Raw genomic sequence first — 144179 nt, forward strand, 5'->3', positions numbered from 1 at the left:
TATCCCATAGGCTCCTGTACAAAATTTTCTATTGAATATGAGAGCTTATTCAAAAGTTCAGGGCACGTGCGCGAATGCATGAAATATACAACGCGTACAACAATGAAAGCAATGCGATGCGCAACATAGAGCACAACTATACTGATGACGTCATAATGAACTGTACATGCAAGTCAACGACCAAAATTTATCCTATGAAGTGATAATGGCATAATGTGATATGACTTGTTAAATCAAATTGCTCCCTCTTTTTTGGGGGGGATGGGATAGATGATAATAATTATATTGGATGGCTTTATTTCATGAAATACCAGAAATATTTTCCCGAACTCTTGAAATATTTCTGGTATTCCATTCTGAGCCATCCAATATAATATATTTTATGGGAACGATGAATCCCAAACACAGGGAGAAATAATGATAAATCGGCAGTGTTTTCTCACCAAGCTCAGCCTCGGTAAACTCTAGAATAGTGTTCTCATCGTTGACATTCTTGTTGTAGTCGATGCTGATGTCACTGGCCCGCTTCTTCAACGCCTTGACCTTGTCTTGGACATCCTTGGGTAAGTGCAGACCTGTAGATTGATTTTTGATTTAAATACTAGTTATAAGCTACTGAAATCCTTGCATCTGATTGGCTCAGTGATTTTCACAGACAAGATGCTCCATGAAACACTGCAATGTAGATGAATTCATAAATGGAACATTTGGAATACAATTTTGGTAATGAAATAATTGTGTTCAAGGAAAAAATATGAGAATAAGATGGTGAAATTCTGATTGAATTCGGATTATAAGTAAAAAGAAAATTATCAATGTTTGGAAAGAATGACCCTGAAGACTGTAAATTTCAAATTGGGAATTTGATGGGTAGATTGTAACGAGTGGCAAGGGACAACTCTTCCATTTCTTGTTATGAAGTTATATCAGGAATTGAGATATCTCATGAGGCACAAGGAGAGGGAAGTGTTTCACGAAAGGACTTGTCAGATGTTTTATCTGACAAGTCCTGGATCCCAACTTACAAAGAGTAGCGATTGATCTGATCAGTCGCAACTATGGACGGCCAGCAACGTTAACATCTATTATGCATGTTTGTTCAGAGTATTTTCTAGCTATGATGTATATTCATGCATTCATCGTTTTCTTGAAAATTCAGTGTTTCTCTTTGGTTGTGCAAATTTCCTGTAGAAAAAATTATGACCCTGGTGGATTTCCATCGAGTAACGATTGATCGTAACTCTTTGTAAGATGGGGCCCTGTTCTACATGTACATGACAGTTACCATAGGAACTGGTTTCTCAGCCAATCAAAATCAAGGAAAGTTGTCAGATCCGACAGAAAAACCCTAGTGTGACTAAATACAAAGAGCTTCATGACCTCCCCCCTCCCCTACCACCCCTGCCAGGGTTGACCTATTTCTGCAACTTTTTATTTTTACCTCTTGTTCAATTATATGGGCAATTTTTTATTTTTTTGGGTAAAATTTCGGGGGCTACTTTTCAAAATATACTGCTTAAATCTGCTACTTTGGATACACTTATAAGTGGCAATGCATGGGGACTTTCCAGGGTTCTTTTGAGCATTTCGGGGTATAATCGCCCGAGCCCCTTGTAACTTTCCCCTGATGTCTTGTCAGCCATAGCTTTCGCTCACCTACATGTAGCCCTATACTCTCCTCAGATACCTTCACACTTCTCAAGGGGTAAGGAAGCCGGCATTGTCCACATTGTGCTGCACTCAACCCGGGTGAGGTGAAAGGGTACCGGCAGGACTAATTCCTTGAAATGCACCGAGCGCTGGCAGCGGCAGCTTGAGCTAAAGCCGGGATAATAATGATAGTAGTGTGCCTCGGAATAGATTATTTGTAGATTGATGGCGCTATATAGATGCTCTTTTTCTATGAATATAATCCATCTTGATCTTCCTCTTTAGTGGCTCTTATTACACTTCACTTGAAACTCCTATTTTCAAAAGACATTGACTTTATCGCATTTGAATGTTTCCTTTAAAAACTGATGTTTTATGGTGCCACGCAAATACTATGAAAGTCAAATTATCATGATCACTGTCATCATCACCATCATCATTATCGTCATCACTGTCATCATTATCATCATCATCATCATTATCATCATCACTATCATCATCATCACCATCACCACCACCATCACCACCACCACTGTCATCATCATCATCATCTTCATCAATCACTATCACCATCACCATCACCATCACCAACCCCACCACCACCACTGTCATCATCATCATCACCATCACCATCACCAACCCCACCACCACCATCATCATCATCACCACCACCACAGTCATCACCATCATCATCATCGCCACCACCACCAAAACCATCATCATCATGATCAAGGACATCACCATCATCCTCTTCACTACAGATCTCTCACCTGCAGTCTAAGCTACAATGGATATGCAATAACTGGCTTCACCTACATACATTATTCTTTGTTTCCCTTCAACCCTCAAACTTACCATTTCTGCGACCCAGCTTGATCTTTTTCTCCAGATACCTCTTGGCTTCTGGCTCCAGACTGCTTACATCCGTCTTTCCCTGGAATGCCACAAGGTTGTCAAACACGTCTTGGCGCATACTGGATACATGAACAGAAAACATACACAGCCACATGAGCCAATTTCATCCATCATCATCATCATCATCATCATCATCATCTTCATCATCATCATCACCATCATCATCATCATCATCATCATCATCATCATCATCATCACCATCATCATCATCATCATCTTCATCATCATCATCATCATCATCTTCATCATCATCATCATCATCATCATCATCATCATCACCATCATCATCATCATCATCATCATCATCATCATCTTCATCATCATCATAATCAATACTTTTATTAAACATTAGGAGGAATTTTCTAGTTCTCTCTGTTAATTATTCTCCCTGCCACAGATTTGGTTCCCCTTAATGTCATCTGCCCTATTGTTTTACGGAACAAGCCCATTGTACTCCTTCGTGATTAACAAGTACTACTACATTTTACGAAGTTTAACGTACAAAGTAATGGCAATATATAATGCACCAATACCACAACATCTGATAAATTCACAAAAGAAATTTAAGATATCCTCCTCAGTCATCCGATGTTCATACTCATACTTAAAATTTACCATCATGCGTAAGTGTTTTAAAGATTAGGAAATCCAGTTCTTAAACTGGTATTTTAGCTCTCAGTCTCTGGTGATACAGAATTTCTTATATATTTTTATTTCACCCATCCAACAGTCTCCACAGTACTGGTAAAATTTCACTTTATAATCTTAGTTAAAATATATATGTCTATTTAATTTTTTTTCCAGTTGAGAGAGGGATAGAGAAAGACAGCGATAGAGAGGATGAAACAAAGAAATAAACAAAGAAAGAGAAAGTAATTAGAAAGGGTGAGAGAAGACAGAAAAGGCAAAGTGCAAACACAACTGTACAAGTATGTAAATTAGCCCCCAAAATACCATAAACAATAAATGTTGGTCCACTCACCTCATCTCCACATCAAATTCCGAGAGCACTTTATCTGCGTCTGTGCTTGCTTCCCGAAGCTCCTTATTGGGGGAGACATGTTGGGGGAAGTCCAGCATGTTACGCATCACACCGTACTCACAATCATTGTCAGCCAGCGCCTGTATGTATAAGAAAAGGTGGGAGATATATTAATTTGACGTGACCGGGTGGTCTAAAGCACCTTAGTACAAACATGAAAGTCCCGGCCACGGCAACTATACCCTTGGTCTTCAGCAAGAATTTTATCCAAAAACAGTCCTCCTTGATCCTAAATGAAAATAAATGCAATGGTATCATAGCATCATGTTTTCATGTCTAAGAAAATGAATATGAATATCAATTTTAAGCTCTAAGCTTAAGATGAAAGTCTCCCACATTTCAAAATGTATTATGTCGATATATGTATATATATAATTTTTTCTGCTATATGTTTTAATAATAAAAAAAGACATTTATCAGGTATAAATGTATTTCAATTAGATTGTTAGAATGTATATATGCATATATTATTCATTATGTCATTTGCTAATTGTTATGTTATGAAAAAATATTAAACTTGTATATACTTTTGTTATTGGAATGTGGAAAATCAATCAATCAAAATGAATAAAAAAAAAATTTTAATCATTGAAGAAGCAAGTAAAGAAGACTACTGAGAAGAAAAAGAAGAAAAAGGATACCAAAGAATTAAATTCCTTATATTATTTTCAGTTATATTAATTACCTTTTTTGTAATATATTGGAAGAAAAGTGTAAAAACAATTATTTTACTATATTGCCAGAAAAGTGTTAAAACAATTATTGTAATATTTTGGCAGAAAAGTGAAAAAAAAAATCTTGTAGCAGTACTGGTATTGAAAAGATTCAATATTCTGTAGGACTATAATATGAGAAATTTACTTAGGGTATGGCAGACTTCTGATGGTTGCCACTAAAAAATAAAAAAAAAAATGTTAAAGCACCCTGCAAGAAACTGCATCACAAACAAGGATCTAAGAATGTGACAAGCATTTTCACTCCATTCCTTTGCATTCTCTTCACACACACTTCATAATCCAAAGCGGAGGAAAAGATCAATAGAGGTACACAAACATAAAATGCCTTGGCCACTAGTCAAACAAATGCTACTGAATAGGGAGGGAAAGAGAGCCATTCAGAAATAAAAGGGGAAGTGCAACAGAGCATGGCAAAATAATGCAGCATTTAAATTAAACCCCATCTCTCGGCATTCCATTGATTGTTACACACAGTGTAGTGCCAGTCGTGCACGTGTGCTGGAATCAAAGGACGCCCGTAACACACAACAGACTGCCCAGTGCCAAGAGTATGGCTATCAAGTTTACATTGTTGCTATGGTTACTCATTACTGTCCTCAGCTCATGGCCAAATGCATCTATTATCTTGGCAGATACACATTCATTGCATAGTCAGTCGATTGCAATTTGCAAAGCTACATGTAGGATAGGATAGCGTCTTTATGATTATTGGGGGAAAAATATGAAATGTCATTTTATTCACTTGTACAGGACTGATTGACCAACCAATGGTTTCCTGTCAGTACACAGTGTGAAAGATGTGATACTGGTATTGCTAGTTTTTGCATCCCGGTACACTTTTTCCATTTTTATATTTTTTTTTGTATTTGTATTAAATTTGATTTTTTTTTTCTCTCAGTATGCAGCCCCAAACGCAAGAGTTATTTAAGAAATGTTTCAAAGAAAATTGTGGGGGAAGAGGAGTTGAGCGATTGGGGTAAAGAATAATGAGGAATAAACTGATGAAATGAATGATCTAAAACAAATCACAACCCAACCCCCCCCCCCCAAAAAAAAAAAATACTGCAAAAATGGAGTTTATTTAAGGGGTACATGTACTCCAGGCTGAAAATAATATAATTTGAAAAGATTAAGTATTATCATACAAACAAAAATACACTCAACAACTAGACAAGAAATAGGCCTAACAAAGTTAAAGCTTTTCATTATTTTGTTGTAGAACAGTTCTTGGCATGTCTTCATTTACATGCAATGTGCAAACTGATAATGTCGTATTCCCACTTCTTTTGTATTTTATCATGATATCAAATAATTCAAATTTTGTCCAATATGAACCCCCCCCCAAAAAAAAAAAAAAATGGATTGACAACTGATTGAATGAACAAGATGTTTATTGGTATAACTTATTATGTTAAGGGAGACATAAATGTTATATGATTTCATGTAATGTAAGAAAAGAGAAAAGTGGGGACATTGTCATAACATCAGCCCAACTAATGAATATTCAGAATGCAGTGCATACAATTCCTGGGGATCAAATTGTTTGTGATTTGTAATTAAAAATTTTTCAAGAAATTTTTGCCTGGAGGATACTATTTCAGATTTGATTTTATAAGTATTCTGTTATTCCATTCCATGCACAAGTGGTTAAATCAAAACCACTCAAGGGTTCATTACATGCCGCCGCGCACAGAAAAATCAAGCCATAGAAGTCGTGTGTTATGGACAACAGAAGTGGAATCGCAGCTAGACAGCTGGCAGCCGTCTGTTTCGAGGATTTTTTTCAACATTTTTATATTTTTTAAATTTCTCCTCGTACACAGACGGCTCGCTATCGTGCAGCCACCATTAGGGGGTGAACAATGCAAAATCCCCCCGACGGGGCACATCGATTTTTATCTTTATTTCATAAAAATATTGAAAAAGAATTGAACCAAAATAGAGATTATTATTCCGTTTTGGCCTGAAATGCACCAAAATTGGGAAAAATAAACTTAAAAGGGGATAAACAGTGACTTACTTCGGCTGTCGCGCAACTTCACTTCCCCGTTTTATCTGAGCTTACATGAAAGTACATAAACATATGGCCATTGAGTCCCCTGTACAGATCGCGCTAGAACTTTGGTCTCTGTATTTGGTGAGTGGAGCCAACGTAGTTCAGCGGAACAACCAACATAACAGAGACCGAAGCTTTTGGTCTAGATCGCAGCATGCGCATGCGTGACCCACTAGTTAGAAATCCCCTGCCAAATGCGGTTCATGGTGCGAGGTTAGTATACTAATACTAACCTCGCAATACGTGTGCATCAAAACAGGATCCAACACATACTGATTGTAGACTCCTTTAACATTTTTAGAATACACGTATACACCTTTGTCTTGTCTTGTCTTTCCGTTACTGCCCACAATCATTATATTGATTATTATGGCATGTGAACGTCAAGATTGACTTGACCTGAATTTTGCCGGGACCTGCAGGTGCAATACACCGGGTGAACACCCTACTCTTTGACGAATAGTGTATTGCCTTTGGTTTTAACGTGCATAGGTTGTGACTCTCCTATACACGGGACCAACATTTGCGTCCTTTCCGATGGACGGAGTGTTTTCCAACTGTATCCACACCTGCACTGAATACAGTGGTGAGGCACGCTAGTAACACACAACGCTATAGCATCAGATTTTTTGTTAGGCGCGTTTCGGCATGAGCGGGACTCGAACCCCTCACGTTGAGATCTACGATCTTATCCGAAACATGCGCTCTAACCGACTGAGCTACGCTGCCTCCCAATAATCATCCCTTTCATAATCATCTTGCATTTTATCTCACATTCACTGACTTCAAACTTTGAAGATGAGTAGTCACAATTCACTCACATTAATTTTAAATTTTGTAACACATTATCATGATTTTATCTTCATTAAAAAATGAAAGTTTTTTTTTAATTTATCAGAGAGCTCTTTATCACCTGAAACTTTTTTAACTTAAGTGCAACACAGTTGAAACACATCTAGATTGAGTAGATTCTACACTTTTCTTGTTTCAATTTCAAGTCAACATCATTTTTTATCAAACAATATAAACTTGACAAATAACTGAGGAGAAAAGCCGTGGGAATTGGTTTTCATTTCAACATTAGTCTTAGTTAAACAATCGCTCGGCGCGGCCTCGGCGGGCGACGCGTGCCGTGGGGATCCACGGCCACCAGCGTACCCACGCGCATGCAAGACTCAATTATCCACACCCCACCACTGTTTACGACAGAATACTAACTTGAATAATGTTGTTGTAAGTCACATTTTCCTTCGAAACGCCTCCAACAGCATCATAAACAGCTCTTGTTGTTTCCTTAAGCTTTTCAGCACGAGCTTTGAGGTCACTTGGGCTCAAATCCCAACGAAGACGGTTGGATGAAAGATGTTCCGCCATCTTGCTCCAGTGGTAGAATGAAGAAAGAATTTGTGCTGCGCTTTGACACTTGTCGATTCTTTGGTGGGTAGTAGAGTGGTGGAGGCACCCCCCACCGCCCCCCCCCCCCCCCCATCATAGGTGGATCTGAGCCTGTTGTGAAGCAGCCACGATGATTTAAAAAAAAAAAAGAATAATAAAAAAGAGGAAAGATTAAAAAAAAATTAATGTCCAAAAAATTATAGCCCGCTCTTTGCACTCGTTTTATTATTATTTTTTTTTAGATTGTACTATATGAAGAGCTCACTTGCAAAAGGGGTTAGGTCCATTTTCATCATTTTTTTTTGGGGGGGGGGCGGGGGGGGGGGTCTCAATGAATAGATTTTAAATTTAGTAGCTCTATAGGATGATACCAAAGAAAAGTTGAAATTCCCATTAAAAAGTGAACTAAAATGGCAAAGAAAAATCACCTTTTTTCAAAAGGGGTTAGGTCCATTTCAGTTTGGTTGCAAAAGGGGTTAGGTCCCCACAGATTTTTTTTGGAAAAGAATATTAAAAAAAAAAAGAAGACAGGTAGACTTCTTTTTATAATTTTATGTTCCATGAAAAAGGGTTTAGGTCCATTTTTCATATTTTTTTTTTTGTTTTCTGTCTCAAAACCTTATAAATTTTAGTCGCTCTGATGATACCAATGAAAATTTCAAATTCACATGAAAACGTGTAAAAAAGTGGCAAAGAAAAAAAAATCATCAAAAGAGATCAGATTAATTTTTGCTTGCAAAAGGGGTTAGGTCCACAATGATAATAATTTTTTTTAACACATAGGGAAAAAAAATGGAGACATGTACTTCTTTTATGCCCAATTTTATGTTCACATGATGGGGTATTACATCCTGACAATTTAGTTCCTCGATATCAGAATATTGCAATAAGTGAAAATAAAAAACATGGTTTTTCTCGGAATGGTCCAAAGTGTACCTAACCCCTTTTACAACCAAACTCTTCATTTATAGTAGGCCTATATCCCCTTCACAGCTTTGCTGCATGTCAAATAGTGCCTCCGATTTTCTCTTTACACTTTAGTAAATGAAAAATTCAGCTCGAAACTTTTTTTTTTTTTTTTTGGGGGGGGGGGATCTCACGAAATTGAATTACAGGGGATACCGGTAATATAGAGCTATAGGGCCGACATTACCAATATCTCTCTCCTCTCCCCCTCATTTAATTTTCTTCCTTTGCTCCTATGTAAAAAAAAAAGGATTTTGGCGCCACCCCTGAATTATACCAATATGATTATTATGCAAATATCTCTTTGAATATAATAATTAGCAGGGGTGGTAATTAGCCATCTTCGGGAGTCAACATTGGATTCTAGCCTCTTCAAATATACAATGTAATTAGCAATTAATCAATATTAAGGACCTTACGTCGAGTAGTTGACTCTTCAGTATCCAGAACAGAATGAGACGAACATCAGTATCCCCTCGATGTTATTTATATCTGACCAATAGGCCCTTAACCTTTCAAGACATTATATTTATTTTTATATAACTTTGTGTCATATTTGTTTTTGTGTTTGGAATACCAGTTTCAATATTCAGCTGACAAATTAATTCAGATTTATAGATATGAAATACATTTTGGAGCAAAGTGTATTATTATTATCATTATTATTATTATCATTATTATTGTTATCATTATACTTATTATTATTATTAATATTGTTATTATCATAATTATAATGATGATGATGATTATTATTATCATTATTATTATTATTATTATTTATTATTATCATTATCATTATCATTATCATCATCATCATCATCCTCTTCATCATTATCACCATCCTCATCATCATCAATGTTGTTTTTTATTATTCATTTATTTTTAAGTTATTTCTATTGTTTGTTTGTTTGTTCGGTTTTTTTTTTTTTTGGGGGGGGGGAGTACAAAGCCTATATGGATGAACAATGAATACGCTGAAGTCTTAATATGATGAGAATGAATATTGCCCCTTCTGCGTGATTTAAGGACCAGCTGTCAGTCATGACCAAAGTAATTTCTCTTCACATTGTTTTTGGCTCGTTTTGAGATCGAGGAGGAGGAGGATGAAAACCTGGTAAGTGCACTTCCAACTACCACCTTCATTTTTCTGAAGTGTTGGATTGTCGTTCAAAGACAGTTTATTCCAATCAGTGAAGCCTGTTTTCTGTGATATCAGCTCAAATTCAATAAGAATATAAGTACCGGTAAGTGTATTTCTTTGTCTTGCAGGCATTTTCAAATAGTCCATCTTTCCCAACTTGACACGTAACATGCGCAATCCACTCGATGTTTAAGGGACACGAGGAAAGAAAAATAATTGGTTTTGAGAGTATTTTTTTAAGACTCAAAGGGGACGACTCAACACAGTAGAAATGTTGTTTATTTTGTATACAACGCCTTTTAGCATATGAACTTTATGCAGGAGTTGTTAAGTAGTTCAACAAAGTGTTTTAAATCTATTCAATCTTCATCAAAATTTAAACTGTTCAAACAAATAGTATAGAGTTCATATCCATTGTATACGAATTTAAACAGCGATTTTACTGTGAACTGAAATTCATGTTATATGTGTATACCCCCAAAATGGGGCATGCATGAGCAGTGGCAAAATGGAAAAAAAAACATCCAAAAATTATGGGGCACAACCACAACATGGCGTATTGAGGAAAACTTTTTTAGACTTTTGCGAGGGAGTGACAATTTTTTTACCTTTTTTAAAAACGAAAATCGAATTTGTGATATATTTTCGGAAAATGGTATCAATGAATTAATAATAATAATAATAGCTGGATTTATAAAGCGCTCTTTGCCCGAGGATACAGAGCGCTGCTATTATTACCCCGGCTTTAGCTCGAGCTGCCATCACCGGCGCTCAGTGCATTCAAGGAAATCCTGCCGAGTACCCATTCACCTCACCTGGGTCGAATGCAGCACAGTGTGGATAAATTTCTTGCCGAAGGAAAACACGTCATGGCTAGGATTCGAACCCTTAATTAAATTTAATTAAATTGAATCATCAAACTTTTCCATTTCTCCATTTGTTTTCTTTATTTTTCCTCTTTTCTCCTTTATTTATTTTTTCTTGGTGTTACAAGAGCCACCTTTTTTTCGGGGAGGGGTGGTCCAGTCCGTCAAGATAATAGGAAAATATATAATAGTTACCCCTTATGTAATCACTACAGCTATGGGGACTTCAAATTTGCCGCATATGGACTATCTGGGCTGATAAAACAAAAAATGAATATATTAATGACAGCTCTGAATAAGCAAAATTATTACATGGGTAACAGTGGCGGATTCAGAGGGCACATCCGGCCCGTGCCCCCCTCTGAGAGCCTTATTCAATATTTTTAATGTAAATATGCAGTTCTTACACAATAGTGTGCCCCTCCCCTTGAAAGTCACAGCATGTATTTTTAATCGGAATATGTCGTCCATTCACAAGTGAGGAATTTTTTTTTGCTTGTCAAATTTTCCTCGGAAAAATGTGCCCCCCCTGATAGGTACCAACCTTCTTTTGCCCAGAAAGAGTTCTTCACAGTTACGGGGCGTTGCAAGAAACTTGCGATCAATTGCAAGTCTATTTTTGGTCCCTAAAATAATCATATGTCTTGCAGTTAATTGCAAATTAGTGATTGATTGCTAATCTGCTCCTTGACAAAAAGTTTAATCTGATTTGCTATAACTAACGTTGATCTATCAGTTGTAAAACTGCAACAGAATATTTGCAATTGATCGCAAATATTTTCTTGCAGCACCCCCTATATGAGACTGCCACCATTGCTATAAATTATATTTAAAATACAGGTTTCGAAGCTACACCCCAAATTTTTAGATACGACGGGGGTAGGCCCTATTATCAGCCAAGCCACCATATACTCCTCCATTTTGCTTCAATTTTTCAATTATTGCATATGAGAAGAGTCGTTACCCCCTTATCCCAATCATGGCCGTACGCAGCGGGGGGGGGGTAGGGAAGCAGTAAGTTGCCCCCAGAAATTTTGAAAACTTAGACATTTTCTTTACTAAAAACTTTCACCAAATTCACCAAATTGAAAAAGAATATGAGAAGAAAAGGAATAAGAGGAAAGAGAAGAAAAAGAAAGACAGAAAGAAAAACAGAAAGGAAAAAGAAAGAAAGCAAAGAAAGAAAAAAAGAAAGAAAGAAAGGACTGAAGGAAAGAAAGAAAGAAAGAAAGAAAGGAAGAAAGAAAGAAAAAAAGAAAAACGAACGTCCTTGCGGCCCATGTCCATGAGAAACTACATCGTTGAAGCATCGACGCCTTTTAGTCCGTAATGAGGTAAGACACGTATAATGAACATTTATTTTTGTTTACATAAAAATATTAAATGAAATAGATACTATTACAACAATAAAGAATCACAAACAAATAGTCAATGTTAGGCATCAATTTATTTAAAGCTCACGTGAACACACACAAGTGTTATTTGCATAGTGAGAAATTCTAATCATCAGAAATCAAAATCATGAATGTTCAGCTGCATATTTAGGTAGCGTTTCATGGAAGAACTTGTCGGATATTTCATCCGACGAAGTCTATCTGTTTTATCCGGCGGTAACTTATAGTACGTCCATTATGGTCGGACATTATGTCGGATATTTCATCCGACGAAGTCTATCTGTTTTATCCGGCGGTAACTAAAGTACTGTCCATTATGGTCGGACATTATGTCGGATATTTCATCCGACGAAGTCTATCTGTTTTATCCGGCGGTAACTATAGTACTGTCCATTATGGTCCGACATAAGCAAGGTAAGATGTCAGATTCAGCTGACCAATTATACCCCAGTCACATTTCTCCTACGGCAGCCGTTCGGCGAGTCTATAACAGCCGATTTATTTCTTTTTTTATTCAAACCACCTTCACTATATATCTGGTACACAAATATGTTAAAACGGCTGTTTTCGACTCGCCGTACGGGAAATGTGATTGAGGTATTATTTGTCAGTCGACAAACGTTGATGAAACGCTCCCCAAATCAAGACAGTGAAGGTGATAATGCTAATTTAATCAAAAAGTTGAATACATGCATACAAACAGTTCCACACGACTGACATTATATTTATCGATGGTTCATCGTGTTTAGTTCAATTCAATGACAAAGAAACATATTTTCTTTCCTTTAACATGATATAATCTGTGAAATCATTAGACATATAAAAAATAAATATAAATATTGCACAAAATTGTTACACTGTAAAAAGATGTAAATACATTACAGTCTGTTTTCGTTATATACGAAACATAAACAAAAAAAATACAAACCCCCCTTTTCCGTGAGCACATCGTTTTCCCGTCCACAAACTTTTCACCCTCTTCACTTTCAATTTACTATATGCGTATGATGGTACGTTCAACTTTATTCAGACATTATTACCAACCAATATTATTATGAATAATGATTGTTATTTTATCATTCAGTTGCTCTGATATATTCCTGACCATGCAATCAATCGCCCTTAATTGAAATAGTTGTCTGGGGCAGGCGGTGGGTGCCTTTGATATATTGATATATTTGATACTGTTTTTTAATTCTCCAGTATGCCCATGCAAGGGCACGCACCCTCGTTTTGTTGTATTAAAAAAACATATTAATCTATACGATTTTATTTGGGGTTCACTTTGTTAATATAGAATCGAAAAAGAAAAAAAATCAGATATCAAATATTACAACGTGTAGAAATAAATGACAATGATATCAATAATGATTAATATAATGCAGTTTACATAAATAGTAAGGCATTTTTTGTTGAAAAGGTGAAGTTCCCCGTGTCGACAAATTGATTTTGACAATAACAAAAATCCAATTATGAAAATACTGGTGAAAAACAAAAAGCTATCGAAGAATAAGAGAATCACGTTTTTTTTTTTAATTTTTACGCTGTGGCGTGAATCGCCAGCAGCTATCCCATATATTTTTTGTTCAGTGTATATAAAATGGCGTTTCTGGTGATAAGGATGCATGCGGGCGAAACTATATCGATTTCCCGAGAAAATTACTCTTTAGAAGGTGATGAACCGTGGGGGGGGGGGGGTGCTTGAATGTGACGTCACAAAACACAAACTATTCGGATATTTTTGAGTGATTTTCGCCAAATCTCCACTTTTATCTTTCTTTTTTTGTGAATGCCTTTATCATCATGTTCCCAGCTCATTTAGGGTGAAAGAGGATGGCGGAAGTACGAAATAAAGGTAAGTCGGGGTCTAATTTGGGGGGAAAAAGTCGACATTTTGGGTCAATGGTTCCTTAACCCGCTATTTAATTTATGAATTCTAATGACAATTAACTTTTTAAACATCGTAACATGCAAAGTCGCAACATTTATCCAATTAAAGATAGTTATTTCATATACCCTTCACATCATAACTGTTAAGGACATGCACATTCGTATAATAATAATAGTAATGAATTCGAATGGTGACATGCACTTTAGGGGATTTACCAGAACTAAAGATAAACTTCAATCAGGGTATGTGTGTGTGGGGGGATGTCTGGGTGGATGTGAGTATGTGCGTGCTGAGATATCCCCTTCTAAAAATCTCATTGCAACTGTCAAATGACCAGAGGGCCCCGTTGCAGAAAGAGAGTTGCTTAAACGAAACCCCACAAAATCAAGTGCAGATCCCGAATGCGCGCCTCTGATTGGTTGAAAACCGAGTTGCGAATGATTTTTAAAGTTGCGTTTGATTGCAAATTTTTCTGCAACGGACCTCAGATTCGCTTGTTCTTGTTTCTGTGATGCAATCATTTTTGGAGTCGTTCGATGAGTGTGTAGAGAAAAGGATTGAGAGAAGAATTGATGGGCAGCACGAAGACAACCAGCCAGGCATAGACATCGGAGCTGAGGATGATGACGTCGGATTGGACCAGGATACCGAGGACGATGATGGGCATCCAACAGAAGAAATCCGTACCGACGATGAGGGACATCTTGAGCGCCATCCTAACGTCATCAGAGGAACCAGCGGCCTTGCGTCCGACCTCCTTGCGGGTGAGACGAACCTTGATGAAGATGGCGATGTAGCAGAGGAGAATGACCACGAAGCTGATGAGATTCAGTCCCAGGAATACAGCGATAGAGAACTGCCAGGTCGAGATGGACGACGAGGCAATGATGTTGTACCGGGTGTGGCCGAACTGGGAAAACGTGTAGGTGTCGAACTCGGAGTTGAAATCGGTGAGCTTCCGGATGAGCGGAAGACCAACGCAGACATCGCTGAGGCTGTAGGCGTCAGGGTTGGAACGGTTGACGAGGATAGAACCGATGGCGAGGAGGATGGATCCGATCCAGATCATGGACACAGCCACACGGGCAGAACCTACGGTGAGTCGCCGAAGACTGAACGGGAAGATGATGGAGATGAAGCGATCGACGCTGATCAGGGTTAGCATGAAGACGGAAGCCTCGCTGCTGAGGAAGGATACGAAGCCAGCTATCTGGCAAGTCAGGCTAGACCGCCACTCCTCGGCCCTGCCTCCCCAGAAATACGTGTCCCCGATCACCAGATCCATGACAGCCAGGATCACCATGTAGACGCCCATGAGGAAGTCCGCAACGGCAAGGTTGGTGATCAGCGTGGACTGAATGGACGCTATGGGCGTCGAGTTGGGCGAACTGGTGGTGAGGCGCATGAAGACGACGATCGCATTACCGACGAGGGCACTGATTCCTAAGATCCAGATAAAGACTGTGACCGCATCGTTTTGGAGGAATGTTTTACGACAGGTGAAGAGAGGGTGCGGGGGCTCGATGATGGTGCAGGTCAAACTATCAGGCATGATACAACATATCCGAGGGTCAAACACAAATCTAAACAAAAGAGAACAACATTTACATTAATCTCATTAGGCCTTGGAATTTCATTCACCCTCTGAAGAAATAAGTTTAAAATGGCAAGATGACTAAGATGACTATTAATCTCATTTTGTTTCAAGATGGCAGGACTGCTGTCACGGTTTTCAAGAATAATATGCTATTGGTATGATATACACTGCGACTTTTAATAACAAAATATTATTTTTGTGGTTAGAACAATGGGGGTAGTTTGATTTTATTTTATTGCTTTCTTCTGTATTCATATCACTCATATAATACATTCTTTCCATAACATAACAAACATATATATAAAAAACAAACTGTGTTTTGCATGATTCATAGAGGGAAAATATATATAATCATAATTATGATCTACTGCCAAATTATCAAACACAATGTCAGGAGAAGGACTGTCATCATAAGCCGATTGCTTAAAAGAAAAATGACAATTCTGGCATAAACTTTGAAAAATCACAATTCTGGCGTAAACATGTAAAATGACAATTCTGTTATAAACATGGAAATATGACAATTCTGGCATAAAAATGGCCGTACGCAGCGAAATTTCGAAAGCTTACAATTTTTTTTTACTGAACATTTTCAAACATTCACCACAAGTGTGCTTGAAATCCTCCAATTTCACTTTATAAAATGCAAATTCGCCCGCATGACAAGCTCGGTCGCTTCGCTTCCTTGCTTTTGATTCAGCCTTTGAAAAAAATTATGCATCTGTCCCCTGGAAAATATATCTGCGTCTGCGATGGTGAAGAGCATGCAAGTACACAGTTTACAAGTGGCAGAGTTAAACTATAAAGATATCAGATACTTGGTTACAAAATGCTGGATCAGCCGATTTTAGCTGTACATTTCGCGATTACGATGATGATGATAATGATGATGATGTCATGATGATGACAGAAACAGAAGTGATCTGAAAATAATTGACTTCTTGCAATGTACTCTCAATTCCTTGCTTCATAATATAATTGGGGATTATTCCCCAAGGGGAGAGAGTGCTTCTTAATAATTGTATTCTTGATTTTTTGTACAATCACATTCCCGTCACAAAAAACCCTTCTGATTAACATATACTTACAGTGTTTGAAAACTCGGGCCAAACTTGAGGATTTCGGGATAGAGGTTGATCTTTTTCGCCGACAAAAGGTGTCTGAAATAAAATACAGTAAGACTATTCATAGACAACATATACGAATGAAACTTGATTAGTATAAATTTAATAAAATATCTTGAAATGAAATTTATTTTTTAAATTCATTTATTGGTATATGCACATATAAATATTGACCAGCATCAGGGCTGAAAAGGGTCAATTTACAATATCACTACAAAGTGAAAGAAAATGAAAACAAAAACATGACTACAAGTACAGTAAATATATAATTTTTGATTATTGATTGAATGGCATCAATAATTGTGGAAATCAAAATAAAGTGAAGTTATTCATATCACATGTAATGAAATACACATAAAATATTAAAACATGACATAATTTTATCCCTATTGCATACCACTCGTGTTGTGCATCACTATGGGTGAACCTGAACAAAATTCTGAAACGTCTTGAAGGAGAATAACACCTTTGCACAGGTAAGCTTGCATGAAAGCAGCGAATCAAAGACTAAGATCAGTGAAAGTCTGAGGACAATTTGACCAATAATAAGAAAGCTATGAGCATGTCAATGATGAGATCAGTAATGATACGGGATCCTCCCATTGGCAATGCAACCATGATTAGTGACATCAAAGAAGTACAACTCTCAACTTTGTACTCTGGAAAATAAACCCCCAAATATTTATTTTTGCTGTTTTGATTAGGGCGTCGGCAATTAGGGTGCCATGGGGAGGTTGCCCCTGTGATTTTCAAGTGATGAAGGAAAAAGGTAGAAATTTTTTTTTTTAAATAAGACAAAAACGCGGGAGTAATGAAAATAGATTGCTATGTAAGGGGTTTGTCTAATTAAAAGTGGCAGTATCAGCAAAAGCAACAACAACAAAACTTACAGGTCTTCGAGGGCTCTCATTTGCGTAAAGCTTTCCGGGGCGATTTCCTCAATTGGATTTCCCTGCAAATTCCTGATAAAAATAAACGTAAACGTACGTGAACAATCATTACAAAAGGATCGTCGAGCCCAGAGAAACAATTTTTTTTTAATGTATTTTTATTACCTGACTTAGATTAAATGTCTAAAACATGGCAGAACTTGAACACTTGAAATATGTTCCTTTTCTGGCGGGGTTCACTAACTTTTTAGTATGAATGTATAGGTAGTTTTCCCCGTGCGGATTCCTAAAATAGACACGAGTGAATTGATAATAAAATAATAATAGCATATTATTCCTCATTAATGACGCTTAAGACGACATCTCTACACTGTAAAAAAATATTGGGTAACATTTTAACCAGCACGAGGGTAATTATGTGTCTAACCAATTTGGGGCAGTATTTTACCCAATGCCGTAAGTATATTGTCCAGTAAGGTTAAAAAAATAAGCAGCAATTACTTTTAAAATGGGCAAGACTTTCATCACACTGGATAAATAAAAATGCCCGAAAGAAATGCCCAATGTTGGTTGGACACATAATTACCCTCATGGAGCATTTTACCCAATATTTTTTAGAGTGTAAGCGTTAAACAGACTTAATATTATATAAAAGTTGTTTGTGAAAATTAATAGGTTGGAATGTTCATATTCAATGCTATATAACATTTTTTCTCCTTAAAGATCACGTCCATGCACCCAAGAAAAATGTTTATTTGAATCGATAGGGAAAATCAAACTAGCATATCGCTGAGAATTTCAACAAAATCAGATGTAAAAAAAAATAATAATAACTAATGGAAAAAACAAATGATAAATTATGTAAGATTTGTGATTGGTTCGATGCAAACGAACTCGGTGCTAATTATATGACAAAACTAAATTCTTGTATTTTCGAAAACCTCAATAGCCTCACAATGTACCCTTTGACTTCAATATTAGAATTAGAAATGTAACTTTAAAATTAGTAAACTCCGTATAATGTGTATAAAAATGCTATGGGTAGAAATAATAGTCGTGTAACCACTGTAGATAAGTATTTTGTGTTAATCGTCTTTTTGTGAGTTTGTTTTATCTTCTGTTCATGTTGTAGTGGTGTTTTTTTATGTAATACTTTCGGTCATGTTAATACATGAAAATGTCATATTTTGGGGGGTTGCGCTATACCCCGGCGATGCCGCCAGGACGACAGTGGACCGACGGGTATTACCGTACCCCTTTTCTTCTTCGGTTAATGGATCGTCCTGTCGGCAGGACTAGGGTACAAGTTACTAGTAAATTATTCTGAGTACACAATTTATTTAGGATATGTTGTATGTACTTATACAATGTTCTGTTTGATTGAAGTGCAACGATATGTTTTGTATACTTTGATTGTTTTTGTGACGAATAAAAACTGCAAAGATAAAAAAAAAATAATAGTCGTGTCACCAGCAAATTAAACATAATTAAAGAATGAAGATGCGGAACATAAATAATTCACATAAATAAGGAAAAGAAGCGGGTCCAGTATGGAGCCTTGGGGGACTCCATACTGGGTGATCGAATATTGAGAGTCATAATTGTTTGTCGATCAAGCAAGTAGCTCTTAAACCATTCCCACACTGTGCCCCTAATACCGTAATGAGATAATTTATATAAGAGACTTAAGAGTATTATTGTCTATGAGGTCAAAGGCTATTGATAGGTCTAGGAATATTCCTAATGGGTGGTAATTATTATTCATATTAATTAAGAAATTATCGTTTATTTCAATTAATGCATGCTCACATGAGTGCCCTACCCTAAATCCATATTGACAGTTGTGCGAAATTAGTCTTTTGTAAACAATTTTTTAGGATTTTAGAAAAGCATGGTAACAATGTAATAGGCCGGTAATAAGAAAATATATGTTTATCACCTTTTTTGAAAACTCGGATGATTTTTCAGATTTTTAAGCTATTAGGTACTTCGCACCAAGACAATAAAGATATTATATGATTATTTTTTTATAACAAAGGAGCTTAAATCGTAAAAACTAGTACAATAAGTCAATTTTAATTCCTTTCAATAATTTTGATTATTATTTCTAATTTAATAATTTCAATTAATTATAGTTCGTTGGTCGGATAAATATACATAGAGGATTGGCACGGATTACTTAGGTATTGACTAAAATGAGTATTGAAATTATGAAGAGATTGCTTTATGGTTTTTGAGGCAATATTAGAAAAGAAGTTGTTAATTATCTTCATAACTATAAACTGAACATTCTTTTTCATAAAATATAAAGGAAAAAAATCTTACACAATTAGGTGGTTTTAGTTTGCCAAACCTTTCTAATACTATTTTCATTCTTGGATAATAAACCACAATAATATTTTTACGAGCTGATTTAAAATGTTACAATATTTCTTATATTTCATTTCAACTGATTTTGTACGTTTCTGACAAAAAAGTTTGTGAAGTCGATTTTCTTATTAAAGCATTTTGACAATCCATGACTAATCCAGGAATTTTTGGCTGACATTTTTTTTTTCAAGTTTACAATTTACATTAAATACTGATTTAAAAACTTCAAGGAACTTATTATACGCATCATCTGCATCACCTAATGATAATATATGATTCCAGTCAAAAGAGAGTAACATTTTGTTGAGGCTATCAATATTTTCTTTGTCAGTGCATTGACGTCTGATTTAGGGGATCAGGACAACTACCCCCCGGACAATTACCCCCCGGACAACTACCCCCGGACAATTACCCCCGAGGACAATTACCCCCCGGACAACTACCCCCCGGAAAATTACCCCCTGAGGACAATTACCCCCAGAGGACAATTACCCCCCGGACAATTACCCCCCGGACAACTACCCCCGGACAATTACCCCCCGAGGACAATTACCCCCCGAGGACAATTACCCCCCGGACAATTACCCCCGGACAATTACCCCCCGGACAACTACCCCGGACAATTACCCCCAGACAACTACCCCCGGACAATTACCCCCAGAAAATCCCCCCTTCTCTCCAGCATCAATGTTAGAATTAAGCGGGACCCATTGTAAGTTTTGGTCGGTGGCACAGGTTTTCGAAATATTTTCTACTTTATCTTACGTTACTAACTTTTTCTTTCTCTTTTATATTGCTCTTTCTCCTGTTCTCTCACTTCGTTCTTTTTTCCTTTTTTTGTTTAGCGGCGCCTTCTGCATCATGAAAAATGAGGGGGGGGGGGCTTGCACCCGAAACCTCTCGTTTGGCTATGCATATATACATCAGAAAATGTGTAAACTGGCCCTCATACTAAGTTTTCATAGAACAATTGAACACGATTAGTCATAATAATCACAAATGCTGAATATCTCTGATTCCAACTGATCTGATTTTTTTAAATATTTTTTTTGGGTTTGATTTCAGGAAAGAAATCAGGCAAATAGATAAAACGTAAAAAATACACCTTCATATGTAGAAATATTGAAAAGTCGATAATGCAACTATCAACACTATCACTGTCAAGTATAGGACCTATAAACCTGTTATTAAAAAAAAAATCAACTAACAAGAAGCTAAGAATTATGAAACAATTGGTGCACATTCCAGATTAAGATGTGGCTTTATAACTTAATACAGTAAGCTAAAAAACTTTATGCAAAGATAATACACACAAGAACACCTTGTAATTTTACCATTTAGGCCCTAAATGGTAAAATTACAAGGTGTTTTGAGTGTATTATTCTTGGGTGAAAGCAATTAAACATTAAAGAAGGAAATCAAGTACTAAAATTACTAAATTGTAAACAATATGACATTATCAAATACAGTGTTTTTTCTATACAAATTGGCAATCGTGATAGTATACAATTCGTTTAAGGTGCATTTTAAGGACGGTTTGTAAGAATTTATAAAGAAGTAGGCCTATGCAAATCAAATAATGCGACCGAGCAGCGTGAGCTGAAAATATTAATATTTAGACCATGCACGGTTTGTAAGAATTTATAAAGAAGTAGGCCTATGCAAATCAAATAATGCGACCGAGCAGCGTGAGCTGAAAATATTAATATTTAGACCATAAAACGGACATTTTACAGAGCACTTAAAAAAATCAATTTGTAAATTAAAAAATAATGAAAGCTCGATATCCGAGATGAAATAAGTTTTGTATATTAACTTCAAAACTTGATATTTTAAGCTCCATATCAGCCTATATTGAGCAAGATATGAATCTCATCGAAAAGGCAATGCGAGCGGGAAGCGCGAGCGAAAAATTTAATATAGTGACATGAAATATATTTTTTTAATCATTTTCATTGTTTCATTTTAATCATTTGTGATTATTATGACTAATCGTGTTCAATTGTTCTATGAAAACTTAGTAAGAGGGCCAGTTTACACATTTTCTGATGTATATATGCATAGCCAAACGGGAGGTTTTGGGTGCAAGCCCCCCCCCCCCAATTTTTCATGATGCAGAAGACGACGCTAAACAAAAAAAAGGAAAAAGAAGAAAGTGAGAGAACAGGAGAAAGAGCAATATAAAAGAGAAAGAAAAAGTTATTAACGTAAGATAAAGTAGAAAATATTTCGAAAACCTGTGCCACCGACCAAAACTTACAATGGGTCCCGCTTAATTCTAACATTGATGCTGGAGAGAAGGGGGGATTTTCTGGGGTTAATTGTCCGGGGGTAGTTGTCCGGGGGGTAATTGTCCGGGGGGTAGTTGTCCGGGGGGGTAATTGTCCGGGGGGTAATTGTCCTGGGGGGTAATTGTCCGGGGGTAATTGTCCGGGGGTAATTGTCCGGGGGGTAATTGTCCTAGAACCAACGATTAAGGATAAGACCTTATATTATGGGTAATTGAAAAAAAATAGCAAACGGTCAGTTGTGTCGTCATAAAATATTCAAGAAGTTATATTTCTTTCACATACATTCGTAAAAATGTTGTCGATTAAAGTCGAGCAATGACTTATTCTTGTCGGACGGTTAATAAAGGGTCGGAGGGAATTATTATACATTATATTTAAAAAAATCATTTGACATTTTGACACTTTTGACACTTTCTTATTTTACATCAGATTTTGATGAAATTTTCAGTGTTATTGCTTTTTGGATTTTTCTCTTTTTATTCGAATCAACTTTTTGTTAGGGTGGACTTGTCCTTTAAATAGTCGGATCGCAACATGCGCTGAGCTTTACTAAAAAAAAATCAATACTTACAGAACAACCAGTGAATCTTCAAGTCCAGCAAGGAGCGAGGAATTGATGGATCTGATGAAATTGTTTTCAAAAATTCTGAAAAATATAACAGTAAGAAATGGACAGAAACTTAACCCAGCCCGCCATAATTTTACAATAGATAATTCACCAAACAGTGAAATATATTCTGAGCGTTCCAACTAATTGGTCTATGTTATTTCTGTACTTGAAGACTTTACACTGCTTTAGATTTTACTATAGTTACATCAAGTTATTTCATAAATGGCCATCAGAATAATGGTCTTTTCAATAAAAATGGGAAAGAATTTTCGATTTACCACTCTATCATCATCACGCACTGGAGGACGATGTCGTACAGTCCCACTGCACGGGCGGATCCAGCTTTCGCCAATAGTTGGGGGGGGGGGGCAAAAAAATTTCACCCATATTTTCCCCGATCGGCCGCTCATATTTGATTTTTGTTTGTTTCTTTGAAGGGAGTAGTCCTAACAGTCACTTTTTAGCTTTAGTCTTATCAAATATAAATATGTAATTATCTCATAAGCCCTATTCAAATAGTACGAGGGCGAAGCGCAAGCTATTTTTTTTTTTGGGGGGGGGGAATTTCATGTATTTTGTCCTGAAAATTGAATATTCTGAGCAATGTTTGTGATCCTGAACAAGATGCGTGTGCAACTAGATAATTACTAGAAATTTTAAATATAAGTTCTGGGGCCCGTTGCAGAAAGAGTTGCAATCAATCGCAACTCTAAAACATCATGCGCAACTTGATATTCAACCAATCAACAGCGCGCATTTGGGACTTGCGATTGATTTTTTGACTTGCGTTTAAACGCAACTATTTCTGCAACGGGCCCCTGGCCTGATCTTAAAGGGACCTGTGAAGGACTGTTTGCAGCAAAGAATTACGATCGATCCAATCAATCTCAACTGTATGGAAATCCATCCACACCATATTTTTTTCTACAGGAAATTCGCACATCCAGAGAGAATCACACTGAATTTTCAAGAGAATGATGAGTGTATATCATATTTAGAAAATAATTTGAACCAACGTACATGTTAGATGGTGACGTTGCTGGCCGTCCATAGTTGTGGTTGATTGGATCAATCGCAATTCTTTGTAAGACGGGGCCCAGACCTACCAAAGCTATTACGTTATTACAAATGACAAATCATTGGTCGATATGTACCGAGTTTCGTCGGTGTGGCTGTAACAATGTACATAAAGTCAATCACAGATAAATTACAAATTCGCTCATATATCAGAAACCATGCAGCGATTCTAATTATATAATTGGATAAACAGAGTGGATTCGAATGGTACTATATGCAAGTATTAATTCCCGTTTCGATATGCTTCGATCTTCGGAATTAGTAACCTCTTTTATTCAGACAACCACCATCTCTCTCTTTCTCTATTTAAAAGGGAATTAAGACATTTTTTCCAGTCCGGAGTTTTAGGACTGTAAATTTCATTTCATACTTTGATGTATTCCTTTTTTTTTCTTGTTGTAAGCGCTTTGGGCCATTTTGGGAAAAGCGCAGTACATAAATAGTAATAATAATACTAATTACAATAATAATATTGATAGTAATAATAATGATAATAATAATAATAGTTCATGGATCTTGATGGTAACGAAGATGCATATATACTTACAAACGTTGTAAAGAGCCTCCCATATCAGCAAGAGATCCATGTCTTAAATCACTCAGGCTGTTGCTCTCCAAGTCCCTTTTTTTTAAAGGAAAATAAATGAATTCGATTATTATTGCTACAAAAATTATTTAGTATATGGATTCCATTAAAAATTCCATTATGAATTCTAGTATTATTGCTATAATTATCATAATTACACATGTTAGATATTTTGTTGTATTTATTATATACAATACCTATTACATAGCAAAACCGCTGTTTACAATTTTATACTGTACAACGTACATGATCGGCGATGATTATTATGGTTAAGTATGACAAAATTTTCAATGCTCTCCAAAATCACGACCTCTATCACTTCTGTATTAATTGACAGGCATGTCTTTGCTTATGGGTTCACCCTTAAAAGCTCTTTGCACCTTTAAAGCTACACTGTAAACAATATTGGGTAAAAGTTTAACCAGCACGAGGGTAATTAGTATGTGGCCAACCAATTTGGGGCAGTATTTTAGCCAATGCGGGAAGCATATTGTCCAGTAAGGTTAAGAAATAAGCATCAATTACTTTAGAATGGGCAAACTCTTCATCACAATGGATGAATAAAAATGCCCCAAAGAAATGCCCAATGTTGGTTGGACACATGATTACTCTTATGAAGCATTTTTACCGAATATTTTTTTAAAGTGTATGCACTGGTTTTGCTGCATGTTAGGGTGCAGAGTAAAAAAAAATCAATAATTTATTGTTTTTAATAGACATCTGACCCGGAAATACTCCCAAAAATTCGTTTCGCCCGATTGATCGAAGGCCCGGCAGCCACTGTGCAGCACCAAATTGACGTAGCTCTAACCCTTGAGCGCCAAACAGGGTAGCAGCAACTCCCTCTGTTAACGTCTTTTTGGTCTCCCGTGGCAGGGTTTGAACTCCAGAACACCTGGTTGTGAGGCGGACGCTCTACCAATGATCGAGCCAACACACCGGTATTAATTTAAGTAGTACCCTTTGGCAAAAGAAACATATTTTTTTGTATCCTTTGAAGACAAGAAAAAAAAGATGCAAAAATGTGGTGCAAAGTTGCACCTTTAATCTTTTAGGAAGCAATCGGGAATTTTCGGATGCAAACATGAACGTCAAGGTGCAATTTTCCACTTTTTCCCACTAAGGGCGCAAAATTGCACCCATTATTGTGTGGCAGATGTTGCGATTAGGACCCAAAACTGATGCGTTTAACAGAGGAAAGTCAGATTAACATAATATTCCCTGATGGCTACGACTCGACTAAAACTGACTTTACCTCATGTATACATTCAAATGAAACCAATTTTAGGAAAATCCGTATGTGAGTCCTATTTTTTTCTCGTTGTGTAATTAAAAGAGATACTGAGACATATATAAGAGGGGCAATCAATCAAGAATGTAAAATATTTATCAAAGTTGATGAAAATATTTCAGGACGAGAAAAGGAAAAAGTTACTTACATAATAAGGATATTGTTCAGTCCCCGGAAACAGCCCTCATCCAGCCTCGCAATTAGGTTGTGTTCCATGTACCTACAAGAATTGAAGAAAATATAATAATGATAACAATAATAATAATAATGATAATAGTATTAATAATATTAAAAAAAAAAAAAATAATAATAATAATAATAACAGGCATTTGTATAGTGCAATCCATCGAGAAACAATCTATTCCGAGGCGCATTGTTATTATTATCATTACCCCGGCTTTAGTTCGAGCTGCCTTTCAGAGTTCGTGTATTCAAGGACCTAATACATCACCTGGGTCGAGTGCAGCACATTGTGGATAAATTTCTTGCTGAAGGAAAACACGACATGGATAGGATTCGAACCCACGACCCTCTGTTTGAAAGGCGACAATCAGAACCAAGGGATGGTCCGGGCTGAAAATATTTATATCTTAATACATAGAGTAGAATTCACTGAACAAAATGCCGAAAATTTCATCAAAATCGGATATTAAATAATAAAGTTATTGAAGTTTAAAGTTTAGCAATATTTTGTGAAAACAGTCGTCATGAATATTCATTAGCTGGGCTGATGATGTCACATCTCCACTTTCCGTTTTCTTATGTTATTACATAAAATCATATTTTTGTCATTATTTCATACTTGTGTGAATAATACGTCTCCCTTATAATGAAATAAGTTGGAGCAATAAATATCTAATGCGCTAAATCAGTTGTCAATCCAATTTTTCTTGTTCTTGGAGGAAATTTTTTGAATAAACCTAATTTCATATAATAAAATACAAAAGAACAAGCGGGGATGTGACATCATCAGCCCACCTAATGAATATTCATGACGACTGTTTTCACAAAATATTGCTTAACTTTAAAATTCAATAACTTTGTTATTTGTTATCCGATTTTGATGAAATTTTCGGCATTTTGCTCAGTGAATTCTACTCTATTTATTAAGCTATAATTACTTTCAGCCCGGACCATCCCTTTAACAAGAACGTTTACCTTCCTGCTTTCAGTTCCATGGATATTGCACTCGTCTACGACTCTTGCAATACATGCAATATATTTGATATAATACTCAAGGGTCCTCGATGACATAGATCAATATTGACCAATTTGTACCTTTATATATATGTTACACTGCAATAACTCCGACGTTGATTAACACCAGCCAGGAATCTATACATGTCCACACCAGAGAATTAATTGAATCAACACCAGTTTGGAATCACACCGATGCTGTTTTAATACTGCTTGGTGTTGTATAAACACCTATCTGGTGTTAGACCAAAACCAAACTGGTGTTGTTTAACACTTCTCTTGTGTGGACATAGATTCCGGGCTGGTGTTAATGCAACACCGGAGTTTTTGCAGTGTAATCATGTTGCTGTACATCCTCATTGACTTTAGATGGAAAACATAATTATGTAACCTGAGAATGTACCTGGTGCTTGATAAGTCACCGGGTTTGTAATGGTTTCATCTAATTCAAAATCGTCACCGTCACGAGATACCATACTGGTACGAGAAAATGTGTCTTCTTCCATACGCCAAAAAATACAGATACCCCTTATACTAGCCCAAGGAAACTTTTAAGAACTTTATGTTCGTGAAACAAAATTTATTATATCAGAAATCTCTACACTGTTAAAATGCTGTTTACATTTTAAGCATATTTTCTAAGCACGTCACTCTAACAACAATTAAAAAAAAACCACTTTTAAACAACTGATTAAACTTTTTTGAAATTGTTTTAAACTTTAAACAATATTAGTTAGAGTGACGGCCTTGAAATTGTAAACAACATTTTTACATTAGAAACTTTATATATATTAAGATATTCCCTTTGCTGAAAGCTCTTAGAATTTTTAAAAATTCAAAGAAGTTATGTCTTTATTCTACAATTCTGAAAACATATATTTCCAATCCTTACCCACTAATACTAGTATATTGAAATTATATCAAACATTATAGAGTAATTATTTGGCAATTTACTTCCAATCATCTTCCATTTTAGACAGACTCTGATATTAAAACAACAACAACAGCAACAATTAAACAGCTAATTCTTACAAGGCACGGAGATTTGTGAGTCCTTCGAACGTCCCGTTTTCAAGGAAAGTCAGACTATTATTAAGCAGTGCCCTGGATGGGGATAAAGGAAGGAAATTCGGTTAGGAAAGAGAAAAATAAGCCAATGATAATCAATTAAAAAAACCCACAATATACAAAAAACGACTCAAACCTACTAGCATTCAAATACCTTTAGTATCCCGGTACACAACACGAATTCCCACATTCAAATGCAATCGAAAACGTATTTTCATTCTCTATCTTGTTCAATATCTGATTTAAATCGTTAAAAAATCATTTAACTTGATTATTCCGTCAACATCGTTACCATCACTCAAAAGACCAATAAGCATATATGTCTAGTGATAAAGAATTTTTAGCCATAATATTGCAATTTTTCTCAGCATTGAATTTACTTAAAGGTCAAGTCCACCCCAGAAAAATGTTGATTTGAATAAATAGAGAAAAATCAAACAAGCATTATGCTGAAAATTTCATCAAAATCGGACGTAAAATAAGAAAGTTATGACATTTTAAAGTTTCACTTATTTTTCACAAAACAGTGATATGCGCAACTCAGTGACATGCAAATGAGACAGTCGATGATGTCCCTCACTCACTATTTATTTTGTTTTTTATTGTTTTAATTATACAATATTTCATTTTTTATAGATTTGACAATAAGGACCAACTTGATTGAACCATATAGTATTAAAGGAGAATGAAACTCTTGGAGCAAGTTAGCTTTTGTGAAAGCAGAAAAATCAAAGAATAAGATCAACAAAAGTTTGAGTAAAATAGGACTAGAAATAGAAGAGTTATGAGCATTTGAATGTCGAGATCACTAATGCTATGGAGATCCTCCCATTGGCAATGCGACCAAGATCTATGATGTCACAGATGAACAACTCTCCCCTTTTGGACACTGAAAATATACCCCAAAACATCTCTTTTTGCTCATTCTAATCATATGACCATGGATAGCTCTATGATATGACAAACGATTCATCAATGATATAATGTTGTGAAACCTCTGTACTTGTCCTCTCATAAAAAGAACACCTCACCTTGTGATAGACTCTATAAAAGTGAGAATATAATTGAAATAAGTACTAAAGTAATGAGGGAGTTGTACGTGTGTGACATCACAGATCTTGGTCGCATTGCCAATGGGAGGATCTACATGGCATTAGTGATCTCAATATTCAAATGCTCATAACTTTCTTATTATTCATTCAATCTTCCTCAAACTTTCAACAATATGTTTCTTTGATTTTTCTCTTTGATATGGATTAAGCTGGTTTCAAGGGTTTTATTCTCCTTTAATCAATGCTAATTGCACATCTTCAGGGAGGAATTAATCGTTGTTTCACACGACAACAGTGAGAAAATTGGAATATTTCATATTTCACATAATAAAATACAAAAGAAATAGTGAGTGGGTGATGTCATCAGTCTCCTCATTTGCATACTGACAAGGATGTGAATATAACTGTTTTGTGAAATTAAGCGAAACTTTGAAATGTCATAACTTTCTTATTTTACATCCGATTTTGATGAAATTTTCAGTGTCATGCTTGTTGGATTTTTCTCTTTTGATTTGAATCAACTTTTTGTTGGGGTAGACTTGTCCTTTAAGCATGTTAAGAATATCACTGTCGCTGTTCTATGAAAATTCATTCTTAAAAAATGATGGATAGATATAAAGCTATTAACAAACGAGAAAAATTCACAACTTAATGATATTCACAATAAAAATTAGGTAAGCAACAAGAACGATGTCGATGGCAAAAAAAAGATTACTGAAAGATCTTTAACGAGAAAATGAAATTTAGAGAAAAAGAACAAGACTTACATCCGCCAAACTCGAGTATTATCTCTGAAAATACCGGGAGGTAAATATTCCAGTTGACACGAATCCAAGTAGCTGAAATAAATCGATGATAACAGAAGAAAGGTAAAAATTACCATAATGAATTCTATATTTTAGAGATGTATATTTATTGCTGTTATTTTTTGTTATCACTTAAAGTTGGAATTCATGTTGAGATTAAAAATTCATCTGTTAAAGCCTGTCTTTAGTTTTATTAAATTCCTCCAATGGCGTCTGTCACTATTCGAATTATTGAGTAGATTATATTAAGTTTATATATATATATATACACTATGACTACTATTACTACTACTAATATAATGATGATGGTGATGATGATGATGATGCTGATGATGATGATGATAATAATAATAATAGTTATTACACTAAAAATTACTAATCACTAATTACTAATACTTCCACTAGAATTATGATAATAAAGTAATGAATATTATATCTTACATGGCATGAAGTTGATGGAGACCGTAAAATGAAGATACTTCAAGGTTGCCAAATAAAGGAGTCCCACTCAAGTTTCTAAAATGATCAAAATAAATGAATATATAAGGATAATGATGGTGATGATACCACTATTACTAATAATAAACATAATAATGATGATAATACTACTACTAATAATGATAATAATAATAATAATATTAATAATGATGATAATCATAATGATATTAATGATAATAATAATAATAATAACAATAATAATGATTATAATAGTGATGATGATAACACTAATAATAATGATAATAATAATGATAGTAATAATAACAATAATAACAATAATAATCATCATAATAATAGTAATAATAACTATAGTAAAAGAGGAAAATGATGATGACATTAATAGATAGAATAGAAAGTAAATTGAACTGATTAAAAATAATTATTAGGACTCACATGACAGTGGATTTGACCGCAGAGCTCTTAGCGTAGTCTCCATTCCAGGTTGTAGTGCAATTTACCCAGAATGGTAGCCATTCGGGTTTGCTACAGGGTTGTGACCGGGGTCCCCATCCGGCATAGAAGAAGGACTCACCACAAGAACAATCAGAGGGACATTTTATCATTTCTTCAAATGGAATGGTAAGAAAATGTGAAAATAATACATTTCAGGATAATTTCATTTTAATTTCAAAAGTTGATAGATAGACACATATATATTGTAATATATATATATAACGGTAGCGGATGCCGAGTAGCCGGTCGAGTCGGATTCAACACAATTTCAGGGGCCGAACTGCTTGTGCACAGTAAATAGTATGCCCCTCGACTCTTGTCTAACCCGACTGGATCCGCTATTTAAGTGACAACCCGGATAACAGGATATTGCATCTACTCGAATTCGAGTCTTTGAAACCACCCTTGAAAGACAGAGAGCTAGATAGACCTCAATAAAAGACAATAGCCCCCCCCCCCGAAGAAAAAAGCCAAAATAAAATGCAAACCCATCAAAAATGAATTTAAAAGTCTTTTATAGAAACAGTGTTGAAAAAATGAACCTCTGTACTATGTGTAATATCCTTATTATTCATTTAACTATTTTATGTCGATATTGTGGTGTCAAACAAATTTCATTTATTTAGAATACAAACTAGACACAGAATACAAGGAAATGGGGGAAAATATTGACGTTGGAGCCCAATAAAGAATACAGTTATTAATATGAGGTAACAAAATAATGCACTTACTGGTATTCGTATTAAAATGAGCAAAATGATAAGCATAATTGGCAATAATGAGGACGGATCTTTAAGCATGATTAAGATATAAACCATTATAAGGAAAATAGTTTGTACGGTAAGGAGGGGGTTGTTCAAAGGGTTCCATCTCACATTTGCTCCGGTTGAAAATCTGCACGTTAAGCCAAACATAAAAGCTAACCTCCAAAAACTAAATAAACCATATATTTACATTGTTCTGAACAAAAAAACTCTATTACAATCCTAACTTTAACCCCTATGCCCTCGGAGAAATAAAGACCGGAGAAAATGTCGCCAGAGCAAATGTCGTGTCTCCCAGCATTCAATGAGCTCGGTGGGTAATGTATGGGACGGCATCATCATTAAATTTGTCTATATGGAACAGATGATGTTTATACTTGTAATTATGATTATATTAAATAGTAAAAATAATGGGCATTTTATCGACAATACACAGGTGAGTCTTTATAATGCTCCAGTTATGGAGCGTTGTGGCCCAGTGGATTAGTCTTCTGACTTTGAAACAGAGGGTCGTGGGTTCGAATCCCAGCCATGGTGTAATTTCCTTCAGCAAGGAATCTATCCACATTGTGCTGCACTCAACCCAGGTGAGGTGAATGGGTACCCGGTAGGAAGAAATTCCTTGAATGCTTGAGCGCCTACAGGCAGCCCAGCTAAAGCCGGGGTAATGATAATAGCAGGGCCCGCTGGGAGAACAGTTTTCAGAACTGAAGCGACTTCCCTGGGTAAATAAACCCATATTATTATTATTATAATGTACATGAATATGATACAAAACAGCTCTAGGAAATAGTTTGGGATGGTAGGAACGAGGTTATCCACGTGGTGACACGACATTTACTCCTGCGACAATTGCTCCTGGCGGGTGTTTCATAAAGCTGTTCGTAAGTTAAGAGCGACTTTAAGAACGACTGGTGATCCTTTCTTGTGGTAAATGGTACACACCATTGCATTATTGGCGATGATTTAGCGCGCAAGAAAGGATCACCAGTCGTTCTTAAAGTCACACGAACAGCTTTATGAAACGGCCTCCAGGCTTAAGTTCGTCTGAAATGTGGGGTTAGGGTTGCAATAGGGTTTTATGTTAGGTTTAGGATAGGGTGTAGTTTTTAACCCAGGGTTGAAGTTGGTAATTCGATGAGTGTTTGGGATTTAGAGCGGAGTAATTGTCGCCGGAGCAAATGTCATGGAACCATTCGAGTTCAAGAAAGGAAAAGTTCACACTGCTCGAAAACTTTGTTGTAAAAATAGCAGAAAAATAATAAAAAGTATTGGTTTGAGGTTTGAGGAAAATCCATTAAAGATTATTGTTAAAAGTTATTAGAATGTCAAGGTTTTTTTTTATTTGTGACGTCATAAACGAGCAGCTGCCCAATAATTTATTTATTGATATATTCATATTCCACAATCATCAAAGTACATTTATAATAAATCATTTTAACACTGAAAAAAATGCATAACACACAGGATTGAAACGCAGCAATGAAATAAAAAAAGTGGAGGGGCCTACTAAAAAGCAAAGCTTGTAAAATGTAGACCCCCTATCAAAATAATCATGTTATGTAAAGGCGATCGCACACCTTACGATTGGTCTGCGACTCAATTTTGGAATAAAACGTAGTAGAATTTGATGCTAATATTGAGACTTTGAATATCTTACTGCGTAATGTTCGAAATCATCATACGAATACCTCTGTTCAAATCCGTGACTATGCTATCGTCCTTCTTAGAATAAAAGTAGATTTGATATCTAGTCGAATGACGTCATAGCAGTCGTACGATTGGCTACGATTTGAAAATAATTTGGCCTTTACTCCAAAATAAAGGCTTGCAATCTTTCAAAATGGTTATATTAGTATACTTTCAATTAATTTTAACCTCAAATAAAATGATATGTTCCATTCACATTTTCAGAAAATGAGCAAATGATATATACGATTTGTTCCAAAATCGAATCGCGAACAGTCGTAAAGTGTGCGGTGGCCTTAATATAAAATGCATAAATTTCATTTTTTAATGGTTCGTGATGAATTATTATTATTTCCTTTTTTGGGTCGTGTTATAATTTGCATATTTGTTATACTGAAGGTACAATATAAACTATTTTCAATTTTCTGAGAAAATGACAGTTCATTGATTTTATACCGAACGATATGTAGGAAAGTTGCTCTCATATGACGTCACAAATCAAATAATCACAATTATAATAACTTTTTTTATTCTTTGATAGATTTTCCTCAAACCTTCGCCCATATTTTGTTATATTATATATATTATGTTTTCTGTTATTTTTACACTAAACTTGTTGTCAGGGTGAACTTCCCCGTTAAAGAGAGACATGGGTAATGTGTGGGCTGGTAACCATGGTGATATCATTATCATTTATTGTGTGATCATCCCTTTAACGACGAACATATTGAGAAGCTAAAAAAATAACAATGGGACATAATCTAGGATTTCCAGACGAGTGTTAATAAACAAGACATAACAAAGAACCCTATTATACCGAGGTTGTTATACCGAGGTTGTTTTACCTGACTGCTAAGAAAGCACGAATGCCTGTGAGCAAGCAACCAGGGGACCAACGGCTTAAGGTCCTCTCCGAGGGACCTGGTAATGAGGATAAATGCCTTACCAAAGGGCACTAGCGCACCACTTGGGAATCGAACCCGGGTCACCGGAATCCGAAACCCCCGCTCTACCGACTGAGCTATCCCCCGCTCTACCGACTAAAATAGTTTTATGACGACAATAAAATTGTTATTCAAGTTGAACTTCATGAGAGCAGACAACATTGGTTATATACAGCGTTATGTTTGTTTTTACTATGTCGAACCAAAGGGAACTATTCTTGCTAGATTAAAAAAGGAAATAACGTGGGGGAAGAGAGAGACAGAGACGGAGGGGGGTATATAGAGAAAGGGGCGTGTGGGGAGAGGGGGTTGGGGAAAAGAGATGGGATGTGGAGGGAGAGAGAGAGGGGGAGGGGTAGAGGGAAAGAGGGGTAACTTGTAAAAGTGAGGGGTGAAGAAATTTGGTGATATGCTTTTGTTTCTGTTTTGTTTCTGTTTATGGGAACTCCCATATAACTCGGCAGGACAGCATTTTGCTGGTAAACGCCAAGCTGATATACAGTGCGTCCCAGAAAAAACGAAACCGAGATTAAGCGACGATTTATCATAACTTAATCACAAATACAATAGACAAATGACCTACCAATGTAAAGCTTAGAATCACTTAGATTATTCCTTATTCACGCATGAGTGAGCAAAAACAATTTGAAGAAAGGATACCAAAAAATCATTTGTATCTGAATTTCAAAAAGAAAATCACATGCCTAAAAAGTTCAATATCTGCTCTTTTATTTGATACCTTAATCACAAAAAATGGTCAAAAAGTAAAAAAGTTATGTTCCCTCGAAACAATGCTTGTATTTCCATAATTTCATTAAATAAACGTGTTTTCACCGGTTTCCCACAGAAGCTATCGCATGGCTAACAAAATGCTTAATGCATGGCTGATCGTCAACAAAACGGAGTGTCGAGTGAGTTTGAACGCTAGCCTGTAAAACCTCTTCATTTTATGAAATTATTTAAATTCAAGCCTTATTTCAAATAACCAGAGCTTTGTTATTTCTTGACCATTTTCTGTAATTGAGGTATCAAATAAAAGAGCAGATATTAAACTTTTTAAGCATGTGATTTTCTTTTTGAAATTCAGATACCCCCCGCCAAATGATTTTTTGGTATCCCCTCTTCAAATTGTTTTTGCTCACTCATGCGTGAATGAGAAATAATCTAAGTAATATCAGATGAAAAAAGAGATTCTAAGCTTTACAATGGTAGGTCATTAGTCTATTTTATTTGTGTTTAAGCTATGATAAATCATCGATAAATCTCGGTTTCGTTTTTTGTGGGACGCACTGTATATCCAATTACCTAGGAAACATTTTACGTCTAGGTTAATCAGTCATAGTGGCTGACCTTAGAGATATTACTCTCGGGCCTTTTTTTATCAAAGTGGATACAATGTTGGGATTCGAACTCACAATCTTGCGATTATGAGTCCAATGCTCTAACCACTGGACCACACGACCCGTTGGTAGGGTTCGTATTCCCGGCCATGTATCCGTGTTCCTACTAAAAAAAAAAATAAGAGCCCCCACCCCCACAAAGGTCTTCAATCTTTTCCTTTTATGTTTGTGCGCATCATGATCTGCGCATATTTTACACACTGCGCGCTGACGTCACAATGGATGAACTGGTGATTAATCAGCTGTAGGTAATGTGAGCTGAAAACTGCAGATCCGATGTGTTATTTTATGAAGCTAATAAACTGGAATTATTCCATGGACCATTTCTTTTTATTCCTATACAATTTCAAAATAGTTTCTCTGTAGTGCTGCAAACGGGGCTGCAAAGTATGACCCGGAGTTTGAATAAATGGAAAAGTGGTTCGGAATTTTTCCTCACATGCGAGCTTTTGGTGCGTTTTCGGGTGTTTTAAGAAGCAAATTTGCTCTAATAAGAGTGTTGATAGTTTGAAAACAAGCACATGAACCCATATTTTTTAATGTTTGCACCTCTTATGCATACCGTCCTCTACAACTATGCAAAGTTTGGTGAAAATGACATGGGTTTTGAATTAAGTGCAGCATTTCTATTACCTCTCAAATTTGTTATTGAAATTTGAAGTGTTGTTAGACTTCAATGAGCAAACAATTGACAGCAATATAAATAGATTATCCATCTAACGGACATAATTAATAGTCATATTGCAAGATTTGATGAAATTTTCATGGATTTTGACTGAGTAAAAGAGCTTTAAAACCATTGTTGTGATCTCGTGAGGTCTAAAAATGCAAAATTCTTTTGGATGCGCAATTCTTAAGAACATCATCCATTTTGGGTTAATTTTGAAGCTATATACAAAAAAATCAAGCACATGGACCCATGTTAATTTTTGCATATTTTGAATATTCAGGTACTAAAGTAACTATGTGCAAAGTATGATGAAAATTACATGGATTTTCAATGTTTGGGAGCAAGACTACGGAACCATTCGCATTTTAGACGGTTTTAACAGACTTGCTTGTTTTCGGCGCATTTTGGGCTGTTTCAAGCCAACTCGCTTTGGGCACTGATAATTTAAATAACGAGCACATGGACCCCATAGTTTAAACATCTTAACTTCTTTCGAATATATTCCTCCACAAATCTAGAGAGTATGATGAAAATGACATGGACTTTTAATTTTTGGGAGCAGGACTAAGGAACCATTCGTATTTTAGACATTTTGGACTGTATTAGACTTTTGCCCGTTTTAGGCGCATTATAGACTGTTTCAAACCAACTCGCAACAGTTTAGACACTGATAGTTTGATAACGAGCACATGGACCCCATATTTTTAATATTTTAACGTCTTTAGAATATATTCCTCTATAAATCTAGAGAGTATGATAAAAATGACATGGATTTTGAATGTTTGGGAGCAGAACTATGGAACCATTCGTATTTTAGACATTTTGGACGGTATCATCAGACTTTTACTTGTTTTTGGCGCATTTTGGGCTGTTTCAAGCCAACTCGCAACAGTTTAGACACTGATAGTTTGATAACGAGCACATGGACCCCATATCTTTAATACTTTAACGTCTTTAGAATATATTCCCCTGCAAATCTAGAGAGTATGATGAAAATGACATGGATTTTGAATGTTTGGGAGCAGGACTAAGGAACCATTCGCATTTTAGACATTTTGGACGGTATTAGACTTTTGCCCGTTTTAGGCGCATTATAGACTGTTTCAAGCCAACTCGCAACAGTTAAGATACTGATAGTTTAAAAAAGAGCACATGGACCCCATACTTTTAAATTTTTAATGCCTTTAGAATTTATTCCTCTACAAATCTAGAGAGTATGATGAAAATGACATGGATTTTGAATGTTTGGGAGCGAAATATGGAACCATTTTCATGTTAGAGGGTATTAAGAGACTTTTGCATGTTTTCGGCACTTTTTAGGCGATTTTCAAGCCAACTTGCAACACTTGGGACACCAATAGTTTAAAAACTAGGACATGGACCCATATTTTTAATATTTTAATGTTTTCAAGATATATTCTTCTACTTCTACAAATCTGGAGAGTATGATGAAAATGACATGGATTTTGAATGTTTGGGGGCAAAACTACGGAGCCATTCGCATTTTAGACTGTATATTATTAGACTTTTGCACGTTTTGGGCGCATTTTCGGCGATTTTCATGCCAACTCGCCTCACTTTGGACACTCATAGTTAAAAAACGAGCACATGGACCCCATATTTTTAACTTCCATACACCTTTGATATGCATTCCTCTACAATTTAGCCGAATTTGATGAAAATGACATGGATTTTGAAAAAAGTGCAGCTTACATAATGCTTTTTTTATTTTTTTAGTAGATTCACGTCTTTCAAGATTTGTTTTTTCCGAGTTTTTGTACCATTCTTGCCAAATGAGGGCGCTTCTGACTCAAAATAGATAAAGTTTTACCAATTAAAAGACTACACTTTGTTATATATCTTTAAAATTTGATGAAGTTTGATGCGGTATCCACTGAGTAAAGATGATTTAAACTCATTTGGTGAATTCGTGAGGTCTAAGGGAGGCATAATTTCTTTTGATTGCGCAAGATTGCATATCATTCAAATACGGCGAGTTTGAAGACCCGTAGAAAAAAAAACAAGCACATGAACCTATATCATTTTTTTCATTTTCATAATACATAGATACTAAAGTAGCTCTCTGCAAAATTTGGTGAAAATGTCATGGACTTCATTTTAACCGTGGAACGTCCATAAATAGCCTAGCCAATTAGGCACCGGCGAAGACTTGTACGATGGCTACGTTGCCAATGACGGTAATAGTGATGTCTGATTTGATTTTAATTTGCTTGAAGATATTTTTTTCCACGTTTATTTCCATAATTGATGCACGTCTGTTAAAACTCAAACACACACGCCCTTACACAACCACCCATCGTGACCACGCCCTAGCCCTAGCAACATCATGTACGTCACAGCATGGTCGTTATAGTCGACTTACCACACATCTCCTCGTCATCCCCATGAGGGCAGTCTGGCCATCCATCGCATTGAAGTCTGGGTAAGATACACACATTACTCTCACGACAATGAAAGGCTTCATCAGGGCAAACTGCAGTATATAATACATACACAAATAGCCAATAAATAATGTAGTAACACAGCAATAATACAAATACACATATACATTACTCAGTTGTTTTCAAGCGAAGAAAAACAAATATGGGACAAACGGCTTGCAGACGGTACCATACTATTCTCAGAATAATACTATAATGAAAAAAGGGGGGATGGAGTGCTGGAGCGCTCGCATGTGCATGCGCGATATTCTGTTTTATATAGTTATTAGTCAAAGTTACTTTAGTTCGCATTAGTTCTCATTGTTTATTCCTTCTAATTCTTATGCATTATTTCGATTGATATTGTACTTTAAATTTGACTATGTATTGTTACTTTGATTTTGTTGTGCTTTGTGAACGGAAAATGTATAAATCTAAATCTAAATCTAAAAATCTATTAAAGTTGATGTGTAACGTTCTTCGAGCTATCTTCCTCCACGATATCGTCATCAAACGCTAGCTCCCTGTCACACAGCCACACTTACAAGAAATATGATGTTAAAAACATCAGCCGTTTTTTGTGAAGGCCATCATGCGTTAAAAAAACACCATAGAATTTTCATCCAATAGTGTCAAACTAACAACCATGATGTATTGACCACCAATGGGTGTTGAACTAACAAAAATGGATCTAACACTGATGTTAAATGCTTGTTCTGTAAACACCAGTGGTTTGGTTTTAAACACTACTGTGCACAACTGGAGTGGATGATCATATACAATAAGAATGAAAAGTATTATTACTTATAATATAACTTGATCCTTATGCGCTTTGCTTTGAAATACATTAGATCGAAGATATCTACTGTAACCTAATAGTTTACAGGATCTAAAAGACAATACTTGGTTTCTTATATCTAAAAATACATAACATACATAATTTTATATTTAAAAATATATAGAATGAATAATCATACATAATCTAGATTAGAATAAAATACAATATATAAGAAATTAGCATACACATTACAATAAATCAGTTGACGTCAAAAAGACCTACCTCCACAGTTATCTTCGTCTGAGAAATCATGACAGTCAACAATCATGTCACAATGGGAGTTTTGGGAAATGCTCTGGGTTCCAGATGCACAGATGAAGTCATCAGTTGTGTTCGTGACAATGACTGAAAAAAGGAAAGATATGATCATTTTGTTTTATTATTGAATCTATCAACTAGTGAAATATTGAAAGTCGATTAAGTCTAAAATTCTAAAAATCTATGCATAATCGATTAAAAGAGGAAGTACCTTCCCAATTTCTTACCAATTCTAGCAGATCTTCCCGTCGAGTATAAAAACTTTAATATTATATATATATATATATATATATATATATATATATATATATATATATATATATATATATATATATGATATTCAAATCCAAATTAGAAAATCAAAAATTGATATCTTTGAGAAGAAAGAAATTCTTTCTCAATTACTGAACTGATACCTTGGAATTCTGTAGCATTTTTAAACAAAATATATCTATTAAATCTCCATAGTAAGCTTGCCATTACTTATTTTCACATTCTTATTATGAGGTAAGTTGAAACATCGCATAATCGTGTCATTGTACTGTATTGGTTCAGGAGCTGCCTAGCTGGCAGGAAATAATATGTTTCGATGAAAGGTGTTGTTGATTCTGGGTATCAAAATTTGACATATGGTGTTCTTCAGGGATTTCCTCTCGGCCCGCTATTGTGTGTATTGATGATGATGTTTTATCGTCATATCACATATGATTTATCACACATGATCCATTTTTTTAATACAATATTCATCAGACCTTCTTGTTAACATTTAATTGTAGCAAATATCAGCGTTCCCCGTGTCACTTCGTTATCTTGTAATAAATTTAGTTGACAAACTTTGCCATACTTCGTATAAGAGTATAAGAGTAGGGGGAAACCCCGGTGTAGTGGTCCACCTGCATTCCCCCCAATCAGTTATATCGGGAGGAGAGACCTAAGGGTCATAGTGATTCAGTTCGCTTTTCGCCTCCCAGGCACAGGTGACGCCAAAACAAATAATAATAATACTATAGCAAAGTCTCAATTTTCGATTTATCAATTGGTGATAATGGGTATATAGTGCACGATATAAATAACAATATTGTTTGGTGTTTATTATCAATTTAATACCTTATTATTACTATAGGCCTAGACGTTTCAGTTTCCGACAGAAGATTTAATGTTACAGAATACTGAATTCTATGGAGAGACTAACCTTTTGATATGGAGAAACGAAATTTAACAGTTTACGAACAAATCAGTATATGCACTCTTAGATATGAGACACAACGGGTGGGTGTTTCATAAAGCTGTTCGTAAGTTAAGAGCGACTTAAAGAACGACTGGTGACCCTTTCTTCGGTAAATAATATTCCCGATTATTCACCATTGATTTTCATTGGTGATTATTTAGCACGTAAGAAATGTTCACCAGTCGTTCTTAGAGTCGCTGTTAATTTATGAACAGCTTTATGAAACGGCCCCCGGGATGGAAATAAATGAAATCTGGTTTACAAATTTATAAGTGATAAAAGATTACAAATATCCAGTTCTCTCTTACGGTTATCCGCTGTGAATATGTTCAAAGCGAAGCCTTTCAGATCCATAGCCCGGTCGCTGCAAAACCGAACTGCGAGATGGCCACTCACAAGGGACAGTGATGTCACTTCATTCGTGCCAAGTCGATATGACGTCACAGTGTTGTCTTGGTGCGAAGTGTGTGTGAAACTCAGCAGGTCCCAAAATCGTTCGATCTCGAGCGAATAGAACAGGACGCTTATCATCTAATGCACGTATATCAAAATGTAAGCATATTTTGGTTATTTCATGACCAATTCTTTGGTTAATTCATGACCAATTTCATGATCAATTATTATATCTATTGCAAGGGTGTTTCATCGATTTTTCAAAGGTGGAATCACAAAATGTGAATAAAAAAAAAGCAAGGGTTAGGGTGGGGCGATCGTCTCTAAGTTTTCTCAGGTATAAAAAAAAATGGGGAAAGAAAAAGAGGAAGAAAAAAATAACAGAGAGTATACGAAATATCAGTACGTATCAAAAAGCACGATCGGGAACGATCTACATGCAAAGAATCCTTATTTTTCAAATGAGAAAAAAAATGGTCTTTTGTTCAGGTCGTCTTGCCAAACGCCTGTACGTACTATGTACTTCTCCGCACACAAAATTATATCAGACCTTTATCTTGAAATGATAATGGTTCTTCAGTAATTTGTCACTCAATCTTTTACAGGCCTTAAAGATTTGGGATTTGATCAACAAGCCCGTCTGTGACAAAAAAAATACTCTCATTTAGCATGTTTAGGCATACCTTGTCTTCCGGTGAAGTTTCAACGATGTATTCTTGGCTGCTATCGTAAGGGTATGGGTCTGGAAAGTTAGGTGATACCAGAGTGGTCACATACTTCAGCTCCTCTACATCCCGGTTCCCCATGACACCTGTAAAGAAAAGGATAACTGGCTTATACCCCCGTTAAACCAATGCCACGCCCCCTACGCCTATGCAACTCTCGCTGCGTCAACGAAAAAGTAGGTAGTTTTCGCATCTACTACGGGGAAACTCTCTACAACGCATCGACTCCTTTGAAAATGCAATTAAAATCACAATGGAGAGCCGAGAGGCTTTGTCAAAAGTTGGTGGACTGGGACAGCAGATCATCCAAAGATTTGCACCAGACGAACAATTGCAAATATGTTGTTGTCCAGACTCAAGAGATTCCGGTGTTGTCCCCGATACTGTCCCGGTTCAACAACTTTCGACTTTCTCAGCTCTCCATTGTCAGATTGTGGGTTGACTTGCATTTTTAAAGGAATTGCTGCGTTGTAGAGAGTTTACCCGAAGTAAATGCGGAAAGTCCGAAGTGTCATGATGCAGATAGAACTGCTAGTAGTACTTCAGAGCCCAAGGAGACTTGTCATTGCTGTGACAGAGTCTCAGTCGATGATATCTGGAGACACACTTTCCACCACGTGCACTGCAAAATCTCCGGTGTTGATTTAACACCAGCCCGGAATCTATATATGTCCACACCAGAGAAGTTTTGAAATAACACCAGTTTGGAATCAAAGCGATGCTGTTTTAATACTAATTGATGTTGTATAAACACCTATCTGGTGTTAGACCAAAACGAAACTGGTGTTGTTTAACACTTCTCTGGTTTGGACATATATAGATTCCGGGCTGGTGTTAAATCAACACCTGAGTTTTTGCAGTGTGGACTTTAAACAAATCCACAGTCCACGTATGAGCGTCGTCTGAAAAGTGCGAGTGATGACGCAGTGAGAACCTTCTTAGCACCTACTAAGAGGTCCATCGACGTTTATCAAAGACATAGTGGACTAGCTAAGAACGTATATAGCAGCATCTCCGCCCATGTCAGCTGCGTGGCCACTGCGTGACCACTACGCCTATTTTAGTTGTCGTTACGCCCAAACTCTATATCGGAAAACACCAGAGAGGTGTTGAAACACCAGTTTAGAATCAAACCGATGTTGTTTTAACACTAATTGGTGTTGCTTAAATGCCTATCTGGTGTTAGCCTAACGCCACACCGGTGTTGTTTCATCACCTGTGGTTTTCCGATATAGATACCACGCTGGTGTTAGATTAACACCGGCGTTTTTGCAGTACACTGCAAAAACTCCGGTGTTGATTTAACACCAGCCCGGAGTTTTTGCAGTGTAGGTTCTTGAATAATGTCATCGACGGACAGATAATAATAATAATAATACCAACATGCTTATATAGCGCATATCACTGCCAAATGCGTCCCTATGCGCTTAATTGGATATTATTACCCTGGCTTTAGCCTCGCAGCCTTTTACAGCGCGTTGGCATTTCAAGGTTTCAAGGACAGATTTCAGTTTAATCCAAGCAAATGTCAACGCAAACCATATGAATTCTACTGATTTGCATTTAAGTGTGTATTAATATTAAAAAAAAGATATGTAAGTATTGAATTTTGGAATATCTGGTTATGGAAAGGATTTTCTTCAGAAATGTTACATGCACCATATATAAGCCCCTGATGTTAAAGAAAGCTATTTACTTGTGTTTCATATATATATATTTATATATTATCTGTGTATTCTTTTACATTGTACATTGTGAACATGCATGAATAAATAAATAAATAGATAAATAAATAATGCCCGGGTAATGAGTAGCAGGATATAGATGATCAGCTTAGGTATTTCCATGCAGTTGTGATGGAAATATTTTATTTTGTATCCAACATTGAAATGACATTGCTACGAGAGGGAAATCTTTGCTTGTAAATCCACGAGAGATAATTCTGTAATCCCCCCAAAATGATTAGGCCTACATTTCTTTGATTTATTCACAATTTTCTACGTGACGGAGAAGCTCTTCAATTTCGTAGAAGCGAGTAGTATCGATATCTCTAAATCTTTAAAGCTACATTTATACTGGAATAACCGTTTCTAGACCGAACAAAGCTGTTACGGTTTTTTTTCCAAACCCTACTTTAATTTGGACAGCAGCGTTACGAGCAAAAAAAAGCGAGGGGCAAATTTGTGACTGTTTCAAAATGAAAATCTAATTTTGTGATAGATTTTAACACAATATTTAGAAAATAGCGACATATCTTATCATTTTCCTTTCCTTTTTTTTTTTACAAACCCTACTTCAGTTTGAACAGCAGCGTTATGAGCAATAAAAAGTTGAGGGGCACAATATAATGTGACAACATTTCTTAATATTCCCGAGCGAGGAGCAAAATTTTTGACTATATTAAAATGAAAATCTAATTTTGTGATAGATTTTGACATATTATTAAGAAAATAACAACATCTCTTATTTTCCAGTACACTGCAAAAACTCCGGTGTTGATTTAACACCAGCCCGGAGTTGGATCCGCACCTGATTCAGGGTAAGCTGATATTGGATATTGTATTATCATTCTTTTTTTTTTAGACTCTTAGAATTAATATAGTTCTTAAATAAGTTCTATTTCACCACTTATAAAATAGCAAATTTGTCAAAACGACACAAGGTATTCAAATCGTCACCATATTAATTCAGTTAGACATTTATTTTTCTTCCGAATGACATATTATCCAAATAAATGATATATTACAAAACATAGGTATGCAGAATTTAATTCATGCAAAAGAATACGTTAAACTCGGAAAAGCCATAAATCATTCTTTGTATTAGTAATGCTAGAAATCTTCTTTTACTACTACTACTACTTCTTCTTATTCTTCTTCTTTTTCTTATCCTTCTTCTCCTTCTTCTACTTCTTCTTCTTCTCCTCCTTCTCCTTCTCCTTCTTCTTCTTCTTTTTCTTCTTCTTCTTCTTCTGCTACTACTACTACTTATTCTTGTTCTTCTACTACTACTACTTCTACTACTACTACTACTACTACTACTACTACTTTTTTTTTCTTTTTTTTCTTCTTTTTTTTTCTGTTGCATCCTTCCTCCGCTGTAAATTATACTGCATCATTAGCGTTAAATATTTTGACGCAAGTTTCACATGAATTTCACCTAAGTATAACTTTTGAAATCCCATGAATTTCTGCAAAAGTTTAATGCTCGGAATCAAAAGAGTTTTTTTCTCGTTAATTTAACTCTCAAAATCTAGATTATTAATATCAGAAAAAAATCAATGATTAAGATAAATATCTATTACTTTCTGCCTTAGTTCAACTCTCGAAATCGAATTCTTGATAATAAAGAATGATTTTCTACATTACTTTCATGCTCATAATTCAATTCTTGATAATAAAATGGATTTCTAGATTAGTTTAACGATCGAAATTGAATTCTTGAAATCACAGTGATATTCTGCATTAATTCAACAGGCTCAAAATCAGACTTAATTCCTGCTGTACTTTGATTATTTTCGGAATCAGAATGAATTTCGGCGCTAGTTTAATGCTCAATATAAGTTTAATTTCTTCAATAATTCAACAATTAAAATTAAAAAAAGTTTCAATTTCAATCTATTTACCATCTTTAAAAATAGGTATACATAAAAATCTGACATGAAATACAAATACATATTGTTTAAAAATGGAGGGATACCCTTAATAAGCACAGTGCTTGTAAGCAAGGTCCCATTATTATTTTATTGCTTGAAATAAGAATTCTTGAAGTCTGAATGATATTCTCCAATAGGTTGACACTCAAAATGAAAAGGAAATTCTAGCACCCCTTTTGTGCTTGAAATTCAATTCTTGATATCTCGAACGTATTTCATGAATTCAACAATGAAGTAAGAAATTAGTCGTACTTTTTCTGCAAAAGTTAGATTTAATGCTCGACATCAAACGAATGTCTGCATTATTTTCCGGAAAACAGTATTTTAGCATCAAATATTCGATTATTGTTATCACAAATTTAAGCCTTTTTTATGTCAAGAAATGAATGGGTACAGTTAACAAATTATTTTTGTTCAATCAGAAATTGATACCATAAAATGTGTACATTGGTTTCATTCTCTTAATCAATTAATTTTCGGCATTTATTCGACTCTCGAAATAAAAAAAATCAGGCAACACGTTGGTGCTTGAATCGTGCAATAAAGAATGATAATCTATCTTGGTATATATTTCTTAATATTCTGAAATGGGAATAAGTTTTAAAATTGTAAAATGGCTAGCCAGACATTTTATATAACAAGAGCACTGGAATTTTAACCCACGCGCTGCATGGTATTATTATTATTTTTTATTCACATAGACAATGTAAAATTATTAGAAGACAAAAGCAAACCGTACTTATTAATATATCAAGCAATCCTTTTTTATTTTCCGGTGTGTAATGATGAACCTAAAACCTATTATCACAGACGTCATATTTTTTAATCCAGATTATAGGCAAAGTTATGTATTAATAAAGCCTATATGTAGACTGGAAAATGACTGGCAACCAGCAAAACTCCAATTACAATATAATCTTCTATATCCTCTAGCTTAGACTTTTTCACATATTCATTCGGAGTTATTAATACACTGATTACTTTCTGTTCTCTCCTAAAATGCATTTGATGTATTGCTTTTGTCTCTTTTTTCTGATTATTTCTTAAAGCAAAATATAAACCCTGTAATCCCGGTCTGGATTTTGGTGAGTGTAATATCTTCTTGTGTAGCTAGGATCCCCCCATCCTCTTTTCTTCAGCAGATGTTTTGATCGTATATATGGAGTATTTTGCTTTTCTTCCATATAATTTCCAATGAACGCTTAAAGTCCAAAAATGTCAAAAATGATAAAAAAAATTCTTACGCAGCGAATGTTTATTCCATCTTTCCAGCGTGCATATTTAGGAATTCATCGTATTGATTTAATGTTCAAGTATCCACACTGCCATGCCATGATTAAGTTAATTAGTTTTTATAATTCAATGTTTGCATTAATGCAGATATCGAATATAATTCATTTCAGCTTTAAATGAAAAAAAAATAGACAAAATGATTTTTGACAAACCGTATAAAGGAGCCATACCAGAATGGGAATTCTCTAAGAAGATATTAATGCAAAATATTTTGTATCTCTGTAGAAAGAAATTATTGGAATAATGCAGTCATTTTCTTCACCTTTTCTTTTTTATTTTCTTTTTGTTCCTCTTTCTTCTTCTTGGTATCCCTGTTCTGATAAAATAGCATTATCATTATTACTTTGTTATCATAGATGTTGTTATTATAAACAAAAGTGTACATGGCCGTACGCAGCAGGGGGAGGCCCCCCAAGAAATTTAGAAAACTTACAATTTTCACGAAAAATTCACCAAAAGTATGCACGTAATCCTTCAATTTCACTTCAAAAAATGCAAAAGCGCCCCAATGACAAGCCCGGTCGCTTTGCCCCCTCAATTTCGAGAATTTTCAAAAAAAGTCTAGAGTTGTTTCGGGCAATACCAAGTGGGTTTAAGAAAGCCTTCATCTTAGAAATTGATCAACTTATCACAAAAATTATTAATTAAAATCATATTGCATATTTGCACGATTGATGTCATCCCGAAGAATTTAGTATTTTGGCGAGACATTTTTTTTCACACTTGACGCATAAACTAGGCCTTGTAACATAAAGTACAGCAACTTAAATTAAAATAAAAATTTCGGTAAGTTTACAAATAGAATTTTCCATGAAATAATATACCAAAATTGATTGAGCTTCATATATATATATATATATATATATATATATATATATATATATATATGTATATATATATATATATATATATATGTATGTATATAATGAATGATACCAAATTCTCGAAATCAATTTAAACCTTTATTTTCTAATTTGAAAAAAAAATAATAATCAAAAGTAAATACCTGTTGACAGAGTAACTAAGATCAGAATCTGCAGTGACATATGCATCTTGGTCAGATCTACAGAGCAGCTTTAGCCCAGCATTCCAAGAAAGACTTTATCTTTCTTCAACATCGGGGCGACGGCATGAGAATTTAGATTTACGGCAAGGAGAAGCACTCCCGACTGCTCCTATTTGTCTGAAAAGGGAATGCTTTTAAGTACGCGAGGTGGGAATGAGTCTAATTTCATGGCGCTTTTGTGATTGGTTAAGAGATGCATACGCCTCGCCGTTATTGGCTATTACACGTCACGTGACTGATGCCGGAGGGAGTGCGTCACATCGATCTCTCTTATTACACTAAAGCGAGAAATCATCACGCCCATTAAACTAAATGATCTCTGTGAATGATGCTGCGAACAACAAATCGAGTTCCAAAGGGAGTTTCGACATTAGTGTACAAAGTTTGCTGTTTCTGTTTGTGCGTGAGGGAGGGTGAGTTGTGTGTGTGGTTTAGTGTGCACGTGTGAGGTGTGTGGAAGGGTGTAAGGGTGGATGTGCGAGTTCTATGTAACTCTCATACACACCCTCACCTACAAATCCTCGCATGCACACATCCACTCTCGCACACCCACCCCCACACACATTTGTTTTTCATTTTCATCTTATTTATTGTTTTTGCAACTTTTCATATACAAAATAACAAAGAAAATACATAGTACAAAACAAAATATTTAACATGATTAACAAATATGAATAAGGTTGTATTTTCTACAATATAATGATTGAAAAAGGTTGCATGACCTTGTTGCAACCCCGGAAAACAATTAAAAATCACATTTATCAATAACATATCAATGTAAGAGTGCAAGTGCAGAGTGGAGGAGGGGGTGGGCTGAGGAAGGAAAGAACGCATAGTCCTTACGATGTATTTTTATATTTTGATTCGTGTTTTTTTTTTCTTCAAAAAGTATGTGTTTCAGTTGACAAAGATAAAGAATATTTTTTTCATTTAATTCAGTGGGTAATTTTTAATACCTTATTTTTAAACGGAGGAATGACTCTCGTCTGTTTGAGTGAGTCTGTCAACGTATTCCAAATATCAGGCCCGTGATGTCTGAGTGATTTACGAGCTAATAATGTCCTGGGATTATTTAAGTGAATGTTGTGACAAGTTCGTGTTGGATATGAATGCAAGTTATCATTATATGAAGTTTGTTTCAACAATTGAGGGGAAAACACAAAACGCATTCTCACTTTTAACTTTTTCCTCTAATAATTCATTGCTGAAAGCTATTTAAGTGTGAATAATCAAATAAACGATACCATTTATCAGTTATTGTCATCAGGTATACATTAATCCTGATAGAAATATATTTGTTTACTTATAGTACTGTCTATTGTGAAATGCCTTAGTCAAAGTGATAAAAAATCATTGCTAACTTAATAGGGCACTTTTATACTTTTATCAATGAATAACACCTATGAAACGGTATTCATAAAAATGATAATGGCCTAATATTGAGAGCATATACTACTCAATTTAGGCAATAGTGCGAAGACATATAGCCATTTAACGAAGGGTGGGTAATTATATAAACGAAATATTTTTTCGTTTGATGATTAATTGCTGAGGCAAATGACTCCTGAAAATTATCCTGACTTACATGTATTATTTGTCCCTGCTATCAACAAAATAGTAAAAGTGACTATGATGATGATGATGATGATGATATAAATCGTAGTAGTAGTAATAGTATTAATGATAATAATTGTAATAATAATAATGATATACAGCAGAACACGATAAATATTGTTAATATACATGTACAATATAACGATGAATATTCTTAATTGCTCAAATTACTACACACACACCCACACACCCACACACACCCACCCTCAAATATACTTGTACATATTCATGTACATAAATATATATAGTTTTTTGGGGACGCACTGTATATATATACAGTGCGTCCCAAAAAAAATTCCACTTTTGAAATGGCTGCCAAGTAAAAGATATATCACTTTGGGGGAAAACACTTACATATATGGAAGCCAATAAAGTCAACTTTCAAATGACACCAAAAAGTTGGAAAACTATTCATGCTTGAGCGAGCACTACCCACTGAAACAAAGGGTATGAAAATTAGGGTGGGCAGGAATTAGCCTTCCAATTTCTTTCAGTTTTTGAAATGCGAGTCCCTGGGAACTTGCAAACTTGAGGGTGTTTTAATAAATCAATGATCAAGCATTATCAATTTAGGTTTTTAGAGCAAATTTCAAGAATTATTAATTTGAAATTTAATGCATGAGTGAACATGAAATACAATTTTTCACTTTTTCAAGTGGATCTCAGCAATGTGTTCATGGAAGTCAGAATAGGAATAGGACTTAGGTGGGGGAAGTAGGTTGACGGGATATGGGTCAACAGAACACTTAACCCCCCCCTCTCTCTCTCTCTCTCTCTACCCCTTTCTACCCTCCTGAGAGACTAGCCTTTGCTAGGGTGAGCAGGAATTACCCTTTTAGGTTTTTTTTTAGAGGTGAGTCCTTTGGAACTTGCAAAGTTAAGGGTGTTATGCTAAATTACTGATGAATTGAGATCAGTTTTGGTTTCTTAAGCAAATTTTATGTGTTAATAAATTGAAATGTAATGCATGAGTAAACAGGAATTGTAATTATCAGTGTAGCATTTTAGTTTATTATGTGGATCTTAGCCAGTGTGCTTGTGAGAGTCAGAGTAATGTGATGGTACCTGATACATGCAAGGGGGTGAGATATGGTTAGACTGGGTTAAAGGGGCATTCTTCTTTGTGTTCTCTTACATGTCATGTACTCACCCCCGCCCTCCACCCCTTTTTTTCTTCTCCTGGATGGTATTTAAAACTTAAATGCCAAGTGACTTATGGGTCTTTCTTTTCCATTGAATGATTATTAAGAACTTGACTAATTATGATGATTTATGAAATGATTTATTGAAAAAGCTGAATGTTTGATTGATAATTTATTGAAAAAGGTGAATATTTGATTGATCACATTGATTGAGTTGATTTACTAACAGATTGTTGATTGAATAATTGATAGGTAAAAGTTGATTACATATATATATCTACAAAGCTTACATCAAAGACCATCTTGGGGTCAAAATGTCATTTTTATTGATTGCGAAATCAGTTGAGACGCATGCTTTGTGAACCAACTTGTTTCTTCTTAAGCCCTTTGTTGTTTTTTTGTCCTTTTTGTATTTCTCCATTATACCCGAGTTTACCTTTCTTTTTTTCTATCCTTCTCATCAACTCTATTCTTTTTATTTTTCTATGTTTGTTGATTTTGTGTTCTACTGAGTCAAATCAAGTACTTAAACACATGGGCGGAAATCCCAGGGGGGACAGGGGGGACGTGTCCCCCCTACTCAGAATAGTAGGGGGACACAATATCAGATGTCCCCCCTACTTTATTGTGATCTTTTATGATGGTAAGAAATACATCATTCAAATCGAAATAAAACATGTATTTTAGGACGAGATATGACCTTACTTTTGGGATGATAACCTTTTTTTTTGCTTGTCAAATTTATTTTCGTCGAAACCTTAAATTTGGGTGATAACCTTTTTTTTTATTGGCTTGTCAAATTTTCCAGCCCCTTGTCCCCCACTGCCTTTTGGGAGAGATTTCTGCCCTTGCTTAAACAATAGGTTAGAATGAATTTGTATATATTTACTTGGTTCATATAATGTAAGAAAGACAAAACTAAAGAAAACATAATGGAAATTCAAACTGTTCTTCACAAACACGCACCCATGTTATTTTTACAAAAGTGCTCTTATACCGAGAATAATTTTTTATGTCCCCAGATCGCACTATGTGATACAAAGCAATGATGAAAGTAGCATGTATTGATTTAGTCATCAGAAGTTTAATAAACAAACTAATTATGAAATATGTCACAGTGAGTATCTTTTATCATTTTTTTTAAGTTTGCTGAGAGGCCTCCAGCCTGAAACAATCATGCTTAACGGCTGAAGTACGATCGAGTCTTGATTGACTTCATACAGAGATAAACGCTAAATGGAACGATTGACAGTCGTAATGACTTCCCTCTCATTAATGGCGTCGATTAGAAAGATGTACTTATTGGATTTCCAGGCCTTTTCCTGGCCTTGTCAAAAAGATTGATATTATGCTTTTACAGTCAAATTCTTCTGTATATTGTATTTACGTAGGCCTCTGATTCTGATTCCGTTTTAGTTTTGAGATATACGTACTTTCATAATGATCTTCTTGTAAGCGATGTTACGTTCATTTATTTTTCAAATTTGGAGCAAAGTTTTTGCTGACATGCTAGAGGTAACATTTCATAATTCTACGTCAGTTCTTATATAAAAACGCTGAAATTTTTAAGGTGAATAGAGCTCTAAATGGCTATTTAAAATTTTCGTTCATATATGTTTGTCACCTTGGACATGATTTTTTTTTCAGGACTAGTGAAGACATTTTTTTGTCCTAATCTTGCTCCTTTGTTGCATATAATGTTTAACCAGCTGCTTACATTCCTCAGGTGCTATAGTGTAGGGAGCTTGCACGCAAAAAGGGCTGCTGCATTGTTAGGATCTTGCACACTATTCTTTTAGCTTAATTCTTCTCCTTTCTGCTACACTGCAAGGAGCTGACACAAAATGAGGTCGCTGCATTGTTAGGTAATTTTATGCCCCCCCCCCAAAAAAAAAAGGAATTAAATTGTTTTCTGTTGCTTGGCGATAGGAACAGGCAGTGAGATTATTGATTAGAAATTGAGGTGTGTGTTAGAGTGAGCATTTTGAGCAAGATACCCTGAGCAGAACATATTTTAACCTTGGTTTGGGAAGGTTATAGGTTTTCACCTCTTCCTGGTTGAGAGATTGCTGAGGTGACTTGAGTGTTGAGACCGGCGTGAAGAGGGTTTAGAGATTCAACACTAGCATTTACAGGCTGGCTAATCCTAGAAATCCTTCACACGACTGCCACACACACCATGATCAGCAACAAGGACCGGAATTACCAAGATATCCTCGCAGTTTTGGTCTACCACTTAGCTGGGCTAAGAGAGTAATATCCTTGTCAACAAGAGATACAACACGGGCTCTGGGCCCAATGACACTACATAATTCCGATGTAATTGGGTCTTCGACGGACTCGCCGTCAACATTCAACACTTCGGAGTGAATGGATTGAGGAACTACGCTGTGTTCCTGATGATTTTCTTCATACACCCCAACTGTCGACTCGAGAGAACTTTCGTTCGCCGACATAGACAGTGGTATTTTTCACCCGCTTTCATCGAAGAAAGTATGACTTAACTATATTATTTGGAGTCATAAAGCTTATACCGGAACTCAATTTCCTTTAAAAGAAACAGAACTTTAACTATCAAATTGCTGACCGTGTTATGATTATATGCTAAAGCTACATGTTGTCGTATTACTTCCTATAATTCAGTATATCTATGTTCCTGCCCAAAATTATACAAAAGAAACTCCATATGCCTTTTCAAATTTTGATGTATTTATTCATCTGGTCAATGTATGCTGACTTAAATCAGAAAAGTTAATTAAACAGTTGAACTACAAACGTAAAAACAAGTATTTATAGTTTCTTGTGTTATTGGTAACCGTGTTATTCAAGATAATTACAAGTAAATTGATTAAAAATTTTAAAACAGGCTACAAACAAGTGACAATGTTACATTGCATTTTGTTTCATTACGTATATATACACACATTTTTTAAAACTTCTCTTATCTCATAAACATTTACCTTGTCATTGAGCAAATGATACTCAATATCTGTTTTCAGGTTCATCTGTTAAAGTATTTCGCTTACATGACTTATGCATGATTTACGTTGAAATTAATTCATCTGTGATTATTTGCACCAAATTTGAAAGTGATCCGTTTTGTGTGGATTTGAATCAATTTACTTTAAACCTGGATTTTCCAGGTCCCACACTGCAAAAACTCTGGTGTTGATTTAACACCAGCCCGGAATCTATATATGTCCACACGGACCACACCAGAGAAGTGTTAAACAACACCAGTTTCGTTTTGATCTAACACCAGATAGATGTTTATACAACACCAATTAGTATTAAAACAGCATCGGTTTGATTCCGAACTGGTGTTGTTTCAATACTTCTCTGGTGTGGACATAAATAGATTCCGAGCTGGTGTTAAATCACAGTTTTTGCAGTGCACATCGTAGCTAGGAGACACCCCACCCTCCCCATGGTAAATGGGAGTTAATTTTTACATGATTGCTATAAGAAAGCATGAATGCTTGTCAGCAAGCAACCAAAGGGCCGACGGCTTAAGGTCCTCTCCAGGGACATGGTAATGAGGATTAATGCCTTACCAGAGGGCACTATATAGCGTGCACCAAGTTAGAATCGAACCCAGGTCACCGGAATCAGAAACCCCCGCTCTAGCGACTGAGCTATCACCTATTATAGCTCGAATGATAGATTACTAGCGGTTATGATGAAGGTTTATGAAGTTCACCAACCCAGCCTTTGCCCTCCTCATAAGCTGGTATATACGGCATCCCATGAGCTCCATAACTATCATAGTCTTCAATCTTTTCGAGTTCCAGAAGTAAAGAACTTGGCTCGGGCAGATAATAAATCCAGCATTCCATTATTCTTCCCGGTTGACTGGCCAGTCGGATGTCTTCCGCCAAGTCGGTTTTCGAGTCGGTAGTCGGATCGGTAGTCGGACCTGTGTTCGAATCCGTCTCTTCTTTGGTCATGATGATGTCCACCTTTCGACGACCATAAACGTCTGGATAGCATTCGACTTGGTCGATGTGTCCCAAGAGGACGTCATCTACATCATAGACTTCGCCTTTGATATTCTGGAGAGATGAAAAAAATCGGATTAAACGTTAAAGATTAAAACGAATTAAGTGTTTGAATAATAGAGGTCACTAATTCAGTGGCTCAATGTAGTACCTTTCTAACGGATTACTTTTATTCATTTTAATTTGATGTTGGCCAGTTGTTACGTTCGCACAATAGTTGCTAAAATTTCGTAACTTGGAATGAAGTTCATCCATATGTCACCAAAAATCTCAGTGAATGGCGAAATTCCACCATAGAAAATGAGTGCTTTCATAAAAAAAATGATAAGCCCATGCAGTAAGGGGCTCTAGGGATGGGGGCCCTAAGCTCTTTACCCCCGGACATAATTCTTGGGATGGGGCGAGTGGTGCAATGTTCTGTCAAGGGCCCGTCCCCCAAAATGGAATTTAAAAAAAAATGAAATCAAATAACAACAATTCGAGAAGAGCAATTGGTAAACAAAATACATAGTTAAAAGTGTGGAAAGAGTCGGGAGCAAGGCTTTAACCCCCTGGATCCGCCTCCGAGGCAACAAGATATAATCCATTCAACTTATTCTAAAACCGTCAAATTAAAAAAACGGCAACATCAGACAGCATAAAAAATTATGAAGACAGAACATCGATGTCACCCTTCCGCAAAATATAGATGTGCCCCAGATCATGAAGTTGCATTTCTTCAGCTTTCCCGCCCTGCAAGGGCAACACACATTGAAATGAACACATTGATATGCTTCGAAACTTCACTTACGTATCCATTGCCTTCCTTGTCCAATAAATATGGGATATTATGCTCCGAAGCAATTACAAGAGGCCACTTCGTGCTTGTGAAACCATTTCCTATATATGTGTATCTCTCATTTCCGACCTCCGACAGCGCAAAGTGGTTTGGTTGCCCGCGTTTTAGAGTGCCATACACGAAGACCCGATTCATGTTGAAATAAAACACACCCACTGTAATAAAAGGCTTATTGGAGGTATTGGTTGAATTTGCTGGTCACAGTGTATGCCAAACAGAATTCGGGAATAACTTTAGAGCTTGTACTCGAGCTTGTACTCGAGATTGTACTCGACCTTGCTCGACAGTTGAATATTTGGAGTTTAGAAAAGGAAGTGTTTATTTATTCTTGTAACAAAAGCAAATGGAAAAGAGTAACAAGTACAAACCCTAGAGGTCAATGATGACATCAGCCCTCTATTATAGCAAATTCAATAAAACATACAATCAAGATATACATGTATCTATGTCAGGTGGGGTGGGTGTGTGGGGATGTGTGAGGGGGTGAGGGTGCGTGTGTGAGGGTGTATGGGGTGCCCGGGGGGCACTCGACCAAAAAAGTAGTGGGTATGTGCCGCGGGCGAGACAAAAAACGGGGGCCTTGGAGCGGGCTTATTGTAAAAAGGAGGGTCCTCAGAACGGGCTTCGGAACTACAAATATTTGTGAAAACGGGGGTCCTTGGAACGGGTCGCCTGTGAATGAGTGCGTTTTCATCTCTATGGAACGGGCATACGTGCATGCAGCTAGCCCGGCGGCACGGGCGCCGGGTGCGCTAACGCAGATGCGATGGACGGACAGCGCTCTGCGGCCGCTTTTCACCAAAATTGCGGCTCATTGAAGCTGATCAATACGGCTGGAACGGCGTAACGGAAAATTTGCGAAGCTTTGGAGCGGATTTATCTCTTCTTTTTTCTCGATAAGAAGAAAATGCTATGCTTTGGAGCGGCTTTCTTTGTTCTTTTTCTCAATAAGACAAAAATGCTATGCCTTGGAACGGAAATTTGAGTGTAAAAACGGGGGTCCCCTCCGCGGCACATACCCACTATGCATTATGTACTGAGTGCCCCCCCCCCCCCCGGGATGGGGTGGGTGTGGGGTGATCTTCTTTCTTCTCTTTCCTCCTTTTCTCATCTTTGTCCTTTCTACTGTTCGAAAAATCATATAGGTTCAGGGGTGGTCGCCCCCAGCTTTTGCCGCCCCGACCCTTAATGAATTCATGGTAAAATTATGATAGATATATCAATATTACTTTCCACTATTATGAACAGGCCCCTGTCACAATTATCATTATGTTGAATTCAAGTGAGCGCCCAACATGGCCAAAGTTCGTCAAGATTGGACCTTGGCGCACGGAAGTTCTCTTTCCCAAAGCTAACATATAGAGGGCACATGACTGCCAATCTCTTCTCCAGCGCCAATCCCCTCATCTACCCTCCAATCTGGACTAGGCCAAAGTTTGAAGACGACTTCCTGGTATACAATGTATGCACTGCCTACAGCGCGGGAAGCCTGCATTATATTGACAGACGGCTTGGTACCTTTGTTAAAATAAAGCAAAATAAAACAAAACCAACTTTTCGCGTTGACAGTCCAAAGGTCAGTATTGTCATGATGTTTCCATGATAGGTATAGAGCCTTTTTATATATCAGAAGTCGAGGTGGACATTACTGTTTAAATACCTGCTGATTCAACACTTCGCACTAAAATAGTCTCCGAAGAGTTGGGATATTCAGGGGTCAGTTGACCGAACTCGTTCCCTCCCCCCTTCCCTCTGTAACCATTCACTCTTAAATACGATTAATAAGAAAACGGTTGTAACATTCCTTGATCGTGTAAGCTTTTTACCAAAATGTCTCAATGTATTTCTGTTTTGCATAAATTCAACTGGCATGTTCCCTATGCTTACCATTCCCCAGGCACAAGTCAACATGACAGGGGTACATCTATGATCTAATCATGTGCCGAGTACCCTTTTGCTGTTAGCGTACCCCTTTCATCTCGAAGTGATAGTCTTTTTTTTTGTCTTCTGTATCTTGTACTTTTTGGAAGTTAATAACGTCTTTTGTGGAGAGGAACCTCTCTTTATTTTTTTCTTTCTTCCTTTGCCCTCTAGATGTTTGAAGAGGCATAATATTGTGTCCTCTTGGGGACAAAGAATGCACCCCCCTCTTTGTCTTTCTTCTGACAACGAACCTCCTCATCTGCCCCTCCCCCTAATCATAAAATCCTTGATCCTCCCTTCGCATGTTTATTTCACTCGGGTCATACTGGAGAGGCTTAAACTTGCCCGGGTAAACTTGTATCGAGATTTACAATGGTGTCAAAGAAATTGAACTCCGGTCAGGAGCACCTTGATAGTGACAAAACCCCACCAGATCCCCGGCGTCATGTGGTATTGCTAGCAGTATTTTTCTTCTTCGTCATCGAAGCCGGTGTGCTCAAATCTTTTGGGGTTCTCCTGTCACCTTTGGTCTTCCAGCTAGACAGCAATTATGCAACTGTTGGAGCGTTATTTTCTTTACCGTGGAGCGTGGAATACATATGTGGTTAAGTATGGACATTATTCAAACAAAACTAAAGTTGGGTGCCATGTTCTTCAGGCTCATTACCCACAGTAGTATAATCTAATGATCTACCAAAAAAAGCCAGTATGTATATTTGTTTTAACATATAATTGTTTATCACAATAAATTACATTGGCTCAGATTTTGCAGTCTATTTCACTACTTGTACCAGGGCTGGGTCATATAGAACTATTCACACACACCCACACCCATTAGAAGGGTTACCAAAGCTTTCGTGTTTTTCCCCCATATACATACATACACCCTCACACACACACACACACACACACACACCCTCACACACACACACACACACACACACACACACACACACACACACACACACACACACACACACACATATATATATATATATATATATATTCTTTACAACGAATTCTTTTCTTTTTTTGCAAAGATGCCAGAAAGTAGTTATTTCTTTCTAAAGTAGTTTTTTTTTTAAGAGCACCCTTATCATCATGCACCATAAACTGCAGGACGCATGACATCATTTTAGTTTTGGTTTTGTATGGCGATTAAGTGACATTGATCTAAACAGTTAACTAAAAGGTGATTTAGATAGATAGTTCACTCAGCGCCACCAGTGATGATCGAAACCCTTTTCATGCACTTTACTTTCCTCAACAAACGTCCTCAAGCGTCTCTCACACCTGAAAATATATGCCGACATATACTGGCAGCCCGTTTTCTGAATCCAATTTCATGATATCACGAAACTACTTTCCTAAACAGCACAGTAGATTCTTCTATGAAGAATTTTAAGTCTTAGATATCTCGTGTTTTAACAAAATGCGATTTTTGATAGCAATCATCAATAAAGAAATGCGTGATATAAAGGAGAAACCGTCTGGCTATACGTGCATGAAGAGCGCTGACATTCTCGTTGTAGCCCAGTGGATTTTAGTCTCCGGACTTTTGAAACAGATGGTCGTGAGTTCAAATAAGTCTGCTGTGCAAACCTTAACTCTAGTTAAGGGTCTGAATATGCAGCCTATTACTGCCTTGTGTATGGAAGGCCCTCACGAAACGGCAATTAAGTTTTGTATGTTCTTGTCGTTGCGTGGAGACCCACTTGTTGATCAAAGATTTAATCAGGGTCTGTGCCTGTACACTAGGTAGGAAACCCAGCCATGTCCAGGTTGGAAATAAAAAGCCCCTTGAACTTAATCATCGACTTTTCTTTCTTTCTTTATAGCGGTGGTGATCAGGTCACTGGTAAATCATACTGATCTAAACATGATATCGATAGCCGGAGGATTGATAGCCGGAGTTGCCATGACAACGTCATCATTCACCCGTACAACATTGGCTCTAGCAATTCCCTTAATTTTCTTTGGTAAGAATCTAGAGTTATTACCACGGTTGTGATCAATGCCACATTCAAATATCAGATTAGAAAGTCAGACGCTTGTGCCCGCTTGTGCCCGCTTGTGCCATTCAGCCATCAAAATCCTGGAAAGATGTCAGATCTGACAACTTGTCTTCTGACAAACGATGACGAAACACTCCCTAGAACAAAACATTAAGTACCGTATAATGCCCTTGCACAATTCCGTTATTTCGATGGTTCTTTTCTGTTTCAAGTCTCAGATGAACTGCATCATTCGTACATGTATATTGTCATGATTTCATCCATTGTCTTATCTGTTCGAATACATATTGGTCTATTCTATTTCAGTAATCGATGTTTGTCTTCCATTTTCTCTCAGGAATTGGTCAAAGCATGTTACTGATCCCAGCAATTATCTGTCTACATCGTCATTACAAAGAAAATTTCGCTTTCGCCTGCTCATTTGTCTTAGTCGGTTCTCTTGTCGGAGTTCTCATAGTTCCTATCGCAACTGAACTACTAATTGAAGCCTACGGACCACACAGCGCCCTCTTTCTCCTCGGTGGTATTTGCCTCAACATGTTCCCAATTGGTCTTGTCTTAAAACTACCAAAGGAAAAGCAAAAGAGATCTCCTGCAGATGTTTGTGAACACCTCTTGGAGGATATCGATACTTGCTCGGCACCCTCTACCACTGCAAAGGTACATTATTCAAATGATAATGTTAATCACGCCAACAATGTGGAGTGTGGTATTCTGCAAAACGGAAGCAATGTCCTACAAAGATCAAACGAAAAAGGGTCACCTAATCCTGATAAGATGGCTGGTGTTTATTATAAAATGGGGAGAGAAAGCAACGTTGGAGGCGAAAGTGACAGAGGAATGGTGAGTGAAAATTTTAAATCTTCAAATTCTGGCTCTACAAAGAGACAGAGTGATTCAGAAGTTGATACCATCAAGGATGTCCCTCTAACTGCTCTAAGGAAAATTTCAAAGAAAGTGTCAAGCCTGAAGACATTCGCGGAGGAGGCGAAGTTCTTCCTGGCATTCATTTTACCCTGTGATGTTCTTGGTTTGTTTACGTTCATGAGTTGGACTTTATTCATTGTACCTTTTGCAATCTCTGAGGGAATCCCTGAAACCCAAGCAGTCTTCGTAGGGACCATGGGAGGTGTTGGAGGTCTGGTTTCCAGGGTATTGGGCACTGTTATCCTGCACTTACATCCGACCTGGGTGTCTGGTCAGTACGTCGTGTTCTGCTCATTGACATCGCTGATGCTGTTTCTCCAACCCCTGAAGACGTCGTACACCTACATCCTTGCCTGTTCGTTCTTCTTGGGCTTCGGTCTGTATGGTAGCAGATGCTTGTTTGAAGCTTTGGTGTCCAATGTGGTCAAACCCGATATCTTCCCCACAGCTATTTCCATCACTTTTCTTTTCAGTGGCGTGAGTGGAATTCTGACTGCTTACAATTCTGGTGAGTCTATTTTTTTTCTTAAGTATAGTTATTAGTATAGGCAGGGAGTTTGGTGCTAAAATCGGGCACCATGTGGGACACGTCAAACCAAACATGATTACTAGAAATAATAATGTGTAAACATACTTGAACATATTGAAAATTCAAATTCTGGCTTTCCCTAGCAAACCTAACATTTCATACTTGAAGGTATGTATGCCTATAGACGAATCGTCATGCATCCATGTGAGGTCCACTTTTGTAGTAGTATATGTAGGAGCAGTGTAGTAGTAGTAGTAGTAGTAGTAGTAGTAGCAGCAGTAGTAGAAGTTTAGTATTAGTGTTGGTGGTGGTGGTAGTAGTAGTAGTAGTAGTAGTAGTAGTAGTACTATTAATAATAGTAGTAGTAGAAGTAGCAGCAGCAGCAGCAGCAGTAGTAGTAGTAGTAGTACTATTAGTAATAGTAGTAGTAGAAGTAGCAGCAGCAGCAGCAGCAGCAGCAGCAGCAGTAGTAGTAGTAGTAGTAGTAGTAGTAGTAGTAGTAGTAGTAGTAGTAGTAGTAGTAGTAGTAGTAGCAGCAGCAGCAGTAGAAGTTTAGTATTAGTGTTGGTGGTGGTGGTTGTAGTAGTAGTAGTAGTAGTAGTAGTAGTAGTAGTAGTAGTAGTAGTAGTAGTAGTAGTAGTAGTAGTAGTAGAAGTAGTAGCAGCAGCAGCAGCAGCAGCAGCAGCAGCAGCAGCAGTAGACGACATTTTGATTTTATCATTTTGATATTGTTAGCCAATATTCGATTCTATATTGTTCACTGCTATCTGACGTGTTTGTTTTTCCAGGTTCACTGTATGACATGACTGAATCCTATGTGGTAGTCTTTTATATTCTGGGTGTCCTAGAAGCGGTCAATGTGGGTATCTTCCTCCTACTCCTAGTCATCAAGAAGCGGCTGAGGGTCAGACAAAACCCAGACATGGAATAATTCAAGAAGAGTCCACTCTAGGACGAAAATTCGGCAAATTAGTCAATGTGAATTTAAAAAGGGTCTCTCCATTTTCACAAAATATAAATCTGTTTTTAGTGTTACTACTTTTATTTTGTTATTGATTGTATATTCATATAATTTATTCATTTCAAATGTAATGATGGTCCAGTCTTGTTTATTGCATTGACTAAATTCATTTGACAAACTGTGTTTTCCTGATTTGTATTTTAATTGTTGAGAATGAAATAAATGGAAATGATATGAACTTGAAAATTAAACAAGAATTTTTTTTTAATCTAAATAGTAAAAATGTCCATCTCAGAACACTAACTTGGTGGCATGAATGGGAGACTACGTGCATTATTCAATATACATAATTATTATTTTCCTTTATGGTCAATTTTCTTGGGCTCCCAATGCCAATGCATTGAAAGTTAAGAAAACATAATAGGATAGTGAAATATTATGGATGAAGGCTTTGGGGCCGGCGGTGTTAGATATATAGGCCTATATACTAACCACTTAATTCAAAAGAATTTGATTGGGATATATTGGGAATATTTTTGGTGGACCTTTAGGCGACATAGGGAAGACGATTGAATCATGTAACTTTGTTACTAAAATATTCAATATTTCGACTTAAAACGAAAGTAGGGTCTTTTATACGTCGTCACAGCCAAGAGGTGAAAGAAATTTTGGTAAATAAGTTGAGGGGAAAAAGAATAACATTGCCTAGCTATCATTGCCCCCCCCCCACCCCCAAAAAAGGAAAAAAATGGGAGGCTTTTGATTTCGAATGCAGGGCAGATCGAGTCTATTATTTCCACTTCTCTCTCCCCCTCCAATGTTATTAAAGAAATAAAACTAGAGGAGGCATTTGTAGTTATTTTCTGCAGATTTTAAGTTATGAGTGCGGGCGAGTTGAGTAGGGAGGGGAGGCGGTTGTTGTGGGAGGAGGTAAAGGCGGTAATAGGGGGCGCTTTGGTGACTCAAGTCCCCCCCCCCCCCAAAAAAAAAAAAAAAAAAATAATAATAATAATGATAATAATAATAATAATAATAATTTTTTTTTAATTGCTCAAGACCCTTCAAAAAATGTGTCGACTACAAATAAAAAAGGAAGAGATATAGACCCTATATGCGTATATGTATTGATAAATGCAGTATTCCATTCATGTCGTCAAGTGCTCTAAAATCAAAGTTTTAACTATTCAAATGTTAACATTTTCTCGCCAAACACGGTCTAAATGCAGAATACATTAATGCTCTCTTAAAGTGCGAGTATAGGAAGTTAATGATCACCTGCTGCACTGCCTTGCAGCTTTTTTCCCAATTTATCCTCCCTATATACTTGACCCTCCACAAATATATAACAATATTAATGGCACTGATAAAATTAAAGTTTTAACTCTAAACCTGTCGTGTTTTGTCAAAAGCGCTCCGAAATTTTGTAATTCTTTCGGATATTTTTCTTTAGAGAATGGATCTGTCGACGCCGCTATATACACCCTAACTGAGGCTAAACTGAAAACATATAGTTAGGTTCAGGAGTGCCGATCCATGTTTCGAATGGCGAGAGGGGGTAAAGACAATGTCCAAAATTTTCGGCGTGCTCTACGCGCCAAATTATAATGCAGAATTTTGCACGTGAAGCACACCGAAAAATTACACTTTTATATATGTTTAATTTATAGTATTTTCATGTCAAGACTGATGGATTAGCGCTTTCGGATGTTTTGTCAAACACATTTTTGCAATAGATTCTTAAATTTTTCATTTTGTCAAAATTATGGGGCATGAGGGCAAATCGATTTGTTTGCCGCATCCCCAAAATTTTCATGGCGATCTCGCCCTGCCCCATGATAGAAACAACATGTAGCATGTTTTCTACAGTAGGCCTATGTGTATACTTTTGTAGGGCAGTGATCATTGGGTCGTCTTCTGCAGCCTTATTTGTGCATGTTGAGTATCTTATTCAGTAATTTCAAGATGTTACAGATGTACATTTATAAAGTTCATAAAGTGCTCCCAAATGCTAGGTTTCAGTTAAAAAAAATTCTCCCTGGTCACCACATTCCCTCGTAATATTTTTAAAGGGGTGTCATGCCACGTACTTCTCCTGTCATGTTCTATTATATTCCCTTTTACGTTCAAAGTAAAAAAAACGACAGGAGATTAACAATAATACAAACCCATTCCTGATAACCAGTCCTACCTCCCCCCTATCGTTATAATGCCCCCCATCTACATCTATAACACCAATCAGGCCCTGATGCATAATTATAGATGAAAAAATTCTCAAGCATTTCGAAAATGTGATTTTTTTTTTTGCTCGGTACGTCGTGACGCTCCCTCGCATATATTAGAAATATTGTTTTTCATAGGAGGGGGAGGGGGGCTAGCTGCTTGGTCTGTAAAAGGCTATGCACAATAGGCCATTTCCATTTTCATTGTATTTGGCAACGTCGAACATTTTTCAAGCCCCCCCCCCCCCCCTAATAAAAAAAAATAGTTTAGAACTGCGCCTGGGAGGGGGGAGGCTGAAGAAAAGGATTTAAGAAGGTTTTGTGTCCGGGATGTGCGGATGTGTCCCGGGGGTGTGTCTGTCGGTCATTTTTCCCGATTTCTTTTTTTTTTATTGTTTTTATTGCCTTTAATTTAATTCTTTTCATTTTCTTTCCTTTTTTTTCTTTTTATTTTCTTTCAGTAAAGGGAATAGGACTGCAAGCGATTTATAAGTCTTACCTTTTTAAGTAGATATTAGTGGAATTCTTTATTCTTTGATTTTACCATGATGATTACGAAAATATTTGTCAGTTTATGATTGTTTGAGACAGGAGAATGTTGATGTAACTGGGAGAATCTAATAAAATATCTTTTTAAACAAAACTCACTATTGGTCAATGTACGCACCGGCATCAAATTATTCACCAATCGCCTTTCGTCTATAATACATGCGCATGTTCAGTACCGGTACGGTACTACGTGACCGAAAAACTCTCATCATGGCTATTGACGACGAACAAATTCTGGCCGGAAATCCTCCTGAAGTGAGTTTTTCGTTTCGAAATAATTTATGATTGGTTCATAATTTTGAGGCATGAATACTGAATATTAATTTGGTTAAATATACAGTCATTATTTTTTGTAGAAATAAGTTTTGAAAAGCTTGTGATTTGAGGAACGTAAGAAAAGGCCTGCGCTTCATTTACTTTGGTCCCACACCTTCGAATACGCGTATGGTAAACTTATCTTAATTACTTTTGTCACTAGTTTCATGATTGTAAATTTCTCGCCTGTGAGCTGTGCTTGTGGTGGTTTACATGACACATGAGGCAAAATGGCAAGGTGTAGAGCCCCCTCTTCTGAAAAAAAGGGAAGGGGAATAGAAAAATTATTCTGGGATGAACAAGAAGGGATAAATTTTAGACTTAGCCTTGCCCTTAGGCTTAGCCTTAGCGGTTTTTAGCCTAAAAGTAAAACTCTACTAGTACTAGTCTCTAGTCTAGACTTAATAATGTTAGGGAAAAAAGGAGAGAAGGAAAATGGAGATAAAAAAAATTCAAAGGGAAAAGCATAAAGAAAATGGAGGAAGGAGAGAGCAGAAAGACTAAGAGATTAGACTTTTTAGAGTAAAGCCCCCAGGCCCAAATATCAGAAAGTCTTCTGCATAATCAGACCAAAACAAAAATACAATCATATTTAATTCAAATAAAAATCATGTAGGCCTACCGGTATTTCTGTGGTACAAATGTTGACTATTAAGTATTAATGTCATAAAAAAATAGAATTGAAAAAAATATGGTAAATGGAAATTATTGACTTACTACCAGAAGCTTGTTTTTTGCCAAATATTGGACATCCGACATGTAAAGTTGTGCGCCATGATCAATTTTGGCAATTTAAATCATGCTCTAAACCCAGAAATAATTGGTTTATTTTTTAGAAAACATCTTATTTCAGCAGTGCAAATGCAACTGATTATTATGATGGGGTGTCCAAACTTCGCGGACTTTTCAAAAATATTCATCAGGCTTAAATTTGTTCACAAAATATACATAATTTATACAAAACCAATTCAAGAAATAGTTACCACATTGACGGCAAGATCCTAAACTATAATGGACGAAAATGTAAAGTAGGTCAAGGGATTTCGCCGGTATCGCGATCTCAAAATTCTATTCCGATCGGCGAATGCGCGCTGTGCTGGAAAACCGTTTTGAAAAAGTGTGACCTATCTTCGCGGACCAAAGTTTTTGTGGAGATTTAAACAAAAAGTCAAGCTCAAAGAGTGACATATTTATATCAGATTGACGGCAAAATGCTATAGAATCGGTTAGTACCACATTTAATTCACATTTTTGATGATTTCTGCTTGCAAAATGGTGATATCGTAATGCTTGTTTAGAATATCAGATTTCTTCAAAACGGGCGCTAATGGTGACAAATTTGCCGATCTTTTGTCAATATTTTCATGAATACTGAACTCATTCTAAAGAAACTTACACCAAAGGGTAATTTTAGGTTGCTTTTCATGTTGATGATGTCAGATTTTAAGGATATTGGCTAGTTTTTGAGATAATGACCGTCCGCGAAGTATGGACACGCGTGAAGTTTGGACTCACTGCCATACTATCATTAATTGTGATATAGAAATCGGTAAATAATTTACTTACCAAATGGACCTCTTTCGGCAAAAAAAATTGGACGTAGTCTGTGGGTTTTGCGCGTCTCTGTTCTGAAAAGCGGGCACACGCGCGTTTACAGCACGCATTTGCAATTCAATTGGCCGAGATGTCCGATATTTGGGAGAGTGCCATATTTGGAAGGGTGTCGAATATCCCGTTGTGGGGAAACCCTGTGGGGGCTATTACAGATTTTATTGCGATAGATTGAACCTGTGTCATCTCGGCGGTGATATTTCCGGCAAAAATCACTTCCCTCTTAAAAAAGATTTTTTGGGGGTCATTGTTCGTTTGTAGTCTAAAATAAGCGAGGATCAGAAGAATCTTTGGAAGTCAAAATCATGGATTTAACCCCTGGAATATTTTTTTTTGAGCAGCAACCTGTGTGTGCAGTTCAATAGAAGGTACATGTAAGTTCATGTATCAAATGCATGCAAGTCCGTCACCAGTGTTGGTACCTATAGTTGTGGGGAAGGAGTTGAAGTCATTTTCGTCCGATATTTCGAACGGTTCGATATTTTGGCATCTAGTGAACATTTGATTCGTGTAAACGTAGCATTTGGTTGCCATTTGTTGGTAAACTGATCAAATGTATTGATTGTTAGGTCCGTATTTTGAAGTCAGGTTTAACTTAGACCATGGTCTCACTCTGTGCTAAAATTTTGGGAAGCCAAAATTTTTATTAAGTTGTATGTTTCTTATATTACTGTGCTCTTTCCCGATTCTTCAATGGCGAAGACAATCATCTATTTATACTTCCTAGACAATTATGAATGATTTGAGAGCCAAATGAGGTGAAATATGATATCTCTACTGTCAGTTATCCATTCTTAAACCACAACTTTAAACCTGAGTTTAAGTTAAACCCGACTTCAGAATACAGGCCTTAGAGTTTAACTCCAAGTCATATTATAACAGCTGCAGAATGGCCCTTGATAGAATCAGTGTTGCTGTATGTTATTCATCACTTATATATCACTTATACATCACTATATCACCTTTTCTGTCCCTGGCGTTCCACTGGTTGATATTTCTTATTTTGTATTGTTTACATTGAAATGTATTTTTGAATATTATTTGCCGAATAAATAATAATTAAAAAAAAAATAATAATAATAATAATCATTTCCATCTGTGACAAATCATATGTGCCGCTGAGTGGTTGTGTAATGTTAATGAACATGGATAATGTATAACATTGGCTTTGCTTGGTTCAGTTGGATTTTGTATACTGGAGTGGAACAAATCCATTTTAACCTCTTCTTTTTAATTTTTATTTCAGGATGAAGAGGAGGAAGAGGAGGAGGATGATGAGGAAGAAGAGGAAGACCTTGAGGTAAGTGTGATTATATTTCATTCACTAAAACCAGGGCGCGACAAACCCGCTTGCCCGGGGCAAGTGAAAATGACATGCGGGCAAGCATTTCTCAAAGTCAATTGCCCGATTGGGCAAGTGGTTGTTTTGGAAATAAAATAATAAAATATCAGTAAACCCTCTAAATTTCAATATCTTTTGGATAATCACAACTATCTCTCATATTATGTCAAACCAGTAAAAAAAAACAGTGGAAACTGATTTAAAATCAGCGCCAATTACCAATAATTTATCGCCAGGTACCTCGTTCGAAAAACCGTGCTATCGCATCTTACGTTCTATGTGTGCCATGACTGCGCATGCGCTACTATCTTGCGCATTTTGCCGATGAAAAAAAAAAAAAAACCAAAAGAGGCTAAAATTTCACATTTTGCAAAAATCCATGAAATGGCCATCTATTTTCCATATTATCTTGAAATTGTTTTGATTCTAATAGTTGGAAACTACAAAAAAATGAAGAATATTCAGCTCTTTCTTGACTCTGATTTATGATGATGTTACACTCGGTAAATGTTTTTTATTATTGTGGTCCCACATGTAGACTTTCATGGTGGTGTTGACCAAGTGTAAAACGATCAAACGATCGTTTTTTGTTAATGTTGCAACACCATGAAAAAAAAACCCATAAAAGTCTACATGCGGGACTACAATAAAAAAAATATTGACCAAGTGTAACATCATAAAATGATGAAGAAAAGACAAGAGAAAGGTGAATATTCTAAATTTTCTTGATAGTTTCCAACTAATTAAAATAAAAAATTCAAGGAAATATGGAAAATAAATGACCATTTCATGGATTTAAAGATGCAAAATGTGAAATTTTAGCCACTCCACTTATGATATATATTTTTTTTTTTTACATCATGAAACGATCTTTTTCTGAGTCAATAAAGAGCTGAATATTTTTCACTGCTTTCTTTATAGTTTACAACTAAATCAAAACAATTCTAAGGAAATATAGCAAACAGATAACCGTTTCGTGGATTTAAAGATGCAACTTTTGGTGAAGGTTTTTTTTAACCCTTAAACGCCCATTTATAAATAGCGAAAAAAAAATTTAAAATAAACGTAACGACTCAGGACTACGTTGCTGAAAATAAACTTTTAAATGTGTTTTTTTTTATACTGTACATGATTCTCAATTGTTGTTATTTTATATGACCTTTTAAAATAAGAGTAGTGCCGTCATAGTAAAAGAAATTATAAAACAAATTGGGCAAGCAGTTTTTTCTATCGGGCAAGCAAATTTTTTCATCACTTGCCCAACAGGGCAAGTGACAAAAAAAAATTTGTAGAGGCCTGTAGTAAAACATCTGTTAAGGTTTCTTGTTTACATGTACATTTACAAGTAAATGATGGGATGATTTGATCCATGAATAAAATGTTCAAGACACTTTGCTCATTTTTCTTCGAAAATCTTCATTTTGTCAAAATTATGGAGGAGTAGGTTCAATAGATCATTACCCACAATAAAAATCTGTATGGTCAATGGAAATTGTTGCATTAGAACTTATTCTAACAAATACTATTCCTAATAGAATGCGCTGTTATTGTTATAGGTTGACACAGATGGGCCACTGCTGTTATTAAGATATCATGCGATTCTCAACATCAGTAATATTAGTAGTATGGTAGTGGATCGTATTACCGAACACTTATCATGAATTCAATCATATCAAACACATTATTCTCATAAAATTCACCAAACTTTGAACATAAATACACAATTACCTACAAAATATAGATATGTAAAAATTTTGCCGAAATCATTTTTCCTTATTACGATATTAGCTTCTTATCGGACCCCTCTTCGCACGTGAAATATTTTGGTCACTTGAAAAAGGTATCGTATTACCGAACGTGTGTTTTCTATGGGAGAAGTTGAGAAAACAACAAAAACACTTATAAATGAGCTATTTTGACCATATTTTATTATTGTTAGAATATAAAGACTTTGAAAATGTATTTTTGACAATTTTTCATCAATTTCTATTCAAGTTCTCTTTGGAAGGATGTTGCAAAGTTTTGAGCGTATGAATTTATTTTCTGATGCGTATGATGCGTGCATTCGGTAATACAAGGCCGGTCGGTAATACAATCACTCACTATACTTCTGTGCTGATTGGCAATGATTGCCTACCACCAACATTGATGACAAGCTTCCAGGAGTGGGCGGGAAACCATTTGCTGATAAATCGGGGACAGTGGGTGATTTCAAGTTCAGTGTTGACCTTTTGGTTTTGGTGTTAGGTCAATTTTTACACGATTATAAACACCAAACATAAAATGAAGATGGTCCTGAAAAATCACTCACTAGTTGTTAAGATGTCAATAATGTGATCTGGATCAGTTTTACAAACTCTGAGTAATTTGGAGCAAGGGGGAGCAATCAAAATTTCAACACCAAGGCCAACACCCGATTTGAAATCACCCAGTGTCATAAAACGTCTTGTTAGTGATTTTCGCTGACTAGTTTGCTCTCAGCCAATCAGATGCAAGGACTTACTGTAGCTTTTAACAACATCAGTGAAATGTGGACTATTTGTTTGTTGCACAAAATGCTGCCGGCAAGTCCAGTTGATCAAAGATTCCCTATCTTTATTCTGCAAAGTTTTGTTTATATTTTTACAGGACCCAAGAGATAAGATGAGGGAGGAGTGTGAGACATCCGGACACTGTGCTGCTTTGAAGGATGCCTACGATACTTGCACAGACCGTGTCAGTTCCAAATCAAACACGGAGGAGACGTGTACAGAAGAATTCTTTGATTTCCTTCATTGTGTTGATCACTGCGTGAGTACTCGGCCCTATCAATAGTCTCATCGAGTCTTAAATAATAATAATGATAATAGGTAACATTTACATAGCACTTAATACAATTTTCCTAAGCGCTGCATACTATTACCCTGACTTGAGCACGATTACCCTGACCAGGTGCTCCAGCATTCAAGTAATTCCTTCCTAGCGGGTTCCCATTTATCTTCCATTTTCTACACCTGGGTGGATATTGGCAATGTAGGTCGCTTTTGGCATGGTGGGATTCAAATCCTGGACCTTTCAAAACGAGATATATCATAACTGACTGGTCCACCAGTTCCAGACTCTCTTCTTTTCTTTCTTTTTCTCCTTATTTTTCTATTTTCCTTTGGTTGTCAGACATGGGGCGGGGATGGGGGGGGGGGGGGAACAGACCACTTTTTTTCAGATTCTGATGGTTATGTATTAAGTAAATGAATGGAGTGAGAATAATGGTTTAGGTATTCAGATGATCTGCTTGCTATACATGCCTGCTTCTATCAATATACAGTGCATCCAAGATAAATCTCCAAGATTTATTAATAGTTTATTATAACTTTGTTATCAACATTGATAATTCTTGGTTTCATGTTTTTTTCTGGGATGCAATTTAGGGTGGACTGGATTAAATTTGCAAGACTTTGAATACTCTATCCAAACGTAAACTTAAATGAAATTTGGTTTTGTTATATTGACATTCATTTTAGGGATTGTTTTAGTCTTTGTCAGGGGTAGTTTTTGTACTACGTTGCAAGCACTACAGTCACACCTATGAAACTGACTCCGAACCAACCAAGTTTATGTCATTGGCGATAACATACAGTTGAGGCTAAAAGTTTACATAAACCCATGGAATGCAGTGAAATTTGTTCGTAAAATTTACTATATCTTCATAAATATAAATACTACCATGACGAATTTGGTATCAAATGAAAAAAGAGTGTTTTAAGCTCTTTCACATGATTGAGATGCCGTTTGGATTAAAGTACATGTATATTTCAGGTGGAATTTTCTTGGAAGAAAAAAAAGTGAAATTTCTGCCAAATGTATTCTTTTGTTATTATATTTTCAAACATCGTTTCATAGAAATATATGAATGTCAAATCTATGATTTATATTACATTTCACCATTGAACAAAAAAGTGTAATCTGAAATGTATGTGTTGAGAAGTAACTAACACAAATATGAAATGTTTTTGTCAAGTTTTTATTTTTAAATTGTCTAAAATATGAAGTTTTTTGGGGAAAAATGACACCTAAATATTTTTCAGCTCCTGATGACAAAGCAATGTCATGAACAGGCGTGACATTTATTTGATATCAAATTCGTTTGATTGATAGCGCAAATATTTTATAAGATACAGTAAATTTTATGATGTTTGGCAAGTGTCAGCTTTTCTTTGAATTTCTTGGGTGTATGTAAACTTCTGGCCTCAACTGTATATGCTTTGGTCAGTCTGGAGTGTGACTGACCTTATCTAATATTTCCTCAGGACCTCAGCTATAGTTAATGGACGAGTCCACACCAACAAAAAGTTGATTTAAATAAAGAGAAAAATCCAACAAGCATAACATTGAAAATTTCATCAGAATCGGATGTCAAATAAGAAAGTTATGACATTTTTAAATTTCGCTTAATTTCACAAAACAGTACCTAGTCGGTATGCAAATGAGGGAACTGATGACATCACTCATTTTTTCTTTTGTATTTCATTATATGAAATATTCTAATTTTCTCATTGTCCTGTGCAACAAATATTTAATTCTCTCTGAACCTGTGGAATTAACATTCTTTAACATTTTATGGTTCAGTCAAGTAGTTCCTTATTTTCAAATCTGTAAAAATTGAAATATTGTATAATTCAAACAATAAATAACAAAAGAAATAGTGAGTGAGGGACATCATCGATTCTCTCCTTTGCATGTGACTAAATTGTGCACATAACTATTTTGTGAAAAATAAGTGAAACTTCAAAATGTCCTAACTTTCTTATTTTACATCCGATTTTGATGAAATTTTTAGCATTATGCTTGTCTATTTTTTCTCTATTGATTCAAATCAACATTTTTCTGAGGTGGACTTGACCTTTAAGTTACCAGAATGTAAAATCACACCTTGGGGGCATTGTGGTCTAGTGGTTGCGACTCGCGTCTTTCAATCACAGGGACGTGGGTTCAAATCCCAGCCAAGGCCTGTTTTCCTTCAAGAAATTTACCCATATCCTGCTGTAATAAACCCATGTGAGGTGAATGGGTACCCGGTAGGATTTATACCTTGAATGCACCAAGTGCCTTTAGCAGCTGGAGATACACCCAGGGTAATATATAGTGCGCCATTGAATACGCATCTTGATAATCGGCGCCTCATAAATGCTATATATTACATGCATGTACATGTAAGTCATGAATACTAATTGTAAATTATGAATACTGACAAAGCTTTGTCTAATTCTTTCTTCACATTCCATAGGTTGCACCACAGACGTTCAAGCATTATAAATAATGGCTATCCTTGGGTGATCCTTCTCACTCCATGATGACCTCCTATTACCAGCTTCGCCCTGTTTCCATGATGACAAGACATCCATGCTCCCAGTATCGACCAAATGCTTACACACATGTTATAAACTTGATGAATGGAACCAGTACATAGCACAGCGTGTATCTTCAAAAGATGAAGGAGAGCAATAAATTATTAGAGGATATATGTGACTTCATATCAAACAATGTTCAAGCTTTATCCACTTTTTCTCCTAGTATATTCGATCTTCTATTTTATTATCTTCTTGAGCATTGTCTTTTTTAGATAAAAGAAGATATTTATTGAAGTTCTAACACATTTAATTTCTGTATTCTGTGTTATTCGATTCCCTGCCTGATAATATTTTAAGTCAGTAAAATATTTATTTCAGCATTCATCAATTTTATCCACAAATGTGAATCAGAAAATGAATTTGCATTTAATGACTTCATTATACATGTACCACCAACCCAGTAACATGTTTGATATAAAGAAAATGACTATTTTAAATTAATTTGCTTGGATTCAGGTCAATTTCTTCGTCATACCAAATGTGTTACTGAAGTTGTAAGAAGATGTATGAATTGCATTTATAATTCGGATTGATATTCCCTTCCTGTTGTGAAGTATGCATTTCTTGCTACTCTGAGATGATTTGTCTGTTGTATCAATTTAAACAATTGATTTTGTATTTTGTGAATATTATATACCTCTACAAATTTGTGTTTTATAGAGAGGGATGTATTGCAGATATTGGGTCACGGCAAGCTGGGTTGTTTACTGGTTAGACTTTGTGCACAGATGAATTATATGTATTGTTATGAATTAAAATATGAAAAAACATGCATTTTATCGGATATGGTGGATTTTTGAGTGTTTAGTGTCATGTATACATGTAAACATAACATAACAAAATAACATCCCCCTTGTCAAAATACCATAACTTTTCACACAAAAGGGTTTGAGCAAAATAATTTGGCAGGAATGTCGTTACATTCATTTACCATCTTCTGATTGAATCATGAAGTCATGCATGGGTAAGTAGGGCCAAATTTAACTTGTCAAAAGTGTTAAATGTCATTTTGTAGGATTTGTGATACGATACAGCAAAGTTATTGTCTTTGCTGTTTCGAGTCTGATGGCAAGACTACAGACATCGACTCAAAAGCAGCCATCACCTATCCCCCTTTTCTCAGTTGAGTCTAATTATCAGTAATGATTCAGTGACAGTATTTATATGAAAAATCCTCCTCTCTAGAGTTAAGGTTAATGTCAAGTCATGGCCGAGTGAGCACACTTTATAATTAACTGCAAAAAAAAAAATCTGTAGTGTTATGTGGGCAAAGGAAGTGACTCCTATTTCTAATGAAAACTGACAATTTTATCTCTGCATGTTCATTCATGCACAACTAAATTGAAAAGGTAATTCTACGTTCACACAGAGGCAATGTATTGAGTGTACTTAATGAACATTTCTGCCAAATTATTGTGCTACCATGTTTCTATAAAACCAATGAATAGTAGAGTGGAATAAGCAAATTGAATTGGAAATGATAAGAGAACAGATGACATGGAAGAGAGTTTGAGAAGGGAGAAGCAATGAGGAGAAAAACAAAGGGTATTGAAAGAGGAAAAATAAGATGGAAAGGTGAAATACAAATCTTACTGAAGGTGAAGTTTGAGATTGAAAAATAAGATGGAGAAGGAAAATAAGATTGCAAAAAAGAAGAGTGCAAGATAATATGAAGAGAATTGGAAGGTGGAATTGGTTGAGTGCAAGGGAAATTGAGGGGAAACAATTATTGGAACAAAACTACACACAAAAAAAAAAGAAGATGGAAGGAAATTAAAAATAGTTGAAAATGAAAGCTAAAGCAACTGAGAGAATATTTGAGGAAGATTTTAAAAAGAGAAGAGAGATTTAGAGCAGAATGTAGAAAAAAATGGAAAGAAAAAATTTGAGATGGGAAGTGCAAAACAAATCGAATGGGAGGATGTAGAAAAATGAATGAAAGATAAAAATACAATGCCAGAGAATCTGGAACAGGAAAATTGAGAATGAAAGGAGAAATGACGAGGAGATAGCAAGAGCAAATAAGAGAGTAGAGCAATGCAATGGAGAGAGAACTATACATTCCCTTATAGATCTGATCCCCTCGAGTCATTTAAAGATACTTTTCTTACCTTAAAAAAAAATAGAAATAAAATTGTTTTTAAAATCTACCCCCCCCCCCCCCCGAGTCTAAAAAGAAAATATAATTTTTGACCAGCCTTTTTATGAAACTTCTAGTTAACCTCAGACAATTTTTGAAAAGCTACTTCTTTATTTGATTGGCGGAAAGCAAATTTTATCCATTAATTTTTGTATGACATTAAAACGAGATTTCAAGATTGCAAAAGGTAGTTTTCTCTGCAAAAGGTAGTTTTCTTTCTGCAACGGGCCCGTTGCAGAAAGAGTTGCAATAAATCGCAACTCTAAAAATCATGCGCAAATTGATTTTCGACCAATCAACAGACTTGCGATTGATTTTTTGGCTTGCATTTAAACGCAACTCTTTCTGCAACAGGCCCTAACATAGAGTTACGATTGATTAGATCAATCTCAAGTATATAGAAACCCATCAGTCATAATTTCTTCTTTATGAAATTTGCACAATGTCCTTTAAAACAAAGAGAAGCATCATGAATCGTCAAGAAAACAGTCAATTTATGAATATACATCATTTATAGAAAATATTGTGAACATGTAATTTTAGATGGCTTTCCATAGTTGCGATTGATTAGATCAATCGAAACTCTTTGTAAGACAGGGCCCTGTTATTGACAATGTGGTGAATCTTGCAAGCCCCCCCCCCCCCCCCCCCATCCTAATGACTTGCTTCACAAAACCTAAATTGTTGATGAATTAATGTTTTCTTCTTTCCCATATACAGGGGTTTGTGAAGATATTTCATTGATAATAATTGGCAAAATAAATTTACACATGCATCTAAGTATGCATGATTTAAAAAATTCAATGCCTTTGCACGATATGTATATAGCCTTGTTTTCGAGCATGTGGAGTTACAAAGCTCATGTGTAGCAAAACTCATATTTTGCAAAGTAACACTCAAAAACTCATGCTTGGGTCAATATCATTAATGTGAATTATAATACTGAGGGGCAATTCTATAAAATATGTACGTCCGACCCCCTATATGCGGGACATTCATGAAATTTTCTGTCTCTGATTTCTTGTTCTTTTGAAAGTCTGTAATGTTCTCAAAGGACCATGACTTGGTCAGTTTATGAAGTGAAGTAAGACTTGAGGAATATGGGGGTCGGACATACAAAAAGGTTGATCATTTTATGGAATTGCCCTGAGAATCAATTAAGATCCCAAGCTTACAAAAGTGTAGCGGCTGCAGATTTTTTTTTTTCAACCATTGATTCTCTGTGAGAGTTTACATATTGATTTTCTTTGCTATCAACATGTAGTACCCTCTTGGTACTGTTTCAAGGTTTAAGGGACTCTTTGAACACTTATCTACACTTAAAAATTTAGTAAATTAATATCTGAAAACTAAAAACAAAGATCATGTTTTGACATTGTCAGCCCATTCCATACCCTTGAAGTGGGTTTCTATAAAAAAAGAAAATATGCTGACTTATTTCTTTGATCGGGCACTTTCTATAATCATAAAAATACATTCACTCAAACATGTTTACTTCATATCCATACCATGACGCTTTAAGGACATATTCATTTTCATAATGGAGTAATAACTTGTATCAGTGACTGCTACTTTTAGGAGATTCATCAAGCTTAAAATACAGTAGACTTCAAAATATTCATAATACAAAAAAGGTAAAAGCAAGAACAAAGAGGTATCTATGCAGAATTCAAAGTATTTATTAATGTTTATAATCACCCATGAAACCTCATGATCTTTATTCCATACCAGCAAAATATATATTAACAAGATTTACACATAATATCAGTTTACAAGATACATAATCCCACATAACACATGTACAACTTGGGAAATAATTATTAGACCATACCGTATGGTAGACTACTTGACTATACCGTATGGGAGTTTACGAGAAAGTGGTCTGATATTGATTTCCTAATACCTGTGCATCTTATTCTTAATCTAATAGTAAGTAATGCAGCACTCTTTATTGCTAACATATAACATGACTGGGTGGTGGGGGGGGGGGGGGGGTCAATAAAGAATGGGAGACTTTGGTATGGGGGAATAAAAAAGGGGGGGGGGGTTATACAACAGGTACCGCAAGAAGATGGAATACCATCTAAGTGACTGCTTGAGTGAGCGTGTAAAGACAGAAAGCACGTCCTATTACGGTTATCAATGATGAAATGACGTCATTCGCGACCGAGACGTGATATTGCTTGTGAACATGATTTTCCCAGCTCCTGCTGTTTTTTCATGTGTGATTGTTAATATGTTTGATTATCAATAAAGACCATTTTTGAATTGAATTGAATTGCCGAGATATGTCACCACCTACATTTGTAGTAGTACATTCATGGTAGCTCGAGCTAAAGCCGGCGTAATAATACCAAGCGCTTTGTATCCTCAGGCAAAAAGCGCTGTACATTTATAAATCCAGCTATTATCATCATCATTATTATTCTAGACTGTATATTGAATAGATTAAAGCATTTATTAACCTACTAGAAATTAGAATACTAAACCTCAAAATTCAGTGATTACAGTAGCAAAATAGAAGATTTCAGATTTCAAAGTGCTCAAAACATGATTTTGCTATAAAGAGTAAGACTGTACAAGATATGTATTTTAAGAGTATTAAATTTGATTAATTGCACCTGTGTGTTTGTGTTTGGCGAATGTCAAGAGTGTGCAAGATATGTTCAAATAAACACAAGGTTTGCCAGGAACATTGAAATCATTCCATGCTTTGTTCTTGTTCACGCTAGGCATTTTAAGAGTAATAAATTTAAGGTATTGTGCCTGTCTTTGGACGGAGATCAATGCAGCCCCATCACTTTTCTTTTCTCTTATCTGATCAATGCAGAATTAAGCGGTGAAAAGAGCATTGCTGAAAAAAAATATTTAAATAGTTCAGTAAATGCAATTTGGTAAAACCACAACCAGATGTATGAAAATCCAGAGACATGCACAGAAAAGACATAGAAAACAATGTTTATTTATCAACAAAAACATTATCACTAAAAGCCCACTGCACCTTATTTGAGCATATAAACTTCATGTGATTAATAAATAATACGCCTGGGACGAATACCCTTCTTGCCATTAGATTAAACAATTGCATAGTTCGAACAATCAAGTCCTGGAATATCAGAAATCACAAAAAAGTTGACCAACTTACACGACATACCAGTAGTCACACACAATGAGCGAGCCGACTCATTTGAGTTAAAGAATTGTGACTGGTAGTGTACCTGACATTCAAATCAACACAGCTGAATGCTGCTCAGTAGCACGGCTGTCACTGTTGTGTCTCAAGTTATTTGGAATTCATTAAATTTTAGCATAAATTTCAATTGTTATCTTGCACTTTGTTATGGAATATCAGATTATAGCCGTGCTCTTTCGATAATTTAACGTCTCAAATCATTCATCAACATCTGGGGCCTGTTGCATGAAACTTTTGCCATAAAAAAAACTCTGGCAGACAAAATTGTACCATTGACACTTAACACATTGGAAAAGTCTGCCTCTGGTATTATTGCCCAGAGTTTTTATTTCATGCAACAGGTCACGGGCCAACATTCTGTTAGTGTAAAAAGTAGCATGCCATGCGGTTGCCGATTTTTGGTCAAATGTATCGATTGTTCGAGTTTTACTCCCAGGCCTAATACATGTACAGTGTAAATGACTCACAAAAAATAAATAACCAACATTCAGCTGAAAACAAAGACCCCAAATCACTAATAATCTAAAACTTTGTATAATTACTCACTCTCCCACATAGACAAACATTTCTGATATAAATTTTGAAAATGGATTTGAGTCAAATCTCCCCTTGAGCAAGTTTGTCTCATTTCAATTTAGAAATATTTGGATTCACAACTGCATGTACATGTAGTTAAAAGTTATGCCTCCACCATTGCCAGAACAAGAAAATATCATTACACACCTAACAAATAATGACCTCTGTGATCTATGACATTTGACCTTGTGACCCAAAAATCTAATCAATCTATCCTCACTCCCATATGCATATGAACCAAGTTTCAAGTTGAACCATAAAACAGTTTTTAACTAATCACAAAGAGTTATTTTCAGACCTGTGTAAAATGACCTCCATGATTTTTGACCTACATGTAAATGGCCCGTATTCTGAACCCGGGATTAAATCAAACCCTGGTTTAAAGTTGTGGTTTAACTATGGAGAGCCAATTGGGGCACAAATCCTTAACAGTAAACATTCAATTTATTAACTCATATGACACCCAAATTGTAATTGTCTGGGAATGATAACAGAACTGTTTTCTTCATTATGAAAGCAAAAGGAAACAAAATAGCTCCCATAATTTAAGTACAGAGTTAGACCATGGTCTAAGTTAAACCTGACTTCAGAATACGGGCCAATGACTCTAAAATCTAATTAGATCATTGTCACTTCTACAGCATACACATATTTGGATTAACCGCAGTTATTTTGAAAAAAAAAAAACCATAAGGATGAACAACCTGAAAACATAATGACTCCTGCAACCACATATGCCGAGGGAAGGGTGCACGGATAGTGAAAATAATCTACCATTCAATATTAAACTTCCTGTATTATCTACTCGGGCATTTCAGCAGTGCAATGAAATGTGTATTTTGGTCTCCATGATTTACCTGTGCAATGCACCAAAATCTTATGAATTCCCCCGAAGGCTTATGTACAAAACTTTCTGTGCACATCATGCCGTATTCAACATCCTAAAGAATAATGATCATAAAAAAAATAATGATTACCGGTACATTGGATGGCTATTCTTCATGGGATATACCATAATTATTCATCTCAATAGAGCCAATATTGAACTAATCTGTGATTCATGCAATTTTCCCTAACTCGTGGAATATTTCTGGTATCCCTAGGCCTTACATGTAGGTATCCTATTCTCAGCCATCCAATATAATCATTTCTCTACATCTATTCATTTCAGAAAACCCAACGTACCCTTGGAAATCAAATTAGAACCAAATCTGAACCAAAAAAAAACTAATATGGATTTAATACAAGATCAAACTTCTCATGATTTTCTATGCGAATGGAATTACAAATGAATCTTTCTGATGCGCACACGGCACTGCCCAACACGGCTTCTTCTGAATTTCAGGACGCTGTGATAGGGTTTACGGAAGTGACCACTGCGATAGCTTGGGAGTAAGTAGGGATTGGCTACAAAGCCCAGCTCCTTGTCGATGAAGAGAGTATGGTCTAGGCCCTGTGGGATGTTGTGGAGTTTGAGTCTCCTAACATGGACTCTGAAGCGTGTCTTGTTCATTGCAGAAAGGGAATGTGGGCACATTACAATGCCACAATCTTTATCAATGATGATCGATGAATCCTTCCTGTCGTTGCTCAGTTTCAGCTTGCTGAGGAGAATCTGGAGCTTATGGAGCTGCACCTTGGACAGAGTTCTTTCCGCGTTGTCTCTGTTCTCTTTGCATTGAGCCATAATCGAGCCATCCTTGTCCAGCTTCACCTTACTAAGCAAAACCTTGAATTTATGGAGCTGGTAGCTGGACAGACTAGTCTTCACAGGTTCTACTTTCTTCTCTCTGACTTCCGATCCGTCACGTCGGTTGTTTGGTTTCTGCTTGTTGAGAAGCACTCTCAGGGTTCGAAGCTGGACAGTTGAGAGAGTTTTCTCCTTCACACCTCCCGCATCCCCCCTCTCACCTTGGACAGTAATCCTGCCATCGACCCTGTCCGTGCTCAGCTTCAACTTCTGCAGGAGGACCTTCAGCTTCTGGAGTTGGACACGGGAGAGCTTCCTAGACCCTTGCAGAGATGTCTTGTTGGTGATTGGTAGTCTCTTGATGGGGACGACACACCTGTGCATGGTTGCTTTCTCACCAAGGTTCATCTTCCTGACTACTACCTGACATCTTCTGGCTGGGCAATCCATCTTCCTTGACACTGGAATAAATGACCTGGTGTCACTGAAAGGAAAACGCAATAACAAAATTCTTACTTTTAATTACTTCAATCTATTGACAATATGACCTTTGTGAAATGCTATCAGGTCACTATGAAATTATTTAAAATATTGATTTAGCTACCCTGTTGGTACAGTGAATAAAATCAACTTTCATATTGGTCTTGGTCATAAAAACGATTTGAGAGAAATATACATGTAGAGATCTATCATATTCATGGCAAATCTAGTCAGGGCTGGAATGCTTGTTATGAAATCCAAGATGATGATGATGGTGATTACCTTGGGCGCCTTCTAAATTCCCCTACTAGCGACAGAGGTTTTCAGGCAATATTAAATTGGCTGCTTTTCTTTTTCTAAGTGCTTACTACAAGGGCTGTTGTGGCCCCTCATGTTTAAGTGTTCCATACACAAAATAACAATTAAAATCCCAGTAATCTTAAAACCATTTTCCGTTCACCATGCCTTGACTTTTTTTATACACTCATGTATATTGCTGTACATACAGGGATTTACCATCACTTTGACAACCCCCTTTTTGGTCCCAATTTCTGTTCTCTTGGTACAGTGTACTAATTTCTGCACAGAAAACCATGCAGCCCAGCTCCGAAGACCCGTTACGAGACATACACTTTGAATGCAGGAATGCAGATTAGTCTCATGAGCCTTGAAAGCTGCCATAGGAGCATGCACCAAGGTTCACTCCGAAAATAAAAAAACATGTTTATTATGGACGTACATGTATAGTATACATCCCCATGTTTTCATTCTGCTGGTTAATTCTGCAGTTCCCTCTACAGTTTTTCAGTCCAGCCATTTGATCACGGTTCCCAAGACCTTATTTTCACACATTCCTTACTACACCTCTAAATCAGGTTTTCATGAGGCATGACACCCTGTCAAAATACAATACCAGGTAAAATATAATGTTTTACAGAGCTAAAGCCAGGATAACTAATTAGTACCTTGAGAATTCTTCAAATACGAAAGATTCACATAATTCACTCTACAAATTGGATTTTCAAATCATTACACATTTTAGATATAGTGTACAAATGTTTTCCAGGGTAAGAGGGTAATTAATATAATTGAATCAGTAAAATGTACATACTTATTCCACCAATCATACACAGTGAGCCAGACTGGTTTGGGCGATTCGCCGTTTTTTCGCCGTTTTTTCTCCCTTTTTTCTCCCTTTTTCCCCACAGGAAACGGCTAGAAAAGGGCTAGAAAACGGCTAAAAAACGGCGACAAAAAAAGTGTACCAACTATGGAAAGCTAACCGTATGCAACAATGATTTTCATCAGAATAAAATAGCGAATACCTCCATTCGGGAAAACGGCTACAAAACGGCGAATAAAGGGTGAGTACTTCCCTCGTGGAAAACGGCTACAAAACGGCTAATAAATGGCGAATACCTTCCTTGTGGAAAACGGCTACAAAACGGCTAATAAAGGGCGAATACATGTACCTCCCTTGTGGGAAACAGCTACAAAATGGGTAATAAAGGGCGAATATCTCCCTTGCGGAAACGGCTACAAAACGGCTAACAAATGGCAAAAGGCACAAAAGTAATAATAAATAAGACTAAACAAGTACAAATCAGCAAATAATGTTGTACCACACAAGCGGGTGAGTGTACAATTGTGACAACTTGGAATAACATGTACAGCAATGTATGGTGGTGAATATACCGAACAATCTTCATTTTTTCAATCATATCAAACCTTTCTTAAAATTCATCAAACTTCCACCATAAAGTAATGACAAATACCTACTAAATATTAAGATTTTAAAATGGCTGAAATCAATCGGCCTATATCTGAAAAAAAAAAATTATCAGCTTCCGATTGCGCCCCTCTTCGCATGTGTAATGATTAATCACTTGTGGTTTGATACCAAACATGTGTTTTCTGCTGTCATAAGAGAATTAACAAAAATCTGTAATTAACTAATTTTCACCATTTGTTTGTTATCTTTAGAAAATAAATACTTAATAAATATGATTTTTTTTTCATCAATTTTCTTTTGGAAAGATGTTGCAAAGTGCAAAATGTATGCAGTATACTTTACTGTACTGTATTTTTTTCTATATCTTCTTGGGCTTGTTACAATCGTTTGCTTTTTCGGAGCGGGGATGGCCGCACCCTTTCGAGAAAACCAGGATAGCTTTTCTCGAAAGGGTGGGTTGAGGGAGGGGAATCAAATAAACACACGTTCTTGGGACAACTGGGGGAGCTTTTCACGAAAGGCTGTGTTTAATAGTTTTCTGAGCCAGTCGTTTCTACGAAAATTATTCATCAAATAATAACAACAACATAATGCTATTGGTAGAAGTGCACATATGGGGGACGGGGGACTTGGGGCGCTTCCCCTTAAAATGACGACTAAAAAAAGGAAAGAAAAGAAAAGAAAAGAGAGAAAGGTGAAATATATCATTTTCTAAATACTTTTATGTCAAAATCTACTTTACAAAATTTGATATTTTTAAAATGAAAATATCAAATTTTTTTAAGGCTTCCTCGCTCACAACGTTTAGTATATTAGCATTTGCATAGAAGTGTGACGAAACATATCAGTGGCGTAATGAGCCAAAGATTTTGAAGGGGCTAAATATGGCATATCGGGCAATTTTTTTTTTTTTTAAGTTGTGAGCGAGCAAACATTAAGACTTTTTTATCTTAACGTTTGATGTAAACGAGAAGACACCCGTAGCATTTCATACCATTTGAAAACTTAGATGCTGTAATGATATGTTCGTTAGATAATCTATTTATCAATAAATATCACATCAGCTACACCGGCACTCTTCATGAAGCCAATAAGGCGCCGATTGATACATGTTTGTAACAAGTAAATTGTCATTGATTCGTCAAGTATGTTTTTTTTTTTTTAGAAGCCTTGAAGATTAAGCGATGCTTGAGTTTTATCATATGACCATGATCAAGGAATTAAATACATGGTTACTAATGTAAGGGAACTTAGATGCTGCATAAAGGAGTTGGGAAATTGTCTCCTCAAAAATTCTGTTAACTTAAAAATTCAGTAATGGAACAGGTATACATGTATTGTTTAATTGCTCTTACTTTGTTTAAGTGTTCAGTTGCGTGCATGTCACCTGTAAGCTATATGTACAAGCTCTCTTGGAGAAGACATGCACGCAACTACCGGGGCAATTAGCGTCTGCAATCAAAAGCACAATACATAAAGATGGCTAGAGAGGAACCTATATATATACTGGCTTTCAATTACTTATCAGTACATATAAAAGTTAATGATTTTGTCTTAATCGTTGTTCTTATCGACATTATCATTAATAATATAAGTTTTACTTGAGAAATTGTTGTTCTACTCGTGCCATACTTATTCTAATTCATATATTATTATTGTATTATTATAGAAGGATAATATTATACTTTATTGCTTTAATTCATACAGTCCTGACAAAGATCTTCTTACGGATCAAAGCTTGACCAAGAAAGCAAAAGAACTTACAACGGCCTCATGGTCAACTTTTCTTTCAAAACATTCCTTCGTCAACAAAACGAATAAGTGACTGGCATTGTTATAAAGCTCACAGTTGTTTTCACTATATTTAAAGAATATGATGATTATAACGACGTAATACTCATTGAATATGCTATTCAATAACATATTACCGAACATATTAGAATGTATACAGCTTGTAAACATTAAAAATAATTGATTAAAAACCAAAGCAATGATTAGAGATGGTTCAAAACAAATAAAATACATTATAGTTATATATAGAGGTCTACATGACAATCACTTGAGTAAAGCTATTACCTCACGACAGGGATCTTTTCTCGATTTTGTTTTTCTAATGAAAGATCTATTGAGTACTTTCCATATGTCACATTAAGCCCTATGTGCTTGGATACTTTATTGAGTTAGCTACAATTGATTCATTGTACATGTTATGCCAATTCGTCTAAATCCATGTGGGTCTTATTACCAAAATCGTCTAGCGTCATTTTGATAACCAGCTTGTGCAAAATCGTTAACCATAACGCTCAGTGTATAATCACTGTATCATATATAATTTATGTGTTTTATTGAATTAACAAAGGTATTAACGAAATCACGATAGTATATACACGCATATTGTAATCAGAACAACAGAGACAAATCAAACAAAAATATCAGAAAAAAAAAAAGATAATATAAAATAATATGCATCTTATCCACATTCTTACAAAGAAAATTTCTTTAAAAAAAAATAAATTTACACATATAATATGTTTATTAAGAAAAGAAATAATTATGTTATCGCCATCATCACCGCATCAAAATCATTACCACCACCATCATTCTCGTCCTCTTCTTCCTCTTCATCCCCCTTCATTATCAACAACATCATTATTTACATCACAAATACACTATCATCCTCGATTATCATTCCATTTTCACAAACGCTGACTATTGAAGTAGGTCAGGGATTGGACAATGTGGTTTGGGGGATTCATCCGGGTTGAAGAAACACAAGGAGAGATCACAAGAGATCATTGCATAACTTTAAGTTGAAACAGATTCTTCCTATTGTTAGGTGTTAACTGCTATTTTCACACCTTCATCCATTGTTCACAAAAGGTGCGAGACGGTGTAATTAATTGACCCCATTCAAGTCGCGACAGCTAGGGCATTCACTCCAAAGCTTCTTTTATACATTTTAAGAGTTATCTTTCCTAAATAAAACGAAGGAGCTCAAGTGCATTGGGGTCTTTAACACTATAAAACACAGTTTTGACCAATACACCAAAGAGATCGAACCAGCTCATGACATCATGGAGGCTGATGTATGCCTCCCCCAAGTAATCAAAGTATATCAAAGTGGTTTGTTGGATACTGCTTAAATGACCAATGGCCCAGTCACATTTCCCTTACGGCGGGTCGAAAACATCCGTTAAGACTTTTTTGTACCACCTACACATTAATAAAATGGCTGTTGCTTTTTTTACTCGCCGTACGCCGCGGTAGGGGAAATGTGACTGCAGCATCAGAAACATGAAAAGTGCCCTGTTGCATATTATCATGCGAGTATTTGAATTAACATAAATGGCAAAATACCAAGTGGGAGGCAAGTGCATACCGGGGGTGAAGTTTTTAAGAGGGGTCAGTGTGTTCGTAGATGAAAGGACAAAAAACGCAATTTAGAGAACCACTGGAGAAAGTTGCAACATTCAAAATTCTGAGCCAAATTCATAAATGTAATATTTATTATAGGATGTAATTTACAGTTCCCTTTAAGTATAATAAGCAGATGAAATAAATTAAGTATGTGGGAATTAATATTGCTGCCCTTATTTGCCTCTGTGTTTCATTAACGACATTGATTTGGTCAATGTCATCAGTAACTCATCGTACACTTAACTTGCGAGGGTATGGCTATATATATTTGTACAAAATATCCCCACTTACATGCGCGAATCCATGGGGGGCACAGGGGACACGTGCCCCCTTTTTTGATAAGGACAATTAAAATTTGTAAAGTAAAAATGCCATTTGAAAGCAAGATGTGCCCCCCCCCCCCCTTTAGAATTGAAGACTTTTTTTTTTGGGCTTGTCAAAATTTTCCCCCGAAAGATTCCCCCCTCCTCCCTTTTGGAAAATCCTGGATCCGCCCCTGCCCACTTCCATACAGATTCTTGGATGTGCCCCATCCCTTTACGCCAGTTTATTCGAAGGATTTTACTGGTTCATAATTAAATTTGTAATACATTTAAAAGTCATTGGCAGTGGCGGACCGTGACCCGGATCGAGGAGACAAAGCATGGGAGGGGCACTGTATTGTTTGTGAACAATGCTGTGCCCCTCCAATGCTTTGTCTCCTCCGGGTCACGGTCCGCCACTGGTCATTGGTAAATAGAGAATAATCCATTAACCCTATCTAGGCCGCCCCCCCCCCCCCCCAACGATTCGTGCAATATTTTCGCCGCTCGCTAAATTTTTACTTTCAAGTCTTGCGCAACTTTTTAGACCAGTTTTGCGTCACCCGTGTATGCGGTTATTATATAAGTGCATGTCAGACCCAAAATTGCTCAAAAATGTGATTTCGTGTACAAAGTCAATGCAAATTGTGTTTTCAACAAAAAACATAAATGTATGATTATTTTGCTGGTCTAGATGTAATGCTGTTTATGATATCAAAAGAGTCCCAAACAAATTTAATTGAAAAAATAAATGAAACACAAAATGTAAAAAACAAAGAAATACATAAGAAATTGCCAAAAAAACGATATAAGACATAAGAAATTGATCTGATATCGCAATTTTGTTCATGTACACAAAGAGTTCTTATACCATAGAAACATAGAACATTCTGAGGTTTGAAGGGAGTTGCATGAAATAAATTACGATACAATTTTGTAGATTATGTCCCAGACAACCTGCGTGCCAATATTCGGCGCTAGAAATTTTGCATTTTTTAGTAAATAGGGCAAATTTAAGCTCTTTAACTACATTTGACTTTGAATGATTTATTGTTCTCCATCATAAAAGATCACAAAGAGGGGGATTTGATTTTATGTCCCCCTTTCCAAAAAGTGAGGGACGCGTCCCCCTCGGGTTCCCGCCCATGAAGAAGAGAAAATAAGAGTAAAGAATGAAGTATTCAAGAAGTGTCAATCCAATTCAATTAAATTTTATTTTCATCTGATTGACATTTTATCCAAGTCCACATGAAATATAAAAAATGTTGAAATAAAACAATGAATGTAGTAGGCCTATACAATATGTAAATAAGATTAATGAAAGAAGGCCTAACCCCCCCCCCCCCCGAGAGTAAAATAACAATTTTTTTTTACATGAATGAAAATGAGAATTATTATTAAATATTACCCATGAAAACTAGAGCTTATTTCCAAAAGGAGTTCTTAAGAAAATCTTAAGTTTATAGAAATATTGCAAATATATATTCTACGTTTTTTAGTCGCTTTTTCTCAATGCATATCACACATTTTCACATTTTTAAAGCAATTTTATGCAATGCACTTCTTACTAATTCACCATTTCGTCTCAGTTTTCTCGCCCCTTTTCTCCCATTTATGCAATGCACTTCATACTACCCATTAGCCTTTTTTTTTCTTCTAACCTTTGTTTTTCTTTGTTTCATGCTCTCACCTCTTACTACTCATCTGCCCTTTCTCTCTGTTTTTTTTCCCTTTTCTCTCTGTTTTCCCGCCATTTTCTCTCCGTTTCTTGCAATGCACTCTTTGGGACCCATTCACCCTTTTCTCTCCGTTTATGCACTGCACGCCTCACTACCCATTCGCCCTTTTCTCTCCGTTTTCTCGCCCTTTTCTCTCCGTTTTATGCAACACACGCCTTACTACCCATTCGCCCTTTTGTCTCCATTTTCTCGCCCTTTTGTCTCCGTTTATTAGCCGTTTTCTCTCAGTATCTTCACTCCTCTAACAGGATCCTTGTCCTTAACATTCGCCGTTTTCTCGCCGTTTTCATGGGGAAATCAATAGCTCCGCTTATATTGAACAATGATGGCACTCCATAATAATTCAAGGTTTACATAGGAAACATAATGTAGCCGTTTTTTGGCCGTTTTTTCTCCAAAAATTCTCCCTTTCTTCGCCCTTTTCTAGCCGTTTTCAAAACGGCGAAAAAAATGCAACTTTGAATTTCCCATAGGTTATAACACACAAAACGGCGAAAAAAGGGCGAAAAAACTGCAGTGGCTCACTGTGTATACATCCCCATGTTTTCATTCTGCTGGTTAATTCTGCAGTTCCCTCTACAGTTTTTCAGTCCAGCCATTTGATCACGGTTCCCAAGACCTTATTTTCACACATTCCTTACTACACCTCTAAATCAGGTTTTCATGAGGCATGACACCCTGTCAAAATACAATACCAGGTAAAATATAATGTTTTACAGAGCTAAAGCCAGGATAACTAATTAGTACCTTGAGAATTCTTCAAATACGAAAGATTCACATAATTCACTCTACAAATTGGATTTTCAAATCATTACACATTTTAGATATAGTGTACAAATGTTTTCCAGGGTAAGAGGGTGATGGTGAAACATACTTCCTTAGCACTACATCCTGACTTATGGATCCTGCTGAGTATAGTCGTAGTAGAAGTAGAAGTACTACCTATAACCCAATTCATAATAAAAGACATGCGCTACAGTCCTACCTCTTGAATCACGGTTCTTCAGCCAACTCCGGGTAGATCCTGACAGCTGTAATACGGCCTGCATATATCACAAAGCCCCAGGTTATCAGAACGACTGCTGCTAAGGCCTGTCAAAAGAAGAGAGGGGGGGAGAGGGAAATGAAAATTACACGCTGAGCAAACAAATTTGGTTTCTTGAATCTGCTTTAAGAACATGACAATTTCATATATTAAATTCAACGATGAAAATACCGGTATCTATTGTGTGTGTGGGATGCGATTCAAAGTACAAAATTGCTATCATTTGAGACAGAAGGGGAGGGAGGGAAAAGCAAGGCAGGAAACAAAGAAAGAGAGCAAGAGTGAGAGAAAGAGAGAGAGAAAGAGAGAAGAGATACATGCATATGATTGGGTTCCAAACTTCAGGTGCGGATCCAGGGGGAGGGGGCAAAAGATGTGGGCACACCTCATAAAATTCGAAAATATGAGTAGCATGTAGAATGCAATGCGCATCCTGTAAAATGAGAAATGAGCCCCTCCCCTTTTTTTCATTCCGCCCTCTATATGTGTGTCATATCTTAGCTACGTAAAAAAAGGCAAGATGGCTGCTTAAACATCGGTAAGTTACATCCCATCTTCTCATATTAAATTTCTGGGGTTTATTTAAATACATATTGTTTTAAAAATGTAATCAATCATTTATAAATGTCGGAAATGAAGTTTTAGCACATTTACATGATTATCGGGCTTTATAGTAGAATTGGGAATGGCTCAATTTTAAAAATAGCCAATCCTGTGCGCACGTGATATTGGCACAATCCCTGGCTGCGTGGCGAGGCATCAAGAGCATGTAGAGAGAGATACTCTCTAGCTATCAAGGTTAATTTTGCCAACAAGGTTAATTTGGGGACGATTTTATGAAGGTTTGCGGGGCTAGAATAGAAAAAGTGCAAGTATCAAGAGATACTCTCTAGCTATCAAGGCTAATCTTGCCAACAAAGTTAACTTTAAAAAATCAATTCATAACAAAGCACACACAAATATAGACCAAAAGCTTTGGTCTCTGTTATGTTGGTTGTTCCGCTGAACTCCGTTGGCTTCACTCACCAAATACAGAGACCGAAGTTCTAACTCAATCTGTACAGTGGACTCAATGGCCATATGTTTATGCATCAAGTTTGGCCAAAACAGGGAAGTGAAGTTGCGCGACAGCCGAAGTAAGTCACTGTTTTTTCCCCTTTCAAGTTTATTTTTCCCCGTTTTGGTGCATTTCATGCCAAAACGGAATAATCTATATTTTGGTACAGTTCTTTTTATATATTTTTAGGAAATAAGACAAAAATCGATGAGCCCCGTCGGGGGGGATTTGCATTGTTAACCCCCTAATGGCACTCACACGTATTGCGAGGTTAGTATTAGTATACTAACCTCGCACCACGAACCGCGTTTGGCGGTGAATTTCTAACTAGTGGGTCGCGCGTGCTGGGATCTCACTTCTTGGGTCCACAACACACGACTTCTATGGCTTGCAGCCCTAATGGTGGCTGCACGATAGCGAGCCGTCTGTGTATGAGGAGAAATTTAAAAAAAAATTAAAATGTTAAAAAAAACTCCTCGAAACAGACGGCTGCCAGCTGTCTATTAAACACAAATAATATTTGTGTTAGACGGATTTTGGAACACTCACAATTTTTTTTTCAAAATCAAAGTTAAAGTGGATATATTCATAAATCACTTGTCAACCTAGATGTTGATTTGAGGCAGTTCAGAATCAGAAAGGTAAAATTAAAAACATTGAACATAATTAACTTCAATAATTACACTGAACTTTATTGCAATATGGTGTTAGGGGATTAGTAGGGATTAGTAGTAATTAAGCACACAACATCACATGACACATCGGCGGGAGGAACGAACACAGGATCTGCACTGAGCTGTACCACAACACAATACAGTACCAACACACACACTACACACGCCATTCATCATTCCATACCCAACCCCCGGTCGTAGCGGACCTGTTTATAAGAGAGCTGACAGTGCCTGGATAGGTAACAAGAATAAGGTAAGGCTTTCTCCCGGTGTGAAGTTTATATGTGTATAGTGAGTGTATTATTATTTATGTTATCGGCCCACCTCTTTACTGGCGACGAGGATTAAAGCAATTTTTATTTTATTTTCGGCAAAACATTTTCTTTACTTCGCCACAGCCAACGCCGTTGCAGAATCTGCGTTGGCCGTGGCCGAATATAAAAAAGCCGCCGCCATCTTGAACATTTTAGGCTTTTTATTAATTTGAGCTGTTTGACTCTGTTTCGTCCATAATATTAAATAAAACAAAAAGTAACATATTATTTTAGTTTGAGATTTTATTTTTTGGTGGAAAAAGTTTGATTTTTAGTTCCGTAAATATACTCTATTTTTTTACCGATCGGCACTGCCGTGCTGGCCTTGAAGGAATTCAGCGGCTAGCTCGACAGGAGCTAATCGGATTTTTTTGGACAAAACATTATACGTTGTACTATTTAGGGTAAATATCCACTCATTTTGTTGACCATATATTTAAATCTTCCCTCGTTAGGATATATTTTTGTGTCCACCGAGTGTGATTGACTTTGATGAAATTTTGGTTGCGTTTGACTGTGTTTACTGATGTGGTGTGAATGGATTGCTGAATATTATTGATGTTGTGAGTTGATTATTTTATTACAAGCCTGAATTTGCTTTTCTCCTTTGACCGCCGCGCTGCTGCTGCTGCTGCTGTTGTTAGTATTTTTTTGTAATTATATTTCTGGGTGTTTTTTGGAGAAAACACCAGAAATTTGCTGCTGCTGCTGCTGCTGCTGCTGTTAATTGTTAGGAATTTATTATTTTTGGTCACGCGTCTCAGGAGATAAGGAAATTCAGTCTTGTATTAATTATTTTGTTGTTTTATTGCTGCTGCCGTTGTGTAATTGAATTGTTGCTGCTGCTGTTGTATAATATATTTTGTTGCTGGTGCTGCCGTTGAGTGAATGCTGTGAGCTGTGCTGCTGACATTTGTATTAAATTCATATTCAATCAATTAATTATAAATTGTATAATTAAATAAATTCTGTATATATTTAGATAAATTGTACTTGTAAATATTAACTTTTGTTCAAAAAACAGAAAAAAAAAATAAATAATAAGAATTTATTTATTTGAAATTATTTCTATATATTTTTCATATCTTTCTTTGAACAAGTGAGCGTTCGATTGTTTGCATTTTTTCTTTTCTCTCCTAAGAATTAGGAATTTTATTTTTTAGGCAAGGTAGCCTCTGGATTTTAATTTGATTACATTCTCAGGATATTGTGAGGTTAGTTCTGTTAATTCTCTTTCATTTTTTTTTCAAAAAGTTAATTTTGTCCCAGATTTATTTTGATTTTATCCGCATGACAAAGTCTGCAGGATAATTTTTGGTTAATTACAGTTCAATTTTGGAATTTAATTTTTGTTACTGATTAATTTCTACATCAAGATGGCGAGCAACATTCCAAGAATCAAAATCAACTTTTGTTCGTCTGAGGAATTGATGAGTCTGCCCGGAGTGGGTATGGCCACCGCCAACCGCATTCTACACGCGAGGGAGGCGGCTGACCTTACTCCGGATACATTCATGTCAATACCTCACATACCGAAGGCGGAACTATTAGTTTACGCCTTTGACTATGAGCCAACAACAACGGCTCATAATGTGGACCGCAGAGAAGTGCGCTCTGAAGGAGACGAGCCTTCTACGAGCGTTCCAATGATTCCATCAAAGGAGCCCCCCGTGAGCCAGGCGTTTGAGGCTTGGCCACAGCACACCCGTGCACATAGCACTCGGGGTGCTGTAGGCCAGTCTTCTCAGACACAGGACGGGGAGGCCCCCTTATTTTTCACAGGGGGGAGGCCAGGTGGCGCTTTTACTCAGCAGCCTTCGGCCTCTCCAGAAGATAGGGCTAAGTCCCTCTGGGCTAATCAATTTGGGTTTTCAGGATGGAACGATGGCCTGTTCCCACCACAGGGTCCCCACCAAGTTACCCCACCAGGACCCCAGTTCCAATGTGGTCCTCGTGCCCAGGTAGCTACCCCACCAGGACCCCAGTTCCAATTTGGTCCTCATGCCCAAGTGGATTTGCATGGTCAGGCTCCCGGTACTCAGGGTGGCCGACCAGCAATGTTCAATCAAACAACCCAGACACCTCCACATAGCTATCCACAGGCCGTTCCACACTTTACACAAGCACAGTACGAGGAAATGTATGGCGTGATGTTTAGGATGATGCAGATGATGCCATTCGGAGGAACTGGACAGCCAGCTCCTCCATACTGCAACCCTGCTGCCGCCTACGGTGGGTATTGCCCACCATGGGCTGGAGGCAGATATCCGCCACACTATCCTAACACTGTGGCCCCGCAAACCTCTCCACAAGGACCATGTGACTTGCAATATGGGGGTAGCAACCCTGTGTATCAAGGCGCTGGACCTCAAGGAGATGGACATGGAGGCCCAGTATACAGTGAACATAGAAACACCACAAGGCGATCAGTAAGCCCTGGATACAGGGGGCTGTCAACAAGAAATCAGCCGCCCCGCGTCACCAGACTTACTTCGGCCTCAAGACCTGTGGTACCGGAGTATGACGACAGAAGGCCCCCTTCTAGACCAACCTCTTTGCCGAAGACTATTTCGTTCGACGGCAAAGGAAGTTGGGCGGCCTTCTATTCAAAGTTCCAACTATACACCGAAAGACACGGCATGTCTGATGCAGACAAGAAATATCAGCTGTGTCTGGCGTTGGAGGCCGAAGCTAGTAAGTTCATGGCTCTCATTCAGGAGAGCAACCCAAATATCGCCTTCTCTGACTTGGTTGCCAAGTTGGAAAAGCGGTTCGCTCTCCAGGAGGAGCCGGAAGTTACTCGGATGCAATTTCAATCGGCTTTTCAACGCTCGGATGAAGACATCATCAAGTGGGCAGATAGGCTTATGACCCTTGCAGGTCAGGCCTTCGTAGGCCTACCTGACAAGTTCGTCCAAGAACTTGTAGTGGCAAGGTTCTGCCAAGGTGCCCAAGACAAAGATGCAGGGCATCATGTCCTGACTTCTCGGCCTGGGACATTAGATGAAGCCATGACCAAGTACAAATGGTTTCAGTTTACCCAGAAGACCATGCAGAAGCATGGCCCTAGGCTGAGAAACGAAGTAAGGCAGCTCTCTGTAGGAGAAGATAAGAATGACCTCAGGGTACAAGAGTCGTCTCCTCCGGAAGCTGCCACCAAAGGAAATTCTAGCCTTGAGGCTAGAATCAGTGCTCTGGAGGCTCAGAATGCAATGTGGGCCTCCAAGATGGATTCGATGGTTGCTGCAATCACGGATCTGTCTCGGAGTACTAAAGAACTTTTGTCGGTGTCAAGGGGCCAGTCGAGTTACTTCTCTGGCTGTGCCCCTGTCACACCTGACAGACCCAAATATACCTCCGGCCGAGCTCTGGGAACACCGGACAGACCAAAGTATACCTCTGGTCGGGCTCCGGGTACATCAGACAGGCCGAGGTATAACTCTAATAGAACGCCAGATCGGTCAGAAGGAGGCAGAAGACCATCTTCGGCCATTCCACCAACCGATCGGGAGCGAAACTTCACAGGCTGCTTCAACTGTGGGGAAGAAGGCCATTTCAGTAGGGCCTGCCCCAGAGGGAGGTCGCCTGCTCGAAACAGACAACTGAGGGCTGTCACCTTCGAGGAGGAGGGAAATGGACAGGGATCGGAGGAGATGGGGAATCCCCGATCCGATCACAGATCCCCACCCCCACCATCTCCATTCCATTAAAGGACAGTCTCATGCAACAAGACCATGGTCGCTTGTGGGCACCGGACTCACAAGCAAGTCCAGGGAGCCCAAAATTCTCTGAGGTAATAGATGTTCCTTGGAGGAATCCACCATGGCCACCAGACATTCCAGGTGAGGTTAAAGACCAAGATATTGAAGTAGTCATTTGTAGAATTGTGTCTACTTCAACATTGAGTGTTGGGTTGACAGTTGGCAAAGAGCCCATTACATCTGTTTTGGACACTGCGGCAGCTGTCACCATTATATCAGATAGGCTATTCAATCGCCTCCAGCCTCGGCCGCCCATCCTTAAGCGTGTAATCCTTAAGGGGGCTGGCCGAGACATGACAATGGACGGCATGGTGGTAGGGCCTATCAATATCAAGCTGGGTGCCCAAATACTCAGCGAGAAGATTTATGTAGCTCCGATAGCAGATGAGATGTTGTTTGGCGTTGACTTGTTACGAAAATACAATGCCAATATTAGCATCCCAAATGCTATCTTAACTATGAATGGTGAAGACCTACCAATCATACAAAGAGAAGATCCATAAAACAAGGTGATATGATTGGGGAGGCTTATAAGTCTTGATTGTAGGACCCGACGTAGAATCCTCAGAATGTGTCCCATTGTGGATACTCATGAATCGGATCTACTCTTCATCTTCTGGATCCCTGGAGCTGCTCTATTGAGGGGCTGGCCCCAGGGGAACAGGAGTTGAGAAGGTTTCTACTTACAAAGAAATAGATTGGTACACCTTGTCGATTGATTAGACAAAGATGTGCCATTAAGTCAAAGACAAAGGGTCCCAAATGAGGCTGTTGAATCTTTTCCTGTAATGTGCATGGAAACATCCTTCAACAAAGCCACTTCATTTGAGATCCGAATAGTTGACCCAGCTGAGGTGGCAGAGGAACCGCCTTCTGACGATTTAGTAAGATCATGCGGAACCAATTCCTCGAGCCCCCCTGCAAGTGGTTAACATACAAGAAAGAGCCGGCTGAAGAGACTCTGTTTCTCCTCCCGCCAGAGGGAAAGTTTTTGTGGACAAACAGGGAACTCTTCTACCATTATAGAGAAGGAGTTATCTTGATGGAGAAGGATGAGCGTGATGTCATGATGATTTCTGAATCACTACGACATTACATCATCCAGCTTAGTCATGATCCTCCTTCAGCGGGGCATGCTGGATCGGTTGCTCGGCTCAGTAACACCGATACGGCATGTCGGAAGACACTCATCTGTATATAGCCAGGTGTGCAACTTGTGAAACAAGAAAGCGACCCGTTCTGGGAGGCATCCTACAAAACGTTTTCATGTGAGCGCCCCCTCGGAACGTGTCCATCTTGAATTCACTATCAATCCTGGTTATGACAGATTAAAGCAAGGGAGCTCTATTGCCTCGAATAATAGGGCAATGCTACTCCCTTGCACCTGTCTCTGCCTGCCACTGTGCAAATCGATTTATTTTATAGGATATGTATTTCAATGCGATACAAGAAATATAAAACGAATGCCTATAATATCATCTATAATTCATTACCCAATTAATTTGCATGCATCCCTTATTGTTTATATATTGATAAAAATAGATAAGTTAGTTGGTTGATCACACCCTATATGCATATATATATATACATTCATTGATTTAAATATTTGTTTCTTTTACTAAGGTACATATAGATAAGCGTAGTGAGCTTATTTAATTTATATCAAGGCAGAGACAAGGTAAGAATATTTTGTATGATTTGGTAATGATGTATATATTGATGTATATATTTGTGTTATATTTATGTTCATGAACAAATGAGAAAAGAAAAAGATCACAGAGAAAGAAAAGAAAAAGATCACAAAAGAAAATAAAAAGATTACAGAAGAAAAAAAAAAGAAAAAGAAAAAAATCACAAAAGAAAAACAGAATCAAGGAGAAAAGAAACAGAAAACGAAAGAAGAAAAGAAAGAGAAAAAGAGATCAAAGAAAAAAAAAAGAAAAAAAAAAGGAGATATGATCAAGAAAAAAAGAGGAAAACAAATGAATTACGTTATATGTACATATTTTATGCCCATTTTATGTTAAGTTGAGTTATTGAGTTACAACCGTTGAGTTGTTAAGTATGAAGTACATTAAGTTAAGATGAGTGATATAGAAAATAGGCCACCCAATTTTTTTTAGGGTGGGGGTAGTATGGTGTTAGGGGATTAGTAGGGATTAGTAGTAATTAAGCACACAACATCACATGACACATCGGCGGGAGGAACGAACACAGGATCTGCACTGAGCTGTACCACAACACAATACAGTACCAACACACACACTACACACGCCATTCATCATTCCATACCCAACCCCCGGTCGTAGCGGACCTGTTTATAAGAGAGCTGACAGTGCCTGGATAGGTAACAAGAATAAGGTAAGGCTTTCTCCCGGTGTGAAGTTTATATGTGTATAGTGAGTGTATTATTATTTATGTTATCGGCCCACCTCTTTAGCAAGCATCCGCCTCAATGAATACAGATTACAGATTTTTACTAGCACAAACAGCACAATGTTTTAAAAGCACCAACAAGTACGGTATGCACTGCAGATGAGCACCCAAGATATTTCCTTAGCACTACATCCTGACTTATGTTTATGGATCCTGCTGAGTATCGTCGTAGAAGTACAAAAGCGGGCCAACGGCGCTTCGCAGTTCGCCGCACCCTGAAGTCTGGGCTGCGCTGCACACTGACCCCTAGCCTCCCTATGCCTGATCTGCGGCTGAAGCTGGAGTGGAGGCGTCGCGTCGTCCGTCTATTCTAACGGTACGCCTACGAATCTGAAAAACATGGCCATATAATTGATTATCATTGAACCATCATACTTACCAATGATATAATTATGTCTACGGCTTTTCTACTCAACAAAATCATGTCTTATTCATTGCAATTGGCAGATTTTTACAGGCGGCTGGGAACTCCGAACCAATATAAATAATAAATGTGTAGAGATTTTTACGGTCGACTTCGAGCCGCGCCGATAGATGGCGATGTTGTGTGCATGGTTTGCATCATATCACTGAACATGTCTAGTTCAGTGGTTTGCATCGGTTTTTATTGAATTATTGAATATGTAAGTCAACATCAACAGTTTCAAAATAATTACAATAATGAAGAAAAAAATAATACACATAGCTGCTTTATGTAGTATCTTTTTTTTGGCAAGATAATCGACACTATTTTATTTTGAAATTTACAGACATTCATGAAATATTTAATATTTAAACAGGAGAAATACATACTTTATAAAATTTATCACGTAGTCTATCAAACAATTTCTGAAAAGTGGAGGAGCAATATAGGTGTTTTCTTTTTTATCAATATGAGAAATTATTTCATCCCAAATTGGTTTCACTTGAGGGCATATATAAAAAAAATATGTAAAGTCGTTTCAGGGTCTTTGTTAAAAAAACACAAGGGGGGGGGGGGCTAAATCTTTCCTCTTGATTTTGAATAAGAAATTGTTGAAGGCAACGAAATATCTTAAAATAAAAGGCACGTTGAAACATTAATTTTTTTACTGTGTTATCTATTGGTAGTATCATAAACTTATTGCTAACTAAGCCACTGGCCACATGAAACAAAGATCCCTATTCATTTTCTCGTCTACTTAGAAAATCGTAGACATTATCATGTAAGAGAGGGAGCAAAGCAACCAAGGTATTCACGAAAGTGTTTTTTTTTTTTCAATCAAACAAATTTGAAGTAAACGATCTTGGCCTTTGGCGCACATTTAATTTTTGAGAATAGGCCTATCTGAAATACAAAAATAGCCCCTGTTACTTTTGACCATCATAAACCAACACTTTAAGTCGCTCAAATGAAATTTGATATTTTCTTTGAGTTAAAAAAAAACACATCCTAAGCTGTATATAGTATTAAAAAAAGTGGTCACTAATAAACCCCAAAAAGTGAAACAAGTAATTGATTAATGTAGCAGAAATTCAATGAGAGTGAGAACTGTTTCAAACATTTTAAAGCATGATATGTGCACACTGCAACGCAGAAAATGTGGCGTCAAAGATATCGTCTTTAATTCAACTGAACAACTGGCAAATTTTGACAGTATGAAAAAGGCGCAACCGAAAAAGGATCATTATTGCATTTTCTTTGGGTGTGACTGGAGGCGGAGCCATCCCCCCCCCCCCCGCCCCCGCTCTCTCTGCTGCGTGTAAGGCAATGTACGTGAATAGCGGTCCGTTTAATTGCAATTTCCCCCCAAAAAAACATTTTACTGAACTACCTACCCGCCCCTCTCTTCCCTCGATCGTTTGCCTCCTGGCTACCCCCTTCTCTCTCAGTTTGTCTGCTTGTCTACCTCCCCTTCCTTCTTCAACACAATAGGGCTACCTATTTTCAATAGTTGCTATTCATTGGTAGTACAATTTATGTCATTCTCGCTGTATTTTTCTTGAAGTTCGCTTTTACTTTCGTTCGCCCACTCTCTCTGCTCTCTTCTGTTTTACTTTCCCGCAGTGCATGGCGGATCCTTTTGAGAACCATTATAAAAAAATTGTAATGTAAACGTACCGTTTTTACTCAAGTGTGCCCCCCCCCCCTTTGAAAGTAAGGAGCCCAAGGACCCTTTATTTTTTGCTTGTCAAATTTTCCGCGGACGAAATGACGTTCAATTTTAGGTGAAAACCTTTTTTTCTTCTTTTTTTGAGGGGGTGGGGGGGGGGCTTGTGAAGTTTTCATCGAGAAAATGTGCCCCCCCCTTTGGAAAATCCTGAATCCGCCGCTGTTTGTGCCAGTGGCGTACCTAGGATTTTCCACAGGGGGGGCAAAACCGTCCGCCAAAAAATTTGACAAGCAAAAAAAAAAAAAAAAAAAAGGTCTTCGATCACAAATAAAGGATTCCGTACCAGAAAAAAATTGACAAGCAAAAAAAAAAAAAAAAAAAAAAAAAAGGTCTTCAAGCTCGTCAGGGGGGCAAAAAAGGTTTTTCAAGCCCGTCAGGTGGGCAAAGATACGTCTTTTGCATTGGTTGTGACTCGTCAGGGGGGGCAGAGTGCCCCCCCCTGCCCCTCCCCCCCCCCCCCGTAGGTACGTTAGTGGTTAGTGCTACTTACTCATTCCCCTTTAACACACAATATTCTTTTTAAATCTCACTCTCTTTCTCAAGTTTCTTTATGTTTTTCCCTCCTCCCCTATCTAGCTCTTTCCGGGGTTGTCACACAGACACGTTAAGTTTTATAGTGACAACCCCTGCAACCTTCTTAAATCGTTAGGGCCTATTTTATAGAAAATACAACCTTTTTAATATTTTTAAAAATTAAATATTCTGTTATGTACTGTATTTTTTTATATTTGATATTTGAAAAGCTGCAGAAACAATAAATGAAAATCTTTCAATTTATCTTCGCCTGTGAAAGTCTCGGCCTCTCTTTCCACTCCATCTGTGCATGGCAAACACTTCCTTAAAATGCTCATATACCATTTATATAATTTTACTCTCTTATTTACATTTTCATCCTAACAATTTCACACATGCGGAGGACCCCACTAGAAATAATTATATAAGCTTTCTAGCTTTCGTGGTTTGTCCTGTCTAAGCCTATTCTGATTTTAATATATACCATTGTAGACATGTTTTGGTGACCTGGCAAATCAAATCAATTAATCAACCAATCAATCGACCAATACTAATCAACCAATATTGACCAATCAATCAATCAATCAATAAAAATCAAACAATCAATCAACCAATCAACTAACCAATATATCAACCAATCCATCAACAAATCGACCAATTAATCAATCAATAACAAAATCAACCAATCAATCAATAACAAAATCAACCAATCAATCAATGAATCATCTAAGCATGGACCTATTACGAATAGGTCCATGATCTAAGCAACCAATTAACCATTCAATCAATCAATCAATCCATATTTCATCGAACAAAAAAGTCGCTGAGATTATGGTAAAATATATTTTTAACTTTTGAGACGTCTTTAATCCAGTCTATTACTATTCAAACATTATCCCGCAATTAAGATCGAAAAATAATTCACGAGCAAAATTAATCATCATTTGGAAGATTTGTTTTGTAATTTCGGTTTTCCAGCGGAAGAAATAAAACCGGCATTATGAATAAAAACCTGTTCTAATTATTTGAAAAAAAATTCAAGCTCCGTCGATTTCTTCCAATTGTCCTTGTCCATTTACGTTGTACAACCTGAAAGTATAGATGGAAATAAACATCATTAGTATATGATGTTTAGTTCATTTCAAAATAACCTTCATCTATTCATTTATCTGGTTATTTATCTAGGTATCTGTCATAGAACGGACAGCCATTTCAGCAGGTCTGAGTTTTAAATGGGTCAACAAACTTGACATATCGACAGAATCCTACATCAAATATTTTGAAATAGGATAAACCTATACCTTGAAACAAGTGCAATAGTAATAAGCGGAAATACTACTGATGACAATAATAATGATAGTGATGATTATAGAACCTAATACTTACACTGTTACCATTACTTTGACGATCATAATGATTAGACAAATAATAAGAAAAAATAAAATTAGTAATGATATAATACTACTACTACTACTACTACTAATACTATAATAATAACAATATTGATAATAATAATATTCGTAATAATGATAATGATAACGATATTAATATTGTTAATAATAGTAAGAACAACAACAACATCATCAATAATAATAATGGTCACAATGACGATGATTACCATAAAAAATAATAATATCGATTACCATTGGCATTATCGTCATCATTATTGTCCTTTCTCTCTTTTATATCATAAATTTCATTCAGTTTCAATCACTGGCGGATCCAGGGGGAATGTAAAAATGCCGTTAAAACAGAAGTGTGCCCCCCCCCCCTTTGAAAGTGAAGACCTTTTTTTTGTCAAATTTTTCCTCGGGAAAATCCTGGATCCGCCCCTTATCATTGAGCAATGGATTTTGAATTTTCTGCATTATTTATTATTAAAATGTGCTCTTGTGAATAATATGGCGAATGTTTAAATTTTTGTTACGAATAATTATCCGCAGGTATGAATATTTTAAAAGCACTGATTTTTATACAATTTTCTGTCTTACGAATAATTATTTGTCTTTGTGAAGAGCGTTTATGTTGATTTATATTGTAACATTTTGCAATGCACCATACTCGTATGATTTGAACTGAATTAATTTAATAAATACTATTACCAAAAAAGAAATATCATAATCATAATATTGATGGTACAGTATTGCCTATGATCATGATCATCAGCAATATTCAACATACTTTCCCCTTCATCATAAATGCAAATGCGACACTGGATTTTTTGGTTTATTTTCATTTGGTCCAATGTCAATTCGTCCAATCGCCAACTAGTCTACCATCATTTGGTCTACCGTCAGTTCGTCCAATATCCGGTCTAACTGCCATTTCGTCTAATAACCAGTTGGTCCAATAGCCATTTAGTCCATATACCATTTGGTCTAATTAGACTAAGTGTTGATTGGGCAAAGTGAATGAAAATAAAACGAATATTAGACCAAATGGTTATGAGACGTAATGGTCATAGACCAACTGGTGATTAGACGAAGTGATGATTGGACCAAATAGTTATTGGACCAAATGGTTGTTAGTCGAAATGTTGATAGACGGAATGGCATTAGACTAAATGAAGGTAGACCACTGTGGTGAGTGGACGAGTTGGTAGAAGACGAGTTGGCAATTTACCGATTTTTTACTCACCTTTCTAACCGACGAGTCTGCAGGCACTCTTAAGATTCTTGTATCCTTGGTAGGCAGCTGCTGCCTGCTCCTCATCAATCTCCTCATTGCGAAGGGCAGCATCCCGGAGCCTCACTAAAGTGATAACAAGACGAAGTTATATTGTACTTTAGTGACTGATCAGGTTGAACTAAGGAAATGCATACTGTAAATAAAATAGAACCCCAACTCCTCTTGAAGCAAAATATTTTAAAGTATTAACATGATAGTCATTCATCAAGAACAATATTGACCCCCCCCCCCTCCATCGGTGAGAAGAACTGACATTTGAAGCAATAGTTCCCACGCACAATCCCACCCGCACACACACACACCCATGCACATTTTTGTTTTCTTTTTAAATTTGTTTCTCTGGAAAAACATGATGGAGAATTAATCATACATGATAATTAAAGAAGATGAAGAGCATCAAATCATACATAAATTCCAACACACATATACACACACGAACGCATACGACAACACCCCCACACAGGGGCGTAGCTACGGAGGGCCTGGGGGCACGTGCCCCCCCCCCCCCCCCCCGAACAAAAGTTGGCGGAGCAAAAAAAAAGAGGGGAAAAGAAAAAAGGAAAAGTTAGAAGGAAAAAGAAGAAGAGGAAAATCAGAGGAGGAAGACGAGTGAATAAAATAAGGTGAGGGGAAGACTTGCAACAACAAATTTTCGCTCGCGCTTCGCGCTCGCACTTTTATATAGGGCTTATGAGATTATTTCATATTTATGTTGTTTTATAAAAAAATAAAGCAAGAATTGACTGTGAGGACTACCCCTTCAAACAAACAAAAATCCTAGCTACGCCACTGCCCCCGCACACCAACGGCCTACACCCACCCTCATGTACCTATAAACACGAGCTACTTACTTAATTCATCTCCTGGCAGCCCGTTCACGACACCACACCCCTTCTTGACCGCATGTCCAACGTCACGGGCTGCATGCGATACGGCGTGCGAGACTTTATGGGCTGCTCTGGAAAACCAGCTAGAAGCCAAGACGTCTCCCAAGGCTCCCAAGGTTTCCTCATCAAGATCTGGAAATAAATTGCAGCATATGAGAAAAAAAGGTTTGTGTGTTTATAACTAGTGGGGACAAATATAGTTAATACTTTTTTTAAGATCCGCATGATATTTCATCGCGATGCTTCAAATTAAAAACAGAGTTTCTAGAAACCCTAACGGGTTACGGTTTCGCCATTAGAATGTCCCTTTGAATTAGATAATGATAATGATGAATGAAACTGTGGAATGAACTCTTCATGATATCATTTTCAGGGGCGGATCCAGCCAGAATTTTCCAAAGGGAAAAGGCACATTTTTTCCGAGGAAAATTTGACAAGAACTTAGGTCCTCATTTGTGTATGAACGACATATTCCCATTCAAAAGATATGCTGTAACTTTCAAAAAGGGGGCACATTTGTGTAATTAAGAACGGGATATTTACATTAAAATAAAGGGGAGGGGACACGGACCGGATGTGCCCCCCCCCCTGAATCCGCCACTGGTCACTTTGGGTCGCATTTGGTTGCATAAGACAAACACCCGGGAAATATCTCATGAGGAAAAAAAAATTGTCAGTGACTTTCACTGACTTTTTTTTAAAGGAGAATGAAACCTTTAGAACAAGATAGCTTGTGTGAAAACAGAAAAAATCTAAGAAAGAGATCAACGAAAGTTTTGAGAAAAATCGGACAAATAATGAGAAGGTTATGAGCATTTGAATATTGCGATCACTAATGCTTAGGAGATCCTCATATTGGCAATGCGACAAAGATGTGTGATGTCACTTGCAGTGAACAACTCTCCCCATTAGTTTAGTATATATTTCACTAAAATTGCCTCTTTATCACATCTATCAGTAGATCATGTATTCTTTCTATAGGAGGGCATGTAATACAGATTTTAAAGAATGCATCATGGATAAAGAATTTGTATCACCATAAGAAAAAGCAAAAAGAGACATTTTGGGAGTATTTTACAGTCCGTCAAAGGGAAAGTTGTTCACATGTGACATCACACATCCTTGTCGCATTGCCAATGGGAGGATCTCCATAGCATTAGTGATTGCAATATTCAAATGCTCATAACTTTCTCATTGTTTGTCCGATTTTTCTCAAACTTTCGTTGATCTGTTTCTTTGATTTTTTGTTTCGACACAAGCCTACTTATACCAAGGGTCTCATTCCCTTTAAATTCATTCAATCAAATGCAATGATTTGCAGTATCTAATAACACCCGTATGTGACAGTAACGACAATATCGACCCCTGTCTTTCTTGAACTCACCGAGTTGGAGATCCCCTTGGTCATCAAAGTTCTGGTCCAAGCTGGCCGCAGTCACGTGACTGACCACTAGACCAAGAACAAGCAGGGTAGCGAATATTGTCACTTTCATTTTTAGAAATGATCTGCGACAAAATAAAAAAAGACAAAGCCATTTTTAGTTATAATTAGAAGAATAACAACCACAACAACATCAACAAAAATGGGGATACTGATAAAAATGATATATACACTCTAAAAAAAAGGTTTACCAAATATTGGGTAAAATGGGAACATACATGTTGGTTGGGTAAAAAGATACCAAATATTTTGTAAACTTGATTTTACGCATTGTTGCGTTAAAATTTACCCCTTAAACATGCATTTTGCTCAATATGGGGTAAAATTTTACTCAGTTTTTTTAGAGTGTAGGCTAAAGTAGCAACAATTCAATAACAATAGTAATAATGTTTTGATTCAGTGGAACAAATCTTAGTTAGGTAATTCTTTCCCACCAAATTATTATTTTTTTTTCGACGAGATTTTTTTTTTACACTGACATGGTAGAAGTGATGAGTGTAGATGAAAGTCTGCTATAACGCACAATTATTTCAAGACCGAATGGGTATTATTATGCATTCAATGAATAATTCAGGGTCCCTACCCCTTTACCTCACCTGGGTCGAGTGCGGCACACTTCTTGCTGAAGGAAATAAACGGTGTAAAGGATCTGAACCTATCCCACCTGACCAAGACGCAATACAGCAACCATAGCATCATAACTATGCTATTTTATAAGCAAACACCATGGATACAATGTCTTTGATCTAAACCAAGAACCATATTGATGAGTTACAGTACAAGTAGATATATTTCTATGCAGTGGCGTAACAGGCGGGGGGCAGGGGGGCAAGCTGCCCCCTGGCGGATTTCACCGGGAAAATAAAAAACGGCAAAAGAAAAAAAAGGAGGGAGAAAGAAAGGGAAAGGGGGAGGAAAGGGGAAAAGTGAAAAGAAAAAGATATTTTTACTGGAAAAAGGAAAAAAGCGGGAAAAGGAACGAAAGAAGAACATTTGAGAAAGAAAAATCATTCCAAAATAGGCCTATGTAATTCAATAGCATGATGGGAAATAAATTAAAAGATGACAAAATGGCAAACAATAGCGGGAAATGAAGGTAGAATGGAATTAGTCAAAAGCTAAATTAGAAAACAAAGAAAAGGGACAAGAAAAAAATAACAACACGACCAGGCTGCCGAGGATAGAAAATAAAGAGCAGGAAGACAGATAGACTGCATACATTGTTCTATAAGCTTGCTAAATTTTATGCAAATAAGCTACCGGGGCTTTGCCCCAGACCCCACGCAGTAGGGGCGCTTCACTATCAAATGGCTCTATAACGCCCCTGTTTAATCACGTTCAATCTCTAGCGTACAGGCGCGGGGTGGGGGGGGGGGTCTTGGTTCTACACCCAAGAGGATATCACAGAAATTATAGGAGAAAACGTATGATGAAATTAATGGAAATAATGAAATGATTAATGAATTTGATATTTGCTGAATATAATGGAAAAAATTATCACATAATTAGTATTCAATTTCAATAAGCAATATTTTTCCAGCTCGCTTTGCACGCTGGCGACTTTTAACAAATTCAACAAACAAATCAATATAATGACAAATAGAAAGACCAGAACCAATATGTAGTGAAAGTAGGATGTACATTTTCCCACATTGCTATGTTATGCCCCCTCAAATATATTTGGTTCATTACGTAACTGGGTTGAATAAATGTGTTGTGTAAAAACTATATTCTGTATATACCCTCGATTTGATTGAAATAGCGGCAATCTGCGAGGTTTAAATGGCTTTGATATCAAAAAGTTCCCGGACCCCAACCGCATAGCACTGCCGTGAGTATGGAAGGGTTGGGCCATGGGCCCCCAAAAGTTCTACAAACAAGAACAAAAAAGCTGGAAAGAAAAGCAAAGGAAAAGTGTAGGATATCATTTTATTTACTGAATATAATTTCAAAAATATCTCAAAGTTAGATTCTCATGGAAAGGTGAATTTTTTTCTTGCTCGCTCGGGGCTTATTTTAAGCAGCTTTTTAGCACATGTGTCATACTGCGCCCCTCGTTTTTTTTTTTTACTCTGAGCGCTACTGCTGCAAAGAATCCTGCTCACAGTGGCGTACAAACCACAAAAAAGGAATGGAAAGAGAGAAGAGTGAAATATATTTTTTTCTGGATATATCATGTCAAAGTCTATCAACATTGGATTTTTGTATTATTAAGGTCAAAATTTTTGTTCGCTCGCTCGCAACTTTTTTTTAAAGATAAATTCTGCCCGATACGCAATATCTGGCCCTCTCAAAATAGTCGCCTCATTACACGATTACGCCAATTCATACCATGATATGACCGGGAAATTTTTGGCTCTTGCTCCCACCCCCCCCCCCCCCCCCCCCCCTGGCCACCGACCCCTGTTACACCGCTGTTTCTGTGCCATATATTACCTCCACTACACTGAAAAGTGGACTGATAGTTTGTATCTAAGATGTTAGTTCAATTTTGTTGAAGCAACTTTTGACACAGAATATCTATGAGGTGCCGATTATAGATGCCTATTCAGTGGCTCAATAAATTTTTATCCGGCAGAGCCTTAATAGAGGCTCTGTTATCCCGGCTTGGTGCATTGACTTAAGGAATTATTCCTGCCGGATACCCATTCACCACACCTGGTTTCCAAGATCAGAGAATTTAATGAAGGGAAAATCTAACCTTTTAACTGAAAAATACTTAAAATCTACTGCTTGCTTTTCTGGGACACCCGGGTATATATTACTTACCGATGCAGAAGCGATGAGGTGATTCGGATGTTTCAGAAGTTTTGCGAGCTCAGGGAGTGATGCTAGAAAGTTCTCTCTTAGCACGATACTACCTTGAGAGTTTGTGGTCCAGTATTTATACTCTTTTCTAACCTTCTCCTTCCACTAAAGACAACACAGGCATGAAAACCTGCAATGGCCTGCCGTATGGCCAGGAATTGATATTCTAGCTATATATCCTGGATGCAATACGGTCGTGATTGGTTATCCTGATACATCAAATCAATGGTACTTTTGACAAAGGTCCAAGGACCTTCAAGAAAACGGAACATGTTTATTTCTTAAAATGATTGCAAAAGAAACTTGATCAGGGAAGATATTGACGATGTTACCAGTACTTCATGACCGTATATGAGCGGCCTTGGTAATAGATTGATCTGTGAGTTTGAAATATGAAGTCTGAAATTACAATGATTGCACATAAGTTAGGTCTATTTGTTAAGGGCATATTCACAAAAAGCTGTGCTTCGCTTTTTTCTTTCAAATTCGTGTTCATGTTAGGCTACTCCACTCTTCATATAAAGCTTTAGGTTTACCTTTTTGCATCTGAATTTACTGTGATTATCCATATGTAATCAGAATGAGTAGAATGGTGCTTTGACCCTTGTATGTATGAAAAATGTGATATTATCTGAATATAGGCTAAAAACCATTAAGAATAAAAAAAAATAGATATGAAACATTTGTTAAATAAATTTTATTTAATATGTAAATCAACATCAACAGTTTCAAAATAATTACATAAACAAAATTACAAATAATGAAGAAAAACATACTATACAAAGCTACGTTATGTAAGCTGCTTTATGTAGACGTTATTCAAGAACCGACTATTATTATTATCTTTTTTCTTGGGAAGATTAATCATTCTAAGTTTTAAAAAAAGCCTTGAAACCATCGACACTAATAGGTTTATTTTTTAATTTACAGAGATTTATGTAATATCTTAACAGGAGAAATACATACTTTAAAAATCTATTACGTAGTCTATCAAACAATTTCTGAAAAGTGGAGGAGCAATATAGGTGTTTTCTTTCTTTTATCAATATGATAAATGATTTTACCCCAAATTGGTTTCGCTTTAGGGCATATATTCACTGCCCAATGACTTTAAAGAATCACCAAGCATTAATATTTTCAAGCGCAAACTTAATAAGATGCTAATTTGTCAATACTCCACACCAACAAGTCAAGGTAATAAATGTAACTAAACGTATTTACAACTAGCATTTAATTATCAACAAATTTGTCTAATATTATATATCCTAAATAATGTCACTACAGTGCCCTATGACCTGTGCACCTGTCATGTTCCTCTTTTCATTTTCAGTTTTATTTGCACCACTCTTTTCTCCTCTCTCTTTCCTTTGCCTCCCTTTTCCACTCTTATGATTTCTATTAAAAATTTTATCATTATTATCGTTATCATTCCAATTATTATCCAAATTACTTTCCACTTTTTGTTGTTGCTTATACGCTCTATTTTGGTATTTTGTAGATTATGTATTTTAATTTCGTTTTCCACCCGTCTCTTGTATATAGGTTTTGTTAATTAGTATTGGAACTATGTTTAGGGACTTGCCTTTTTTACAAGCTCTGCTTTTCTTGGCAAGTCAGATAATTTTATCTTCAATATTTGCTATGAAATGTTATAGAACTGTATGTATTATTTTGAGTATGTATTATTTTGAACATGTATTTACACTGTACTTGGATTGTGTCTTTTGTTTGAACGGAAATAAATAAATAAATCTAAATCTAAATCTAAATCTGAATAAATCTATATAAAAAAATATGTAAGGTCGTATCAGGGTCTTTGTTACAAAAGACACAAGGGGGTGGGCTAAATCCATTTCCTCTTGATCTTGAATAAGAAATTGTTGAAGGCAATGGTTCTACGAAATATCTTTAAATGATTTAATGCACGTTGAAACATTTTTTTTTACTGCGTTATTTAATTTATTGGTTATGTCATACATTCATTTCTTACTAAGCCACTGGAAATCAAAGATTCCTATTCATTTTTTTAACTTGAAAAACGTAGACATATGCGAGGGAGCAAAGCAACCAAGGTATTTACGAAAGTGTTTTTTTTTATCAAAGCAAAATGAAAGTAATTCGATCTTGGCCTCTAGTGCATATTTATATGAGTTTTTGAGAATAGGCCTATCTGAAATAAGGAAATGTTACTTTTGACCATTGTAATACGACAAAACCAACACTTGAAGTCGCTCAAGTAAAATTTGAGATTTTTTAACCTAAAAAAAAACACATCCTAAGCTGTGAAATAATATAAAACTTGAAAAAAAGTCAACAATATAAAAACCAAAACAAGTGAAACAAATACTTGGTTTAATGTAGCAGAAATTCAGTGAGAGGTTTTATGAATTAGGGAGAACTATTCTAAACACAAGGTTTAAAGTTTGGGGTTCGTTTTTAAAGCATGAGATGTGCACTCTGCAATGCAGTATTAATATAGGTGTCCCCCAGGGGTCTGTACTGGGGCCTTTACTTTTTCTTTTGCATATCAACGACATCCAATTTGTAAGCAAAATGTTTCATGCTATTATTTATGCCGATGATACCAACCTTTTTTGTCTGGGGAAAAAAGTGATTTTTGTGTAACACAGCAAATTCCGAATTAGTAAAGTTTTCTGAATGGTTTGCATTAAACAAGTTGAAAATCAACGTCACTAAGACATGTTGTATGCTTTTTAAACCAAGGAATAGACAAATCAATTTTTCTGATATCGAATTATTTATTGACAATTGTATTCCATTAGTACATTCCACTCATTTCTTGGGAGTCGTTATTGATGACAAATTAACTTGGAAAAATCATATTAGTTACATTTCTAACAAAATATCAAGGGTTATTGGTGCAATAAGTAGAATGAAGAAGGTCTTACCTCATAACATTCTATTGTCCATTTATCAATCTTTAATAGGATCTCATTTGATGTTCCTCAACACATCTCAATAGACTCTTTTTGTTGCAGAAACGGGTAATACGCGTCATCACAGACTCATGCAGCTCCCTTTTCACATACCAATCCTTTATTTTTCAAATTTAGACAACTGAAAATTTAGGATATTCATAAATTACAAGTTGCAATCTTTATGTTTTCTTATTTACACAATATTACCTAAATTTTTAAATGATTGTTTTCAAGAGAATAATTTAACTGTTCCTTACACAACCAGGCAGTCAAATCACATCCGTGTCCCTAAATTAAAATATGAGTTTTCTCGGTCCACAATTATTTTAATTTGTCCAAAGCTATGGAACTTTTTAGATCGCGATATGAAGAGTTGCCCTACATTGTCTAGGTTTAAGAAGCTGTATATAAATAATCTAATTATTTCTTATACTCCCTGATTTTACTTCTATCTTTAATTTTTGAATGACTTTATTGCTTTATGTTTGTTTATTTGCCTGTTTGTTTATGATCAGTCATTTGTTATCTTTATATGTTGGGGACAAGCCCTTGATAGGCCCCGGGCCTTTGTTTGCAGAGGCGTCGATCCTGGGGGGGGGGGGGCAGGGGGGCGATCGCCCCACCAATGAAAATATTGGGGGACAAACATATCGTTTTGCCCCCCCCCCCCCAATAAATTCCGGATGTGCAAAAATAAAATAAGATTGTAATGTTCAGCAAGCGAGATTGAGATACACAACTCGTTCTCTATTTCAAATCGTGCTCAAAATGTCCGCTTTTCAGATTGGAATACAACAATTTTCAGCTCGCGCTTCGCGCTCGCATCATTTCTGTAGCAAAAACCCATACTTTTCATGATTAAATAGGTGAATAGAATGTCCCGTTTTCAGTTCTAACCCTCAAAATAACTCACGCTTCGATTTGCAATAATCTTTTGTTGGATATATATCTTGTTCTTTATAAAAAAAACGTCCATTAAACTGTCATTTTTTTCAGATCGAAATATCAAAATTAGATGCGAGCTTTTAGAGAGAGATTTATTTTTTTAGATACCAATCTTAATCCTTGGTACCAAAAATGCTTAGAATATCAAGCCTATGTGTGTGGGTGGGGGTGTGTTTTGTACGATCGAGCGCCTTTGGAACGTTGATTCATGATTTTGCCCCCCCCCCCCATCTGAAAAATGGATCGACGCCCCTGTTTGTTTGTCCCTCCACTTCTTAATATTCTGTTAATGCTCCGTACTTACTTGGTACTTTGTATCAAGTAAGTCTATGTATTATATTATTCATTGTTCTTTGAATCACTTTGTGCAATTTTGATGTAATTTTTATTGAATTGTGGAAATAAAATGAATTGAATTGAATTGAAATTTTGACAGTATGAAAAAGGATTATCATTGCATTTTCCTTTGGGGATGGGATGACTGGAGGCGGAGCCACCCCCCCCCCCCCGCGCGTTATAGAACCTGCCCGCCCCTCTCTCTCCTCGATCGTTTGCCCCCCCCTCTCTCTCTCTCTTTCAGGATGTCTGATTGCCTCTCTCTCCCATCCCTTCTTCCACACAATTCCTATTTTCAATGGTTGATATTTATTGGTACCCGGTAGTACAATTTGTATAATTCTCGCTGTTTTTCTTTGCTTTTACTTTCGTTCTCTCTGCTACGCTCCCTCTTCTGTTTAACTTTCCCGCAGTGGCGGATCCAGGAAGGGGGGGTCCCAGGGGCGTAGATACGGGGGCCCTTGGGGACACGTACCCCCCCCCCCCTCTGGAGCAAAAAAAAAAAGAAGGGGGAAGATAGAAAGAAAAAAAAGAGGGAAATAAGAGGAGAAAGACGAGTGAATAAAATAAGGTGAGGGGAAGACTTGCGAGAAAAAAAATCTTTCATGCCATTATATAAATTTTTCGCTGGCGCTTCGCGCTCGCATTGCCTATACGTGCGCTTAGATTCATATCTTGCTCAATAGGCTGATATGGAGCTTAAAATATCAAGTTTTGAAGTCAATACACAAAACACATTTCAGCTCGGACATTGAGCTTTCATTATTTTTTTTAAATACAAATTAATTTCCTAAGTGCTCTGTAAAATGTCCGTTTTATGGATTAAATATCAACATTTTCCACGCTCTCATTAAGCATATTAGATTAATAAATAAGAAAACAACATTTTAATAAATTCCTAATAACTAAATTGCCCCTTTTTCAGAATGAAAAATCAACAAGTTTCATCTCGCGCTTAGGAATAATAGGAAGATAGTCCTCATTTCCATATGATGAAAAAATGTCCTTCAAATTTCCCGGTCCTAGGTCAAAATGATAAAAAAAACATCAGCTCGCGCTTCGCGCCCGCTTCATTTGTTAAGTGCGATCCACATCCACTTCACAATTTTCCTACACAATGTTTGAAATAGTGCTTAAATTGACAATTTTTCAGATTGGAATATTTATGTTTTCAGCTCGCGCTTCGAGCTGGCATTATTGATCTTCATTATTTAAAAAAATGTATACAGAATGCCTAGATTCTAGGTTTAAATCTAAAACAGGCGCGCGCATGTTTACTGATGTGCCCAGCTTGTTTTTTATTTAAAACATGCTTAGATTATCCAGTTTCAGATCAGAATATCAATAATTTTCAGATCGGAATATGAATGTCTTCAGCTCGCACTTCGAGCTGGAATTATTGGTCTTCATTATCAAGTAATGTCGCATCATTAATGTAGGAAGATACTCATTTTGCCATCCTATTCATGATTTACAAAACGTGAACAGAGTGTCCCGTTGTTGGGTGTAAATTCTCAATTTTCTTCCGCACGCGCGTCGCGCTCGCATCAATTGTTTAGTTACATACATTATCATTTCATGATTACAAAAAGTGCTTAGAATGACAATTTCTTTTATGTTGGAATGTCCAAAATTTTCAGCTCGCGCTTCGCGCTAGCATTATTTAATTGCTGAAATATGTATTGTCTTCAGAAACTGTAATTATCTAGTTATACGCATTGTTCAGGACAACAAACATTGCCCAGGACCACAAACATTTCCCAGAATGTTAAATTTTCAGGACAAAATACATGAAAGTTTAAAAAATAATAATAACTCGCGCTTCGCGCTAGCACTTTTTATATAGGGCTTATGAGATTATTTCACATTTATGCTGTTTTATAAGTCTTGAATAGAGATAAGAAGTGACTGGGAGGACTACCCTTTAGACAAACAAAAATAAACTTTGAGCGGCCGATGGGGGGGGGGAATAATTTGTTCCCCCCCCCCATGAAAAAGCAAAGACCCCCAGTATCCCCAGGAAAAAATCCTAGCTATGCCACTGCCGTGCCCCCCCCCCTTGATAGCCAGAATCAACATTTGTAACGTAAATATAACGTTTTTACTCATGTGTGCTCCCTCCCCTTTGAAAGTAAGGACTCTTTTTTTTTTTAGCTTGTCAAATTTTTCGCGGACGAAATGACGTTCAATTTTAGGTGAAAACCCTTTTTTGAGGGGGGGGGGAGGCTTGTCAAATTTTCATCGGGAAAATGTGCCCTTCCCCCCCCCCCCCTTTGAAAAAAACCTGAATCTGCCCCTGTTTCCCCGTGTGCTATTCATTCCCCTTTAACACACAATATCCTTTCTAAATCTCACCCTCTTTCTCAAGTTTCTCTATGTTTTATTCCCCCCTCCCCTATCTTGCCTATCTAGCTCTTTCCGGCGTTGTCACACAGACACGTTAAGTTTTACAGTGGCGACCCCTGCAACCTTCTTAAATCGTTATAGGGCCTATTTATTATTATGGAATATACAACCTTTCTTCATGTTTTTTTTAAATTAAATATTCTGGTATGTACTGTATTTATTTTTATTTGATATTTGAAAAGCTGCAGAAACAATAAATGAAAATCTTTCAATTTAGCTTCGCCTGTGAAAGTCTCAGCCTCTCTTTCCACTCCGTCTGTGCATGGCAAACAATACCTTAAAATGCTCATATACCATAATTTTACTCTCTCCTCCCCTTTCTCTTTTTCTTTAATTTTTCATATTTCTGCCTCTGTCTATCCCCCAGTTTCTTACAACATGCGTTACTAATTTCAAAATATGTTTATTCATTTCATTCTTAACCCGAACTACCCCCACCTTTCTCTCCCATTTTCTCTCTCTCTCGATAGTCCCTCCCTCTCTCTACATAATTTCCTTACCGCATCCGTCTCTTAATCGGTCTCTATAAAAATTATTTAATTTCAATCATCTATACTCAATCAAGAAAAAAAAATAATTATGGTAAACTATATTTTAAACTTTCAAACGACTTTAATCCAGTGTAGTACTAATTCAAACATTATCCCGCAATGAAGATTGAAAAATAATTCATGAGCAAAATTAGTTATCTTTGGAAGATTTGTTGTGTAATGAACTAAGTGAGAACCAACTTATATCGGTTTCCAGCGGATGAAATAAAATCGGCATTATAAATAAAAACATATTCTAAATATTGAAGAAAAAAATTCAAGCTCCGTCGATTTCTTCCAATTGTCCTTGTCCATTTCCGTTGTACAACCTGGAAGTATAGATGGAAATAAATATCATTAGTATATCTCATGTGTCCGTATTCTGAAGTCGGGTTTAATTTTATTCAGGTTTAAAGTTGTGGTTTAAGTATGGGAAGCCAAAAGTATTTTAAAAAAAGTTCATTAAGTTGTATGTTTCTTATGTTTACTGTGCTCTTTCCAGATTCATCGATGGTGAAAACAATCATCTATTTATACTTCCTAGACAATTATGAATGATTTGAGAGCTGAATGAGCTGAAATAAGATATCTTTACTGTTATATGATTTATGTAACAATTGGCTATCCATACTTGAAACACAACTTTAAACCTGAGTTTAATTTAAACCTGCTATCAGCATGGGTGTCGATCAGTATCCTTGGTTGGGGGGGATGATTGACACAAAAGTTCTTGTGGATGGGGATCTTTCAACATTACCCCCACTAAAATCACAAGTTAGGACATTTGGGAGTGATTGATATGCATGGTGTTCTTGGAAATTCCTTCATTGTTGTAGTGTACTTATATTTCTTTCTTGAAAATTCAATTTGTGTTACAAATAAGCCTATTCTAAACTCATACGAAAGAAAAAATGACAAATTTTCTGGACCATGTACATAGTGATATGTTTATTGAGCATGATGTATACACAGGGGCGTCGATCCATTTTTCAGATGGGGGGGGCAAAATCATGAATCAACGTTCCAAAGGCGCTCGATCATACAAAACGAACAAACTCATCCACACACCCCTACACCCCCACACACATAGGCCTATATTTTATATATATATATATATGCATATATATATATATATATATAACTCATGAGAAAGAGACACATATCTCACCCTCACCAACAATGCGAGCGCGAAGCGCGAGCTGAAATTTTTTAGTATGACATGAAAACAGGAAAAATGTACCTGTTTAGGTTTGTTTGTAGTAACTCATGAGGAGCATAGATACATGTATCTCACTAGAGAGCGAGCTAAAATTTCTTTATATTCTGACGTGAAAGCTTGATATTCTAAGCATTTTTGGCACCAATGATTAAGATTGGTATCTAGAAGAACAATAGATGCGAGCGCAAAGCGCCAGCTGAAAAAGTTGATATTTCGATCTGGAAAAGTTTAATGGACGCTTTTAATAAAGAACAAGATATATATCCAACAAAAGATTATTGCAAATCGAAGCGGGAGTTCTTTTGAGGTATAGAACTAAAAAGGGGACATTCTATTCACCTATTTAATCATGAAAAGTATCGGGGTTTTGGTACAGAAATGATGCGAGCGCGAAGCGCGAGCTGAACATTTTTATATTCCAATCTAAAAAGCAGACATTTTGAGCACGATTTTAAATCAAAATCGAGTTGGTATCTCAATCTTGCTTGCAGGTTTCAGTGTAGCATTACAATCTAATTTCATTTTTTAGTTGCACATACAGAATTATTGGGAGGGGGAGGGGGCAAAACGATATGTTCCCCCAAATATTTTCATTGGCGGGGCGATCGCCCCCCTGCACCCCCCCCCCCCCGGATCGACGCCTTTGTGTATACAACTTCTCTCTTTAATCTTACCCGACTGGCAATATCTTTTTTCTTAATGCATGATGATAACATGCAGATTCGGACCAATTAAGACTAGCACAAATTACAAACTGTGTGGATTCTCGTGCGCCATCGGGCTTACCGTCATTCCATAGAGCTATTACTGTAATAGCTATATGGTCATTCCTTAGACGATTTATCTTGCCACCCTTTTACTCCCGTTTATTTTTCCACCCTTTTGAATTAATTGATTTGTTAAAATTAATTTATTCACCATTGGTGGGATGGAACACCAAAAGTCGTTTTTCGTTGGGGTCCTTTTATGTCATGTGTTTAAAAATATCATATACATAAACATTTCATTCTTTTTCATCTTGAACCTCCACCCATCTGTTTAATAGTCCTGAAAAAGAATGTTTTTATTTAATAACAATATACACAAATTGCGAGAGAAACAAACTGATTGATGGCATTCTATATTCATCACTATAATCATCATGATCAAACTTTTCATTTTTTCATCATCATTATTATAATTTTTCTACCCTAAATTATTGGGGGGGGATGATAATACAGGCCATCCCCCCACTTGAAATATTGGGGGGATATATCCCCCCATCCCCCCCCCCCCCCCCCCGTGATCGACACCCATGGCTATCAGAATACGGGCCAATATGTTTAGTTCATTTCAAATAACCTTCATCTATTTACAGTATCTGGACATTTGTCATAAAATGGACAGTCCATTCAACAGGTCAACAAACATGACATATCGACAAAAACCCTACATCAAATATTTTGAAATAGGATAGGCCTACACTGAAACAAGAGCAATAATATAACCGGAAATACTAATGATGATAATAATAATGATAGTGACCGCGATGATAATGATAGTGATGATTATAGAACCTAATAGTAACACTCTTACCATGACTATGAGGATAATAATGATTATAGAAATAATAAGGATTATGAAAAAACAATGAAATTAATAATGATATAATAATTATAATAATATTCATAATAATACTAATAAAAATTTCAATGATAATAATAATAATATTGTTTACAATAACAATAATAACAACAACACCATCAATGATAGTAATGTAATGGTCATAATGACGATGATTACAATAAAAAAAAACTAATAATATCGATTACCATTGGCATTATCGTCATCATTATTTTTTCCTTTCTCTCTTTTATATTATAAATTTCATTCAGTTTCAATCACTGGCGGATCCAGGGGGAATGTAAAAATGCCGTTAAAACAGAAGTGTGCCCCCCACCCCCTCCTTTGAAAGTGAAGACCTTTTTTGTCAAATTTTTCCTCGGTGAAATGTGCTCTCGGGAAAATCCTGGATCCGCCCCTTATCACTGAGCAATGGATTGTGATTTTCTGCATTATTTATTATTAAAATGTGCTCTTGTGAATAATATGGCGAATGTTAAAATTTTTGTTACGAATAATTATCCGCAGGTATGAATATTTAAAAGCACTGATTTTTATACAATTTTCTGTCTTACGAATAATTATTTGTCTTTGTGAAGAGCGTTTATGTTGATTTATATTGAAACATTTTGCAATGCACCATACTCGTATGATTTCAACTGAATGAATTTAATAAATACTATTACCAAAAAATAAATATCATAATCATAAAATTGATGGTACAGTATTGTCTATGATCATGATCATCAGCAATATTCAACATACTTTCCCCTTCATCATAAATGCAAATGCGACACTGGATTTTTTGGTTTATTTTCATTTGGTCCAATGTCAATTCGTCCAATCGCCAACTAGTCCACTATCATTTGGTCTACCGTCAGTTCGTCCAATTATCGGTCTAACTGCCATTTCGTCTAATAACCAGTTGGTCCAATAGCCATTTAGTCCATATACCATTTGGTCTAATTAGACTAAGTGTTGATTGGGCAAAGTGAATGAAAATAAAACGAATATTAGACCAAATGGTTATGAGACGTAATGGTCATAGACCAACTGGTGATTAGACGAAATGATGATTGGACCAAATAGTTATTGGACCAAATGGTTGTTAGTCGAAATGTTGATAGACGGAATGGCATTAGACTAAATGAAGGTAGACCACTGTGGTGAGTGGACGAGTTGGTAGAAGACGAGTTGGCAATTTACCGATTTTTTACTCACCTTTCTAACCGACGAGTCTGCAGGCACTCTTAAGATTCTTGTATCCTTGGTAGGCAGCTGCTGCCTGCTCCTCATCAATCTCCTCATTGCGAAGGGCAGCATCCCGGAGCCTCACTAAAGTGATAACAAGACGAAGTTATATTGTACTTTAGTGACTGATCAGGTTGAACCATGGACCTATTAGGTCCATGGTTGAACTAAGGAAAGGCATACTGTAAATAAAATAGAACCCCAACTCCTCTTGAAGCAAAATATTTTAAAGTATTAACATGATAGTCATTCATCAAGAACAATATTGACCCCCCCTCCATCGGTGAGAAGAACTGACATTTGAAGCAATAGTTCCCACGCACAATCCCACCCGCACACACACACACCCATGCACATTTTTTTTTTTCTTTTTAAATTTGTTTCTCTGGAAAAACATGATGGAGAATTAATCATACATGATAATTAAAGAAGATGAAGAGCATCAAATCATCATTACATAAATTCCAACACACATATACACACACGAACGCATACGACAACACCCCCACACAGGGGCGTAGCTACGGAGGGCCTGGGGGCACGTGCCCCCCCCCCCCCGAACAAAAGTTGGCGGAGCAAAAAAAAAGGGGAAAAAGACAAAAGGAAAAGTTAGAAGGAAAAAGAAGAAGAGGAAAATCAGAGGAGGAAGACGAGTGAATAAAATAAGGTGAGGGGAAGACTTGCAACAACAAAAAATTCATGTCACTATGTAAAATTTTCGCTCGCGCTTCGCGCTCGCACTATTATATAGGGCTTATGAGATTATTTCATATTTATGTTGTTTTATAAAAAAATAAAGCAAGAATTGACTGTGAGGACTACCCCTTCAAACAAACAAAAATCCTAGCTACGCCACTGCCCCCGCACACCAACGGCCTACCCTACGCCCACCCTCATGTACCTATAAACACAAGCTACTTACTTAATTCATCTCCTGGCAGCCCATTCACGACACCACACCCCTTCTTGACCGCATGTCCAACGTCACGGGCTGCATGCGATACAGCGTGCGAGACTTTATGGGCTGCTCTGGAAAACCAGCTAGAAGCCAAGACGTCTCCCAAGGCTCCCAAGGTTTCCTCATCAAGATCTGGAAATAAATTGCGCATATGAGAAAAAAAGGTTTGTGTGTTTAACTAGTGGGGACAAATATAGGTAATACTTTTTTAAAGATCCGCATGATATTTCATCGCGATGCTTCAAATTAAAAACAAAGTTTCTAGAAACCCTAACGGGTTACGGTTTCGCTATTAGAATTTCCCTTTGAATTAGATAATGATAATGATGAATGAAACTGTGGAATGAACTCTTCATGATATCATTTTCAGGGGCGGATCCAGCCAGAATTTTCCAAAGGGAAAAGGCACATTTTTTCCGAGGAAAATTTGACAAGAACTTAGGTCCTCATTTGTGTATGAACGACATATTCCCATTCAAAAGATATGCTGTAACTTTAAAAAAGGGGGCACATTTGTGTAATTAAGAACGGGATATTTACATTAAAATAAAGGGGAGGGGGCACGGACCGGATGTGCCCCCCCCCCCTGAATCCGCCACTGGTCACTTTGGGTCGCATTTGGTTGCATAAGACAAACACCCGGGAAACATCTCATGAGGAAAAAAAAAATTGTCAGTGACTTTCACTGACTTTTTTTAAAAGGAGAATGAAACCTTTAGAACAAGATAGCTTGTGTGAAAACAGAAAAAATCTAAGAAAGAGATCAACGAAAGTTTGAGAAAAATCGGACAAATAATGAGAAGGTTATGAGCATTTGAATATTGCGATTACTAATGCTTAGGAGATCCTCATATTGGCAATGCGACAAAGATGTGTGATGTCACTTGCAGTGAACAACTCTCCCCATTAGTTTAGTATATATTTCACTGAAATTGCCTCTTTTGTCACATATATCAGTAGATCATGTATTCTTTCTTTAGGAGGGCATGTAATACAGATTTTAAAGAATGCATCATGGATAAAGAATTTGTATCACCATAAGAAAAAGCAAAAAGAGACATTTTGGGAGTATTTTACAGTCCATCAAAGGGAAAGTTGTTCACATGTGACATCACACATCCTTGTCGCATTGCCAATGGGAGGATATCCATAGCATTAGTGACTGCAATATTCAAATGCTCATGACTTTCTCATTGTTTGTCCGATTTTTTCTAAAACTTTCGTTGATCTGTTTCTTTGATTTTTTGTTTCGACACAAGCCTACTTATTCCAAGGGTCTCATTCCCTTTAAATTAATTCACTCAAATGCAATGATTTGCAGTATCTAATAACACCCGTATGTGACAGTAACGACAATATCGACCCCTGTCTTTCTTGAACTCACCGAGTTGGAGATCCCCTTGGTCATCAAAGTTCTGGTCCAAGCTGGCCGCAGTCACGTGACTGACCACGAGACCAAGAACAAGCAGGGTAGCGAATATTGTCACTTTCATTTTTAGAAATGATCTGCGACAAAATAAAAGAAGACAAAGCCATTTTTAGTTATAATTAGAAGAATAACAACCACAACAACATCAACAAAAATGGGGATACCGATAAAAATGATATATACACTCTAAAAAAAAAGTTTACCAAATATTGGGTAAAATGGGAACATACATGTTGGTTGGGTAAAAAGATACCAAATATTTTGTAAACTTGATTTTACGCATTGTTGCGTTAAAATTTACCCCTTAAACATGCATTTTGCTCAATATGGGGTAAAATTTTAGTCAGTTTTTTTAGAGTGTAGGCTAAAGTAGCAACAACTCAATAACAATAGTAATAATGTTTTGATTTAGTGGAACAAATCTTAGTTAGGTAATTCTTTCCCACCAAATTAGTTTTTTTTTATTTCGACGAGATTTTTTTTTTACAGTGACATGGTAGAAGTGATGAGTGTAGATGAAAGTCTGCTATAACGCACAATTATTTCAAGACCGAATGGGTATTATTATGCATTCGATGAATAATTCAGGGTCCCTACCCCTTTACCTCACCTGGGTCGAGCGCGGCACACTTCTTGCTGAAGGAAATAAACGGTGTAAAGGATCTGAACCTATCCCACCTGACCAAGACGCAAGATAAGTTAGCAACCATAGCATCATAACTATACTATGTTATAAGCAAACACCATGGATATAATGTCTTTGATCTAAACCAAGAACCATATTGATGAGTTACAGTTCATGAAGATGAATTTCTATGACATACTTACCTACACTATAGGGTACACTAAAAAGTGGACTGATATTTTGTATCTAGGATGTTAATTCCTTTTTGTTATAGCAACTTTTGACACAGAATATTCATGAGGTGCCGATTATATAGATGCATATTCAGTGGCTCAATATTTTTTTTATCCCGCAGAGCCATTAATAGAGGCTCTGTTATCCCGGCTTGGTGCATTAACTTAAGGAATTATTCCTGCCGGATACCCATTCACCACACCTGGTTCCCAAGATCAGAGAATTTAATGAAGGGAAAAATCTAACCTTTTAACTGAAAAATACTTAAAATCTACTGCTTGCTTTTCTGGGACACCCGGGTATATCTTACTTACCGATGCAGAAGCGATGAGGTGATTCGGATGTTTCAGAAGTTTTGCGAGCTCAGGGAGTGATGCTAGAAGTTCTCTCTTAGCACGATACTACATTGAGCGTTTGTGGTCCAGTATTTATACCCTTTTCTAACCTTCTCCTTCTACTAAAGACAACACAGGCATGAAAACATGCAATGGCCTGCCGTATGGCCAGGAATTGATATTCTAGCTATATATCCTGGATGCAATACGGTCGTGATTGGTTATCCTGATACATCAAATCAATGGTACTTTTGACAAAGGTCCAAGGACCTTCAAGAAATAAACGGAACATGTTTATTTCTTAAAATGATTGCAAAAGAAACTTGATCAGGGAAGATATTGACGATGTTACCAGTACTTCATGACTGTATATGAGCGGCCTTGGTAATAGATTGATCTGTGGGTTTGAAATATGAAGTCTGAAATTACAATGATTGCACATAAGTTAGGTCTATTTGTTAAGGGCATATTCACAAAAAGCTGTGCTTCGCTTTTTTCTTTCAAATTCGTGTTCATGTTAGGCTACTCCACTCTTCATATAAAGCTTTAGGTTTACCTTTTTGCATCTGAATTTACTGTGATTATCCATATGTAATCAGAATGAGTAGAATGGTGCTTTGACCCTTGTATGTATGAAAAATGTGATATTATCTGAATATAGGCTAAAAACCATTAAGAATTAAAAAAAAATAGATATGAAACATTTGTTAAATAAATTTTATTTAATATGTAAATCAACATCAACAGTTTCAAAATAATTACATAAACAAAATTACAAATAATGAAGAAAAACATACTATACAAAGCTACGTTATGTAAGCTGCTTTATGTCGACGTCATGGGCGGAAATCCCAGGGGGGACAGGGGGGACGTGTCCCCCCTACTCAAAATAGTAGGGGGGACACAATATCAAATGTCCCCCCTACTATTTTGGTCTTTTATGATGGTAAGAAATGCATCATTATAAATCGAAATAACACATGTATTTTGGGACGAGATGAACTTACTTTGACGATGATAACCATTTTTTTTGCTTGCCAAATTTTCCCGCCCCTTGTCCCCATAGGCGGATCTAGGGTGATTTACATATCTTGTTCAATATGGAGTTCGAATATCAAGTTTGGAAGTCAATATACAAAACATATTTTACCTCGGAAATCGAACTTTCATTATTCTGTGTAATTTACAAATTGGTTTTTAAAAAGTGCTCTGTAAAAATGTCAGTTTTATGGTCTGAATGTTAACATTTGCTGCTTAATTGCGCTGCGCGCTCGCAAATTTTGATTTATCAGGTACCTATTATTTTCGTGTATTCCATAAAGACTCGACGTTTCGGGCAGGTTGACTGTCCGTCTTCACTCCTGAAGACGGACAGTCAACCTGCCCGAAACGTCGAATCTCTCTACTGCTTCTACTCATCATCTCCACTCGCCGACTCAAGCCAGCAACTCCTCATCCATCCTACTACTCAAGCTGTTTCTTCAACTCATCAAACTCTTCTGGTTTACAGTCCTTTTCAGGACTACTTTCAAGAAAGGAATACTCTACTCTCAAATCTCCACTTTCTCGCCTATCCAATTCCTTTTCTATCTCTTTCCACTGTTTCTATAACACTCCACATGGTGTACCATAAACCACATCAGCGATTGTACATGCCACCATTCAAACCTTCAAACAACATCACGCTCACGCATGTTTATTCAGATACTCAACTTGTTCTCTAATTTAAATCATTGCCCAGTTTCAGATCAAAATATCAAAAATTGTCTGCTCGCGCTTTGTGCTCGCATTATTAATGTAGGAAGACCCCATATTACTCATCCTTTTGATGATTTACAAAACATGAACAGAGTGGGCCATTTTTAGTACTATAAATTTCGATTTTTTTTTTCTGCTCGCGCTTCGCGCTCGCATCAATCGTTAAATTATATAGCTATCCTGTTCACGATTACAAAAACTGATTAAAAATTTCAATTCTTTCTTTAGAAAGTTCAAAAATTTTCAGCTCGCGCTTCGCGCTCGCATTTTTTGATTGTTGAAATATGTAACGCCTTCATGGCTAAGTGCAAGCAGTCCTTAACAGGTACCTTTTCAACAGGTACCAGTTCAAAACATATTAAAAAATTCTCTGCTCGCGCTTTGCGCTCACATTATTAATACTCATCCTTTTCAGGATTTACAAAACATGAATAGAGTGTCTCGTTCAGTAAATATTATAGGACTAAATCTCGAAATTTTCCGCTCGCGCTTCGCGCTCGCATTATTTGTTTACTTATATACCTATTCTGCTTGAGTTACAAAAAGTGCTTAGAATTTCCATTCTTTAGGTGAAATGTCAAAGAAAATTCAGCTCGCGCTTCGCGCTCGCATTATTTGATTGTTAAATGCTACTTTAACATGTATCTTTTCCATCTGTACATTTTTGCTCTCGCTTTGCGTTCGTAGTAATTATTAAGTTGCATACACATCTTTTTCAGGATAAAAAGAACAAGACCATAATCAGTTCAAATTTTAGGAAAAAATACATAAAATTTCAAAAAAAAATTAGCTCGCGCTTCGCGCTCGCATCATGCAAATAAGGTTTATGATATTATATATTAATTTATAAGAATAAAGCTAAGAAGTGACTAATGAGGACTATCCCTTCAAAGAAACAAACAAAAATCATCTTCGAGCTGCCATTCGGGGAAAATATGGCTGAAACAAATTTCTGCCCCCCCCCTATTGGCGAAGGCTGGATCCGCCCCTGTGTCCCCCCTACCTTTTGGGAGAGATTTCCGCCCCTGGTCGACGTTATTCATTAAGTGTTATGCGCTATACAAGAACCGACTATTATTATTATCTTTTTTCTTGGGAAGATTAATTATTCTAAGTTTTAAAAAAAGCCTTGAAACCATCGACACTAATAGGTTTATTTTTTAATTTACAGAGATTTATGTAATATCTTAACAGGAGAAATACATACTTTAAAAATCTATTACGTAGTCTATCAAACAATTTCTGAAAAGTGGAGGAGCAATATAGGTGTTTTCTTTCTTTTATCAATATGATAAATGATTTTACCCCAAATTGGTTTCGCTTTAGGGCATATATTCACTGCCCAATGACTTTAAAGAATCACCAAGCATTAATATTTTCAAGCGCAAACTTAATAAGATGCTAATTTGTCAATACTCCACACCAACAAGTCAAGGTAATAACTGTAACTAAACGTATTTACAACTACCATTTAATTATCAACAAATTTGTCTAATATTATATATCCTAAATAATGTCACTACAGTGCCCTATGACCTGTGCACCTGTCATGTTCCTCTTTTCGTTTTCAGTTTTATTTGCACCACTCTTTTCTCCTCTCTCTTTCCTTTGCCTCCCTTTTCCACTCTTATGATTTCTATTAAAAATTTTATCATTATTATCGTTATCATTCCAATTATTATCCAAATTACTTTCCACTTTTTGTTGTCGCTTATACGCTCTATTTTGGTATTTTGTAGATTATGTATTTTTAATTTCGTTTTCCACCCGTCTCTTGTATATATGTTTTGTTAATTAGTATTGGAACTATGTTTAGGGACTTGCCTTTTTTACAAGCTCTGCTTTTCTTGGCAAGTCCCTCCGTTCAGATAATTTTATCTTCAATATTTGCTATGAAATGTTATAGATATGTATGTATTATTTTGAGTATGTATTATTTTGAACATGTATTTACACTGTACTTGGATTATGTCTTTTGTTTGAACGGAAATAAATAAATAAATCTAAATCTAAATCTAAATCTGAATAAATCTATATAAAAAAATATGTAAGGTCGTATCAGGGTCTTTGTTACAAAAGACACAAGGGGGTGGGCTAAATCCATTTCCTCTTGATCTTGAATAAGAAATTGTTGAAGGCAATGGTTCTACGAAATATCTTTAAATGATTTAATGCACGTTGAAACATTTTTTTTTACTGCGTTATTTAATTTATTGGTTATGTCATACATTCATTTCTTACTAAGCCACTGGAAATCAAAGATTCCTATTCATTTTTTTAACTTGAAAAACGTAGACATATGCGAGGGAGCAAAGCAACCAAGGTATTTACGAAAGTGGTTTTTTTTATCAAAGCAAAATGAAAGTAATTCGATCTTGGCCTCTAGTGCATATTTACATGAGTTTTTGAGAATAGGCCTATCTGAAATAAGGAAATGTTACTTTTGACCATTGTAATACGACAAAACCAACACTTGAAGTCGCTCAAGTAAAATTTGAGATTTTTTTACCTAAAAAAAAACACATCCTAAGCTGTGAAATAATATAAAACTTGAAAAAAAGTCAACAATATAAAAACCAAAACAAGTGAAACAAATACTTGGTTTAATGTAGCAGAAATTCAGTGAGAGGTTTTATGAATTAGGGAGAACTATTCTAAACACAAGGTTTAAAGTTTGGGGTTCGTTTTTAAAGCATGAGATGTGCACTCTGCAATGCAGTATCAATATAGGTGTCCCCCAGGGGTCTGTACTGGGGCCTTTACTTTTTCTTTTGCATATCAACGACATCCAATTTGTAAGCAAAATGTTTCATGCTATTATTTATGCCGATGATACCAACCTTTTTTGTCTGGGGAAAAAAGTGATTTTTGTGTAACACAGCAAATTCCGAATTAGTAAAGTTTTCTGAATGGTTTGCATTAAACAAGTTGAAAATCAACGTCACTAAGACATGTTGTATGCTTTTTAAACCAAGGAATAGACAAATCAAGTTTTCTGATATCGAATTATTTATTGACAATTGTATTCCATTAGTACATTCCACTCATTTCTTGGGAGTCGTTATTGATGACAAATTAACTTGGAAAAATCATATTAGTTACATTTCTAACAAAATATCAAGGGTTATTGGTGCAATAAGTAGAATGAAGAAGGTCTTACCTCATAACATTCTATTGTCCATTTATCAATCTTTAATAGGATCTCATTTGATGTTCCTCAACACATCTCAATAGACTCTTTTTGTTGCAGAAACGGGTAATACGCGTCATCACAGACTCATGCAGCTCCCTTTTCACATACCAATCCTTTATATTTCAAATTTAGACAACTGAAAATTTAGGATATTCATAAATTACAAGTTGCAATCTTTATGTTTTCTTATTTACACAATATTACCTAAATTTTTAAATGATTGTTTTCAAGAGAATAATTTAACTGTTCCTTACACAACCAGGCAGTCAAATCACATCCGTGTCCCTAAATTAAAATATGAGTTTTCTCGGTCCACAATTATTTTAATTTGTCCAAAGCTATGGAACTTTTTAGATCGCGATATGAAGAGTTGCCCTACATTGTCTAGGTTTAAGAAGCTGTATATAAATAATCTAATTATTTCTTATACTCCCTGATTTTACTTCTATCTTTAATTTTTGAATGACTTTATTGCTTTATGTTTGTTTATTTGCCTGTTTGTTTATGATCAGTCATATGTTATCTTTATATGTTGGGGGCCAGCCCTTGATAGGCCCCGGGCCTTTGTTTGCAGAGGCGTCGATGAAAATATTGGGGGACAAACATATCGTTTTGCCCCCCCCCCCCCAATAAATTCCGGATGTGCAAAAATAAAATAAGATTGTAATGTTCAGCAAGCGAGATTGAGATACACAACTCGTTCTCTATTTCAAATCGTGCTCAAAATGTCCGCTTTTCAGATTGGAATACAAAAATTTTCAGCTCGCGCTTCGCGCTCGCATCATTTCTGTAGCAAAAACCCATACTTTTCATGATTAAATAGGTGAATAGAATGTCCCGGTTTCAGTTCTAACCCCCAAAATAACTCACGCTTCGATTTGCAATAATCTTTAGTTGGATATATATCTTGTTCTTTATAAAAAAAACCGTCCATTAAACTGTCATTTTTTTTCAGATCGAAATATCAAAATTAGATGCGAGCTTTTAGAGAGAGATTTGTTCTTTTAGATACCAATCTTAATCATTGGTACCAAAAATGCTTAGAATATCAAGCCTATGTGTATGTGTGGGGGGGTGGTGTTTTGTACGATCGAGCGCCTTTGGAACGTTGATTCATGATTTTGCCCCCCCCCCCCCCCATCTGAAAAATGGATCGACGCCCCTGTTTGTTTGTCCCTCCACTTCTTAATATTCTGTTAATGCTCCGTACTTACTGGGTACTTTGTATCAAGTAAGTCTATGTATTGTATTATTCATTGTTCTTTGAATTACTTTGTGCAATTTTGATGTAAGTTTTATTATGTGGAAAAAATGAATTTAATTAAATTGAAATTTTGACAGTATGAAAAAGGATTATCATTGCATTTTCCTTTGGGAGGGGATGACTGGAGGCGGAGCCATCCCCCCCCCCCCCCCGCGTTATAGAACCTGCCCGCCCCTCTCTCTCCTCGATCGTTTGCCCCCTCTCTCTCTCTTTCTCTCTTTCAGTATGTCTGATTGCCTCTCTCTCCCATCCCTTCTTCCACACAATTCCTATTTTCGATAGTTGCTATTTATTGGTACCCGGTAGTACAATTTGTATAATTCTCGCTGTTTTTCTTCGCTTTTACTTTCGTTCTCTCTGCTACGCTCCCTCTTCTGTTTAACTTTCCCGCAGTGGCGGATCCAGGAAGCGTAGATACGTCCCAGGGGCGTAGATACGGGGGCCCTTGGGGACACGTACCCCCCCCCCCCCCCTCTGGAGCAAAAAAAGGGGGAGAAAGAAACAAAACAAAAAAAGAAGGGGAAATATAGAAAGAAAAAGAAGAGGGAAATAAGAGGAGAAAGACGAGTGAATAAGGTGAGGGGAAGAAAAAAAAATCTTTCATGCCTTTATATAAAATTTTCGCTGGCGCTTCGCGCTCGCATTGCCTGTACGTGCGCTTAGATTTATATCTTGCTCAATAGGCTGATATGGAGCTTAAAATATCAAGTTTTGAAGTCAATACACAAAAGACATTTCAGCTCGGACATCGAACTTTCATTATTTTTTTAATACAAATTAATTTCCTAAGTGCTCTGTAAAATGTCCGTTTTATGGATTAAATATCAACATTTTCCACGCTCTCATTAAGCATATTAGATTAATATATAAGAAAATAACATTTTAATAAATTCCTAATAACTAAATTGCCCCTTTTTCAGAACAAAAAATCAACAAGTTTCATCTCGCGCTTAGGAATAATAAAAAGATAGTCCTCATTTTCATATGATGAAAAAATGTCCTTCAAATTTCCCGGTCCTAGGTCAAAAATGATAAAAAAAATATCAGCTCGCGCTTCGCGCCCGCTTCATTTGTTAAGTGCGATCCACATCCACTTCACAATTTTCCTACACAATGTTTGAAATAGTGCTTAAATTGACCATTTTTCAGATTGGAATATTCATGTTTTCAGCTCGCGCTTCGAGCTGGCATTATTGATCTTCATTATAAAAAAAAAAATGTATACAGAATGCCTAGATTCTAGGTTTAAATCTAAAACAGGCGCGCGCATGTTTACTGATGTGCCCAGCTTGTTTTTTATTTAAAATATGCTTAGATTATCCAGTTTCAGATCAGAATATCAATAATTTTCTGATCGGAATATGAATGTTTTCAGCTCGCACTTCGAGCTGGAATTATTGGTCTTCATTATTAAGTAATGTCGCATCATTAATGTAGCAAGATACTCATTTTGCCATCCTATTCATGATTTACAAAACATGAACAGAGCGTCCCGTTGTTGGGTCTAAATTCTCAATTTTCTTCCGCTCGCGCGTCGCGCTCGCATGAATTGTTTAGTTACATACATTTTCATTTCATGATTACAAATAGTGCTTAGAATGACAATTTCTTTTTAATATGTCGGAATGTCCAAAATTTTCAGCTCGCGCTTCGCGCTAGCATTATTTAATTGCTGAAATATGTATCGTCTTCAGAAACTGTAATTATCTAGTTATACGCATTGTTTAGGACAACAAACATTGCCCAGGATCACAAACATTTCCCAGAATGTTAAATTTTCAGGACAAAATACATGAAAGTAAAAAAAAAAATAACTCGCGCTTCGCGCTAGCACTTTTTACATAGGGCTTATGAGATTATTTCACATTTATGCTGTTTTATAAGTCTTGAATAGAGATAAGATGTGACTGGGAGGACTATACCCTTTAGACAAACAAAAATAAACTTTGAACGGCCGATGGGGGGGGGGGTAATTTGTTGCCCCCCCCCATGAAAAAGCAAAGACCCCCAGTACCCCCAGGAAAAAATCCTAGCTATGCCACTGCCATGCCCCCCCCCCTTGATAGCCAGAATCAACATTTGTAACGTAAATATAACGTTTTTACTCATGTGTGCCCCCTCCCCTTTGAAAGTAAGGACTCTTTTTTTTAGCTTGTCAAATTTTTCGCGGACGAAATGGCGTTCAATTTTAGGTGAAAACCCTTTTTTGAGGGGGGGGGGGAAGGCTTGTCAAATTTTCATCCGGAAAATGTGCCCTTCCCCCCCCCCCTTTGAAAAAAATCTGAATCCGCCCCTGTTTCTCCGTGCGCTACTCATTCCCCTTTAACACACAATATCCTTTCTAAATCTCACCCTCTTTCTCAAGTTTCTCTATGTTTTATTCCCTCCTCCCCTATCATGCCTATCTAGCTCTTTCCGGCGTTATCACACAGACACGTTAAGTTTTATAGTGGCAACCCCTGCAACCTTCTTAAATTGTTAGGGCATATTTTATAGAAAATACAACCTTTTTCATATTTTTACAAATTAAATATTTTGATATGTACTGTATTTTTTTATTGTTTGATATTTGAAAAGCTGCAGAAAGAATAAACAGTGATAAATGAAAATGAAAATCATTCAATATGTCTACGCCTGTGAAAGTCACAGCCTCTCTTTCCACTCTGTCTGTGCATGGCAAACAATACCTTAAAATGCTCATATACCATAATTTTACTCTCTCCTCCCCTTTCTCTTTTTCTTTCATTTTTCATATTTATGCCTCTGTCTATCCCTCAGTTTCTTACAATGGGCGTTACTAATTTCAAAATATGTTTATTCATGTCATTCTTAACCCGAACTACCCCACCTCTCCCCCCCCCCTTTTTCTCTCTCTCAATCCTCCCTCCCTCTCTCTACATAATTTCCTTACCGCATCCGTCTCTATAAAAATTATTTATTTCAATTATCTTTACTCAATCAAGAAAAAAAAAATGTTTTTTTCTGATTCAAGTATTCGAATTCTCTTTAGATTTAATTATTTTTCCTCATGGGGGATCCAACTTGATATAGTAAGGTTTTATTTTTTTTATCTGTACAATGTCGAGGACCCCACTAGAAATAATTATATAAGATTTATAGCTTTCGTGTGTTGCCCTGTCTAAGTCTATTCTAATTTTAACATATACTATTGTAGACATGTTTTGGTGACTTGGCAAATCAAATTAATCAATCAATCGACCAATACTAATCAACCAATATTGACCAATCAATCAATCAATAAAAATAAAACAATCATTCAATAAATCAACCAACCAATCAACTAACCAATAAATCAACCAATCGACCAATTAATCAATGAATCATCCAAGCACCCAATTAACCAATCAATCAATCAATCAATCAATCAATCAATCAATCAATCAATCAATCAACCAACCAATCAATCAATATTTAATCGAACAAAAAAGTCGCTGCGATTAAAATATATTTTAAACTTTCATTGAAACGACTTTAATCCAGTCTAGTACTAATTCAAACATTATCCCGCAATGAAGATTGAAAAATAATTCATGAGCAAAATTAGTTATCTTTGCAAGATTTGTTGTGCAATGAACGAAGTGAGAACCAACTTATATCGGTTTTCCAGCGGATGAAATAAAATCGGCATTATGAATAAAAACATATTTTAAATATTGAAAAAAAAAACATTCAAGCTCCGTCGATTTCTTCCAATTGTCCTTGCCCATTTACGTTGTACAACCTGGAAGTATAGATGGAAATAAATATCATTAGTATAATCTCATGTGTCGTTATGAAGGTATTCCTAGACAGAATAGATTATGTAATCTTTGTAACCTGGGTAAGATTGTTGATGAATTTCATTATTTATTTGAGTGTTCTTACTTCAAATTAGACAGAAGCAAATATATTCCCTCTCAGTTTGCCTAACATCCAAACACTTTAAAAATGCATAGCCTATTTAATACTAAAATTCCCAAAACACTGTCAAAACTTGCCAAGTTTGTTAATATAATTATGACACAGTTTCGTAAATAAGTACCAAATGTATATACCTGTATATTAATATGTTATTATATCCTTTTTCTATCTCTTTTTGTAATTAATGTGTTTAAAAACAGTATTATCTTTTGCATTCACCTTTTTGCCATCTTGTTATAGCTTTTTATATTTATTCAGGTTTTGTTATGTATGTATGTATGTATGTATGTATACTATGTATGAATGTATGATGTTTGTATAACTATGTATATTCTCATACTCCGAAAGGGGTCGACAGAATAAAGTTTCAGTTTCAGTTTCAGTTTCAGTTTCAGTCCGTATTCTGAAGTCGGGTTTAACTTAAGCTCAGGTTTAAAGTTGTGGTTTAAGTATGTGAAGCCAAAGGTATCAACATTTTTTTTTATTAAGTTGTATGTTTCTTATGTTTACTGTGCTCTTTCCGGATTCATCGATGGTGAAAACAATCATCTATTTATACTTCCTAGACAATTATGAATGATTTGAGAGCCAAATGAGCTGAAATAAGAAATCTCTACTATTAATGATTTATGTACCAATCGGCTAACCATACTTAAACCACAACTTTAAACCAGAGTTTAATTTAAACCTGCTATCAGAATACGGGCCAATATGTTTAGTTCATTTCAAATAACCTTCATCTATTTACAGTATATGGGTATCTGTCATAGAATGGACAGCCCTTTCAACCGGTCTGAGATTTACCGGGGGGGGGGGGGCACTTACATTGACGAGTGGATACCATGCGCGACCAAAAAACACGTAAAAAGGATGTCTTTTTCAAGATAGGGCACGTTACGTACGTAACGTGATAAGGGTGTCAAAAACACCAAAATAGTGAAAAAAGGGTATCTATTTCGCTAGGAAAGTTACGTGCTTAGGGTCAAATTTCTGGGGATGATAAAACAAAATTCAAATGTTTTTAAAAGGATGTCCTTTTTGCCCCAACACTACGTTTTTAGAGTCAGATTTGCGCGAGGTGTGGAAGGTGGGGTCGTACTAAACCAAATGATGTGTAAAGGTAAAACCGACGACCGAAGGACCCGTGACATAACAATAAACTATGGCTGTACTTGTTTAGGGGTTCATTTTCAGGGAATACTTGCCAAGAGTATCGTTCTGTTTCCAATACTTGTTAAGGGTAGGGTTTTACACGCCAATACTTGTTAAGGGGTGCATTTTCAGTATATGGAAAATACGTGTTTAGTGTGCTTTTCGAGACCCAATGGTCGCGCATGGTAACCACTCGTGAATGGAAGTGCCCCCCCCCCCCCGGGAGATTTAAATGGGTCAACAAACATGACATATCGACAAATATTTTGAAATAGGATAGGCCTACACTGAAACAAGAGCAATAATATAACTGGAAATACTAATGATGATACTAATGATGATAGTGACCGCGATGATAATGATAGTGATGATTATAGAACCTAATAGTAACACACGAACCATGACTATGAGGATAATAATGATTATAGAAATAATAAGGATTATGAAAAAACAATGAAATTAATAATGATATAATAATTATAATAATATTTATAATACTAATAAAAATTTCAATAATAATGGTGATAATGATAATGTTAATATTATCAATAATAACAATAATAATAATAATAATAATAATAATAATAATAATAACATCAATAAAAGTTATGGTCATAATGACGATGATTACAATAATATCGATTACCATTGGCATTATCGTCATCATTATTTTCCTTTCTCTCTTTTATATCATAAATTTCATTCAGTTTCAATCACTGGCGGATCCAGGGGGAATGTAAAAATGCCGTTAAAACAGAAGTGTCCCCCCCCCCCCTTTGAAAGTGAAGACATTTTTTTTGTCAAACTTTTCCTCGGGAAAATGTGCTCTCGGGAAAATCCTGGATCCGCCCCGTATCATTGAGCGATGGATTGTGAATTTTCTGCATTATTTATTATTAAAATGTGCTCTTGTGAATAATATGGCGAATGTTTAAATTTTTGTTACGAATAATTATCCACAGGTATGAATATTTAAAAGCACTGATTTTTATACAATTTTCTGTCTTACGAATAATTATTTGTCTTTGTGAAGAGCGTTTATGTTGATTTATATTGTAACATTTTGCAATGCACCATACTCGTATGATTTGAACTGAATTAATTTAATAAATACTATTACCAACAAAGAAATATCATAATCACAATATTGATGGTACAGTATTTTCTATGATCATGATCATCAGCAATATTCAACATACTTTCTCCTTCATCATAAATGGAAATGCGACACTGGATTTTTTGGTTTATTTTCATTTGGTCCAATGTCAATTCGTCCAATCGCCAACTATATAGTCTACTATCATTTTGTCTACCGTCAGTTCGTCCAATATCCGGTCTAACTGCCATTTCGTCTAATAACCAGTTGGTCCAATAGCCATTTAGTCCATATACCATTTGGTATAATTAGAGTGTTGATTGGGCAAAGTGAATGAAAATAAAACGAATATTAGACCAAATGGTTATGAGACGTAATGGTCATAGACCAACTGGTGATTAGACGAAGTGATGATTGGACCAAATAGTTATTGGACCAAATGGTTGTTAGTCGAAATGTTGATAGACGGAATGGCATTAGACTAAATGAAGGTAGACCATTGTGGAGAGTGGACGAGTTGGTAGAAGACGAGTTGGCAATTTACCGATTTTTTACTCACCTTTCTAACCGACGAGTCTGCAGGCACTCTTAAGATTCTTGTATCCTTGGTAGGCAGCTGCTGCCTGCTCCTCATCAATCTCCTCATTGCGAAGGGCAGCATCCCGGAGCCTCACTAAAGTGATAACAAGACGAAGTTATATTGTACTTTAGTGACTGATTAGGTTGAACTAAGGAAAGGCATACTGTAAATAAAATAGAACCCAACTCCTCTTGAAGCAAAATATTTTAAAGTATTAACATGATAGTCATTCATCAAGAACAATATTGACCCCCCCCCCTCCATCGGTGAGAAGAACTGACATTTGAAGCAATAGTTCCCACGCACAATCCCACCCGCACACACACACACCCATGCACATTTTTTTCTTTTTAAATTTGTTTCTCTGGAAAAACATGATGGAGAATCAATCATACATGATAATTAAAGAAGATGAAGAGCATCAAATCATACATAAATTCCAACACACATATACACACACGAACGCATACGACAACACCCCCACACAGGGGCGTAGCTACGGAGGGCCTGGGGGCACGTGCCCCCCCCCCCCCCCCCGAACAAAAGTTGGCGGAGCAAAAAAAAGGGGGAAAAAAGAAAAAAGGAAAAGTTAGAAGGAAAAAGAAGAAGAGGAAAATCAGAGGAGGAAGACGAGTGAATAAAATAAGGTGAGGGGAAGACTTGCAACAACAAAAATTTCATGTCACTATATAAAATTTTCGCTCGCGCTTCGCGCTCGCACTTTTATATAGGGCTTATGAGATTATTTCATATTTATGTTGTTTTATAAAAATAAAGCAAGAATTGACTGTGAGGACTACCCCTTCAAACAAACAAAAATCCTAGCTACGCCACTGCCCCCACACACCAACGGCCTACACACACCCACCCTCATGCACCTATAAACACAAGCTACTTACTTAATTCATCTCCTGGCAGCCCGTTCACGACACCACACCCCTTCTGGACCGCATGTCCAACGTTACGGGCTGCATGCGATACAGCGTGCGAGACTTTATGGGCTGCTCTGGAAAACCAGCTAGAAGCCAAGACGTCTCCCAAGGCTCCCAAGGTTTCCTCATCAAGATCTGGAAATAAATTGCAGCATATGAGAAAAAAAGGTTTGTGTGTTTAACTAGTGGGGACAAATATATAGTTAATATTTTTTTTAAGATCCGCATGATATTTCATCGCGATGCTTCAAATTAAAAACAAAGTTTCTAGAAACCCTAACGGGTTACGGTTTCGCCATTAGAATGTCCCTTTGAATTAGATAATGATAATGATGAATGAAACTGTGGAATGAACTCTTCATGATATCATTTTCAGGGGCGGATCCAGCCAGAATTTTCCAAAGGGAAAAGGCACATTTTTTCCGAGGAAAATTTGACAAGAACTTAGGTCCTCATTTGTGTATGAACGACATATTCCCGTTCAAAAGATATGCTGTAACTTTCAAAAAGGGGGCACATTTGTGTAATTAAGAACAGGATATTTACATTAAAATAAAGGGGAGGGGGCACGGACCGGATGTGCCCCCCCCCCCCCTGAATCCGCCACTGGTCACTTTGGGTAATTGCATTTGGTTGCATAATTAAGATAAACACCCAAGAAGCATCTCATGCCAAGAAGAAAATAAAATTGTCAGTGACTTTCCCCGACTTTTTTTTAAATTCATTCAATCAAATACAATGATTTGCGGTAGCTTATAACAACCGTATGTGACAGGAACGACAATTTCGACGACCCCTGTCTTTCTTGAACTCACCGAGTTGGAGATCCCCTTGGTCATCAAAGTACTGGTCCAAGCTGGCCGCAGTCACGTGACTGACCACGAGGCCAAGAACAAGCAGGGAAGCGAATATTGTCACTTTCATTTTTAGAAAATAAAATGATCTGCGACAAAATAAAAGAAGACAAAGCCCTTTTTAGTTATAATTAGAAGAATAACAACCACAACAACATCAACAAAAATGGGGATACCGATGAAAATGATATATACACTCTAAAAAAAGGTTTACCAAATATTGGGTAAAATGGGAACATATATGTTGGTTGGGTTAAAAGATACTAAATATTTTGTAAACTTGATTTTACGCATTGTTGCGTTAAATTTTACCCCTTAAACATGCATTTTGCTCAATATGGGGTAAAATTTTACTCAGTTTTTTTAGAGTGTAGGCTTAAGTAGCAACAATTCAATAACAATAGTAATAATGTTTTGATTCAGTGGAACAAATCTTAGTTAGGTAATTCTTTCCCACCAAATTAGTTTTTTTTTTTTTCGACGAGATTTTTTTTTTTACAGTGACATGGTAGAAGTGATGAGTGTAGATGAAAGTCTGCTATAACGCACAATTATTTCAAGACCGAATGGGTATTATTATGCATTCAATGAATAATTCAGGGTCCCTACCCCTTTACCTCACCTGGGTCGAGCGCGGTACACTTCTTGCTGAAGGAAATAAACGGTGTAAAGGATCTGAACCTATCCCACCTGACCAAGGCGCAAGATAAGTTAGCAACCATAGCATCATAACTATACTATTTTATAAGCAAACACCATGGATATAATGTCTTTGATCTAAACCAAGAACCATATTGATGAGTTACAGTTCATGAAGATGAATTTCTATGACATACTTACCTACACTATAAGGTACACTAAAAAGTGGACTGATAGTTTGTTTCTAAGATGTTAATTCCTTTTTGTTATAGCAACTTTTGACACAGAATATTCATGAGGTGCCGATTATATAGATGCCTATTCAGTGGCTCAATAGTTTTTTTTATCCCGCAGAGCCATTAATAGAGGCTCTGTTATCCCGGCTTGGTGCATTAACTTAAGGAATTATTCCTGCCGGGTACCCATTCACCACACCTGGTTTCCAAGATCAGAGAATTTAATGAAGGGAAAATCTAACCCTTTAACTGAAAAATACTTAAAATCTACTGCTTGCTTTTCTGGGACACCCGGGTATATATTACTTACCGATGCAGAAGCGATGAGGTGATTCGGATGTTTCAGAAGTTTTGCGAGCTCAGGGAGTGATGCTAGAAGTTCTCTCTCTTAGCACGATACTACCTTGAGAGTTGGTGGTCCAGTATTTATACTCTTTTCTAACCTTCTCCTTCTACTAAAGACAACACAGGCGTGAAAACATGCAATGGCCTGCCGTATGGCCAGGAATTGATATTCTAGCTATATATCCTGGATGCAATACGGTCGTGATTGGTTATCCTGATACATCAAATCAATGGTACTTTTGACAAAGGTCCAAGGACCTTCAAGAAAACGGAACATGTTTATTTCTTAAAATGATTGCAAAAGAAACTTGATCAGGGAAGATATTGACGATGTTACCAGTACTTCATGACTGTATATGAGCGGCCTTGGTAATAGATTGATCTGTGGGTTTGAAATATGAAGTCTGAAATTACAACGATTGCACTATTTGTTAAGGTCATATTCACAAAAAGCTGTGCTTCGCTCTTTTCTTTCAAATTCGTGTTCATGTTAGGCTACTCCACTCTTCATATAAAGCTTTAGGTTGATCTATTTGCATCTGAATTTACTGTAATTATCCATATGTTATCAAAATGATGAGAATGGCGCTTTTCATTTGATTAATGTTGAAAACAGAATGAATGAATGAATGAATGAATAAATGAATAAAAATGTAGTTCCACAGTTTTGGATGCTTGGTAGAATACATTTTTAAAGTTTATCGACAAGTATTTGGTTTGTCGATTGTGGCAATATAACTTTCACTCGAGTCTTAGGAGTTGGTTATTTTTCTCTCCTTCCTCAAAACCATTTCGCTTAATTGGTTTGCTAAATCTAAAGTATACCATCAAATTATCATAATATCATTATCAAAATGCTGCAAACAAATTGAAAGGTGGTTATCTATTGAATATGGATGTTATAGAGTTACATGGTGAATTCCTCTCTTTTGTGCTCTTATTTCGTCTTTCTTTCCTTTTTTTCCTTTATTTTTTTTTCACTTCTACAAAAATCTAACCGCTCCTGGTGCTTTCTGTTTACAAAATATGGGGCAAATTCTAATAAATCTTTTAGATGATTGATTGATAATTGTTGAAATTCGCACTTATCTGTCATTATTTACCGGAGTGATATTCATGTTTGTAATTTTGTTCAACTTTTACTAATTAAAATAAAATAATAAAGGGATGGTTAATCCTGACGTAAAGTTTATTGCTTTGCTTTGTTTTCATGGGGTTTTTATGATTTTTTTAAATGAAAGCAGAAATGCGAAATAAACATAGCAACGAATATCTCTCGAAATTTTTAACAAGAATAAGAGTTACAATTTTTTTTTAATTTTAGATCATCTGGTGTCACATACCAGCACCCCCCCCCCCCTCTCATTCGTTCAAATGATATAAACTCCATAAATAAGCCGTTTTGCCTGAAAATTGTAAAAACAATGTACATTCATCTGACACATTATTTCACACACGACCTTATTACTAAAATATTTCTACTTATCGAAGATAAATGGGAATTTATGGAATTAGTAACATTCCTATAATCTTGATGATAATTATGGGCCGCGTATCGCAATTGAGGTCACAACATAAAAACTTTACAAAAGTCTTTTACTTTGCTATTCATTGATGAATTTTCGTCAATCTTTTATTAATATGCTTTTTTATTCATTTTTGTGTTGCATTTATTAAAACCTACTTGATACCATGACGGACTTCCCTTTTAAAAGGGTAAAATATGATACAGGTTTTGAACCTGTATATAATAATATATTTAATATAAGGAAGACAATGATGAAACGGTACCATCATCTTTAAATAGAACACTTCATTTTCCTTGATCTCGAATCCGCCTTTAAAAGAATAAAATAATATCCTGTGAAAGAAATATGTTTTGAATTGTTTGCTTCGTCAACCGGCCATGGTGGCTGAGTTGTAGAGCGCCCGCCTCATGAACAGGAGGTAGAGGGTTCGATCCCTGGCCGAGTCATACCAAAGACTTGAAATGGGACCAGATCAGGCGCTCGACGTATGAGAATGGAAAAAGATTAAAAATAACATATTGTATTATGCAGGGCCCGCTGGAGGAACTGCTGAGAGTGGCTACCCCGTGTAAATAAGAGTTTAAAAAATATTTGTTTTGACAGCCTTCTGCCTTTATTCGGATTCATTGCAAATAAAAAAAACTCAAGATGTGCAATTATAATAATTCATTAATACGTTTTTTAAAAATATGTTTTCGCACACTTTTAATGATTATAATTTGCATTCAATATGAAGACGAATTAGAGACAGAAATGATAAGTTTTGAAATATTTATCAAATCGTTAAGCCTATATGTAAATTATATTATCGGAATAAATATTTCCTTACAAGCACACAAAATGGTAAAGATGAAGGTAAACTATATTATTATTCTACCCAATAAATCAAACAGCAGAACTGACAAAAACTTCTTTTTAATGATTATAATGATTCCCCTATTATTGAAGCTATAATTCTTGTTGATTATCACTATAAATCATTTCGTGTTTTTCTATTATTCTAATCCAGGGATTCTCAAATGGTGGCGCGCCCGCCACTTGTGGCGCACCGAGCCTTGCGGAGTGGCGCTTGGGAGCCGGTATAAAAAAAAAGTAAAAATAAAGAAAAATTGGGGAGAAAAATGTATCTACCAGTAACCTGGGCTGGAAATAAGGATTTGGTGATCATTTTAATACAAAGAGAAAACAAAAACTCTTTACTTGACACTTATTTTCTAATTGCTAATTGAGTTCTTTAAATTTTGTCAAATTTAGCACTCGATAACCCCTATTATAGAGGATCGATGGTGTTCTCCTTTTTATTTATTCTATGCTGTACAAAGTTTATGTGCCACACAAGTGATTTGAAAGCCCCGTTTGTAGGATTTCTATTTCTACGGCGGGTAATTTTGCATTTCCAGAGTTTACGTTTTTGTTAAGAGTTAAACATCAAATAATATGATATTCAAAGAACATCCTGATCATAAAAGATTATGAATTTGGGACATAACAAGCAGAAACTTTGTTTCCGAAGCTGATTAAAATCCGAAGTTGTAAAAGTGAAATATGCTCAGATGTATTGTCTGCCGTGATTGCCTGCGTGTACTCTTGCTTTATTCAACACGAACTGAAATGAATGAAACCGCACGCGCATACATTCGTAATTCCGAAGCTTCGTTATTCCGAAGGTTCGTTATTCCGAAGGTTCATATTTCCGAAGGTTCGTTAGTCCGAAAACGAAGTGAGGTTCGTAATTCCGAAGGTTCGTTAATCCGAAAACGAAATGAGGTTCGAAATTCCGAAGGTTCGTTAGTCCGAAAACGAAATGATTAACGAACCTTATTTTGTTTTCGGACTAACGAACCTTCGGAACAACGAACCTTATTTTGTTTTCGGATTAACGAACCTTCGGAACAACGAACCTTATTTCGTTTTCGGATTATCGAACCTTCGGAATAACGCCACAAATGTTCGGATTAACGAACCCTTTTACGTTTTCGGATTAACGAACATCGAGGTATAGGCAATTTACGTGTTTCGGAATTACGAACCTTCGGAATAAAGAACCATCGGAATTACGAACCTTCGGAATTACGAAGTGTAACCAATACGTGAGTTGTAGAGAGAGAGGGCATGGAGGGGCAGTTTGGGGCGTTAGTGCAGTGCAATGCCTGATTTTCAGCCGTTGCAAAATCGGGGAATGTAACTTTAGCCACTGGCGTACAGATGGGGGTGGGGATTGGGGGCCCCCCAAGTGTTTCACGGCCAAGAAAAAAAATGGAGAAAAGGAAAGGGAAAGAGTGGAGTATTATTTTCTTGATATTATGTCAAAGTATAGATTTTTGTATTGAAAAGTTCATCATTTTTGCTTCAGTTGCCATATCTAGCCCCCTCAATTTTGTTTACTCATTATACGCCACTCGCTTCAGCCAATAGATCTGGTGCAGAACATTCTGAACTAGTGGTATCATTGGTATGTTGTGAAAAAGTCACTAATCATTTTTCTTTTAATAAATATTGTGTAGTTTGTTGGCATTTGTATTTCTTCTGTTGATATTAATTAGAGCCCCTCTGGGCAATTTAAAAGGCCTCACATTCCAAAACTTTCTGGGGCTCTGCCCCCTCGACCCCCACCAGGGGCCTCTGGACCCCCTCCGCAATACTTTGCTGGTTTGCCTAATGGATAGTGGAGCATTAAAGATTCTCAACAATAAATGTGGAGCTTCAAAAAAATAATTGAGAATGGCTGTTCTAATCTTTGTCATTATTATGTATAATCATTATTAGTAATATCAATATTTTCATCATCAAAATATATTTTATCACAATCATCGATACTGTTATCATCACAATACGCAATTGTGGCTATTATAATTAATGTTCTTTTTACCCTCATTTAAAAGGGATGTTATACACGTCATTCAATTTATCAACAGCCGGAAAATTTAGAAAATCAGGATGTTCATATCAAATATTTCAGAAAGACGCTAAGAAGTATACAGTCATAGCGCCCTCTATAGGATGATTCAAATTGACTGTTCTAGATCTTTGTAGCAATGAGGAATCCCAAGATGGGTTTTTTTTAATGGAATTGGGGGTTGGTGGCATATAATGCTTGTCAAATACTTTCAGTTTGGTTTTTATAATCATGAATGACGAGAATGACCAGA

General features: G+C 36.5%; 9 protein-coding genes across 9 annotated transcripts in view; 2 read left to right on the forward strand and 7 right to left on the reverse strand.

Annotated features, from left to right (window-relative positions):
- The window catches only part of LOC129271765 (thimet oligopeptidase-like), a 13719-nt gene extending 5905 nt beyond the window's left edge, over positions 1-7814 (reverse strand). Inside the window, exons 1-4 of the mRNA XM_064106624.1 lie at positions 7619-7814; positions 3548-3687; positions 2506-2624; positions 444-575 (exon numbers count right to left, since the gene is read on the reverse strand). Of these exons, the coding sequence (XP_063962694.1) occupies positions 444-575; positions 2506-2624; positions 3548-3687; positions 7619-7774 (547 nt within the window). The 5' untranslated portion in view covers positions 7775-7814. The remainder of the gene's footprint in view (positions 1-443; positions 576-2505; positions 2625-3547; positions 3688-7618) is intronic.
- A 4285-nt stretch (positions 7815-12099) lies between these two features.
- On the reverse strand, positions 12100-48438 carry LOC129271769 (G-protein coupled receptor GRL101-like). Its single transcript, XM_064106729.1, has 15 exons — positions 48268-48438; positions 42272-42399; positions 41504-41726; positions 39932-40054; positions 38814-38924; positions 30904-31075; positions 30454-30528; positions 29974-30045; positions 28119-28190; positions 26038-26109; positions 24560-24634; positions 22897-22971; positions 17665-17736; positions 16739-16810; positions 12100-15636 (listed from the first exon to the last, which is right to left on the reverse strand). Exons 1-15 carry the CDS (start codon positions 48311-48313, stop codon positions 14571-14573), a joined length of 2454 nt encoding a protein of 817 aa, XP_063962799.1. The 5' UTR covers positions 48314-48438; the 3' UTR covers positions 12100-14570.
- A 3711-nt stretch (positions 48439-52149) lies between these two features.
- On the reverse strand, positions 52150-56148 carry LOC129271467 (putative gamma-glutamylcyclotransferase CG2811). Its single transcript, XM_054908813.2, has 2 exons — positions 55872-56148; positions 52150-55135 (listed from the first exon to the last, which is right to left on the reverse strand). The coding sequence occupies exons 1-2, from the start codon at positions 56052-56054 to the stop codon at positions 54758-54760; spliced, it is 561 nt and encodes a 186-aa protein (XP_054764788.1). The 5' UTR covers positions 56055-56148; the 3' UTR covers positions 52150-54757.
- A 1916-nt stretch (positions 56149-58064) lies between these two features.
- LOC129271770 (uncharacterized) lies at positions 58065-63255 on the forward strand. Its single transcript, XM_054909034.2, has 4 exons — positions 58065-58446; positions 59681-59821; positions 60195-61292; positions 62102-63255. Exons 1-4 carry the CDS (start codon positions 58215-58217, stop codon positions 62242-62244), a joined length of 1614 nt encoding a protein of 537 aa, XP_054765009.2. The 5' UTR covers positions 58065-58214; the 3' UTR covers positions 62245-63255.
- Positions 63256-65186: 1931 nt separating this feature from the next.
- Positions 65187-74481, forward strand: LOC129271771 (cytochrome b-c1 complex subunit 6, mitochondrial-like). The gene is made up of 4 exons (XM_054909036.2): positions 65187-65297; positions 68215-68268; positions 70939-71100; positions 73574-74481. Exons 1-4 carry the CDS (start codon positions 65202-65204, stop codon positions 73604-73606), a joined length of 345 nt encoding a protein of 114 aa, XP_054765011.2. The 5' UTR covers positions 65187-65201; the 3' UTR covers positions 73607-74481.
- Positions 74482-77494: 3013 nt separating this feature from the next.
- Positions 77495-98830, reverse strand: LOC129270807 (uncharacterized). The gene is made up of 3 exons (XM_064106730.1): positions 98633-98830; positions 89952-90058; positions 77495-81780 (listed from the first exon to the last, which is right to left on the reverse strand). Exon 3 carries the CDS (start codon positions 81744-81746, stop codon positions 80889-80891), a length of 858 nt encoding a protein of 285 aa, XP_063962800.1. The 5' UTR covers positions 81747-81780; positions 89952-90058; positions 98633-98830; the 3' UTR covers positions 77495-80888.
- Positions 98831-101738: 2908 nt separating this feature from the next.
- On the reverse strand, positions 101739-108773 carry LOC129271468 (uncharacterized). Its single transcript, XM_064106760.1, has 5 exons — positions 108684-108773; positions 105858-105979; positions 104438-104605; positions 103536-103649; positions 101739-101987 (listed from the first exon to the last, which is right to left on the reverse strand). Exons 2-4 carry the CDS (start codon positions 105964-105966, stop codon positions 103540-103542), a joined length of 387 nt encoding a protein of 128 aa, XP_063962830.1. The 5' UTR covers positions 105967-105979; positions 108684-108773; the 3' UTR covers positions 101739-101987; positions 103536-103539.
- A 7163-nt stretch (positions 108774-115936) lies between these two features.
- LOC135155995 (uncharacterized) lies at positions 115937-123599 on the reverse strand. The gene is made up of 5 exons (XM_064106766.1): positions 123511-123599; positions 122293-122414; positions 120873-121040; positions 119921-120034; positions 115937-116207 (listed from the first exon to the last, which is right to left on the reverse strand). The coding sequence occupies exons 2-4, from the start codon at positions 122399-122401 to the stop codon at positions 119925-119927; spliced, it is 387 nt and encodes a 128-aa protein (XP_063962836.1). The 5' UTR covers positions 122402-122414; positions 123511-123599; the 3' UTR covers positions 115937-116207; positions 119921-119924.
- Positions 123600-133210: 9611 nt separating this feature from the next.
- Positions 133211-139565, reverse strand: LOC135155932 (uncharacterized). Its single transcript, XM_064106461.1, has 5 exons — positions 139467-139565; positions 138243-138370; positions 137395-137562; positions 136475-136588; positions 133211-133488 (listed from the first exon to the last, which is right to left on the reverse strand). The coding sequence occupies exons 2-4, from the start codon at positions 138349-138351 to the stop codon at positions 136479-136481; spliced, it is 387 nt and encodes a 128-aa protein (XP_063962531.1). The 5' UTR covers positions 138352-138370; positions 139467-139565; the 3' UTR covers positions 133211-133488; positions 136475-136478.
- Positions 139566-144179: the final 4614 nt, after the last annotated feature.

This window comes from Lytechinus pictus, chromosome 11 (genome assembly GCF_037042905.1).
Source record: "Lytechinus pictus isolate F3 Inbred chromosome 11, Lp3.0, whole genome shotgun sequence".
Taxonomy (NCBI): domain Eukaryota; kingdom Metazoa; phylum Echinodermata; class Echinoidea; order Temnopleuroida; family Toxopneustidae; genus Lytechinus; species Lytechinus pictus.

Bases quoted from the DNA above. Each gene is read 5' to 3' on its own strand.
- LOC129271769 (XM_064106729.1), bottom strand. From the start codon at position 48,313: ATGCATATGTCACTGCAGATTCTGATCTTAGTTACTCTGTCAACAG. The intron at 30,046-30,453 runs GTAAGATATAAT...GATTTATTTCAG, and splicing joins CTCCATCAACTTCATGCCAT to CTACTTGGATTCGTGTCAAC. The intron at 22,972-24,559 runs GTAAGTATATAT...TATATTTTTCAG, and splicing joins GGAGGCTCTTTACAACGTTT to AATTTTTGAAAACAATTTCA.
- LOC129271467 (XM_054908813.2), bottom strand. From the start codon at position 56,054: ATGAATCGGGTCTTCGTGTATGGCACTCTAAAACGCGGGCAACCAAAC. The intron at 55,136-55,871 runs GTAAGTGAAGTT...TCATCTCTCCAG, and splicing joins ACAAGGAAGGCAATGGATAC to AATATCAAAGGCGAAGTCTA.
- LOC129271770 (XM_054909034.2), top strand. From the start codon at position 58,215: ATGGTGTCAAAGAAATTGAACTCCGGTCAGGAGCACCTTGATAGTGAC. The intron at 58,447-59,680 runs GTTAAGTATGGA...CTTTCTTTATAG, and splicing joins GAGCGTGGAATACATATGTG to CGGTGGTGATCAGGTCACTG. The intron at 61,293-62,101 runs GTGAGTCTATTT...TTGTTTTTCCAG, and splicing joins TCTGACTGCTTACAATTCTG to GTTCACTGTATGACATGACT.
- LOC129271771 (XM_054909036.2), top strand. From the start codon at position 65,202: ATGCGCATGTTCAGTACCGGTACGGTACTACGTGACCGAAAAACTCTC. The intron at 68,269-70,938 runs GTAAGTGTGATT...ATATTTTTACAG, and splicing joins AAGAAGAGGAAGACCTTGAG to GACCCAAGAGATAAGATGAG. The intron at 71,101-73,573 runs GTGAGTACTCGG...CACATTCCATAG, and splicing joins TTCATTGTGTTGATCACTGC to GTTGCACCACAGACGTTCAA.
- LOC129270807 (XM_064106730.1), bottom strand. From the start codon at position 81,746: ATGGATTGCCCAGCCAGAAGATGTCAGGTAGTAGTCAGGAAGATGAAC.
- LOC129271468 (XM_064106760.1), bottom strand. From the start codon at position 105,966: ATGAAAGTGACAATATTCGCTACCCTGCTTGTTCTTGGTCTAGTGGTC. The intron at 104,606-105,857 runs GTGAGTTCAAGA...ATTTATTTCCAG, and splicing joins CCAAGGGGATCTCCAACTCG to ATCTTGATGAGGAAACCTTG. The intron at 103,650-104,437 runs GTAAGTAGCTCG...TTATCACTTTAG, and splicing joins GCTGCCAGGAGATGAATTAA to TGAGGCTCCGGGATGCTGCC.
- LOC135155995 (XM_064106766.1), bottom strand. From the start codon at position 122,401: ATGAAAGTGACAATATTCGCTACCCTGCTTGTTCTTGGTCTCGTGGTC. The intron at 121,041-122,292 runs GTGAGTTCAAGA...ATTTATTTCCAG, and splicing joins CCAAGGGGATCTCCAACTCG to ATCTTGATGAGGAAACCTTG. The intron at 120,035-120,872 runs GTAAGTAGCTTG...TTATCACTTTAG, and splicing joins GCTGCCAGGAGATGAATTAA to TGAGGCTCCGGGATGCTGCC.
- LOC135155932 (XM_064106461.1), bottom strand. From the start codon at position 138,351: ATGAAAGTGACAATATTCGCTTCCCTGCTTGTTCTTGGCCTCGTGGTC. The intron at 137,563-138,242 runs GTGAGTTCAAGA...ATTTATTTCCAG, and splicing joins CCAAGGGGATCTCCAACTCG to ATCTTGATGAGGAAACCTTG. The intron at 136,589-137,394 runs GTAAGTAGCTTG...TTATCACTTTAG, and splicing joins GCTGCCAGGAGATGAATTAA to TGAGGCTCCGGGATGCTGCC.